We start from the raw sequence: 127,904 nt of genomic DNA, 5'->3' as shown, positions 1-127,904 counted from the left end.
GCAGGCAGAGAGGCAGGCAGAGAGAGAGAGGAGGAAGCAGGCTCCCCGAGAGAGCAGAGAGCCCGATGCGGGGCTCGATCCCAGGACTCTGAGATCATGACCTGAGCCGAAGGCAGCGGCTTAACCCACTGAGCCACCCAGGCGCCCCAAGAACACTTTATTTCTTGAAGTGAAACTTTATCTGTCCATTTAAAAATAATACTCTAACAGAGTCACTTTTTTTTCAATTTGATTATTACCTGCCTTGACTTAGCAAATATTAATTCTCGGCATATAAATCTTCACAAGAATATTTTCAAAAACTAAGTACATCAAATAAAAATTCTTGGAAGAGCTTTTCGGTAAACAGAAGGTATTTCTTTCCTAAGTGAAAACATTCAGTGAGTAAAACAGGCTGTTTGCATGGGTACGGTACACCAGCAACGTAAGTCTGAATGAACACTATCTTCATATAGCAACTCTTCCCTCCTCCCCCATCGTCTGGATTATCTCAGATACTCATCTCTGACTTCATCTGATTTCCTATCTTTCGGTACAATGAACAGCCTGAGCAGACAGACCAGTTTTCTACAAATCAAAGGAAATGTGTGTGCTTTGGTTCCAAACTCTTTTTGATGATGCCATCCAAGCTGTGGCTCTACACTGGGTTGATTCTTTCACGGAACAGTTATGACAGATTCTGGATGACTATGAAGTAAGAGTCCCTTATACTAAGTTGAGAAGGAATTATCTTTACCTAACTAAATATATTACCCTGCACTTACTTGCCTACATTGAAACTCACCTGCTAGTTGATGTCCCTTTTCACAAAACCCAAAAGATCAATCCGGAGCAGATTCCAATTAGTTTGACTTTAAGTTACCTGGAAGGGCTTAGAGTCCTGTATATCCTCCATTAAAATACAAAACTGGAAGATGATAGATTGGACTTAGGTTAGAGCTGGAGAATCCCATACTCTATACTTCTGAAGCTAAAGAAATAGTCAATTATTCCTAAGCAAATTTACTATAGAATTTATCAAAGGCTTTTTTAGGTTGTCATACTGGTTCCTCTTTAGTTGTCACTAGTCAGGCATCTTTCCTTCTTCTAGAAACCTTTTGTATTTCACCTGTACATTATTCTTGTCCTAGTTACACTGTGTTTCAGATTCTAACCAAATGCCTAGGATGGAAAGTGAGCTTGGCAACTGGTAGTCTCCTTCTAAAACCCTTTTTGGGAACAGGGTCCCACTGTGTCCATCAACACACTGGTAATATACACTGGTCAAACTGAAGAAAACTTTGGTGATTTAGTTAATTTTGTTGACTTCATTTACAGAAAAAAAATACATATATACACAGACATGTATACACATAGATACACAGACAAATTACTAGTATGTCCAACATCTCCATCTGAAGGAATAATTTGGAACTGGGAATCACTAACGCCTAAATACAGGTCAAGGCAAAGAACTCACTGATGGTTTGCCCTGTCTGCCCCTGACATGAAAGTCTGCTCCATGATATCTTGTGGCCTTGATTCAATAATTAGCCTTTTTTTTTTTTTTTTTTTTATGATTTTGGAGTATTTCAGTAGCTCTTAAATTCTTCCCTGGCCTGATTTATAAGCAAATTACTTATTTTGAACAAAGCTTAAAGATTTATAACCAACCCTAAAGGCATTGATGTCCAAACTTCGGTCCATGTATTTCTTCTTCTCGTATTTATCTCGAATAAATCCCTCGACAGCTCTGCAAAAGCTTATTAAGGATAAATCAAACAAATCTTTCCCATAGGATGACTCTAACAGGTCGATCTGTATTCAACAGAATGTTGTCCTCCTCTTTCCCTCCTGCCTCGTTTCTCCATATGGCTCCTGTTTCTTCACATGCAGTTTCCCTGACCACAACCTTAAAATGCTTCCTTCATGGTTACTGCAGGGAATCACCATTTCCTATGATTTTCCTTCAGGATAATGATAGCAGCAAATGGGATTAATCTTCATACTGACATCAGAGGAACCTGAGGCTCTTCTAGAATACAGGTAAAGCAGCCAATTATCCATTTTAAAGCCCCTGGGTCAAAGGCCTTATACAAAGGCACCTGGAGTGCCCCTTAAAACTATAAGCCCTTGTGTGCCACGACCAGATTCTGATCAGTGTCTCTTCTGAAGGGCCCCAAATCTGCATTTTATTTTATTTTATTTTTTTTAAAGATTTTATTTATTTATTTGACAGAGAGAGATCACAAGCAGGCAGAGAGGCAGGCAGAGAGAGAGGAGGAAGCAGGCTCCCTGCTGAGCAGAGAGCCCGATGCGGGGCTCGATCCCAGGACCCTGAGATCATGACCTGAGCCGAAGGCAGCGGCTTAACCCACTGAGCCACCCAGGCGCCCCCCAAATCTGCATTTTAACAGGTTCCACCCACACCCAGCAAAAAGCAAACTCTAAAAAGAAAGTCTACAAACCACATTTTGAGAAGCACTGCCTTTATGACATTTGGTTTTGTGAGTAGGGTGCTACCCCCTGTTGAGGGGATGGGGGAAGAAAGTTATTGATTAACTGGTTAATAACAGTTCGTCCTTTCACAGAGGACACAGAAAAGGCATTAAGAATGAATGGTAGTTTTGCTGATTCAATACAGCACAGTAATCTATTCTTTTTGGCACACAATAGTTTCAAAGATTCAAAAACTATCAGAGATGTCACTTTATGGGAGAATTCACAGTGAGCCACTGCAGTCTTAATTCCCAAATGAGTCTTCCCCATGTGACAGCACCATTCCGAGGTTAGAAAGTATAAATATGCTTTTTCTATGTGTTGGTGGCAGGAGAGAAAAAAGCAAGACTTTGACTACACCACATAGAGATGGCCCAGTCGGATCAAGGGGCTTGAGTCTTGTGTGACTCTCCCAAAACACCAAAATACCAGTCAGCCTTCTAAGTTGCTCCAGAAAAGATACGGGTCTATTTGAGGTCGCCGAAAAGTCTCAGGAAGGTAGGCTTCATAAAGTCGGTTTGCCTTTCCATTTCCCATCTCCTGCATGCACTGCAATCAAAAAGATGTAGAAACATGGAATGTCAGATGAGGAAAGACTTGAAAAACTTCTTGCCCAACTGCAGCATTTTACAACTGAAGAACCAACCCGATGGTGGCAGAACAAGATCCATGCGCATACTATGATTTCCCATCCACAATTCTCTCCACACCAGTGCCGATCATTTGCCTCCATGATTGTCCATCACACACACACCCCTTCATGCTTTTTATTGAAAAATTTGACAAGATATATTTAATTCAATAATCATTCAATACCCCATTTGAAATCTCAAGACACGCAACTACCAATTAAAATGTCTACTTGATAGGCAATAATCAGTATGTAATCAGGCAGGCAATAATTGAGTAATAACTAGAATTCTGAGTTTATACTGTTAATCTATTCAGCTTTATTACCAAGACATGTGCTTCCTATTAGGCCTTTTAAATAGATTCCTTAACACTTGTGAGGGACAAATCCCTGAATTTTTTATCTTCAAATTCCCAACTACCTCCATGGCACGTAATTTCCTTCATTAGATATAGTAAAGTGTAACTGAAAAATACAAATAATCTTTTAGACTTTGATGACTCTATAAAAGCAGCCTAAAGTAATTTCTAAAGTCTTTTCTGGTTAAGAAAACCTCTTATTTCCACCACCAACTGTAGAAATTATTTTCTTTGGATCCTTTCTTCCCATTCCCACCCCCCTAAAAAAAGAAAAAAGTTTTAATTACTTCTAAAAGTTTTGATGTGGGAAGAGAACAGAGAAGAATGAAGCTACATAGAGCTGCAGTTCTTAAGCCAGCGAGACTCACCAACATAAGTGTCTTACTCCCAGCCCACCAACCTAACAGCAAGCAAGATTCACACACATATTTTAGCAATAAAATATGTCTGTAAGTTGGAGTATCTGTGTGTGTGTGTGTGTGCGTGCGCTCAACTATCTAAAACTACAAATGTTAGATCTGCACATCCCAGGGGCCTTAGAAAATAATCCAAAGATCCCCCTTTATACCTTGGGGGCATATCCATGGGGTCCTAGACCACAGACTTTGGGTTTTGAAGGAGGGAAAATATGGGTAGAATAACTTATATCTTAAACAGAAAGAGTAAGAATGTTCTCTTAAGGTATAAGAATCTGACATAAGTGTTTCACAACTACATTTTTTTTAATCTTCACCCTTGTGCTCTGCATGATTGAAATTCATATGGAACTACTCTTACATGGAAATAGGGGAACAGCTGACTCACTGTTGGGCTATGTAAGTACCTGAATCTGTTCTTGAGTCCACTGGTCGAGGTTAACTGATTTTACCCTGGATATGTGCACCCCCAGATTCCTGTGGATTCCAGCACATCGAATGCAGATGAAGACACCAATGTTCCAGGAGGCCCATCGTGGCCCTGTGAAGGTCAGGAACAGGGCAATAAAACACAAATTAAAACAACATTCAAGGCCCAAGTGGGAATACTTAGATTATCAGACAACATTTCTGCTAGAACATAAAGGAGGGAACCGTTACCATATTCACCTTTTTTAATGGTTTTGTTCACTCCTCCAAGGATCAGTGCCTTTTTTTTAGTTTAAATTTAAAGGTACAGTACTGTGGTTTTTTTAGTATATTCACACAGTTGTACAACCATTAGCACTATTTAACTGCAAAACATTTTCATCTCCCCCAAAAGAAATCACAAACCCATTAAAAGGCACCCCCTATTTCCTCTCAATTCCTCCCCACCAGACCCTGGCAACCACATATCTCTCTGTCTCTATAGATTTGCCAATTCTGGATATTTCATGTGAGTGGAATTATATAGTATGTGGGCATGTATGTATGGAGCAGCTTTTTACAGTATTTGATAATATGATTGCTAAAATGAGGATGTTATAACACTGTTAGTCATATAAAAAAGTATTCCAGGAGAACAGTGCAAAGTCACATCACATTCCATTTAGTATCTTGTGTGAATAGCCTTCTCTCAAGAAACTTTTCAATGATTGTCGGGCCTGGATTCAGTTTCCCTACCAGGAAAAAAGATACAGACATGCCATGCCAGCCCAAGTCTCAGCCTGAAATTTAAAACTTTGTTTATCTTCCCCTCCCCACCAGGCCTATAAAATATGCATCCTGATTAACTTAATAGGATCTTCTCCCCTTGAGCTGATGTCCCCACTTTACCCAACTACAGAACTCTCTCAATTCAAGACTGTCAAATAACAAAGATGCTTACTGCAATAAAAAAGAAATCTCAGGTATACATTTTAATAAAAACTTATATAATCTCCCACCCCTTGCCAACTTTGCTCATTCTATTAATCACTCTGGAAAATCATCAAACTCCTCTTCATAGTTTTTAAGCAGGAAAAAAACAACTTGCTTTTATATGATACCTGCCAAAAAATTACTGAAAAGTCACTAGTGTTTCCTTCTCCATCATTCCACTAGGCAGAGGTTTACCATATAAAATAAGCATGATATCAGAGTTAGAGGTTGCAATAAAGAATGAAAAGACACCAAATGATTCTTTACAGAGATAAAAAGGATCTGTTGGAAGAGCCAAGGGCACTGGACTTCAATTCCGCCAGACACATTACTTGGTTAGTCTGCAGGTTCTGACAGCCACTTCAATGAAACAACGCTAGAACTGTATGGCAAAAAATTATCCTTAGAAATCTGAATTCACAATTATAAGTAAGAATGTAATTTTCTTAATATTCAGATGCTATGGCAAATACTATAAATACAGAAAGCTCCAATCCTCCCTATGACCACCAGGTGGTGTTCTCTGCCTGAAATTTTATCCCAGTACCTTCTTACGGCAACTATCTTGATAGGCTCAGATTTATCTTCTGAAAAGACCTTCAGCCGCTTGAAATCCCTAAATGGATTTGCACAGAGGGTCTGCCACACAGCTAATACACGCAAATGATGAATACATATCTTTCACTGGTGGGAACTATATAAAAACAAAATGAAAGGCCTCAACAGATAGAAATAAGGTTTCTCTGGGTTTGTGTATCTACACTGGGCTACAGTTTTCATGAAGGAATATAGGTGTATGACTTAAGTTATAGGGGATTAATAATGGGACCAAGAGCTAATATTTCGTGTTTCTTTACCATTTTCTCTTTGCTCCAGATTCTAGAATGCGTAACGAGATAGTTAAAATATATATGTTTGCTAACACAACCAGAAGCCACAACACTAACTAAAAGTTAGCTGTGGAATGTTACGTTGTTTGCTTCCAGGCCCTAAGTCCACAGATGCTGATTCCCAATCCTCTAAGCCACTGTCACAACTGTGGAATTTCTCCAGATCCCATTATAGAGTATGTAAAGTCTCTTTGCCTCTGAGGAACACAAGGCCAAGACCGGATACTATGGAGCCACTAACAAGGCCTCAGTACAGAAATGCAGGCACTACTATTTTCATGAAAAGTCAGACAGCCTCCTCTGATCCCCTCCCACATCTGTCCACAACCTTTTCCCAGTGGAATAGTGACAGTTGTAGCTCACTCAGCCTCCTTTAGTTTTAAGCCACTAGATTGATTAGTCAGTAACTACATGCACCGTAAAAGATTATGAAACTGGAGAAGAGGAAAACACAAAAGATGAAAGTTACTTTATACATCTGAAAATGCAGGAAAATTTTGTTATTCAAAGTACAATTTTGGGGGCATCAGTGGGTTGGGCCTCTGCCTTCAGCTCAGGTCATGATCTCAGGGTCCTGGGATCCAGCCCCCGCATCTGGCTCTCTGCTGGGCAAGGAGCCTACTTCCCCCCTCCCCCACCCCGCTTCCTGCCTCTCTGCCTACTTGTGATCTCTCTCTGCCAAATAAATAATCTTTTTTTTTTTTAAGTACAATTTTTGCAGCCAGAAAAAGCTTAGGTTTAAATGTTAGCTCCATTAATAATTAGCTGCATGACCTTCAGAGAGATACTTAAACTTGCTAAGCCTCAGTTTCATCATCTATAAAATGCGTACCTCACAGAATACAGAGGGATGATAATATAAGAGAGCTACATGTAATAACATGGTATATAGAATGAGATTTCCAGTACCCATTTCCCATTCATCATCTTTCCTGTAAAGGCTGGTTAACTCATTAATATGCATATACCAACACTCTATGCAACACCACAGAACGCTTCTTTTTAAAGATTTATTTATTTACTTATTTATTTATTTATTCGACAGAGATCGCAAGTAGGCGGAGAGGCAGGCAGAGAGAGAGGAGGAAGCAGGCTCCCTGCGGAGGAGAGAGCCCGATGTGGGGCTCGATCCCAGGACCCTGGGATCATGACCTGAGCTGAAGGCAGAGGCTTTAACCCACTGAGCCACCCAGGCGCCCCAGAACGCTTCTTTTTAGACAGAAATATGAGTTCTAGTCTTAAAATGTCAGAACCAAAACTGACTGACTAAACATCTGAAAGAAAAAATTTACCCTGGATCCAATTTCAAATATTCTACAAAACATGAAATTTTATAAGCAGATTCCTTTATCTCCCTGAAAATATTCCTTGAAAATATACTATCTAAACCTCCACCTATTCTCCCTTCTCTGCTGTACTCGCCCACCCTGCCTTTGTGCCCACACATGTATTCACCACACATACAAAGGCCCCAAATGTCAACCTGACAGACAGACTTGGATTCCACAGTACCTGGGATTGCTGCAACAAGGCCAGCCTACTTAAATCTGGTAAACTTTCAAAGATAAAAACAATTGTTCAGTACACATTGGTCATGGCAACAAAGCAGGAAATAACAAAAGATACCCCTTTCCAAGTTGAAAATGGAAAGGGACTCTGAGAGGCAATATTATCAACCATTTTGAAAGCAAACAGGATAGAGAAGCGATATAAACTGGTAGTCGTTAGCACAACACAAGAACAAGGTCATGGCTAAGTGAACATATTCCACAGGCCCCGAAGAGCAGGTTCCAGAAGCATTAAGTAGTAGTAAAACTAACATGTAGTCATGTTAGCAATCAGTGAAAAATTTAAAAGTATATGGATTTGGTTGATCTGTCAAGAATTTGACTGTGGTAAGCACTACCTCAGGATCAGGGAAATCTGGGCTTACAATGAGTAGTTGCATATGTTCTGACAAGTCTTTTTAGGGCTTATGTTTCCATTTGTAAAATGGAAAGCATGTAAGTAAATCCTATTTACATTCAACTACTGGACAGCTTCTACATACCAACTACTGCTTGCTGCTCTGCTATAAATTTCCTTTGCTGCTACAACTTCCCCCACCACCAGAGCTGCTAAGCTTTTAGAGGGTTCTGGGCTTGAGAAGTTAGCAGAGAGAGAAAAAAAAAAACTACAGTTACAAATAGCTTGAAGCTAGTAGTATAATAATTACAGCTTGTTGATCTCTAACCGATGGAGTTCTAAACAAATAAATACTGAGCAAAAAGAAAAAAAAAAACACACTGATACATCGATGGCTACACATACCGAGACTCGCTAGCATCCTGGAGCAATTGAAAAGCTCTTCAACACCAAGGGCCAAGGAAGAAAAAAAATTTCTTCCATCTTTACATCCAAGCCCTGTTGAGTCTACCCTGGAAACTCCCAAGTCTATCAATCTCTACTTAAACCTATCTCACCTATAAGCACTTATGCTTTGAACATTATTTACTGAGTACCTACTATATGCCAACACTGCCTGCTTAGGTACAGGGATACAAAGGCAGACACAGTACAGGTAAGATTCCCTGACTCAAAAAGCTCACAGACTAACTGGTCTCTAGCCTCCAACCAGAATAATCTTTCTAAAACTCAAATCTGTACAGATCAGAACCCTGAAAGAAATGTGACACAGGTCTCACATAGAAATGTGAAAATGTAAACTGGAGCGAATTTTCTGAATGGCATATTCCAAACTAAGCTCTCAATCCCTTGCCACAAAACCTGTTCTTCCTCCATTCTTCTTAGGATCTTAGTGAATTACAATTCCATCCATTCAATTGTATCAGTCAGAAATGTACACCTTTCTCCCTCAATCCCCCATATCTACGCTATCACCAAGACCACAATATCTCTCAGTTCAGAATCCCTTCTCTCTGTTGGCAATGCTATTTCTCTAATATGAAGTCTCCAGATCTCCTGGACTAGTGCAATAACCTCCTGATGTCTCTCCACTTTTATTTTTATGTTCTCTTCCCCTCTAGCCCCAAACCAAAACCATTTTCCACAAAACAGCCAGCTTGAACTCTCAGAGAAGCAAAAGCAACCTTATCTTTCAGCTGTGTAAAACTGTGAAAGACTTTCTACTATCACTGTTGGATTAAAGAACAAAATACTTAACATGGTCTCCAAAGTCTATGTGATCTAGCCCATGCCCACTTCCCCAGCCTCCCAACTCTAATACCCAGTCTTCCTTCATTTCCTCAAAAAACCAACATGCTCCTTAGATAGGGCTTTTGGCCTTTGTACACGTGGACCCTACTGCCTAAAAAACTCTTTCCCTGACCCCTATCCACCACTTGTAGCCTGGTCGACTCCTATATATATCAAAGGTCATAGCTGTAAAGTTTCCTCCTCAAAGGAACCTTTCGTTGGCCCCCAATCTAAACCAGATGTTAATCTTTCTTCTGGCTTTAGCATTTTACTATAGAAAATTTCAAACACACAAAAGCAGAGTATGATTAACTACCACCTTCTGCAATTACAAACCTCTGACCAATGGTTTTTCAGCTATACTCCCACACACTTTCTCTTTCTCCCAACCGTGGAACATTTTGAGGCAAATCTCAAATATCATACCATTTGATCTGTACATAATTTGGTGTACATCAGTAAAAGACAGGACTTTTTAAAGGTTACAAAATTTCATTTACTTTTGCTTTTTCCTAAGTCGTACCACACTTTATCATATTTTTATTTGTGTAATGGTTTACACGTGTTCTCCACTAACCAAGTGCCACAAGAGCAGACAGCAGACCTGTGATGTTTGCTGTCATGTTCCCAGGACATACATGCCATAGTTCCTCAGAGAGCAAGAATTATTTAAAAGTAAATAAATTCTTTGACTCCCCCCTCCCAACCCATTCAATTCATTAGGAAAAGAACAGGTAAGAATTCATCAAGGAAACAATAGGTCAAGAACACATATATTAAGAACGTTCATTAATATATTTAGAATTATTTAATAAAAATTAGAAATAACAAATTACATAAATGTTGTAATTCTCTCCCAGGACCCTGGGATCATGACCTGAGCTAAAAGCAGAGGCTTTAACCCACTGAGCCACCCAGGTGCCCCATGTTACACTAATTTTTAAACAGACTTTATTTTTAAGTAATCTCTACAGCCAACATGAGGCTCGAACCCACAACCCCCAGATCAAGGGTTGCATGCTCCATTGACTTAACCAGCCAGATGCCCCCACAGTATACTAATCTTAAAACTGAGTTTCAAAACAGTATATGCATAACAATTCCATTTTAAAGAGTGTGAATAAATATATGCATATGCACAGAAAAAATGTCTAGAAGAACATATGTAAAATATTAAAAGCTATTATTTCTGGGTAGTAGGGCTGTGAAACACCTATTTTCTTCTCTATATTTTTATGTACTCACTGAATTGTTTGCAATGAACTTCTATTACTTTGTAATCAGAAAAAACAGTACAGATATTTAGAAAACAACACAGCCATCCATGACTCCTTATTGGCTGCAGGAGAGGCTGAAACACCTTAACATGACATATAAAACCCTCCAGGAGCTTGTGCTTTACACATGCTGGGCAAATCATCATTCTGAAACTTGCCATGTACTCACACCTGTTTACCTATACCATTCTTCCTACCTGGAATGGCTTTCTCCCCATTTCCTGCTTCACAAACTTCAAAACCCAGTCCAACGTCACCTCCTCTCTGAGGCCCTCTAATGGAATAAACCTTGATCTTCTTCATGGTTAGTAGTCAGTGTATGCTTTGCTCTTCTAATACTTAATATCTTATTATACCTAGTTACTTACAAGTCTCTCTTGCCCTAAAGACTGGGAGCTCTAGAAGGCAAAGACCACACTCCATCATTTATCTCAAATATTTAGCCCAATGCTTACAAACAGTACATCCAAAATTAATATTTGTTAAGTGAAGTCATCAATAAAAGTATATATAATTTTTTCCTGTTTTGCAAAATGAATGTTTTCAAGCACCTTAAAGGTGAAGCTACCACACAGAAAAGGGATTGGTTACTTTGGTGAGGCTCCAAAGGCAGAACTAGCACCAGTGAGTAGAGGTTAATTTTAGCACACTCTGGGGAAGAAATTTGTAACAATTAAGGCTGTGTGAAAACAAATGCAGCCTATCCAGAAATGGTAGAACTCAGTTAAGTGCAGGTGTTCAAGCAAAGGCTGGACGAACATCTCTCAGGGACAGCAGAGAAACCTGCACAGTGGATGGGCAAACCACGAGCCCCAAGGTGACTTCTACACCACAGTTCTACTAGCTGATTTGTAGGTAATTTGGGGGTCCCTTTCTGTTGACCTTCAATGGCTCTGAGAATGCAGCATGAGATAATCAATTTATGAAGATGTTAGGTCTTGATGAATCTAAGGAACTGAATCAAAGTCAGTTTGTGGAGCCTGTGACTGGGACTGAAAAATGGCCTGAATGTGACAGACACATGAATAAGCTAAATCAACAAACTCTGGTTTGAAAACAGGGGTTACTTGACTTGGTCCGTCATTAAATCCCAACACAAAATTTAGGAGTCAGAGTGATAAAGAAGCAGTGATTATTTAAAGAACAATTCTAATGTTACCTCAGTTGCACTCATCATGTCTCTTCACCCCCTGATTCACTACAAAGAATACGCAGAAACACCAGAGTCATCTTGGAGAAATTAAGGAAGGCTGCTGAGAGGTATGTTTACCAGCCAATTTTCATCTACACAAAAGAAAATTCACTTAGTTCCCTCTTCTAAAATAACAATAAGCAGTAACTTTGAATGTCTGTATGCATGAACATTTTAAGGAACCATCAGATCAAAATAAGGGCTTACTCAATCAACCTCTGCTCTCAGAATGTTCTGCAAGAGAAGTTCCTTTCCATCCGGTCTGTCTTACAAAAATGCTGTTTCCTCTTACACAAAAGAGACACTGTCCACGTTCATGTATTTGAGAAAAGCAGAAGTTAAGCTTTTTGAATCTTTGAGACAAAGCAAACTGAACCTTTTCTGAGACCAATTAGAGAATAAAGGTAAATACTACATGAAGGAATTTTTTTTTTTAAAGATTTTATTTATTTGACAGAGAGAGAGATCACAAGTAGGCAGAGAGGCAGGCAGAGAGAGGGGGGAAGCAGGCTCTCCACTGAGCAGAGAGCCCGATGCGGGACTCGATCCCAGGACCCTGAGATCATGACCCGAGCCGAAGGCAGAGCCCAACCCTCTGAGCCACCCAGGCGCCCCTACATGAAGGAATTTTAAATTGGGAAATCAGAGGTAGAAAGAACCTTAGCAGTCACTGAGTCTAATCCCTCACTGAATGCAGGCTATCCTTCTACAGGAGACCATCTGGGTCTTCCTTGAACAGCTCCAGTGCTAAGTGAGTTATGTACCATTTCAAAAGGTGGTTATACTCACTGTTAGATGACAATCACTATTAGAGATGCCTTCCTAATACTGAATCCCATTATTCTGCATTTTTATCTCCTGGTGCTTCTTCTAGACTCCTCCCATATTTATATAAAATAACAAGGTATGCAAGATAAAGATGGAACTTAAGATAGTGTCTACTCAGGGCCGCTTGGGTAGCTCAGTCAGTTAAGCAACTCTTGGTTTCAGCTCAGGTCATGATTTCGGGGCCCTGAGATAGAGCCCCACATGGGGCTGCACACTTGGTGCAGAGTCTGCTTGTCCCTCTTCCTCCCCATCTTCTTCTCCCCACTCTCTCTCCCTCTCCAATAAGTAAATAAAGTCTTAAAATAAAGAAAAAAAAAAAAAAAGATAGCAGCTACACATACACACAACCGAGGATGAAACAGATGAGCCAACTCAATCCAGGAGGTCAGTGATAGAACAGAGACAGCAACCAGATTGCTATAACATCAGTGGAGATGAAGCGAAGCAACATATCCTCCTACCAGGTAAACCAAAAAAAGGTTAGTGAAGTACAATGCTGCCAAGCACTCACTGATGAAATGATTAGTCAATCTACATCTAAACCTATTCCAGCAGTTAACTTAAAATGTCTTTTCTCTAAAGACATTAAAGCTCAGAAATCAACAGGGAAGCAGACATTCTTCATCTTTCTATAGGTGTTAGCAGGGCTTACAGACCTGGATTTGCCTTGACTTTGCTCAGCCCTTGGGTAAGGGAGAACCAAAAAATTAAATACAACTGAAAAGGGGCCTAAAGCAATCACTCCAAAATAATAACATAGCCAAAAAGCCAGGGGCCAAAACAAGGCACATGTCTACAGCCGCATGCAGCAGCTTTGCTCAGCAACTTTACACGGTGGCTTTTGACTTCCTTGATATCCCAGCAAAAACAGTGCTTGCTTTGAACTAGTCAGAAACATGCCAGTACAGACCTCCTGATACTTACTTAGCCCCCGCTGCCACACCGTTAAGGACAGGGGTTATCTAAGCTGTGCCACTCATCAGCTGTTTGACTTCAGGCACGTCAATTCACTTCTCCAAGAGTCAATTTCCTTACCTAGATAAGGTTATCTCTGAAACCTACCTCTTCTCAAAGGTAGTAACATTCTCTCTAAAATTCATTGAGCTACTCTGAAAAGACTCAAGGGCAGTTAACTTCTAGTAAATTTAGGGCCTCACCAGTCTTACTGTCCTGGTTAGTAGTAGGTGGGGATTCACTGTAGGTTAGGCTGTAACTACTCCTTCCTGTCTGTCCCAGCAGTGGATAACTAGTGCATACTTAGGTGATGTTTCTAGTAATAAAAAAAAAAAAAAAAACTACCCAATCAACCAACCTGTACCACTATTACTCAACTCTTCAGAACACTTCAGAAGGGGAAGGGCAGGTCCAGTACGGACTTTTTTTTTTTCTGGTTCTGAAAAGGACATTCTAGCAAGGTATGTTCTGATGATGTTATCACCCCATTCAAAGACATGTAACTGGACCCCCATGGTTTAGTGAACTTCAAACTCCTAAGTGTGGCTTAAATTCTTGCCTGATCCATGCCCTTCTAGAATTAATTCTTATTAGTCCTCTCTTCACCTCTATATACCAATAAAGACATCAATTCCCCCTTAAAACTGTGTGTACAATACCAGCTGCTATGCTCCAGCTACAGAGAAATGTCTGAAGGTAAATCCTCCCCACAGACACCCAGAGGCCTTTTTCACATTCAGGAAAGGGGCACAGACAGAGGGACTCTTGGGCGAGGTGAGTCCCTGATTCCAACCACAGAGCCTCCAGCCAGTCCTGGAATGGCTGTGCAGTATTCTTGGTGGTGCTGTCTAAAAGCCTGAAACAAGGCCCAAGTCTCTTGGGGTTTCCCTGGGAAGTTCTGGTATGTGCTCCTATGATTGTTTTTACAGTAAAGAGCCAACATATTTTAAGGAGGGAAAAAGAGCTAGTCAAAAGATTTTCTGGCCAGGGTTGAAGAATCTCATAAAGTCAGTAAGAAGATTCAGCTGATTACACAAGCTGATGCCTCCAATGGAGGCCAGTCCTCTGATGTTATGAACATAGAATACCACAAAAAATACAAATCTGAACATGGCCACCTGTTTGTTTGAAGACACAATAGGCTTTCTTGAAAAAGAACAGAAAAGTGAGCCCCCTAAGCTTTCCTTTCATGCAGTGATGATGGCTTGTCTTCAAGGACGCACACATGGCCACTCAAAGAGACATCAATATCTCTCCTATTCCTACTGACTGGCGCCAAAAACACTAAAAGCATCTTGGAAGAATGTAGAACAACTTCAGAGGAAAAGAATGGATGGTATGGTTGAAAATACTTACTTCAGGAAAGCCTAGAGCTGCTTTCCCAAGAAGCCGCAGGGTGGAAGCAAAGAGTGTGGGAACTGGAGGGAAAAAAACGCTTGAAAATTCTAAGACACACATGAAATAGGCTGTAAATGATAAACGGACAGCCAGCTAAAAATCTCCGACTGAGACTGTGCTGGAGATGACATGCCTGCCTGCTCTCTTTAGAGATACATGACTGATGGCAATTGGGATTGTACAAAAAGAGTGGATCAGAAAATGGAGACCACCTAGACTATAAGTCCAAAGTCGATTGAAGAAACTCATCCATGACTTAAACATCTCCTTAAAAAGTCCCGAAGGGAAAAAGCTAGGAACATTTTAAAAATTATGTGAAGAAAATCTAATGAAAAAATAGCTTACAGGTCCAATGAGAAATTTCCAAACTGAGCAAGTATCATTGCAGTTTGAAGATTCACAGCTTACAAGTGACATTCAAGAGCTTTAGCTGAAACTTCTAACACTGACCCAGCTACAGCAAGAACATATAAAGAAACGCACAGAAAGCTAATCAACAAGGTAACGTACTGCTTAGAAATGAAGAAACTTCCCAAAGTGTACAAAAGCATCAGTGGTATACATCAGCAGTGCAGCTTCTATGGAGAGAGGGCCAAAGACCTAGAGAAAGAACTGGAAAGAAACACTTCCTCTGCCAAAGATGGAGTATGTCCCATGAGAAAAAAGCTCAACAAAGTTGGTTGGCTTCCCTGTCCACTGAGAGGAAAGCTCAATGAGCTAAGAAAAGAAACTGGTCATAGCAGACAAAAATTGGCTAAAAAGAGAGTTTAAATTCCAACTTCCCCCCAGTGGCTACTCAACAAGCGGAGGCCTGAAAGGGCCAGGGCATCCCTCTCCTTCATCAGGTTCCCCAGGAAGGAGGAGGGTTAAATCATGAGGCCCGAGGGACCCAGGGGCACATGTAGGTTTGATTTAGCTTCTACAGCAGCTGCGCCCTGAACATCCACATCCAACCATGGGACATTTGCCTATTTCTCTCTTTAAAAGTAATTTTGATTTATCTCTTTTTAGGAAATGGCTGTTATTTAATGGATGCTGCATTTGCTTTCATTGTAATTCCTAAGAAACTGCTTATGTCATTCTTAGGAACATGTTATTTCCAGTTCATTGGGCTCTCCAGAATTGGACCGTACAATTATTGCACTTTGATGTAAATAAAATATTCACTATTACTTAAACCATTAATTGAAGTCTGACATGATTACATAGAGATATTTAAAACAATACAGGAAATGCTATGAGCTGTTAATTCAAAATTTACAAAAGTAACTTAACGTTTATCACAATAAATTTTTATTAGTTTTAAAAACAATGCAACACAGGGGCACCCGGGTGGCTCATTCAGTTAAGCATCTGACTCCTGATTTCGGCTCTGGTCATGATCTCAGGGTCGTGAGATGGAGCCCCATCTGCTGGAGATTCTCTCTCCCTTTCCCTCTGACACCCCCCCAAAAAACAAATATACAAACAAAAACAATCAACACAAACAAAAAGCAAATGACACCCCCAGCTAAACTTAGTAATATTTATATTCATTTAGCCCTAAATTCATAGATAAATTTAGCAGAAATAACATTTTGCAATTATTTCTTAATTTTTAAATTTCCTTTTAACCATTGTTACTTCACTTAGAATGTGCTTTGCTATTTCAAAAAAATGTGCTTTGCTGTTTAACTTTTTAAATTTTAAGGCAGCAAAATGTGCTTTGCTGTTTAACTGTTTTTAAATTTTAAGTTTTCCCCTCTTAAAAAAACAAAACAAAACCCAGTTCTTGTTAAATAAATGCTCCCATGAGAGAGCAGTATACAAGTTGTAGTACATGCTGCTGGGCCTCCAAGTGGAAAGCCCCACTCTTTCTGGAGAACTTTCATTTCCACCTGGAGGATGAGGTCTCTTATTGCGTCAACCACCTCAGGAAGAGACCTGGATGTCTAACAACAGAGAAATGAGTAAAAGAGCCCTATGTGAGCAGCAGCACTAAAAGGCTAATTTGGATTTTACCTCAGGTCAAGTTCTCTGGAGAGTAAACTTCTGGATGGTGGATCCTTAGATAGTACCTTTCTCATGGGAGAGAGCATGGTGCTCAGCAAAAAAAAAAATCAAGCCAAGTAAGCAGGAAGCTACACTGGTCCCATAAAGCTAAGGCATGGAGACCTCAGGATCAGGAAGTAGAACAGGGACTAGGAACAAACCAAGGGAAGATCAGCAATTAAATTTTGAAAGGGTGATTATTTTTTAGTCCAAAAATAGTGGATTATTTTTTAGGGGTGTATACTTCTTAATAAATTCCCTTTTTTGTTTTCCCTTTGTACTCAGAGTTCTAAACAGTCTTAACAGGGCTAAGGGGAAAGAATCAAAGGAAGTGATTTGTGTCTCTATACGAGCCAGAGCTTTAGAACAGAGATGGCAACATGACGAAAGCCTTGATAATCCAGGAGAAGCAACCCCAAGTGAGAAAGAGAAGCAGGCAGGACACACTGGAGCTTCCTGGGCACCTATCATTTCTACTTTGGACACTCCTTCCTGAATTCGTATTTTGGAGGCTCTAAATTTTGGTCAATAAAGAAAACTGGACTACTTATACTTTCCTGATTAACTCTGGATTTCTCACAAATAGCTGTACCTGGGCTATTACTTCTATTTGCAAAACATCATTTTGTTAAAATCTTGCTCTATCCACTTTCCCAACCTCGCCTCTTCTCCTTCCTGCCCTGATTCCCAGAGTATCTTGTTGTCCTGTGGCACTCATCTATGGCTATTTTGTTGTTGGATTTTATTTTTATCTTTGTTTATATCTGTAAGCTCCTTTATGTAACAACTAATTTAGTATACTTTTAAAAAAAAACCTAGTATCTTTCTTATGTGGACTTGAGGTTTAAATTGCTTATTTACTCAGAAAAATCACACAAAGATAATACATATCTTCCTACATATAAAGTTAGGGAAAGGGTATCCTTAAGGATGCCCTTAATGCTCTTTGTCTCCTGGGTAGCCCATGATATTTTAGTTCTAGCCAATTTCCTCTGAACAAAGACTCTGCTTAAAGCATTTATGAATAAGATAGAAGAGTGTTGGGTGAGACATGGCATCTCCAAAAAGGGAGGGAGGAAATAAAAAAATAGCTGCTTTCATTGGGGGCAGGAAGGAGATTGTTTCATTAGGAGCTAAACACTGAGACTATCTCAGTACGAACAATTGTTTGGCTTGAAGGCTTTATGTGGGCAATTACTCCAGCAAAGGCTCAGCTGGGATGGAACACAGAGCCTGCCAGGATGGAGGGATAGGGACTGACACAGGCTTAAGTGTCTCAGTCATGGCTTTGGAATCCCAAAGCATCCCAGCAAGGATGCCCGCAAAACGTACTCTACCCAGTTGACAAACAGTACCTAACCCAGTCAAGACTATGGATTTGCAAGAAATGAGGAAAAGATGGCATGGGGTGGGTGAAAAGTCATTCAACCTAAAATCAACATATTACAGCAAAAGTAACAAGTATTAAAAATAGATCTCATAAGAAAACTAGTACATTTCAATCACTACCTCAATGGCTAACAGCAGGCTTTTGGGAGGAGGTGTACAGGGAGGGCTCACTGAGCTAAAAGCTAGGCAATCTTTTTTTTTAAAAGATTTTATTTATTTGATAGAGAGAGACACAGTGAGAGAGGGAACAGAAGCAGGGGGAGCGGGAGAGGGAGAAGCAGGCTTCCCGCTGAGGAGGCAGCCCGTTATGGGGCTCGATTCCAGGACCCTGGGATCATGACCTGAGCTGAAGACAGACGCTTAACAACTGAGCCACCTGGGACTGGTGAAATGATTGACTAGGCAATCATTTCAAAGTTGGCCAAGCGGACCTGGTGTTTCAAAACTTGGTACTTTAATTGAAAGAATTTCCTATCACTCATGACCTCATTTCAGGTAACAAAAGCTCATCTGATTCACCTGAAGTCATTGTCTTCACCCTCTAAGGACATTTACTTCTATGTATTTTTTAGGTTCTTTCAGGTTAAAGCCTTAATTTTCTCATGGCAACAACCAGCATCTACTCATACTGTGAAAAAATACTGAAGATGCAAAGAGAGCCCATCCCGTTAGGAAAGGCATATCTTGAAAAGAAGCCACTAAAGAAGAGTGATACAGCCCCTGACCAATGAGGTTGCTCTTCATTCTCCATCCCCAGGATCAGTAATAAGCAAAAGAGGAACAATATGAAAACACATATTAAAAATAGCCCAACTTCAAACAGTATCCCTCTTCTCTTCCTGGAGCAATGCAACTGAAGCAATTTCCCCCGAGGGGCAATGTCAATGTCTGGAGACATTTTTAATTATCACAACTGGCTGGGGGGGTAGGAGCAGGGGCAAAGAATGCTACTGGCATCTAGTGGGCAAAGCCAGGGATGTTGGTAAACATCCTACCAGGCACAGGATAACCTCTCAACAAAGAAGCATCCAAAATATCAACAACGCTGAGGTTCAGAAATCCTTCTCTACAGGCATCATTTCTAGGCCATTTAGTTTGAAGCATGTGAGATGAAGAACTACCAATTCTGTGGAAGAGTCTCTTCTCTTGTTCTGTAACAGATAAACATTTAGATACAGGATTCCCAAACTGGCAAGAACCTTAAGGATTATCTAGTCAAGCACAGTTGGAGAAACTAAGGTCCAGAGAGGTCAAGTCATTTACACAAGTTCATAGAAGAAATCAGCAGCTGGACTGGAATTAGAATCATCTTTATACACCCCGACTATGGCTCAATGATGGTGGCTAAACTGATATCCTGTTCTTTAGGTGGTCTTTTCTATTGTGATATGCAATTCACTCTCTACCACTGGGAAGCCCAACATCTAAGATTGTATATGAAGGTTCATTTACACCCCTTCCTACCCACATTCTTCTTCCTCAAAGGAAGCCCAGAAGTGGAGAAGATACTAGAGCTCAAGAACAAGTGGCCAGGGGGTGCCTGGGTGGCTCAGTGGGTTAAAGCCTCTGCCTTCAGCTCAGGTCATGATCCCAGGGTCCTGGGATCGAGGCCCGCATCGGGCTCTCTGCTCAGCGGGGAGCCTGCTTCCCCCTCTGTCTCTCTGCCTGCCTCTCTACCTACTTGTGATCTCTCTCTGTCAAATAAATAAAATCTTAAAAAAAAAAAAAGAACAAGTGGCCAGGCAGAATATGCTTTTCAATTATTTGAAGGGAGGCTCATGCCTTTCCAGCAAAAGGAAGTTTTACACAAAACCTGAGTCCACAAACAAAGCCTTGTGCAAGACCATGGACACATGACGTTCTCTCCCCAATGGTGTGCAGCAGCTTTCCTAACACATCAGAGGAGCGTCAACCAATGGCAAACAGGTGGAAAAATCAGTGCCAGTTTAACTGAATCACAACTGTATCCAAACAAGCTAGAGAACTTTCATTTCCAAACAAACAGCAGACAAGAAATTAATCCTGGGATCAAAGTACAAACGGTCAGTCCAGTGGCAAGCTAAACGTTAGTCATCAAAACAGCCCTGGTTTAAGGGAGGAGAACAAAGGGTGAAGATTTGGCCCTTTCAAAAAGAAAACACCACCACGTTTCAAAACTAGATGTTTCAGAATTGGGTGTAATGAGATTCAGGTCAGGTGTGGTGCAAGGGGGTGGGGCAGATGTCAGCCGTATGTGGATAGAAAGGTCCTGCGAAAAGAACATTGTGTAGAATAACCCGGGGCAGGTCTCTAGGAAAAAAAATCACAGCCTCAAAAGAGCTAAAGCAAGGTTCTTCAAATTAAACAAACCTGTTCCAGGGGATACAAGAAGAGCTTCTAAAACTGCTGCAAGGTTATTATTAATTTCTGCAGCACCTGAGAACAGTGTCTAAATATTTACTCCCATCCCACAAAAAGGCTAAAGGAGTAAAGCTTTTCCAGCCTCCTGTTTCACACCCCATGCTACCGTTCTCCCAAGATGCAAGATGATGCATCACACCAAAACCTCCCACTGAGAGGGCAGAGTACTAGCTTCGTGACTGGCTCCAGCTTTCAATGCGGCACGGATGCCAAAAGCACAAAAAAGAAATGGCACAAAGAAGTAACTACAACAAAGCAGCCATGAAATTCACCTGCTCAGATTCCTGGAATGTCACAGATCTTCAAATATCTGAGTTAACAGCATGAGGCTGACTTTCAGAAGACAAAACAGAAAAAGAATATGATCCGAACACACCTTAATAGAATAAGAGAGCTCACAATGGAGGCACAGACCCTATGTGTCTGATGCTGCATCAGACATACGTATATACACGGGACACAGTCCCTGTCCTGACGGAATTTCTAGTCCTAGGAAAGCTCTGATTTAAAAAAAAAAAAAAACCAAAAACAAAACAAAACAAAAACAAAAACACCAAGGGTGCCTGGGTGGCTCAGTTGGTTAAGCAACTGCCTTCAGCTCAGGTCATGATCCTGGAGTCCCAGGATCGAGTCCCACATCGGGCTCCCAGCTCCATGGGGAGTCTGCTTCTCCCTCTGACCTTCTCCTCGCTCATGCTCTCTCTCACTGTCTCTCTCTCAAATAAATAAATAAAATATTAAAAAACAAAACAAAACAAAACAAAAAACAGAGATGCCTGGGTGGCTTAGTCGGTTAAACACCCGACTCCTGGTGATCTCAGGGTCCTGAGACTGAGCCCCACACCGGGCTCTGCACTCAAGGCTTGAATCTGCTTAAGACTTCCTCTCCTTCTCCCTCTTTCCCGGCTCTCTCTCCCTAAAATAAATAAATCTTAAAAAAAAAGAAAAAAGAACAAAAAAACAAACAAAAACGTGGTAGTGTTAACCCCCTTCTACCAATGTAGGACCTCTACTCCACCTTCCCAGTGCCCTGGTTAAGTGAAGGAGGACTGTATGAACAACACAAGATGCTGATCAAAACCCAAGAATATCTCCATGTATTAAGCATATAATGCGGAGGACGGGGCATGAGATAAGAATATATCTTGAGGGGCACCTGGGTGGCTCAGTGGGTTAAGCCTCTGCCTTCAGCTCAGGTCAGGATCCCAGGGTCCTGGGATAGAGCCCCACATCAGGCTCTCTGCTCAGCAGGGAGTCTGCTTCCCCTGCGCTCTCTGTGTGCTGCTCTGCCTACTTGTGATCTCTCTGTGTCAAAGAAATAAATAAAATCTTTAAAAAAAAAAAAAGAATATATCTTGGCCCATCTCTCTGTGATCATGTTCCATAAATCTGTTCCTTATGGTCAAGTCAGGATTCTCTGCAGCTCTCCACTCCTTGCCTCAACAGATGTCCACTACAGTGAAGCAGTTCAGAATGATGACCCCACAGCAGGGCTGTCTCTGCATGGGCTCAGCCCAGGGGACGTCCTGAAACTTTTTTTAAAATTAGAGGTCCCCTGTGACCACTCACCTCTGAACACATAAATAATCCATTAGTCTAACAGCAACAGAAAAATTTACATTGTAGCATTATTTATAATACTGAAAATCTAAAAATTCAAATGTCTAACAATTGGGCAGGAGTTAAGTGAGTAATGATATATTCAAATGATGGAACATAATAAAGGTATTTAAATGTTTTTAATGTCATGAAAAATGCTTATGATAAATGTTAAGCAAAATAATAATGACAAAATTATTATGGAATAAGTGCAAGTAAAAAAAAAAATGGATGATAGGGATTATGTGAAATATCTTCTCCATCATTATATTTTTTCACATCCTAAAGATTTTCTCTCCAAATCTTTTCACAAAGATTGTTTTCACAAAAAGTGTGCACTTTTTTAAAAGATTTTATTTATCTATTTATTTATGAGAGAGAACTCGAGGGTGGGGGGAGGTGATAGGGACAAGCAGATTCTGCTGAGCACTGTGCACAGGGCCCGAAGGGGTGACGGGGTGGGGTGAGGGGGTGAGGGGTGTTTGATCCCAAGCCTGAGATCATAACCTGAGCCAAAATCAAGAGTCAGCTGCCCAACCTACCGAGCCACCCAAGCGCCACAAAGTCTTTTTTTTTTTTTTTTTAAGATTTTATTTATTTATTTGACAGACAGAGAGAACACAAGCAGGGGGAGCGAGAGAGGGAGAAGCAGGCTTCCGGCCGAGTAGGGAGCCCGATGCAGGGCTCGATGTGGGACTCGATCCCAGGACACTGGGATCATGACCTGAGCTTAAGGCAGACGCTTAACTGACTGAGCCACCTAGGCGCACCCCGAAGTGTTTTTTAAAGAAATAGCATTTAATAACGTCTAGCTAATAAGTGTATGGACGCTCACACCTCCCCACTCACCAATATCCCACAAGACAAAAAAAATAACTGGTCTATGGTAATGAATCTTTTCTCTTCCTTCAATGCATTAAGAAGCCTAATGAAACTGAGCCCTATTTTTACTCTGCCCACAGCATGGTCCCTTGATCTGAGTCACTTGTGTCAGACTCCTGTCCAGAAACTAGGCTCAGAACAAAGTCAGAAAGCTCAGAGGAACTGCTTTGGAATCTTCCTTCCAGTGCTTCTTTAATAATTCTTCCCTTCTCTCACCTACAAGCTGGATGTTAACACAGCACTCGCACTTTAGGAAAGAGTTTTTCCCACAATTTTCCTCACTCTGAAACAGCTCCTCTAACCAAACTCCTCAGGCCTACCTTCAGAGAGACAGGGTCTCCGGTTCCAAACAGCTATTCTTTCAACAAATATGCTTTCAACATAGCAGAAGTGCCCGAATCTTTTCACTTTTTCTTTCTCAAATCAGCTGTCACACTTAAATTTCTTTCCGTTAACTGTGCTGTTCATTGCTATTTTGAATAAAAGCATCATGGTAAGAACAGGGGATTTCCTTCCTATTTCTCACTGAAGGGCTTGTGCCGGTTATGACCCAAGTGGTAAAGTATCCATAAGAAGAAGACAGCACCCTCTCCTCTCCGAGCTTCACACTGCAGCCTAAGATGTTACCGGCTCACACAGGAAATTCTGTAAGAAATTATTTTTTGAAAGCGTAAGAAGGAAAGCAACCATCTAAACAATATTAAGACAAAATGTTTAACTCAAGGCTTGAAACACCAGAGAACTCATTTCTAAATCTACACATGGGGGGACTTCCAGTAAGGCAAGGAAAGAGGAAGAAGTTGAACAACAAAATGTACTTTCAGTGCACTTCAGGAAGTAACACTGTAGGATTAATATCAGTAAACCCCAGTCTAAAGATGTAAGCTCTGTGGTAGAGGCTTGGGGATTTTACGGTCTTCCCAACACTAGCTGTGAAAGACAGCATGTTAGTTTGGAGAAAAAAAAGAAAAGGTGCTCTATTTCCTCAAATCACGCTAGGCCAGGCTTATTGACTATAGCTGAGAAGAGGTCTGTCTTACTCCTGTATCTGCCTTATTATTTTCGACACATCATAAAATGAGAACATTACACATTTATTTTTTTGGGTGAGGAGAAAGGACATGGAGCCTGAGGGATCCAATTCTCATTGTTTCAGATTAAGAAATTTCTTTTTGAAAGTCCTGACTTGAAATTTTTGAAAAATCAACATTCTCCAGTTGGGCTTATGAAATCCAAAACTTCCTAAATAAACTGTATCCTACATGCATTTAAAAGCACCCAGAACACACACAGGAAATATGCAGACTTGGAGGCGGGGAAGGGCTATGGTCAACAAAAATGGTCGGAGAACTACTTAACATTACTTGGAGATGAAAAGCAGCAGCAATATTAAAATGTTATTACTACCCACTGATATGTTACAAAGGTGGGATTCCAGAGCAAGTTTCGGCCACACATGAGGGGGTGGGGAAGGCGCGGGGCAGAGGAGTGTTGGACAAACTGAAGACAACCGCCTGGGCAACCTTACACTGATGGATGGCCACAGCTGAAGGCAGATTTGGCTCATCTCTGGGGTTTTCCACTGGGAAGGGGCCTGCAGTTCAGCCATCAATGGACCAGCATCCACAAGGCCTGTGGGGAAATACAGGAGCCAGAAAAGTGGGGTAGGGAAGGAGAAAGTTTGGAAAACGGAAGAGTCAAATACAGTAGCAAAATGTTGTAATTATTAAACATGAGGCATCAAAAATGCAGATGTACCTCTTAAATTGAAATGAACTGGCTGAAAAGAACTGGTACTCTGGGAAGCAGTCTGATAATGTTTTTTAGAACCAAATTACTTTTTAATTACATCTGTGAATTATACCTGCCAAGAAGAAATTAATTTTTGTAGAAAAGAGAAAAACAATGAAACCTATGCAATTTTTACAGATGGTAACTTTACTCAGAGTCCCCTACCCATGGCCTCTGTGGAAAATAACAGCCTAAGAAGAAACATACTCACACTCCACTAAAAACCTTCGCTGGCCTAGTTCCACCAATTCCATTAATGTAGCAGGGGCCCAAAGGCAGGTGACCTGATTGACAAAAAAAATGCCCTTCGAGAAAGTGCCAAACTTCTATCACGTAACTCATTAAACACTTTATAATCAAAAAGAAAAACTACCAGCAATAACTTGGAAAGCTTGGCCTTTAAATGGAGCAGCAGCAACCTTCCTTATAAAACAAAAAATACTTTTCAGGTCCAGAAGAAAGTTATCAGTGGTCTCAACTCCCTCCCCTAGTGCTAACCTCTCTGAAGCCGTGGGGGAAAAACCCCAGACAAACCAATAAGACCAGTTAAAATGATATGTGGCATAAGGAAAATTAGCTCTACTGTAATTTCCGTAACTGTCAAGGCAAGTCTAATCTGTACCATGAGGCTACAATCCTCAAAACTCTCTTTGTACATCTTACGTGTTGATTCAAGTCTTCCAGTTGTAGATGGGACAAGCTCAATGTATGCATGTACATACACATATGTACACGTGTACACACACACACACACACACACACACAATCATGCCCAAGGCATCCCAGGATCAACAGGGTGGGAAACTTATTTCCTGAGTAACCAAATTGATAAACTGCTCCTGGAAGATTCAACAGAAGCCAATTTTCCTAGACACACATCCTAATTATTTAGGCAATGACTGAGTCGTTACAGTACTTCCTCGGACTAATTATTACTTCAGCAACAGTTAAGATTCTTTAGAAGCACAAATGTTGTATCTGCCTAAAAACCCTTATCTCTCATTCAAAATAACTCAACCATTTACCTACAAGGAAGAAGAATTACATCTTGGGAGATTTTTTTAAGTGCCTTTGTGCCTCAGCCTGTTTCCACTTGGATCCTACCTTGTTCCATTCCATCAGTGGGAGCTACAACTCCCAGGCTCTCTTGCCAACCGATTTTTGGGTAAGTTCCATCAACAGAAGGTAAGAGATAAGGATAAGATAAAGGAGGAGGAGGAAAAGGGAAGCCAGGGTAATGCTCTCTTAATAGAGTCACAGCCCCTGCTGCCACCAGCTTTTCTTTCCATGCTTCCAGCTCATACCAGATAGCTCAGACTTCTGGCCTTTGGTGACATCAGCACCTTCTAATTTCCTTAAAAACACACTAGCTCCAAGGTGTTGCTAATCTCTGGGTTGCCTCACCAGCCCATTTACCTTCTAAGTTCTGACATCATCCATGAAACCTAGTCTGTATATTAAATCCCTCTGCTTGGGGCACCTGGGTGGCTCAGTAAGTTAAGCATCTGCCTTCAGCTCAGGTCATGATCCCAGGTTCTGGGAAGGAGCCCCACATCAGGCTCCCTGTTCAGTGGGGAGCCTGCTTCTCCCTCTCCTCCCCACTCCTGCTCGCGTGCTCTCTCTCTCTCTTTCAAATAAATAAATAAACAAAATCTTTTTTTTTTTAAATTCCCTCTGTTTGTACTATCTACAGTGGGGTTTGTTTCTCGGCTAGGTCCCTGACTTTAAAATATGTTTTAAAACTTAGGTTTCTTAAGAATTAAATAAATATTCAGATAACCTGTTTAAGATTTCTTCTTATAAAAAACAAACGATTTATAGATGACAAGATCAATTCATTCATTCAAACACATATTTACTAAGAGCTCCATCTATACCAAGCACTACTCTTAAGCATTGGGAATACTTCAGTGAATTAAAACAGGCACAATCACCCTATCCTCATGGAGCTTACATTCTAGTAGACACGTTAACAGTGGCACAGTATAATTTTTCAAAAGTTTATCAATATAGGAATATTTCTTTAACAATAGAGGAATTTGGTAAAAGTGAATTAACCTTAAGGTGTTCTACTCTACATAGATTTGGTTCCTACCTTTTCAGTGTGGTAAGCTGAACTGCCACATTCCAGAGGCCAATACAGAACTTCTTCAAAATTAGTATCTACTTAAACTGGCCACTTGCTCAAACAGAAGTACAACTGTGATAAGGATTTAAGCAGACACAATAACAGAAGTTAGGCACTGTATGCTTAGAATGTAAAACATATGTGTGTTCTATGCAGATTACTGCCTAGCATCTTTTCTACAGGGGATATTTGGAGGAGTTGAGTCTGAGTCCATTTAACAAGTCAGTTTGTCCCTTGGCTGTGGCATAGGTGGCGTCCATCAACATAACATACAGAGCCAGCTGCAATGTGCATAATGAGTAAAGTGCAGCAGTCACTAATTGCATGACACCATTTCCAAGACGGAATTTTCAGGCAGAAGAATAGAAACAGACAATGACTCATATGGTGAACAGTTAGTTATCTAGACAACTGTGCCCAAGAAAGCTGCCACCTACGTGTCATAATGACATCAGATGAAAAATGCAGAAAGTAGTTTTCTGATTTATTGGAAAGCAATAGGTTTGCTGAAAAGGATACCGAGAGATCAGGTTGCAGCTACCTGCTTACACTTCCTGAGCACCGAGCAACCAAGAGCACACATCAGATATTCAGCACTCTTAGACCACTAGAGTATATAAGCGCACTCAGCCTCAAAAAACTCAGTGTCAACTCAGAAATGACATAATATCTACTGCTGGCATTTCACTAGACTTTTGTAAGATAATTTCATGTACTCATGTACACTTCCATGTTGGTCTTGTGGGCACAATACTGAGATCTTTCTTCTACTCATCAGTTAGGAAACATTTCATGTCTGCAATGGTTATAATTTCATTTGAGTAGCAGGTAGACTTCAAATGGTATGGGGTTCTTACACAACATAGAGTCTAAAGCATATTCATAATCTCAGTAATACACAGGAAATGAACTACAGGGCTAGGATTTTAACCTTATTGGCCCCTGCCTACCTTTATCCCTTGCCACGTCCCAAGATGCAGTTAAAATACACGAGAGAATCCCACCCTCCAACACACACATTCAATACCTTAGAGGCTTTGCACATTCTGTTTCCTCTGCTTAGAAAGCCAAGTTCCCTAAATTCACCTGGCAAAGTCATGCTTATCATTCAAGACAGCCTACTTGTCTCTTTGAAGCCATAACTTCCTGAGGCAGACTTGTTTGCTTTCTCCAGAGCTTTCAATTCTCCCTGCACACAATGCCATCATGATAATACCACAGTGCATCATTTATCAGTTTACACATCTGCTTCCCCATTCAACTGTATGATCCTTTCGACCAAAGACAGGGTCCTTGAATCTACTACATATCCTCATACGGTGTCTGACACAAAGTAAGTGCTTAATATTTTCAGAATGAATATATATATAGTGTGGGATTGCAGGCTTGCAGAGTTCCCCCTAGATGATAAGGCATTTTTTATTCTCTATTCCACTGCCACAGAATGATATTTAAAGGACAAGGAGAACAAACAGGAAGGTATCTCCCAGGGAACAGGCTTAACAAGTTGATATTAAAAGACAATCTAATGAGGACTTTGATAAATTACTTTCAGTGTAACTGTGTCAACCTAACCATGACTGTTCGAGTTAAGGTGCATTAGCTGTAAAAACCCAGAAAAGCTATTTAATCTTCGCTGGAGAAGGGCGTTTAACAGCTAGAGATGGACACAAAACTTCTGTTGTCCAAATTTGATGGAATTTTTTATTTAACCTCTCAAAAGGTGCCACAGATAGAGGTAAAATAATTAAAAATTGACAGGAAAGTTCATGTTCTAAGGAATACTATTTAACAAGCAAGGACTTAGCTATCTATCAACACGAAACAAATATAAAGCAAAGCTAGAGATTAATTTACTGGAGTTAAAATTTAGGACTACTGGGCGCCTGGGTGGCTCAGTGGGTTAAGCCTCTGCCTTCGGCTCAGGTCATGATCTCAGGGTCCTGGGATCGAGTCCCGCGTCGGGCTCTCTGCTGGGCAGGGAGCCTGCTTCCTCCTCTCTCTCTCTCTCTGCCTGCCTCTCTGCCTACTTGTGATCTCTGTCTGTCAAATAAATAAATAAATAAAACCTTTAAAAAAAAAAAAAAAAAGTCCCCTAAGAAATTACCAAAAGTGGTTACTTCTAGGAAGGGAAAATGGTGGCTAAGGGATCAGGAATAAGAACACAACTTTTCATTGTACATATTTACCTCGGGACCTTTTATATTTTTTTCAAAGATTTTATTTATTCATCTGACAGAGAGAGAGATCACAAGTAGGCAGACAGGCAGGCAGAGAGAGAGGGGGAAGCACAGGCTCCCAGCCAAGCAGACAGCCTGATATGGGGCTCGATCCCAGGACCCTGAGATCATGACCTGAGCCGAAGGCAGCTGTTTAACCCACTGAGCTAGCCAGGTGCCCCGACCTTTTATATTTTGAACACATGAAAGTGCTACCTTTTCCAAAAAGCAGATTTAAATCTTAAAGTATATAATGGAAACTGGAACAGAGGCAATGGTTTGGTAATTCAAGGTAAAACATTTCAGAGATAGGATGCAGCAGAAGGGAAAAGTACAAAAAATATTACAAAGCTTCTGCCAGGCTCCAGAATTCCAGGTGGGGTTTCACAGACCAAAGTAAATATTCCACAAGACCATCAAATCTCTTCTATTTTAATTCTTTGCTTGTTAAAAAGCTCTCAAATTTTTTTTTTTTTAAACCAACTTTGGTACTGAGAAAGTAATATCCCAGTAGTGGACACAGGAACTCGGGTCATCAGGAAGATAGATCCTTAGATGGTAAATAAGAGTGCCTTGTTTAAACCGGTCTCTGAAGAGGTTGATTAGGAGTTATTCCAGGCACACTGATAGAATATGCAACCGCAGAGCTGATGATTAAGCCTTGAACTAGTACAGCCTCACAAGGATCTATCTAAAAATGGGACCCAGTCTAAACTAGGCAGAGTTACCACTTGATGTATCCGGAATTTTTAGTATGTTTGTCCTTTGTTCTATCACTACTTAAGTCAGTTCAAAAATTTACCCTAAAGGTCACAGTGTCTTTGAGTGATGAGGAAACCGTATCTTTGGGCCTAAAAGTAAATCAAAGCACTTTTTCAAGGCAGTATCTAAGCAGCTTTCTTTGCCACACAGGAGTTATTTCAATGCCTTAGGGGTCCCAGAAACCGGTGTGTCTTACGCTCAAAAGAGTTAAAAATCCCAGAATCAACAAAACTCGTACTACGTAAAGACATGTGCTTGTTCTCTACTCTTGATGTTCACATTACATATTCAAAGATAGTAAGATCCTTAAACAAGTATAAGATTTTAAAAGAAGAGCCACTGCCAAAGGGTTATTTTAGAACATCAGAAAAGTACTGCTCATATAGTCTGTGGTCCAGGGCCTTATCATCTGATTTAATATTAATAGATTAGCAATCACTCACCAAGTCCTGTATGATTAGCTCTCAATTTTCAAAGAAACAACATGAGACAGGGATAAACTCAGATCCAAATCTCATTTTCCAAACCCAATAGTTTTTAAATACATTCTCCCACTACATGTATTTTTTACCAGAGCTAATAGGTAACTTAATCTGATACGAGTGTCTTTTCCTTCTGTATGATCCAGTAGTTGTCTGTGTGATCATCACGATGACCAAAATTAGGGAAAAGGAGGAGGAAAATTAGTGAGAAGGGCTGAAAGTGTGGAAGGAGCTAGATAATATACAAACTGGATAAACTGAGGCCTAAACAACATGTTATTTAACTAAACTGAAAGATGACTGACACCTTATCATTTCATGTTTAATACAATGGCCAATTCACTGAAGCCACCAAGCCAAAATGTAAAACTAATTTTTGAAAAATCGTTTCAGGAACCAGGATTCTACCATTGATAGGGGTTAACAAAGTTTACAACCCAACAGTTACTAGTTCTCATCAAGAAGTAACTAATATTTCATTATCTGATCCCCACTAATGCTATTGATAAAGAGCAATGGAAAATTTGGGGGAAGAAGTCATGAATCAAGCTCTCTCTTCCATATGCTATATTTCACTGGAATATGAGTAAGTGTGAGTGGCAGGAGAAACAGAGAGTTGGGGGTAGTACTAATCATCAAAATGGCATCTGACTCCCCAAATGTAGCAATGTTCACTCTGGTGGGATGCTTCACTGTGACTCATGATCTGTCAAATGAGGTCAAAGGGAATTTGAGTAAAGCCAGGAAATATACTCCTAAACTTTAAACTAAATCTTCCAAAAAGTCTAGGATGAGATTTAACAAGACTCAACTATAAGAAATTAAACCTACTCAACATAAATGGATTCTAAAATACTTTTTAAAGCAATTTCTCACTAAGGCAAAAATGCAGGAAAGATGTCTGGAGACATGCTTTCCTAAAAGTACATGCCATTTATTTATTGGCAGAGGACATTAAAATATACTATTAGATGTTTAAGCCAATGTATCATTCCCCTGTTCTCCTTACATAATCTTTTTTTTCCAAAATAAAAGGTAATTACCCAAAGGCATCAATTGGACATGTACTTCCTTTCCCAATATTGATAAACACAAATACATTTGAATCTTTGGTGTATACTATGCACCCAAAATGCTACATGGCAAACGACAGTGGCAAATCCACTGCATTATGAACAGAAGCAAATTAACAATAGCTCCCAAAATATAACTCTCCCCTTCTCTCCAAAGAGGAAAGAATTTTCCCAACTTCTCCAATTACATTCCAAAGAATTCAGAAAGAAAATAAGGAGACAAAATATTTACAGAAGTTTGTATCTATAAATTTTGAGTGCTAATAACCAAGCTTTCACTTATAACCCAGCTTTCCTATATTACTGATTTTTAATCAGATCAAATCCTGCATCTTGGAGGGCACAGCAAACAAAGACTAAAGCGTTCTAACAATATACAGTGATCATTTTTCACCTTTGGAGAGGTAATGACCACGGAAGCAACAAATTTGATGCATCCCCTGCTTCCTTCTCTCCACTGACTAAACGAATCCTGCACTACAGCCACAATCTGCTAATTTCTGCCACCGCACAAGCGCGCGCGCACACACACACACACACACACGCGCGCGTGCACACACACACACACGGCCTCCAACGCACTCCACGGCCAGGGCTAGGCTGTCTAGAAATCCGCACTGTGTCACTGCATAAGGCAGGTTCCCACTTCACACATCCAGGAAGAAGAAAGCCACCTATGCACTCTGTCAGATCTCAGCAAGACTGTAAAATGACAGAGGGAGCTGCTAAGCAGATAGCGGGCAGCAACAATCACCACCTCAAAAAATTATTTAAGCGGTTTTCCTGCCGTCATCTCACTTCCCTCCTCCCCCTCCCTCCTTCTCTTCCTCCCCCTCTCCCCGCCTCTCCCCCCCCCCCCCCCCCGCCTACACACACACACACACACACACACTGCAGTTCATCCCCCCGTTTTGTAAGTATAAGGCGGTGAGCTCTGGGCTGCCTCGGGAAAGACAATCCGCCCGGAACTCATTCGGAGCCCTAACATACAGACATTCTCACCTGCACACACCACGCCACTGCCACCCCCACCGCTCTCCCGCCCCCACCCCTCCCGCCAAGCACTCACACTCGCCCTCGCAGCCTCTCCCCACGCCGACCCCGGCGCCGCAGAACACCCAGCAGCCTCCTCAGTCAGAGGAGCACGCCTTACCATTTACCAGGATTCGGGCGGCCTAAGCTCCAGAAACCCCCTTCCCACACAGGTCACCTCCCAGACGCGGCGGGAGGCTGGACCCCTCGCCCGCCGGAAGGGATGCGCTACCTTTGGACTGGCAGTCCGCGCAGAACTTGTTATCCTCCTCCAGCAGCAGGTTGGCCAGGACCGCCTGGTACCGATCCACGTCCTTCACCGACTTGCCCGTCATGGCCAGGGTGCCGGCGGGAGCAGAGGGCGATGCGCCCTGCCCGCCCCCAGGAACCTCTGCCTCAGACTGGAGGTGAGGACTCCCGGTCCCCCGCCCAGGGGCACCTCCTGAGCGGGGCGGGAAACCCCTCCTCTCGGGCCCGGCCCCGCGCCCCTTCTCTCGTCAGCCGCGCTCGCCCCCCACTCTGCAGCCCCTCAGTGCGGCGCCCCCTGGCGGACTTAGGGAAAGGCCCAAGTCCAGAGGAGGGTGCCGGACTAGAGACCCTCAGCCCAGGCAAACGAAGAGCGCAGGGACGCCCCCCCCCCTCCCCCGCCGGCCTGTCTGCGGGCCGCGCGTCCCGCGCCTCGGTTTCCCTGGCAGCTGCCGCCTGCTCAGCCACCACCTCGGCCGCCTACTTCCGGCAGCTCTTCCTCTCCACCTCCACCCAGCCCAGCCCGCGCATGCGCCCCGCCCCTACCGCGTAGCACAGGGCTCTTCCCTCGGTTCCGCCTCTCAGGAGCCAATCAGGGCAGAAGTGAGGGGCGGAGCTTGGGGTGGGCGGAGGGAGGAGTGGGCACGCCTCCTGCGTGTCCTTGGAAAAGAATGAATGGAGTGGAGGAAAGTGAAGGAAAACAACAATTAACATTCATTGAGTTCTTACTAGGTGCCAGGCTCTGTGTTAAGCGCTTTATTAGAATTATCCCAATATAATCCTCAAAATGTCTCTATGAGTTAAATATTTATCGTTCTTATGTAACCTGAGGGTTGCAGCTACTCCAAAGTCATCCGTTTATTCTTTTCTTCAACAGCCAAATGCAAGGCCAAACCCCCTAATCCAGGATAAGGGGGACAGCACGTCCTCCCCAAGTTTTCAGAGGATTCTGGTTACCTCTTGCTGCTCCCACTGAATTCTGGGTTCCTCTGTTCATTAGATTTCCTACATCTTCGGACATTGTTTACCTGGTGCCTGGATACTTTCTTTCATTTCTTAAATCCTCCCCAAACAGTGCAGTTTTGTGCAGCAGACTTTCACTGAAGGTTATTTGGAGGGTTGTGGTGAAAAGGAAGGGTGATTACAGCAAAACACACAATAGAGGGGCATCTGGATGGCTCAGTGGGTTAAGCCTCTGCCTTTGGCTCAGGTCATGATCTCGGGGTCCTAGGATCAAGCCCCACATCGGGCTCCCTGCTCAGCGGGGAGCCTGCTTCCCCCTCTCTCTCTGCCTGCCTCTCTGCCTACTTGTGATCTCTGTCTGCCAAATAAATAAATAAAATCTTAAAAAAAAAAAAAACCACACAATAGAGAACTACTTAATTGACTAACATCAGTGTTCAGGGACCCCTGGCTGGCTCAGTCAGTTAAGTGGCTGCCTTCGTTTAGGTCATGATCCCAGGATTCCGGGATCGAGTCTGGTATGGGACTCCTTGTTCAGTGGGGAACCTGCTTCCCCTCTGCCTTCTGCTCCCCCTGCTTGTGCGTTTTCTCTCTCTCCTAAATAAATGAATACATCTTTTAAAAATAAAACTAAAAAATATCAACATCCCCAAACCACCCTCACTACACAGAACTCTTCCACAAAAGTCCTTTTCTTGGGGCACCTGGGTGGCTCAGTTGGTTAAGTAGCTAACTCTTGATTTCAGCTCAGGTCATGATCTCAAGAGTCCTGAGATCAGCCCAACATGGGGCTCTGTGCTCAGCAGGGAGTCTGCCTGATGTTTCTTTTTCTGCCCTTGCCCTCATTCACCCCCTCTCACTCTCTTTCACTAAAATAAATAAATCTTTAAAAAAAAAAAAGTCCTTTTCTTTGGGGATTCACCTGCTCCTTGGCAAATGTTTTCATTCATTGATTCACTCAACAAATTGTTACTGAGAAACTCCTAAGTTTCAGGCACTGGGCTAGGGGTAAAGGAACAACATAATCTAATTAATGGTTTTAAAAAGCTTACTCTGGCTGCCAGGGGAAGAATGGATCAGGGAAACTGATTCAGACCAGATGCTCATAGTTTCCAGTGAAACCTTCCCCTCCATCTTTACTTTTTCCCAAGCCCAGGTTTCCCTCAAAACTTTCATCTCACCAGGGGAAAACCAAAATTTTCTATTACTTTATTAATCAAAATTATTTAATTCTCTGGTCTAAATCTCTTCCCTTCTTGTCATGCCTCAGAGACTTGACTTTTGTAAACACATAAGTTCATTAAGGTATTTTTCCTAAACAAAATCTCGGTTATTTTTCTAGACGGAATTCTGCATTTCTCTTGAGCTAATTTTCTCAACCTGCAACCAGTTTGTAATCATTTTTCTTACTTTAACTTATTTAACGTTTCTGACTTAAACACGTGTTTTATAAATGAACAAACTGAGACTTAAACTAATGATCTAGTGAGTAGTAGAGCTGGGATTTTTAATTCAGATGTCTGTAATTCCAGAGCCATAGAACTGTCAGGTTTTGCTTATGTTGTTTTTATAATCCTCAGAAAAACCCACTAAGATAGGTATTACCATAATCATATTTCAAGAAATGATGAAACCGAGGCTCAAGCTGATGGAATGGAGGCTCAAGATTACTCAGTTAATTGTAGTAAATGTGCCTTAGTTTAATCCTCCTCATCTCCATCCCTTCACTATGCAAATAGACTTCCTGCCTTAGTTTAACCCTAGTTCAATTCGATTTTTCACCCTACTCTCTGGAGAGAGCTTTCTCAGTAGCAAATCTGATTAAATCATACCCTCCTGTTTAAAAATCCTTTAGTGACTCTCCATCACCTCTGACTGTGCCTCTCAAATTTTCCCATCTAGTGACAGACTCCATAGTCCTGTTACAGGACCAGAATGACTGGGTTTAAATATTCATTCAGCTTCACCTTTATTGTCTGTGTGACTTTGATCAAGTTACTTAACCTCTCTGTACCTCAGTTATTTCATCTATAAAAGGGGATGATGATGATATTAATGGGACCTATTTCATAGAATTGTTATGAGGCTTAACTGAGTTAATACCTGTAATATATTTAGAACAGCTCTTGCTGCAAAGTGAGTGATAGACTATTAATTCTCTTCAGTAAATATTACTGACTTTCTGCCTTCTGGCCACATGGTAGGATTTTATTTCTTGGCCCTCTTATGTGGTCAATGAGTTTAAGCAGAAAGGACATGTGTCGCTTCACACCCAAATCACTTATTTGCTACTTTGAGACTCCCCTGATTCTCTTTCCCTCTGTCATGGCAACCATCAACATTCAAAATGGTGGTTTTTCTTAGTTCAGAATGCCATAACGATAGACTCAGTGGGTTATAAACAACAGAATATATTTCTCACAATTCTAGAGACTGGAAGTCCAAGATCAATGTAGCAAATGATTTCATGTCTGGTGAAAGCCCACTTCCTAGTGCATAGGCTGTCAATGTCCATAGCCTGACACTCTTGGAAGAGCCTTAATTTTCCATTGCTGATGGAGCCCACTATGAGAAAGCTGGTGTCTATGTCAACAGTGCTATTTCTTAATGTTCATAGCACCAGGACTCTTCCGGATTCCAGGCAATCCCTTGCCAAGGATTGAATGACCTCTCTCCAACTCTGTGTCACACATTGTCATTTGGGTCCTAAATGACTTGTGTGCCATCTCACAGTCTTTGTTAAAGACAGCTTGGCTGGCTTTTGAACCTCTCCTCTAATCTAGGGCCTCAGGCCCTACACCAGGGACCAGAGGAGCCTGATGGGAACAGATTCAGACCATACCAACCTATCACTTTCTTCAAAAGAGTTTGTGCCCCCTACTCCTACTACTCCTACCAAATATCTCCCTCTTCCCTCCTCACCCTTAGTTTTACAATATTATCGCCCATTACCCTCAACCAGCACAGATTCTGGGAGAGGGAGGAGGCAGAGTTGTCTATAGTAGTGCCCGAATGCCAGCCTCACTCCCTACCATGGCAATCTTGCTGTATTGTCCACAGGAGCCTAATAATGACCAGACATCACACATGAGCAGTTGCATTGCAGCTATGTACTGATGCAGGAGAGTGGGCACCTACATCTATATTTCTGGCCTTTTCAGGGCCTTCAAGGGACTGAGGAAGGGTACCTGATCTGGCCTACTCTGGGGACCCTGTTGAATAACGAGAGAAACTCACCCCTCACCACATTGGAGAATGCTGGGGGAAAAGACAAGACCTTAAGTTTCCAGGAAGGCAAAAACAAGTCACATGAAAAGGATCAGGAATCAGAATAGCACAGAGTTCTCAACAGCCACTCTGGAAGCCAGGAGACAATGGAACATTGCCTTTAAAATTCTGAGGAAAACAAGAGTCACCAACCCAGAATTCCACGCGAGCTACAGCATTTCTCTAGAGGCAGTGTGTTGAGTAGAGACAGTTTTAGATACACTAGATTTCAAACTTTTACCTCCTGTGCTGGCTGTGCTCTGTTGCCCCTCTACTTCCATTCCACTCTCCTGGAAGCTCTGTGCCCCCAGAGGCAACCTCTGGGTAAGACATCCACTGGACTCTTGCTGGCTTCTGATTTGGCTTCAGCCAATGGGAGGCATGACTGGGAAGTCAGAGGCAGAGGTAGGGAGAGGTAGAGCTATTTTCTCTGCTCCCTCCCTGCTGGCAGAAACATCACATCCCTAAATGACAGCTAGAGTCCTATGAGTGAGGCGTTCTCCTACAGCCGAGGCTGTTCTGGGAATACCCTCTCCTCTCACCCTTTCAGGCTTTGGGGATAACAGCTTTTTTGCTGTTGCTAGCCCCAATGTACATCATGCTGTTTGTTGGTGTTTTTAACCTTGCCCATACTTTTTAAAATGGTCCTTTCTTTAGGGGCACCTGGGTGGCTCTGTCAGTTAAGTATCTGACTTGATTTCAGCTTAGATCTTGGTCTCAGAGCTATGAATTCAAGCCCTGCATTGGCTCCATACTGGGCATGGAGACTACTTAAAAAAAGAAAAAATCCTGGGGCCCCTGCGTGGTTCAGATGGTTAAGCATCTGCCTTAGGCTCAGGTCATGATCCTAGGGTCCTGGGATCCAGCCCCACATCAGGCTCCCTGCTCAGCTCCCTCTGGCTCTGCCCTCTCTCCCTGCATGTGCTCTCTCCCTCTCTCTGTCAAATAAATAATAAAATCTTTAAAAAAAAAAAAAAAGCCTTTTCTGTAAACTCTTCAATTTCCTCTTTAGTATCAAGCTACATGCTTCCTCTTGGAACTCTAACCAGGTCACCTCCCTTGCGTATCAGAATAAACAACAACAACAACAAAAAAGTAAAACATCAAATCAGAAAACAGAGCACTTAACACAGGAAAAGACAAAGGTCATTCCCAGTGTGCTGGTGAGGGGAGGTTCCTGGGTGATAGTTCTGCAGAATGCCTATTCTTGCTTGGAGCTGCAGGACAGAAACTTTAAAACAGATGGCGCCAAGAAAATTGAAACATATAGATGAGCCGATATGCTGGAACTAAAAGGAAGGTCTCCTCTTGTCAGAGGATACGTGGATGAATTAATCAGAGATTCATAAAAATGAAGCGAATAAAAAAATGGGGTGATTATTGACAAGTCTAACCAGAAAAGAGGTGTAATTAAGGTTCATCTGCCAAAACTATTTAGTCATAACGTCACAGACCTCAAGCGTTAATGTAACAAAATGTTATTACCTGACATTGGGAAAATGTGGGAGAGGACGTTTATGGCACGGAAAGAGGGGAGGATATACAAAAAGAAATCTGAATTCTTATCTTCCAGAGCAGAAAGTGAATAAACAAAGACAAAAAGGTATGGAATGGTAGTATAAGCATGTCATTTAGGTAAATCTGTAAATTCCAGAAGAAGCATTACAAAAGTTGAGAATGGCTGCCGTGGAGGAGTAGGCATCAGGATGGGTTAAGTGTGGGGCAGGGCATTATCATGTGGCATTATAAACCTTGTATAACTGTTTGACTTTTTAGCTATGTACAAGTTTTACTTTGACTTAAAAAAATTTAATTGGCCCTAGCATTTTTAAAACCCCACAATCTTACCTTTATCAAAGGTAAGATGTTGCTAAGAGATGTTTCAAACTATTTCCTATTGAGGCAGTTTTGACTCCATGCTAAGTCAGTATGAGTGTTCCTCTGGATTTTTCTCTCCTTTTGCCTGCTCTGCAGTGCCCAGCTCCCTGAAAGTTCAGAATGCTTTTGAATGTACATCTTAAGAAACCCAACTAACCACAGCTTAAATAAATAGTGACTTTTGGGGGCACCTGGGTGGCTCAGTGGGTTAAACCTCTGCCTTTGGCTCAGGTCATGATCTCAGGGTCCTGGGATGGAGTCCCACATCGGGCTCTCTGGTTGGCGGGGAGCCTGCTTCCTTCTCTCTCTCTCTCTTTCTGACTGCCTCTCTGCCTACTTGTGATCTCTGTGTGTCAAATAAATAAATAAAATATTTTTAAAAATAATAATAATAAATAGTGACTTTTTGACAGAACAAGAAATCCAGAAGCAGGGTTTTGTTTTGTTTTGTTTTGTTTTACATTTATTCAGCTTCCTGACAAGGCCATCAGCATCCAGACTGCATTATCCTGTTTTGCCATTATCAGCCTGTGGAATTTTCATCCACATGTTCAGGGGATCTCAAAGTGTGTTCCCAGCCTAACAGCAGCAGCATCACCTGGAAATTTGTTAGAAATGCTCGTTCCCAGGCCTACTCTAGACCTAGAAACCAGAAACTCTGGGGGTGAGGCATAGCAGTCCATATATTAAGAAGCCCCCTGGATGATACTGATGCACACTCAAGTTTGAGAACCACTTCTCATGCAAATCGCCTTATGGTCACAAAATAGTTGCCACAGCTCCAAACATCACAACATCTTTGAAGGCAGGAAGAAGGGAAAAGGGATGTCTCCAATCTGGATGTTCCTTTTATCAGGAAAGTAAAACTTCTAAAAATTCTTAGGACTCCTGGGCCAGAACTAGTTTTCATGGTTTAATACGTAACTACAGAGGCAACCAGGAAAGCATGTATCTAGCTTTCCAGCCCCTCCAGTGGGAGGCAGCCGAAGAGAAAGAGCTGGGAATGGCTGTGGCCAGCCAGAAGATAACATCTGCCACAGGGCCTGTGGCAGTCAGAGCCACAGATAACCTCATTCCTGACTTTCACCTGGGAAAGCAGCCAAAGATCTTAACACTGATCTGCAAGAATAGGCTTAGAACTTCCAAATTCTTCAGATAGGAGAATCGAAGGCAGAAATCTCATTCTTACTGATGTTATCAGTCTCTCATGGAATAGTGGTTCTGGTCATAATTCATTTTGTCGAAAGTCTCCCTTTCCATCAGAAATGACCAGGGGAGAGAACGATGGAGAAGACAGGACAGAAAAACCTGTCCTGCCACATTGGCTTAAAGAAAAACTTCTTACATTCTAACATGGAGATTTGACGTTGTGGTTACTTTGCTATCATTGGCCAAATGGCCCATCAAAATGCCCCATTTTCATACCCATCACACAAAAAAAGAAGTGCTTAACTCTTCCTTAATAGAGTTAATCACAGTTTCCGGGCAATCAGGGAGAACATGTCAGGCAGGGAAATTAGCATGCATGAAAGTGCAGAAGTGAGAAAGGAGAACAGCAAATTGTTAGAGAGGATGTATGTGACAGGCATCAGGAGAAGCTGGAGAAGGAGCAGAGGTCAGATCACAAAGGGCCTTGTGTGCTGTGCTGAGGAGGTTGGACTCCCACACTCTTCCTAGTATCTTTAAGGGTCAGAGAGTATCTTTATCTGGGTCCACAAATGGACTTTGGCACTTTGTCAATGCTCTGCAATCATATGACAAGTTTCTTGGCTGTGTGGGTATGTGTACTTTTCTGAGGAGTGGGTGCTAGATTTGCAAAGACATGTGTAACTCAGACTAATTTAGGAATCACTTCTTTAAGAAGTCAAAGAATTAGTCATTATTTTTTTTTATCACCAGATTAAATTCAGACTCTAGATTCTAGATCCAGGTTAACTAGAAAAGGACAGACCTCACACTAGAACCAGGATTCCGTTTTCCCATCCAGAGCCCTTTCTTTGCAATTTCTGCAAGGGACAATTTCCAACAAGTGTCAAGAGAGGGACAGGTTCTCCTCCAGTATGGGAGAAATGCTTGCCAGGTCACAGAGTTCCTCCTCTCTCAGTCCCGTCACTGTCACCATACCCATACAATGAGAAATGAAGGAATGGGACACCTGTGAAAAAGATCTACCAGCTTTCCTTCATAGCTGGGACACTCCAGAATGACACCCCAGGAAGGCACCAGAAAATGGAACCAGAGTACCTTTTTCCAAGGGGAGTGGGATGAGTGCAAGAGAATCTGTCCATGATTTGCCCTTGTGGTTCCTGGTAAAGTGTGGGATCATTGGGTCTGCTCCCAACCTTGAGTCTTCAGAAGTCTCAACTCTGGAGGCTTGCAATCATTTTTCATAATGAGTGGGCAATCATGGTGGATGGGGCAGAATATTATCACTTAGTTTTCTTAACTCAGAAAGAAATTTCTTTACGAAAATCACAGTGAACAACAGAACTTTAAAAACATTTGTTTCAGAAGAGGACACAGAAATGTCCCTCACATGGCTAAGCCTGCTCACCAATGATGTTATTTGGGTTGTTTGGGATTAATTCCCGAGTTTTATGTTCTTAGCCCTTTGGGTACCACACATTGGAAATATTCATCCAAGTAGACTCAAAAGACCTCAACACTCAGTGCCCTTGATTAGGTAAGAAGTTCCCTCGACCCAGCTAGTCGGGGCCCCACTTACCCAAACATATGATCCAACTAGTGCCTAAACAGGAAGTGGCCCAGATTCGCAAACTATTGCAAAGATTCAGTTTTGCACCAAGAATACCATCTTCCTCTTGGTTTTGTCTCTTACCAGAAAGAGACAAGTCAGCCCACTTTTCTCTATTCCCAAAGTCCTCACTGGTACCTGGGTCTCTTCTGGTCATGATCTTACGGTGTCATGGGGCAGGGACCTCAGGTTTGCTCACTGCCCTTTGTTCCTTTGCTAATCTCCAACATGGTGTGATGGGTCCGATCTGAGTCCCGTGTATCTGGCACTGATGCACCCTGAGGCACAGCTGGTTCTGTTTGGGTACCTTGCTGATCCCTGCTGAAGGTCATGGCTGAGGAAACCACTGATTTCTTTGCTGGGTCAACTGGCCTGGTCTCTGGTACTAATGATGTGTAGCTATTGGCTTCATCCTGTGGCTCATTCAGTAAATTCAGAGCACCTAGCTAGGCTACCATTTCATGGCTTTTTGAGACTGGGATCTCTTGGACACATACCTGCTTGTCTTCACTAGAGCAAGATTCACCCCCTAACACATAGCCTCTTAGAGGGCTGGAGAGTCCACTCCACCAACCTCAACTCTATGGAATGGTTGGAGACAACAGTTGTCTTCTTTATGACTTACCAGCCCTCTGCTTTCCAACAGCTCCCTACGAGCTACCATGTTGGGAAATGTCTCCTGTAAGTGACTTGAGAATGGACGGGGGGAGGGTGCTTGAACTGCACAGAAAAGAACATGAGGATTAGAAACTATAAAGTGCCCTCCACTTACTCGCTGTGTGACCTCAGACAAGATATTTAACCTCTGTGTGCCTCAGTGTCCTCCTCCTTAACATGGGATTAAAGGAGTGGTTACAAAAATTTGAAAGAATGTATGAGATGGATCTGGGATATTGTGGGTGTTTAACACATGATGTCTTAACTATGAACACTGGGCTACTTCGACCTCCACTTTATCACTGAAGTCATAAAAGCTTATGCATTAAATAAGAGCAGCAACATCAACAACGAAAAGCAGAAATACTGATCTCAGAAAAAGTCACAGAAATGCAATTGTGAGAAAATTTTATAAATTAAAAGTCCCAATAGAAAAACAGGCTAGGGGGACGCCTGGGTGGCTCAGTTGGTTAAGCAGCTGCCTTCGGCTCAGGTCATGATCCCAGCGTCCTGGGATCGAGTCCCGCATCGGGCTCCTTGCTCATCGGGGAGCCTGCTTCTCCGTCTGCCTCTGCCTGCCGTTCTGTCTGCGTGTGCTTGCTCTCTCTCCCTCTCTCTCTCTCTCTCTGACAAATAAATAAATAAAATCTTTAAAAAAAAAAAAAGAAAAAGAAAAACAGGCTAGGGGATATGAGCAGGCACTTTGATGAAAGAAAAACAAAATGACGGGGCGCCTGGGTGGCTCAGTTGTTAGGCGTCTACCTTCAGCTGAGGTCATGATCCTGGGGTCCTGGGATTCAGCCCCGCTTTGGGCTCCATGCTCAGCAGGAAGCCTGCTTCTCCCTCTCCCACTCCCCCTGCTTGTGTTCCCTCTCTCACTACCCTGTCAAATAAATAAATAAAATCTTTTAAAAAAAAGAAGAAGAAGAAAGAAAGAAAAGAAAAACAAAATGATCAATAAATAAAAATTTTGCTCTTACTAGAAAGAAATACAAATTAATGGAATAATAAAATCAGTTTCACCTGTCATTTTGGCAAAGGTTTTAAAATTATAATACCATCTTATGGGCTGGAAAGTAGAAAACCAGTAATCTTGTATATTGCTGGAGGCAGCGGCATGTGACTTTTTTTTTTTTAAGATTTTATTTATTTGACAGACAGATCACAAGTAGGCAGAGAGGCAGGCAGAGAGAGGAGGAAGCAAGCTCCCCACTGAGCAGGGGGCCCGATGCGGGGCTCGATGCGGGGCTCGATGCGGGGCTCGACCCCAGGACCCTGGGATCATGACCTGAGCCAAAGGCAGAGAGGCTTTAACCCACTGAGCCACCCAGGTGCCCCAGGGGCGTGTGACTTATTAACCCAATTCTGGGGAACAATTCAGGAATATATGTTAGATATCTTAGAATAATGCATATCCATGATGATTCTGGTTTCAGGAATTTATCCTAAAGCAGTAAACACAGCTAAATGCAAGGATACTCTTTAAGCACTATTTATAATACTGAAAAATTGGAAACACACCAAAATCAGTTTTTAAAAGGTGACTATCTGGAGGTTACCACCACAGTTTCCTAAGGATAAAAACTATTGTAGAATTCACATTGCCAAAAGAATGAAATCTGTATGTTAAAAAAACAAAAAGTATGTTTAAAAGCAAGCAACAAGCTTGTTTTTGAATATGCACCACAAAATTGGCAAAATAAGGTCCTACCACTACAAATAAAAAAACCTCCAATAGAAAAAAGACAAAGAGTTAGTTATCTGAAGGCAATTTACAGAAAAAGTATAAGTGGTTAATAAACATAAGAAAAATATTTAGCTTTATTAAGAGAAATGCACCAAGTCAGCAAAAGAAGTTTAATTATAATACCCAGTGTTGTTAAGGTATATAGGGAACTATATATTTTCCACTAACTGTTGTTCGCAGTTTAAACTGGTTTAAAAATTTTTTCTGGAAAGCCTCCAGCAGTATATTAAATAGCTTTAAAAAAATATCCCTGGGGCAAATAATACATTATATGTTAATTAAAATTAATTAATTAAAAATAAAGTAAAAAAATAAACATGTAATATTAAAGATTAAAATTGTTGCCCAGCAATTCCACTCCTAAGTATATTATTAAGAAAATGAAAATATAAAAAACAGATCAGACCCTGTGCTCTAATTCTAGCACTATATGAAGGAAACGATCCCCCAAATCCATTAATAATTATGTATTGTGACTTTCTTCACAGCATTATTCACAGTTTTGCGAATGTAGAGGTTAGTTAAGTAATGTGTTTCTGTAAGGGTGGAGGAAGAGGGCAAGGAGACCAGTTGTACTGATCTCATCTAGTTCCTCATGCATATTCTAGTGGATACCACAAATAGATATAAAAATGATTTGAGGATAGCCTGTGTGGCTCAGTCATTAAGCATCCTTCAGCTTGGGTCATGATCTCCGGGTCCCGGGTTTAAGCCCCATGTCAGGCTCCCTACTCAGTTGGGAGCCTGCTTCTCCCTCTGCCTACCTCTGTCCTACTTGTACTCTCTCTCACTCTCAAATAAATGCATAAAATCTTTTAAAAAATGATTCAAAAATTATGACATATAGTGTGAAGACTTCTTTTTTAAAATTTTTTAAAAGATTGTATTTCTTTATTTGATAGAAAAAGAGCACAAGCAGGGGGAGCAGCAAGCAGAGGGAGAAGCAGGCTCCCCACTGAGCAGGGAGCCCACGGGCCTGATCCCAGTACCCTAAAATCATGACCTGAGCCAACAGCAACTGCTTAACAACTGAGCCACCCAGGCACCCCTGAAGACTATTTTTCTAATAGGATATATAAGAGGAGGGAAAAACTGACTTCACACTTTTCCCTACCTCTGCCCTCCAGCCAGATGCAATTTCGGTTCTTCTAAGGGTCAGGATTCTCCTCCCCTATGGGCTTCCATTTACTGTTCCTCCTGCCTGGATACCATACCTTACTTCATACCCCTCATCCCTACCTCATTTCTCCTCTTCCCTTGGCCAGCTCCCATGCAGATCTAGACCCCAAATAATAAGCAGAAACCCTGGAAACATAAATACTGGTTGTATTAAAAAAGGGAAAAAAAAAAAAGTTAAACTCCTTTCAAGAGAACTGTGTGTAACTGTTGGGTGTGCATGTAGGGCTTGAGGCTCCAAGACTTTGCTCAAGGAACCACTGAAGGTGATGCAAACACACACACACACACAAGATTTTATTTATTTAAGAGAGAGAGAGAGCAAGTAAGCATGAGCAAGGCAAGTGGCAGAGGAAGAGGAGAGGCAGAGTCCCCACTGAGCAGAGAGCCTGATGTGGGGCTCCATCCCAGGACTCAGAGATCGTGATCTAAGCTGAAAAAAGACACTTAACCAAATGATCTACCCAGGCACCCCAAAGCCAACTTCTAAAGAAGATGGGTGAGGGGCTCCTGGGTGGCTGTCAATTAAATGTCTGCCTTTGGCTCAGGTCATGATCCCAGGGTCCTGGGGTCAGGCCCTGCATCAGCCTTCCTGCTTGGCCAGGAGCCTCCTGCTCCCTCTCCCACTCCCCTTACTTGTGTGTTCTCCCTCTCCCTCTCTCACAAATAAATAAATAAAATCTTAAAAAAAAAAAGATAAAGAGGGTGGGTGGGTCTAGTCAGTTGCAGAACATTTGTTTTGCAAGTTTGGGGCCAGAGCTGAATTGCTTAGTATATAATAAGAGAGAAAGAGAATACTTCCCCCAAAGATCTTCTTCTCCAACCTTTTTTTTATAGTATTCATCCTCTCTGCTAAATAAATTTAGAATAAATGTTTAAAGATGATTGGCTTAGGTGGTGCCAAATTAATATCCTGCTCCAGACACTCAAGGAAATGTCCATCATGTTTCTGCTTATCTGCACAGTACTGCCAAAACATCACTTTCATTGTTGCAGGCTCAGTACTGAGCACTCTAAAAAAAGCTTATAGAATGAATAAGTAATGGGATGCAGTTAAATGGAGACATGACTGGTTCTTTCAGAGAGATTGAATAGGAAACTTGGGACCTGAAAAAGAAGACTGTGACATAAGCTTATTTTGTAAACTGGAGTGTACCACTCTCAGCCACCTGCTTCCTGCTGGGGGTGGGGGAGTGGGAGGGTGAGGATGATCAGCATGACCTGGTAGAAATAGCCTAGAGCTGAGTGAGATTCAAGAAAGCGGATTTCTTTCTTCTTTTAAAATTTAATTCCAGTATAGTTTACTGGAATTACTGTTAAATTAAACTATTAATTAAACTGTTAAATTGAACAGTTAAAAAAAACTGTTAAATTAGTTTCAGGTGTACAGTATAGTGATTCAACAAATCCATACATTAGAGCTCATCACGATAAGCGTCCTCTTCATTCCCTTCACCTATTTCACCCATCTCCCCCACCCACCTCCCCTCTGGTAACCCTCGGTTTGCTCCATCTAGTTAAGAGTCTTGTTTTTTGGTTCGTCTCTTTTTTCCCTTGTTCATGTGTTTTGTTTCTTAAATTCCATGTGCAAATGAAATCATACAGTATTTGTCTTTCTCTGACTTATTTCACTTAGCATAATACCCTCTAGATTCATTCATGTCATTGCAAATGGCAAGATTTCATTCTTTTGATGGATGAGTAATATTCCATTGTGTGTGTCTGTGTCTGCATGTTTGTGTGTCTGCATGTATACACACACATACATACCATATCTTCTTTATCCATTCAATTATCAGTGGACACTTGGGTTGCCTCCATATGTTGGCTATTGTAAATAATGCCGCAATAACATAGGGGTGCATATATCTTTTCAAATTAGTGTTTTCATATTCTTTGGGTAAATAGCCAGTAGTAGAATTACTGGATCAAATGATAGTTCTATTGTTAATTTTTTGAGGCATCGCCATACTGTTTTCCACAGTGTCTGCACCAGTTTACATTCCCACCAAAGGGTTCCTTTTTCTCCATATATGCACCAATTCTTGTTTCTTATGTTGTTGATTTCAGTCATTCTGACAGGTGTGAGGTGATACCTCACTGTGGTTTTGATTTGCATTTCCCTGATGATGAGTGATGTTGAGCATCTTTTCGTGTGTCTGTTGGCCATCTGGATGTCTTTTTTTTTTAAGATTTTATTTATTTATTTATTTGACAGAGAGAGAGAGAGAGAGATTACAAGTAGACAGAGAGGCAGAGAGAGGGATGGGGAAGCAGGCTCCCTGCTGAGCAGGAAGCCCGATGCGGGGCCCGATCCCAGGACCCTGAGATCATTACCAGAGCTGAAGGCAGACACTCAACCCACTGAGCCACCCAGGCGCCCCCATCTTTATGTCTTATCTGGAAAAATATCTGTTCATGTCTTCTGCCCATTTTTTAATTGGATTATTTGGGGGTTTTGGTGTTGAGTTGTATAAGTTTTTCATATATTTTGGGTACTAACACTTTTTCCACATATCCAATGATATGCCATTTGCAAATATCTTTTCCCGTTCAGTAAGTTGTCTTTTCGTTTTATTCGTTATTTCCTTTACTCTACAGAAGCTTTTCATTTTGGCGTGGCTCCAATAGTTTATTTTTGCTTTTGCTTCCCTTGCCTCAGGAGGCATATCTAGAAAAATGTTGCTACAGCCAATGTCAGAGAAATTACTGCCTGTGCTCTCTTCTAGGATTTTTATAGTTTCAGGTTTCACATTTAGGTCTTTAATCCATGTTGAGTTTATTTTTGTGTATGGTGTAAGAAAGTGGTCCAGTTCCATTCTTTTGCATGTAGCTATCCAGTTTCCCCAACACAATTTAAAGAGACCTTTTTTTTTTTAAGATTTTATTTATTTATTTAACAGACAGAGACCACAAGTAGGCAGTGATGCAGGTGGGGGTGGGGGCAGGGGAGGCAGGCTCCCTGCTGAGCAGAGAGCCCGATGTGGGGCTCAATCCCAGGACCCTGGGATCATGACCTGAGCTAAAGGCAGAGGCTTTAACTCACTGAGCCACCCAGGCGCCCCAAAATATCTTCTTTTTCCCATTACATATTCTTGCCTCCTTTGTCATAGATAAACTGGCCATATGATCATGGGCTTACTTATTGTCCCTGCTTTTCTATTGATCTATGTGTCTATCTTTGTGCCTATATCATCCTGTTCTGATTTCTACAGCTTTGTAGTATACCTCACAATCTAGGATTGTGGTACCTCCAGTTTTGTTCTTTTTCAAGGTTGCCTTGGCTATTTGGGGTCTTTTGTGGTTTCATACAAATTTTAGGATTATTTGTCCTGGTCTTGTGAAAAATGTTATTGGTATTTTGATAGGGATTGCATTAAATGTATAGATTGCTGGAGCCCTGGGTGGCTCAGTCTGTTAGGCAGCTGACTCTTGATTTTGGCTCAGGTCACAATGTCAGGGTTGTGAGATGGAGCCAAGGCCCTCATCAGTCTCCACACTCAGCATGGAGTCTGCTTGTCCCTCTCCCTCCACTCCTCCCCCACTCATGCTTTCTCAATCTCTAGAATAAATAAAATCTTTTTTTTTTAATGTGTAAATTACTTTGGGTAGTACAAACATTTTAACAATATTTGTTTTCCCAATCCATGATCGTGGAATGTCTTCCCATTTCTGTGTATCATCTTCAAAGCCCCTTCATCGGGGCTTTATGGTTTTCAGAGTTTAGGTCTTTTACCTCTTTGATCAAGTTTATCAAGAAAGCTGAGAGAGGACATTTTTAAGAGGTGGGAATCTGAATGCTATTTACTATTTTGTTTTTTTACTAACAACAACGCAAAGTAAAGCAAATAAGCACCAACCTTTCAAGTCCCTTTCCAGCAACAGAAAGGAAACTCCTCCTTGACTAATCTGGAGTGTGACAGCAGCAGGTCACCGTGTTGTCTCCTGAGCTGGGAATGAGCTGAAACTGACACCGTCATTAGTGAGTGGTCTGGCCCGCCGCTCAGCCTTCTCGCTTCTGCCACTCCCATTCACAGCTCATGATGATTGCCTTCAACACCTCTGCCAAAGTCCTCGAGCAATGAGGATTTTGTCCTGCCACAAGACCTCTCAGAACGGAAAGCGTGAGCTGGGAGGAATCCTGCCCGTTAACGTCTCAAAGCAAACACCCATGAAGAGCCTCTCTCATAGTGGACCTGGGTTGGGCTCCGAGGATGTAGCAAAGAAGCAGACACAGTCCTGCCCTCATGGCGTTTGCGGTCTACCAGAGGAGGCTGAGAAGTTCATGGTCATGCCAATGCCATACAGTACACCTGATGGGGAAAGTGCTGGAGCATGTTGCAGAGGAGAGAGGGGGTGGGAGGGGGGTCACACAACCCAGGAAGGCTTCTGGAAGAGGATGAAGCCTAAACTCAACCCGAAGAACAATAAGAGAGAGCTAGCTGAACCATGACCTTGATGGCATTGTGGAAATTGTGAGGCTGCCAGCAGGCAGTGGGGCTGCAATGCAGGGTGCTTGAGGCGGGAGGGAGGGAAAGATGAGAGACAGTGTTCAACAGCAAGAACAACCAGATCACAAAAGTTGCTCTAGATCAGCTGAGGTAGGAATTTGGTCTGTATCCCGAAGTCCATGGGGAGCCATTACAAGTTTTAAAACAGGAGACAAATATGACCGAGTCTGTTCAGTGAGATCACACTGGCTAACATTTGGAGGGTGCAGTGGGCAGAACAGTGCTCCATCAGATGTCCACATCCCAATCCCTGGAACCAGTGAATATGTTCCATGACAAGGCAGAAGGGGCTTTGCAGGGGTGATTACATTAAGACTCTTGAGAAGAGGAAACTGCCCTGGATCAACGAGCTGGGCTCAATGTAACCACAAGCATCGCGACAGGGGAGGAGGGAGGAAGAAGAGAGAGGCAGAGGAGATTTTGTGATAGAAGACAAAGATGTATGGTTGCTGGCTTTGGAGATGGCAAAAGGGGGCCACAAGCCAAGGGATGTGGGAAGACTTTAGACGGTAGAAAGAGAAAGGAAATAGACTCCCCCTAGAGTCTTCAGAAAGGAAGGCAGGCCTGCTCACATTTTGATTTTATCCCAGTTTGAAAGAACTATGGATGTTAAAGGATGTTAAGGTGCTGCCCATAAGAGCTAAGAAAGAAATGAGGAACATGTTATTGGAAATCCATTTCACGGTAGCAAGAAGCCTCAAATCGCATGTCTGCTGTCATGTGGAAAGCAGAACTTATGGACAACGAACTTGGGTATTTTGCTGAGAAGATTCCAAACAAAGCCTTTAAGAGTGTGGCCTGGCTTCTTGAGGCTGGCAGTAAGTGGGAGGGTACAGAGGTACACTGAGAAAAGAACCATCAGACAAAAACAAACCGGGGCTTGGTGCTGTGGGGGAATTCGCAGCCTATCTAGATCACAAATTATATTAATAGGAAGAGAGTCACTGTCAGGAAAAGGGTATTCTAGAGAAAAAGCTGAGGGTGTGCCCGGGCCACCTTTTGTTAGCATCTCTGAAAGATGTGAAGGTCCAAGTAGGTGGTCGCGTAAAAAGGCTTTTTGAAGAGCTTTAGCGTGTGACTCATAGATCACATCAGCTGTCTCAATGGAAGCCAAAAGCAGAAATGGAATCATCCAGAGAGCATCTTGTGAAGGAGCCTCTGGTGTGAGGGAGCGATTCCCTGAGACACACATGAGAGACCCACAGGGTTCTTGAGACTTTTACACTGGGTGAAACTGGGGGCACCTGGACTGAAAGGGATGGAGAGAGTCTGAAATCAAAGAAGGCAGCAGGACTTCCAAAATTCTGCAGGCCGGAGACAGGTTGATAAAACAGTCCAGCTGAAAGCGGGTGCTGTCTTTCATAAGAAAGAAAAAAAAATGACTCCGAGAGCTGAGCCTTAAACTACAGAGAATTATCTTAGGACTTGAAGCCTAACGGAGCTTGACCATCCTAATTTTGAAATTACGTGAGACCCAGGACTCCTTTGTTTCTTCCATTTGCTCTCCGTTGGCACAGGAATGTCTCTGACTCTGACCATATGCAGGTCCTGACATTCTATTCTGGGAGAGAGAAGTTGTTTCTAGTTTCTTGGGTCCACATAGAGAGAGGAGCTCTACCTCAGCATAGACCACACTGAGTCTCACTGTATAGCTAATAGAGATGATATTGATGATGAGACCCGGGAAAGAGAGCTGATGAGGTTGGTTTTGGACTTTGAGTTGATGCTTTAATGGGCTGAGACTTTGAGACAATTTTGGGAACTCTTTGGAACGAGGTAAGTGTATTTTGCATGCAGGAGAGACATGAATATTTGGGGGTCAGAGAGAAGACTGTGGTAGGAGAATAGGAGCCCTCCAAGGATGTCCACACCTTAATCCCCAGAACCGTGAATTTGTTAGATTACACGGCAAGAGGGTCTTTGTAGATATAATTAAGTTAAGGATCCTGTGAGGGAGAGATTACACTAGATTAAATGAGTGGGTCCAATGCAAACACAAGAGTCCTTAAAAGTGGAAGAAGAAAGCAGAAAAGTAGAGGGAGCTCCAACCAGGGGAGAATGATAAGAGAGGTGTAACTTTTTTGCCTTTAAAGATAGAGAAAGGGAGTCATAAATCAAGGAATGTGGGAGGCCTCTAAAAGATAACAGTGTTAGGAAATGGACTCTCTCCTAGAGTTTCCAGAAGGGAACACAAGAAGCAAAGAAGCCTACAGTCAAATTCAGAGGCAGCTTCAATGAGCAAAAGAGGATGGTGTCCAGGCTGAGGCAGAGGCAGGGGGAGAGAGAAGTGGAAGAATTAGATAAACATACATGAGTATAGTGAGTGGAGCACGGTGATAAAGCCGGGGGAGGAAAGAGGGTAGAGTCAAGGCTGACACCCATATTTTTGACGTAAGCAATAGGGCAGAGAAACCATTGGCTGTGTAGGCCAGACAGGAAGAAGAATGGGTCTGGGAGCCAACAGATAATTTCATTTTGAACCTATCAACTGCCTATGGTACATCCAAGAGGCTGTTGGATAAGCGGGTCTGAGGCTCTGCAGAAGACACAGAAGTGATAGTAAAAGTCAGAGGAGGGGGTAAGATGGCCCAGGAAGAACATGGGGAATAAGAGAAGGACAGGACAGGATGCTTCGGAGTGGTAAGTGAGGGTGTACAGAGAAAGGAAACCCACAAAGGAACATCAGAAGGAACAGCCAGAGAGGTAGGAGGAAAACCAGGAGAAAATAGCTCATGGGAGCCAGCACCACAGTCTGTCAGTGTTGCACCAGCACTGGGAGAGAATCAGATGGAACAAATAGGGGGTCAGGTGGAACCAGGAGCAGGGTTGGGCAGCTTAGAGGAGTTTGGAGGAGCTCTGCTCCAGTGCAAGAAGGGAATACAGAGGTTGGCACTTTCTGCCCAGGCATATGACAGCAGCTGGAGTCCAGAGTGAGCAAACCTACCTAGGACTGGAGCTCAGCCTAGAATGGGCACCTGGTTCCCTTCCAGGAAAGGATTCTAGCAGGGAAGGGGGATCAAGTCACCCACCCTGTGTTCTAAACACTAGCCCTGTACCCTGCCTTTGTTTACAAAGTTCCTTCTGCCTAAAGTAAATATCCAAAGCTTGCTTGGCACTGTGCTAAGCGTTTCCCGGACATCAAGAGGCATTGGTGTTTTCCCCCATCTTGCCAGTGAGGAAACGGAGGACTCAAAGAAGTGAAGGGACTAGCCCAAGGTCACACAATTCGTATGCAGTCGAATCAGGACCCCAGTCTAGCCGAATACAAACTCTAAGCTCTAATTCCCCCAAAGCTATGATCGCTCCCTCCTTGAGTTTCCACCGTGTTTTATTTTCTTCTCTCCCCATTTCATGTCCCCGCGAATTTTTCTCCCTGAGAAAGAGGCTTTTTTCCAACTTGTCAAGTTGTCGGCACTGTGTGCTGCAGCAGAGAACCACTAGGTGGCGCCAGAGTATCAGGTAGCCTGATTTCCTGCTGGCCAGGAGTTGGACTACCTGAAGAACAGGAACCACGGTCGGGGCGAGGGGGGATGGTAAAGGGGGGGGGGGGCGGGGCGGTGGATAAGGGAGCCAGGCCTTTTCTTCGTACTTTCCACCCCTCCTCCCAATCAGAGCTGGGGAGAAAAGAGCAGGAAATCCGAAGGTTAGAGATTAGAGGTCTGAGGGTCGTACACTGGAGTGGCCCAATTGAAGACCAGCAAATCAATCGAGGACCAGCAAAATAAAAGCTTGTAGCAAGCTTTGGCTGGGACTGGATTTCAGCCCCACTCCCGTCTCTGTCATCCGTTTTTGCGCAGAGCCCAAATTGCTGTGATCATTGCGGGGAAGTGCGGGGAGGGAGGAAAAGCATATAATTGGAACTTACCATGAGCTAGAAATGGTGGAAATACAACTGGATGCCCTTGGGAAAACCATTTGTTCCTCTAAGCCTTAGACTTTACATAAAATGGGGATAGTCACGAGACCTACTTCACTGAGTGTTGTGAGGGCTTAGCAACAAAACCCACAGAACTGGGGCGCCTGGGTGGCTCAGTGGGTTGAGCCGCTGCCTTCGGCTCAGGTCATGATCCCAGGTCCTGGGTTCGAGCCCCACATCCGGCTTTCTGCTCAGCGGGGAGCCTGCTTCCTCCTCTCTCTCTGCCTGCCTCTCTGCCTACTTGTGATCTCTGTCAAATAAATAAATAAAATCTTAAAAAAAAAAAACCCCCACAGAATGGACTAGTACAATGTCCTGTAACAGGTGCTCAATAAGTATGATTATAAATATAAAATAATTATAATCATATAACTATGCAGATGATACATTTTATTAGCAGTAATTAGTAGTTCCGAGGGGCACCTGGCTGTCTCAGTCTGTGGAGCATGGGACTTTTGATCTCGGAGTTGCAAGTTCAAGTCCCACATTGAGCGTAGAGCTTACTTAAAAATAAATGAATAAATAAAATCTTTGCAATAATTAGTAGCTCCTAGCTACCCTTTTTTATGATTATGTCGATTATTTAATCATTTCCTCACACTATAGGTCTGATACATAGCAGGTCCTTGGGAAATATTAGTGGAATAAAACATTTTAAAAATGAATTTCAATCCCGTTCTCTGGGCTGTAAAGTTTGTATAGTCTGAAAAGGCTTTCTGGAGGTGGAGTCTTTAAGGACTAGCTAAGGATGATCACAACTTTGGACTACAAGACAGTGCCTAGGGACAGACAGAAAAAAAGACAGGGAATGAGGAAGGAAGGAAAGAAAGAAATGAGAGAGAAAGAGAGAAAGGAAAGAGAGAAAAATGAAAGAAAAGCTCAAGGAGGTTTTGAGTTTCACTAAGGATCTCTGAGAAGGGGCTGCAAACAGGATCCCTAGCAAAATGCTTAGTAGAGAGTTGGTATCAATATATTCTAGGTCCCCACAGTCCTCCAGATTTCCCCAAATAGAGCCCTCAGCACACTTCTTTCTTACTTGAGCCCTTGTCTCCCAGTGTGAGTGCTGTCAAGGCAGAAACTGTGTCTATATTACTCAAAAGTATACATACCTTGTACAAAGCAGATGTTCACTAAATAGTTGTTTAACTGTTAAACAGGGCTGAATTCCAGTTCTGGTCATGGTGCAGTAAATTGTCAAAATATGTAACAAAAAACTGTAAAGTGACCAAAAGGAACCATGAACTAGAGGAGGATTAAGCATTTAAAAGAAGAGAACCACATTAGATATGGTCCCCATTTATATGGATTTTCTGCCAAGGGGATCCCTTAGTCTTTACAGAACAGACAAGCTAAAAATCAAGTAAAAAGCAAGGATTCTATGGGTTTGATGAATCAGAAAACAGAGTTCAGGGCTGCCACAGTGGATAAAAGATCAAGGGAAAAACCCCAGATACAAAAAAGCCACAAGGAGAGATGGCCAAAAATCTGTCCATCAGCTAACTCCCTTTGAATTCATGGCTAACCTCTGAGCGGCACATGCACAGACAAGATTCCAAATAACCCATGTGGAAATCAGTGATTGGAAGGATCAAGGAACTGAGCCAAGATTTCAGCTACTGCCTAATGCAAGGAAGACAGTTTGGAGCTTAAATTATGCCAATGTAGAAGTGCTTGGTAAACACCCAGGGCATTCTGTTAAAGTCCCAGAAGGGTGATACCTTAGGAGAAAATTCTATATCATGTAACTAAAAGATACACCCAAGGATTAGGAGCAAAGCCAAAAGTAGAATTGCCCTAAAAATGAGTAAAATTCAGCATACACAAGTTCAAGATAATCCACCAGTAAATTGACTGTTGGCTGAAAAAACATTGGACACTCTCCAGAGGACTATAACACAATTCAGAGTTTCTTCAACACATCATTTGTGCCCAATATACAATAAAAACTAAGAGACTTGCTAAATGAGCAAACAAAAAACCAGGAAAATGTGAGGTCAAATACAAAACTACGTCAATAGAAACAGAGCCATAGACAACCCCCAGATATTGGGATTAGCAGCCAAGGACTTAAAAATAACCAGGAAAAGTATGGTTAAGAGTCTATTAAAAAGCTCCCACCATACAACCTAGAAGAAGAGCAAAATTCAAAGCAAGAACAATGAAGTAATTAACAAAGATAACAAGAGACATAAAATTGAAAACAGAAGACAATAGGGAAAATCAAGGAAATTAGGAACTAATCTTTTGCGTGAACAGACATTTCTGCAAAGAAGACATCCAGATGGCCAACAGACATATGAAAAAGTGCTCCACATCACTCGGCATCAGGGAAATACAAATCAAAACCACAATGAGATACCACCTCACACCAGTCAAAATGGCTAAAATTAACAAGTCAGGAAATGACAGATGTTGGCGAGGATGTGGAGAAAGGGGAACCCACCTATACTGCTGGTGGGAATGCAAGCTGGTGCAACCACTCTGGAAAACAGTATGGAGGTTCCTCAAAAAGTTGAAAATAGAGCTACCCTGTGACCAGCAATCGCACTTCATTTGTTTTTTTAGCATGAAGAAAAAAATGAAAAAAGGGGGGGGGGGGTCACCTGGGTGGCTCAGTGGGTTGAAGCCTCTGCCTTCAGCTCAGGTCATGATCTCAGGGTCCTGGGATTGAGCCCCGCATTGGGCTCTCTGCTCAGCTGGGAGCCTGCTTCCCCCTCTTTCTCTGCCTGCCTCTCTGCCTACTTGTGATCTCTCTTTCTCTGTGTCAAATAAATAAATAAAAATCTTAAAAAAAAAAAAAAAGATACTAACATAGTGATCTGAAGGGGCACGTGCACCTAAACGTTCATAGCAGCAATATCCACTATAGCCAAACTATGGAAAGAGCCTAGATGTCCAGCAACGGATGAATGGATAAAGAAGAGGTGGTGTGTATATATATATATATATACATATATATATATACACACACAATGAAATACTATGCAGCCATCAAAAAAACCCAAGTCTTGCCATTTGCAAGGACATGGATGAACTAGAGGGTATTATGTTAAGTGAAATAAGTTCAATCAGAGAAAGACAATTTTCATATGCTCTCTCTGATATGAGGAATTTAAGAAGCAGGGCTGGGGATCATAGGGGGTAGGGAGGGAAAATATGTAACAAGATGGGATTGGGAGGGAGACAAACCATAAGAGACTTAATCTCGGGAAACAAACTGAGGGTTGCTGGGGGGTGGAGCGGGAGGGATGGGGTGGCTGGGTTATGGACATTGGGGAGGGTATGTGCTATGGCGAGTGCCGTGAATTGTGTAAGACTGATGATTCACAGACCTGTAGTCCTCAGGCAAACAATACATTACATGCTAATAAAAAAAATACAGCACCACTCACAATCACTTAGAAATTGTATATTTATAATATATAACAAAACTACAGAACTACTCTCTGAACTCATGCAGTACATGTTTGCTGGAAATCACGATGCGTGGGGATCGTGCTGTTACCTCCTGATTCGGTTATTGCTCTATAGTTATGTAAGACGCTATGATTGAGAGAAACTGGGTACAGGGAACATGCGACCTTTCTGTACTATTGTTGAGGTTCCCTGTGAGTTTATAATTCTTCAAAATAAAAAAGGTTTTAACATCTTTAAAAAGAAAACCTCACAATTTTTTGCATTAGGAATTAGGGCTTAAATGGGCAATTCTTCTGTCCCCTGCGGTGTTTGCTCAGGCCCTCAGGGGCACTTAACAGGTGATCAGTCGGGTCCGGAAGGTTCAAAATGCCTGGTGGTTTGGTGTGGACAGCTGGAAGGCTGGAATCAGCTGGGCTTCTCTCTCCATGTAGTCTCCCCGGCAGGATGGTCACACTTCTTACACTGCAACTCAGGGATCCCAGCATTGATTGATTTTAATATCTCAGAGATAAGGCACTTCTAAATGAGACCAAAGCCCCAGGGATGGCCTTGAGAATATGGCTGACATGGAGTAGAGGAGACAATCACTAGAAAAGAGGTGGTTAGGGGCCCCTGGGTGGCTCAGTCAGCTCAGTGCCCGACTCTTGGTTTGGGCTCAGGTCATGATCTCAGTGTTGTGAACTGAGCCTCATGTTGGTCTCCGGGCTGGGCGTGGAGCCTGCTTGGGATTCTCTCTCTCTCTCTCTCCCCCTTTGCCTCTACCCCCGCTGTCTCTCTCTCTCTCTCTCTCCCTCTCAAGAAAGAAAGAAAGAGAAGAAGAGAGGGAAAGAAAGAAAAGAAGGAGGTGGTTAAGGCACTGGGAATCCAAGGTGTTGGAGTCATTTGAAAAAATAATGAAGGACCCCAAATGGCAGGACTCTGAGAGGAGGGGAAGGTGTGACCCAAGTGCCCGAATCATTAGTGAGTGAGGAAAAGTGACCCACAACCTCGAAACTGAGAGTCGCACTCTCCACCAACTGAGCCAGCCAGGCCCCCCTAGATTTTCTAACTTTACAGCATCCTTACTTTCCTGCTATGAAACCAACTTGGTCATAATGTATCTTTCAATAGATTGCTATATTCAGTCTTCTAATACTTTACATGACTTTTCCATCTGTGTTCATAAGACAGATTGGCCACTAATATCCTTTTTCATACTTCCCATTACTGGTTTGAAAATCAAAGTTATATTAGCCCCACAAAATGAGTTTGAGTGTTGTATTCTTTCATTCTCTAAAAGCTTGTAGGAGATTCAAATTAGATATTCCATTAAATGTTTGCTAAAGGTATGCCTGGGTGGCTCAGTCAGTTAAGTGTCTGCCTTCACCTCAGGTCATGATCTCGGGGTTTTGGGATCGAGCCCTGCATCGGGCTCCTCACTTAGCCCAGAGCCTTCTTCTCCCTCTCCCTCTGCCCCTCCACCCTGCTTGTGCTCTCTCTCTCTCTCTCTCTGTCTCGCTCTAGCTCAAATAAATAAATAAAATCTTTAAAAAAAATAAATGTTTGCTAGAGCTTGCCCTGTTGTAAGACTTCTTTGTAAGCCATCCATATTAATTCTTTGTCTGGTAATATATATTATAAATATTTCTTTTCTGTCTTTTAATTTTCCCCATACATATTTATTATAAAGACATGTTTAAAGGTTATGGAGTCAAACTTGAGCATCCTTTCATGGTTTTGTGTATTGCTCAGGAAAGTTTTCCCTACCACAAGTTTGTTTTTATTGATTTATTTTACTACAAAATTTAAAAAAAAACACTTTCCTCCAGGTTTTAATAGTTTGTTATCATTATATTTAGATCCCTAATTAATCTATCCAGGAATATATTTTTGTATACTAACATAGAAATTTAACTTGAAATTTTTTTTAAAGATTTTATTTATTTATTTGACAGACGGAGATCACAAGTAGGCAGAGAGGCAGGCAGAGAGAGATGGAGAAGCAGGATCCCTGCTGAGCAGAGAGCCCGATGCGGGACTCGATCCCAGGACCCCGGGATCATGACCTGAGCTGAAGGCAGAGGCTTTAACCCACTGAGCCACCCAGGCACCCTTAACTTGAAATTTTAAAAAATCTTTTATTTATTTATTTGAGAGAGAGAGAGCATGAGTACAAGGAGAGGGAGAGAGAGAAGCAGACTCCCTGCTGAGAGGGAGCCTGACCTGGGGCTTGATCCCAGGACTCTGGGATCATGACCTGAGCCAAAGGCAGATGCTTACTTCACTGACTGAGACACCCAGGTGTCCCATAAGTTGAATTTTTTTCTGACTATGTATCCAGTTGCGTTAACATGTACTGACTGGGCTACTCTTTCCTCAGTGACATTTATTTATTTATTTATTTATTTATTTATTTATTTATTTTTTTAAGTAAGTTCCATGCCCAGTGTAGAGCCCAAAATGGGGCTTAAACTCACAATCCTGAGATCAAGACCTGAGCTGAGATCACAAGTCATAGGCTTGGGGCTCCTGGGTGGCTCAGTGGGTTAAGCCTCTGCCTGTGGCTCAGGTCATGATCTCAGGGTCCTGGGATCCAGCCCCACATCGGGCTCTCTGCTCAGCAGGGAGCCTGCTTCCCCTCCTCTCTCTCTGCCTGCCTCTCTGCCTACTTGTGATCTCTCTCTCTGTGTCAAATCAATAAATAAAATCTAAAAGAAAAGAAAAGAGTCATAGGCTTAACTGACTGAGCCACCTAGGTTCCCCTCCTCAATGACTTCAAATTTAACCTTTATCATAAACTAAATATATACACCTTTCTCATAAATAAAACATGATAAATGTGTGTGTGTGTGTGTGTGTGTGTGTGTGTGTGTGTGTGTGTGTGGTCTTCCTCTTTTTTTTTTTTTTTTTAAGAAAAAAATCTATTCTTGGGCTGATAAAACACTATTTGGATCACTCCCTTATAGTATGCTTTGATCTGTGGTGGGGAAAGACATTTCTCTTTTGCTTTTTCAAATTTTCTTGATTATTTCATGTCGTTTTTCTCCTGGAATATCTACCCAACATGGGGCTTGAACTCACAACCCCAAGATCAAAAGTTGCGTGCTCCACCAACTGAGCCAGCCAGGTGCCCCTAGGTTAATCTGACATCTTTGCAACATTGAGTCTTCCTATCCAGGAATGTGGGTATATAACTTTCCATTTATTCAGGTTCTCCCTGCCCCTTAAGAGCTATATATGACTGGCCCAACCTCTAGTCCATGATTTGTGGGTCCAAAGCCCTCCCTACAATTTCTCTTGATCAGCCCCTACTTTGAGTTTCACTTTCCACTGAAATGGTTCAGGTTCTAAGCCCAAGTGTCATAGGTTACATTATCCAATGGTGGCTGCACCGGTATATGTTCTATCCCACTCCCCCACACACATATACTCCACACTCCTCTTCAGATGTTTTTACATTTTAAAAAAAAATATTTTATTTGATAGAGAGAGTGTGCGTGTGTGCAGGAGACCCAGGGAGAGAGAGAGAGAGAGCTCGAGCGCACAAGCAGGGGGAGTGGCAGGCAGAGAGAGAAGGAGAAGCAGCCACCCCACTGAGCAGGGAGCTGGATGTGATGTGGGACTCCATCCCAGGACCCTGGGATCATGACCTGAGTCGAAGGTAGATGCCTAGACACCTAACCGACTCAGCCACCCAGGTGCCCCGAAATGTTTTTATGTTGATACTGGTTCATCAGGAGGTAGAGTCTCTGTTGCCTCCCCTTGAAACTGGGCAACCCCTTGAAACGGCCTGGACCAAAAGAATGTGGTAACATTGATGCTGTGTGACTTCAGTCCTCAGAAGCAATTCTGCTGCGGTCTGGTGTTTCCCTCTCTCTTTGAGCTGCTGTGTTGGAAGTTCAGCTACCTTGACGCTGCCATGCTGGAGAGACCCTATGGAAAGCCCACAAACAGATAAAGGAGAGAGCATCCCAAGAAATCCCAGCTGTTCCAGCTCCAGCTGTTGGAGGCTTCCTAGTCCAGACATCAGACACATGAGTGAAGAAGCCTTCTAGACGAGCCAAGCCCAGCCACCATCTGGCTGCAACCTCGTAACAGACCTTGATCAACAGAGACACTCCTGAATTCCTGCTCCAAGAAATTGCTGCTTTGAGCCACTATGCTTTTCAGAGTTCCTCCTATGCAGCAATAGACAACTAACACACTCATGTGTGCTATCCAGATGTAAGGAGCATCCCCTTTCCATAATTTACACACACACAGAGGAAAACCTACTCTCATGAGGCCTTCGTGTGTTTAGCCCACAAAGAGATGAAGAAATGAACAACATAAAAATCAACAACTTTGGCCACCCTATTTCAGAGAAGTTCCTTCCACCTGTTGCCCTCCCACGTGGGGCAACACCCACCATCGCTCCCCACCTCCTCTCATCTTACTTCCTATAAACTCCAAATTCCTCCTCACTCTGTTAAGCACAGCAATCAAGTTCTCTCAAGCCCCCTTTTTCCCAGCTCAGCTCCAGGAACTCCTCTCAAAGCCCAGCGCCCTCTGTTCACGTGCTGCGTGGGACTGTACTTTGCTAGGTTCCTGAGGGTTTTCTCCTTGTCTATTTTGGCTGATCTTGTGGCTTTCTCCCCCACACTGGGTACAGGGCTGGTAAACACAGTGTCCTCCATAAATCATAATGAAAGTGGGGCACCTGGGTGGCTCAGTCTGTTAAGCATCTGCCTTCAGCTCAGATTGTGATCCCAGAGTCCTAGGATCGAGCCCCCCCCCCATCAGCTTCCTGCTCAGCGGGAAGCCTGGTTCTCCCTCTCCCATTTACCTTGCTTGTGTTCCCGCTCTCGCTGTGTGTCTCTCTCTGTCAAATAAATAAAATCTTTTTAAAAAATCATAAGGAAAGCTAAAATTTATGAAACACCTACTATGTGCTTCAGCAAAGCTAACTACTTCATAAGGCATGATCTCATCCAATCTTCACAAAAACCCTGTAAGGTGGAGACTATCATTATCCCCTTTTACAGAAGAGGAAACGGAGACACTATCCAGTTTTAGGTGCCTGTGGTCTTAGTGACAGATTCCAAAGCACTTTACCAATATCGCTTAAGGGAATGAAAAGGAATCTAAGAGACTGGGAGAGAGGAGATGCTGGACAGGTGGGTTTTGGAAACTCTGAATAGGGGGATGGTGGTTTCATGAAGGTCACACACACACCCCGACCCCCACGAGAGAAAACCAGGCCCTAGAGACTCCCGGGCCTAAAGAAGCTGCAGTGAAGCAACAGGAGAAGGAAGAGGGCTGGACCGTCGGGCCTGGGCAGGGAAGGCTTCACGGAGAGAATGGCCAAGGGCAGTTCCAGGAGCAACGAAAACACCGTGCTTCAGGGGGCCCTGAAGAGGGGCTGGGCCTCACCGGTGGCCTCCAAGAAGACTGATGTCCTAGCCTGGGGGAAGCAGGGAGGAGAGAGGGAGATGAGGGAGTTTGGAGGTAGGGCACAGACAACTGCACTATAGAGTTGGCGGTGAAGCAAGAAGGAAGAGGTGGACGGGGGTGTTCCCGGGATGGCTGATCCAGGAAGGGCTTGCGAGGGTTTTCACACGGAAGAGGAATGATGGTCTGTGGAATTGGGCGAGGTGGGTGGAGGCCTCTGCTCCAAGGTCTGCAGGACCTAGGACTCGCTCTCGGCCGCCTGGGCCCTGGAGGAGAGAGGACGGACCCAGGCCGGGGCTCTCGGGCAGAAGTGGCTGAGGACGGCTCAAGCGATCGGGCGCGGGCTGCGGGTCAGGGAGAAGGTGCCGGGCCCTGGAGGTCAGGCTGGAGGAGGACGGCCCTGCGCCTCCTCCCAGAGAAACGGGACCACGGTCTCAGTTCTGCGCCCCGGCGGCTCCTCGGGCCGCAGAGGGTGGGCGCCGGCGGCGGGAGGGAGCGGGGCGGAGCTGGGCGCAGGGCGCCGGCCGCCCACCCCCGGCCCTCCTCCCTTGGCGCTCTCAGGTGACAGACCCCGCGGCCCCCGCCCCGCCCCGCCCCGCCGCATATTCCCGCCGCCCCGCCTGCCCCGTCGGAGAGCAGCCAGCGCCGCCGCGCCCAGAGCCTCTGCGGGCCGGTACGAGCGTGGACCTGGGCACCCGTCCTCCGCGACCCTGCTGCCCGCCATGGCCGCCGCGGCCGCCCCCCGCAGCCTCCTGCTGCTCCTCCAGGTGCTCGGGCTCGCCCTGGCGCAGATGGTAAGTCCCGCGGCCGTCCCTGCGGGGGGGCCGGGGTGCGGGGAGTGGGGTTTAGGGTGAGTGACCCAGGAAGGCTGGTGAAGGGTTCGGCCTGTCTCCCGCTCGCCTGGCAGGCACCCTCCGACCCCGGCTGGGCGCAGCCCCGAGGCGCCCGTCCCCTCTCTGGGTGTGAATGCAGGGCGCGCCCCGGTGCCGCGAAAGGAGGCAGACGAGCCGGGGAGCCGGAGGGACCCTGTCCGCAGACGCTCGGCCCAGCCTGGGACACGCAGCGTGGACAGGAGCTGGCGCCCGGTCCTGGCAGCCCCGAGAGCCCAGGTGGCGCGGGAGACAATGGTGCCCATTCACGGGGCTCCGGAGCCTCCGCCCCGCCTCCTCTCGGGGGGCGCCGGCTCCAGCCAGACGCCGCTTGGGCCCGGCTGCTGCCTCTCGGTCCCGCTCCGGCTCCTGCGCCCCCGTCGCGCTGCCGAGTGTCGCCGGAGGATTGGGGGGGCCTAATGGGCCGGGCGCACGACGGGGCTGGGCGCGGGCTCCAGGCTGGCACTTCTCGCCCGGGAGGGCGAGGGCACCTGGCGGGCGCGGGCCCCCTGCCTGGGTCGGGCTGGCCCCCGTCTGAGGACAATCTAGGGGAGGACGGAGGAACGGTGCTGGGAGAGGGGTGCTCTGAGGGGAAGGGAGAACACACTTCCCTTCCCTACGTCCCCTCTCGCTGCGCCTCCCCCACTTTCCTTTCGGGTTTACCCGCACTGGGGGGTGGGGGGGGTTACCTGTTGTTCACCTAAAAATAATAACACGAGCAACCGTTGATTGGAGCCAACCGTCTGCTGGGCACCGCCTCCCCTGCCAGCCGTGACTCCTTGCGCCATCAGCATCTCCATCTCTTCCCCACCGCGACGGCGCGAGGGCAGCCGTGGTCCCGTGGAAGGAGGCGGGCGGCCCTAACCCGGAGTCCCGGCTCCACCGCTTACTCTCCGCGATCATTCCTAATCTTTCTGAGCCTGTGTCCTCAACTGCAAACTGGGGCTCGTCCTAGTATCCGCCCCCCCCCCCCCCTCTGAGCATTCCCTAAAATGAATATACCTCGGGGTGCACAGTGCGGGACACAGCAGGTTCTCAGTACAAAGAAGGACGCAGTTTTTTCCCGGGGAGGTTCATGGCTGGGACGCCCGGCTCCCTGCACAGTCTGAGGGCTGCACCCCTGTGTGTGTTTTCAGAGAGGTCCGCCCGGAGAACCGGGGCCCCCGGGCCCCCCCAGGGCCGCCGGGAGTGCCTGGATCTGACGGCATCGACGTGAGTCTCTAACCTGGGACGGGAGGGGGAGGGAAGCTGCGGACAAAGGGGAACTTTGTGAGCCCGGGTGTGGGGGTGGGGGTGGGGGGCTGGAAGCCCCGGCGGTGGGGTCGGTGCCTGCAGATGCAGCGCCCCCTGTGGTGAGTAGGCGGCGCCGGCCTGCGCCACAAGGAGACCGTTTGTTCTTGGAAAACCTCAAACCAGCCCTGAGATGGGGAGCCCAGAGCCCGTTATAGCCGCCCGCGGACAAGGAGCTGCTGTTACCGTCTGCCCGCCGGAGCTCCCACCGATCCCTTATCCCCCACCCCTACTCTCCCGTCTTTTTTGGGGTGGGAGACGCCTTAACATCTCGCTCTGCCCCCTGGCACATCCGGATGCTTCTTCAGGTTGGCTTGGAAGCCTTGGACAGACCGCTGACCAGCCGAAGCTAGACTCCTGTCTCTCCCTTTGCATTTTTCTCCCCGATTTAGAACCAGCAGGCCTTGTTCCCTGCTCTCCCTAGCATGGGGAGGGTTAAATGCCTCATTCAGGAGGCTCCCCCAGGAGGCCAGCTCCATGTTTACCCGTCTGGACAGACTTCTATTTAACCTGGTGCCCCCCTCCACCCCAAACACAGGGCGCTGGGTCCCCGCCAGGCTCTCTGGCCGTTGCAGGCCCTGGACGCCTAGAAGGCCTCTCTGCGGTGGACTGGGACTCCACAGGCCATGTCTATCTGCCACCATGAGTCCTTTGTCGCTGGGGGAGGACATCCTGCCTGCCTTGGGAACAGACTGAATCGGCCCCCTTCGCAGGCCCTCTGGGTCCTTGTCCTTTTCTTTTCCTGACCCCAATCCAAAAAAAGAGGAGCTGCCCACCCAGCTCTCCTCCCCTTCATGTTTTTCTGAAAGTCCCAAATTTCTTCCACCCTCGCCCAAATCCAAGAGGCACCCACTCTCTGAGGTAACTTGGAGCCGGCAGCCCTCTCTGCAGGCCTGTCACTGGCACCTCAGCGACACCTGTGTGCCTGTAACCCGCAAGCCTGTGGACAACCTCCTCTCCCGCCTGGCTGCAGGTGGTCTCAATCCACCTAGGTTTGGGGGTTTTTTAGTTTTGTTTGTTTTTTGTTTTTGTTTTGAGGGAAAGGAAGGTATTACAAATTTTAAAAATTAAAAAAAAAAAAAAAAAAAAAAGCAAGGCTGAGGGGACCCGGGCAGAAGAAAAGAGGGTGAGGAGATCAGCATGTGGGATCAGCCAGGGCCTACATGTGACCATTTGCTCTAGCACGAGCCCCAGGAGGCTGCCTGACCAACTTGTATCTTTCAGGGTGACAAGGGGCCCCCGGGGAAAGCTGGCCCTCCGGTGAGTGCTTTTTCACCTTTGACCTTTGACCCTTCCAGTTCTTGCCCTCCTCTGGCTAATATTTGGCCCACCTCTGTCTTTAAGGGACCTAAGGGAGAGCCTGGCAAAGCAGGGCCAGATGGGCCCGACGGGAAGCCTGGGATTGATGTGAGTACCTGAGTGTGAGCTAAAGTAGGTTTGGGGGACGCCTGGGTGGACGCCTGGGTGGCTCAGTGGGTTAAAGCCTCTGCCTTTGGCTCCGGGTCATGATCTCGTGCTCCTGGGATAGAGCCCCACATCAGGCTCCCTGCTCAGTGGGGAGCCTGCTCCCCCCACCCCCTCTCTGCCTGCCTCTCTGCCTACTTGTGATCTCTATCAAATAAATAAATAAAACTTTTAATAAATAAATAAATAAATAAACAAAGCAGGTTTGGGCTCCACCCACTGACTTCCAGAGCCCCATTCAGGCATCTTCCCTGCTCTTTTGTTCAGAGCAGGACAGCAGAGACTGTAGAGCTATGAGTTCCCTTCACCTTCATATGACCCATGACTTTATGGCTGCCCTAGAAGCATGAGTCATGGGCACATGGGGGCCCAAAGAGGGATTCTGTTCACCTGCAGCCGATTTAGTCTCACTTTTCTCACAATTTCTGGCCTCCAAGTATCAGATTGAATCCTATAGATGGAGCTGGCCTTTCTTTCCCCCATCCCTGCCTTACCCTGCCCCCTCGAAGCCCCAGGAGCAACTCAGGAAACGAAGATTATCCGCTGATACCACAGAATTCCCAGGGGCTCCAAGGTCATGAGCTTCTGGACACAGCCAGGACTGTTGGGACAGTCATCTGATTGAGGAATACACTTGGGTCAATCACTAAAAGATCGGAGGGAAAAGAGATCCCATGAAGTGCCTTTGTCCTGCTGCCTCAAGAGGGGTCACAGGAGCTATGAGCAGCTCCACGGCCTCTCCAGATTTTCCCCACCCTGCAAAAATTAAAAAGTACATAGCCTTGGGCGTCTGGGTGGTTCAGTGGGTTAAGCCTCTGCCTTCGGCTCAGGTCATGATCTTGTGGTCCTGGGATCGAGCCCTACATCGGGCTCTCTGCTCAGCAGGGAGCCTGCTTCCCCCTCTCTCTGCCTGTCTCTCTGCCTACTTGTGACTTCTCTCTCTCTGTCAAATAAATAAATAAAATCTTAAAAAAAAAAACAAACCAAAAACCATGGCCTTCCACTAGCACAATGGTTCTCACATGTATGCAGAGAGGTAAACATGATTAACCCATTCTGCAGATGTGAACAATAAGGTTCAGGAAACGTTGCCAAGGGCAGACGTCAAGAAATGGCCCATCCCGGGGTGCCTGGGTGGCTCAGTGGGTTAAGCTGCTGCCTTCGGCTCAGGTCATGATCTCAGGGTCCTGGAATCGAGTCCCACATCGGGCTCTCTGCTCAGCGGGGAGCCTGCTTCCCTCTCTCTCTCTGCCTGCCTCTCTGTCTACTTGTGATCTCTCTCTGTCAAATAAATAAATAAAATCTTAAAAAGAAAAGAAATGGCCCATCCAGACCAACATCTAGGTCTTCCAGGCTCCTAAACTGGGAGGTGTGAAGCCGATGCAGATAAATCTTTGGGCCTTGGTTTCTCATCTTTTGAAAGAGGGTAATCGTTCTGCCTGCTTGCCTCCCAGGGTTGCTGTGGGAACTGGGGGAAGAGAAAACAAGGTGTTGGGGCCCCTCATCCTTCATGGAGTGGGGTAAAAGGCAGCTTGGTCCCACCCAGGAGTGACCTCAGGCCCTAGCTTGTCCCATGTTTCAGGGGTCAGGTCTGCCCTTTACTGATCTACCTTCTTCTTCTTCCTCAGGGTCTAACTGGAGCCAAGGGGGAGCCTGGCCCCATGGGGATCCCTGGAGTCAAGGTTAGTGGCCCGCTGGGGGCTTGGCTTGGGCAGTCTTAGGGAGGGTCTATAGTAAGAGGAGCGGGGACACAGGAGACCCCAGCCTCTGAACCTCTCCCATTGCTCTTTCAGGGCCAGCCTGGTCTCCCAGGTCCCCCTGGTCTGCCAGTGAGTGTAATCTGCAAGGGTTTCAAGGAACCCTTTGGGGGGCGGCGGGCAGGGGGACTTGCAAAAGGAGCCATGAACCCAATCTCCTTTCCTTCTGTTCCAGGGCCCTGGCTTTGCTGGACCTCCTGTAAGTCCTCTTGGATGGGGCAGGGCCCCTGGGACTCTTGGGGAAGGAAACAGAAGGGCTTTTGGGGGACTGGCCATCCAGGGGAGGGGCCGGCACACTGTGATGGTGTCAGGAATGGGCAGATGTGCCTGAGAACTCTGGGCCAGCCACACAGGGCCTGTCGGCAGGCCCTGGAATTCTCTGGGCTTGGTTGCAAAGTAAAAGTGGGGAAGGGGCTTATCTTTGTGTCAGGGTGGGCTAACCCTCCGAGGCAGCCTGGCCAGTGATGCCTCTGCTCTTAGGGGCCACCCGGACCTGTTGGCCTCCCAGGCGAGATTGGAGTCACAGGCCCCAAGGTGAGCCCCAGCCACCCCTCTGCTCACTCCGCCTCCTGCCCTTTACCTCCAAGCTGGCAAGCTGGGGAGTCTCGCCAGTAGCTCCTGAGCCTCCTTCTGGCCAGCAGAGGGGTCTTCTAGGTTTGGGGCAGAACCCCCTTGTGCTGAGCCCACTCACCTCTAGGTCTTTCAGGGAAACCAAGGGCTGGGGCCATCCCAGATCACAGAAAGTGACCTGGAGGACAGGGTCGGCTGGGCAGTAGCAGGGACCCGGGGGTGGGGGGTGGGGGGAAGATGGGGAAGGGAGAATGGGGGAATGGCAGAGCTGGGTGGGAATATGATTTGGCCCCTCTTGCTTCCAGGGGGATCCTGGACCAGAGGGGCCATCGGGGCCCCCAGGGCCACCCGGCAAACCGGTAAGTGTCCTCAAACTTCCCACGTGGGTAAGAACAAGGGTCTCTGGCACAAACCTGGGGTGGAAAGTTTCGGGTCAGGCTCCATCTTCATACATCTCCTCTCAGGGCCGACCTGGAACCATCCAGGGCCTGGAAGGCAGCGCGGAATTCTTGGTGAGGAGGCCGTGGGCCGGGGCTAATGGGAGCAAGGGGTGGGTCCTCTTCCGAGGTAGAGTCAGGGCTCTGGGGAGGGGCTGTGGCACAGAGGTTCAACCAAGTGGGGTGAGAGGAGGATTTGGGAGTTGGCAAGCTGGGCAGCACTGCCCAGATGACCTGAGCAGGCCGGTGAGCACAGAACCCAGTGGGATTTTCTTTCCAGTGTCCAACCAACTGTCCAGCGGGGGTGAAAGGCCCCCCAGGGCTGCAGGGAGTGAAGGTAAGCTACTGGCACAGTCTTTGTGGGGGGCAGAGCAGGTGTTTGGGAGGGGACCCCACATGGAGTTCCCTCCTTCCCTCCAGGGGCATCCTGGCAAACGTGGGGTTCTGGGAGATCCTGGCCGCCAGGGGAAGCCGGTGAGTGTGTAGGAAGAGGGCCTAACAAGAGCCTTCCCTTCTTCATCCCTTCTCCTTCCCCTATGGGTCTCTGGGGACTGAGCTTTGAGCTGAGAGGCAGGAGGCCTATGTTCCAGGTCATTTTGCCCAGGCAAATGTCCCATCTGTCACAAAGGACTACATGGGTTCTAGGGTCCTTCCTGTCTGCTTTTTCTGGGAAGGGGACAGTATCTTTGGTTTTCTGTATGTTTGTCTCTCCATCTGCCTGCCTGTCTGATCACTCATTCCTGCCCCATAGGGTCCCAAAGGAGATGTGGGTGCCTCTGGAGAGCAAGGCATCCCTGGACCACCGGTAAGGAACACTTTCCCCCGGCCCTCCCCTCCCCATCCCAGGAGATCTTAGTGGAGCCATTCCCTGGGTTTGGCCTCCAACCTGTAGAAGAAACACCTGTGTCCAATTGGCATGTCTCTGGGTGGGGAGAGAGCAGCTGAGGCTGTCAGAAATTGAGGGACAGGAACTAAGGCTTTCAGCCAGAAGACCCAGCCAAGGCCCTAGCTTTACCACTGTCCCCTGAGTGACCCTGGTGAGCACCTCCCCGATCGCTGAGCCTCAGCGTCCCCTCTCTGAGATAAGGACTATGCTGCCTGCCTCCTAGGGGCATTGTGAAGATCAGGGGTGGGGATCAAAGAAGATATGATGAAGTGGGCCTTTAAATTGACATTGCTGTCATTCTTCTGTCTTGACAGGGTCCCCAGGGCATCAGGGGCTACCCGGGCATGGAGGGACCCAAAGGAGAGACGGTAAGTAAGTAGGGCGTGGAATGCAAGGGTTGTCACGATCAGCGCTCTGGCCTCTGGGGTCAAGCCTGGACTGACTGTAACTCTTTCCTCTCCCCAGGGTCCTCGTGGGTACAAAGGCATGGTGGGCTCCATTGGTGCCTCTGGGTCACCAGTAAGTATCCTCTTGCTCCTGTACACATACCTCCTCCTGCTGGAGCTCCTAGGGCTGCAAAGGGAATGTGGCTCCCCGGAGCCCATGTGATCTAAATTCATTTGTCCTTCTTTCCAGGGTGAGGAAGGTCCACGGGGGCCACCAGGCCGAGCAGGGGAGAAGGGCGATGTGGTGAGTACTCAGCAACCCCTTGTTCAGTCAGGGGTCCTGGAGAGTACTTGGAGAGGCTCAGCTCCCCGCCAGGGCTCCTGTGTGAGCGGGTGCGTGCATTAGCCTGTGTGTCTTTGAGGCTGCATGTGTGCGAGTGTGTACTACTCTGTGTCTGTGTGGCTGCATGAGTGTGTGTGCGAGCATTACTCTGTGGGTCTCTGCGGGTGAGTGACCAGTGTGGGGCAGGAGCCTCTGTGCTAGGGGCCCAGTCACCCCACCAGCCCTCACTTCTGCAAGCCCAGCCTGTGCTGATCAAATTCAATTTGGGAGAAGCCATGGGATCCAGTCCCAGGCTCATTGCGACCAGACAATGAAATTCCAGCAAATCAGCCATGGGGCTAATGGGATTTGGTCCACATCCCAATTCTCTTAACTTTTTTTTTTAAATTAATATACTTCATTCCTGAGCAGTTTTGAGTTTATAGAAAAATTGAGCAGAAAGTAGCCTTTTTATTTATTATGGAACTTTTTAACATATATAAAAGTAGAGACTTATATAATGAACCTCCATATCCTTGTCTCCCCAAATTGACATTTTGCCACCGCTGTTGCTCATATTTTTAAGCAAATCCCTTAATATCATGTCACTTATCCCTAAATACTTCTGTATGCCTCTCTTAAAAACAAGGACTTTTTTCTCCTATAATCCCAGTATCTTTATTATCATACCAACAACATTATCAATGATTCCTTAATATCAGCAAATAACCAGTCTGTGTCCCGTGTTTCCCAGGTACCTCAAAAATGTCTCCTCACGGTTCTTGTTCAAATCAAAACCCAAACAAAGTCCAAACATTGTATTTAGTTGTTATGTTTCTTCAATAAATGGTGCTCAGAGCACAGGTGAGAGAGGTCTCAGTGAGCACTGGATCCTTCCCCTGCACTGCCCAGCCTGGCCCAGGCCCAGGCCCAGGCCCAGGCCCATCACCTCAGCGCTGACCTTGACTCCCTCCCAGGCCTCTCTCCTCCAGCCCCTGCACAGTGTGGGCTATTCCAAGGGGGATCCTGGGACCTGGAGGTCACTCTTCTCAGCTGCTTCCCTCTCTGAACAGGCAGACGGGGGTTCAGCTTCCTGAAGGTGACCTCATTTCTATCTACTTTGCAGGGCAGCCAAGGTGTTCAAGGACCCCAGGGAATAACAGGCCCAAAGGGAGCAACCGTAAGTGGCCTGGGCCTACCCAGACAGAGAGCAGGGTCAGCTCTGTCCAAGCTATTAGAGGATGAGGAGCCTGGGATTCTAGACTGAACTCTTTTGCAGGCGGGCTGCTCTATGACCTTGGCAAATGTTCTCTTTGCTGTGCCTTAGTTCTTTCACCTGTAAATAGGGCATGTGGTGATGTAGTAGAAGTTTGGGGAAGCTTGTGGCCATCTGGAACACCTATCACCCACACAGAGGAAGGACTGTGGTCCATTCCCCAAAATCCTCTTCCCATTTCTGCTCCCTTCTCCCAGTTGGCTGGTGGGGGTTCTCGAGATAACCAGACCCACTTCTGACCTGTACACGGCAGCTGTCACAGAGGGATATGGCTGGGCAGCCTGACCCCAGGCATCTCCTCACTGTGAGTCTCCCTTCAACTTCTCTTCTGAGCAGGGCCCTCCAGGCATCGACGGCAAGGACGGGACCCCAGGCACACCTGGCATGAAGGTAGGTGCGGAGACTGCTGGTTGGTTGCGGAGGGTCAGGGCCCCTCCCAGCTCAGGCCCTGAGTCTAATCACACTGATCCCAGAGGCCTAGGAGACTGAGATCCTCAAGTGTGTCACTGACACATCCCTCCTCACCTTTGGGCCTCAGTTTCCCTACTTGCACTTGGGTTGAAGCCATGGACTCTCTAGCTGAGCTTTCACTTGTGCCTCTGGTTCTCTGTCTCTCCCAGGGCAGTGCAGGACAGGCGGGGCGGCCAGGAAACCAAGGCCACCAGGGCCTAGCGGTGAGTGTGGGGTGGAGCACTGGGGGCTGCCCCATGGGCAACTTGCTTCTCCTCCTCCATGTTGCCCACTTCCCCATGGTGGGATGAGTGGCTGATGAGGCGGAAATTCACAAACCCAGGGTCCTTGCTATAGTCTCTTGTCCCTACCCAGCCCAGGCCTCATCACTACCTCTGTGGCCTCTGGCCTCGCTTAGGCCTCTTCATTTGGACAGTTGCTCCAGCCTTCTCCTGGACCCTTCTAGTTCTCCATGTTGGCTGCTTCCTGCTCCAGCACCTTCCATGGCCGTCTTTGCCTCCAGGAGAGTCATTCCATCCAGTCATCCAAGAAGTAGTTATTGAGTCCCGAAACCACAATGCTTGTCCTCACAGCTCATCTTCACATTCAAGGACCACCACAATCTGACCCCACCCTATCCTTCCATCCTCATCAGCCACTGTGCTTCTGTGTCCTCTCCTTTCTCCACACGGCCTTGCCTTTTCTACCCCCACACCTTCAGGCCTTTGCAGGTGCCTCTGCCTGGAATGCCCTTCCCCATCTCTCTCAGCCTTCCATGTCCATTGCACACCTTCTGGGAGCCCAGTCCATGGGAGCCCCCCTCCCTCCCTGCTGGGGGTACTGAGGCCAAAGCCAGATATCACGCCCAGGTGCAGACCATGTTCCCATATCGCATGTGCCTGTGAGCGCGGGGTGTTCCTCTTCTCCCCATAGACTATAGACTCCTGTGTACACAGGGCTCAGGACACAGTCAAGTTTGTGATGTCATGGCTGGGCCTTCTGCTGTTTGGCTCCAACAGGCCAGGGCTGAAGAAGGGAGGGAATCTGGATTGGGGGGGGGGGAGGTAAAGCAGCAGGTGCCTGGGGCTCCCCAATGCCAGGGGAGAAACTGATATCAATTTCTTTCTCCAGGGTGTGCCAGGCCAGCCCGGGACAAAAGGAGGTCCAGGAGACAAGGTAAGGTGACTCCAAGCTGGGGACGGATTTGGCTTGATATCAGCAAGGGAGCCTGCAGGCAGGGTCCAGGGATAATGGCTAAAAGACTGCAAGACCCAGGCCTCACCCCAGGTTCAAAGACATGGCCTGGACACAAATCCCTCGGGCCTAACCACCTCCCTCTTGCTGCTTCCCCCCAACCCCTGTGGGGACAAGATGGCATGGACCTGACCAAGAACACTTTCTACCCAAGTCTTTTGGTTCTAGATTCTGTTTAGTGTTCACCAGGCTTCTCCAAGGTCAAGGGCTTGACTGTCCCTGCTCCCTCCCCCAGACTCACCTTAAACCTGTGTTTTCCTGCAGGGTGAACCAGGCCAGCAGGGCCTCCCTGGATTCTCTGGTTCTCCTGGGAAGGAGGTGAGTGCCTTTCCCCTGACACAGGGCTCTTGCTTTGGTCCCCCTCCCAGGCCTGAAGACCCTGCACTCAGTATGGGGGCCGGGGTGAGAGTGTGGGGTGAAGCCCTAGTTTTGGGGGTGATCAGGAAGCTAGTCTGGGTTGTGCCACTGACCCACTGACCCAGGGACACTCCCTTTCCCTCTCCGGGTCTTTGTTTCTCTATGTACAATGCAGTGATGGTGGGGATTGCTTCTGTCCCATATGGGCATGATCTGTTCAGACAGCCAAGCTGACTGGGGTGAAGAATCCAGCAGAGTCATTCATTCACTCATTCATTCATTCATTCCATAAATATTCACCAAATCCCTGCAACATGTTAGATGCTGAGATAGTCTCCTACTCAGAGCTTTCAGTTTGGTGAAAAAGATCTTAAATATGTGATCACATGATGACTGACTACAACTGTGTGGGGTCCTACTGAAGGAAAAGTATGGGGACCCTAAGAACAGGGGATAAGGGAGGGCTTCCTTGAGGAAATGAGTTAGCTGAGACCCAGGTTGGATACGGGGTTAGCCTGCCGTGGAACCCAGCAGGTTCCACGTGGTGGGGAGGGAGCCCACCAGGCCTATTGCTCACTCCCAATTTCTGTCCCCCAGGGAGAGCCAGGACCTCAAGGAGAAATTGGACCCCGAGGCGTCATAGGGCAGAAGGTAACAGTGGTTCCCCCTCCCCCAGGGGCCTTTGCAGCAGTTAGCACTATTGGACCCAGGATCTGGGTCCCATCAATGGCTCCAGCACCTGCCTAGTCCTGCCCAGCCTATGTGAGGCCTTCCCACAAGGGCCCCAGTCTGCTGGTCTGTGAAGTGGAGCAAGGGACCTCCATGCTGGGAGGACGGGAATGGAGGGCATCCTGGCCAGCAGGGGCTGGGGGCTGGAGAGGGGGCTGAGGAGGGGGATGCCCCTGCTGAAAGTCCTCGGGTCATCCTTTTCTTTCTGTTTCAGGGTGACCAGGGTGAGAGAGGGCCTGTGGGGCAGCCAGGCCCTCAAGGACGGCAGGTTAGTGGAGGCCAGCTGTGAGGGGCAGTGGGGAGCAGGTCTGGGCACCTCATTTGATTTCCTGCTCTGGATTCTTTTCTCCTCAGGGACCCAAAGGGGAGCAAGGCCCTCCCGGAATTCCAGGGCCCCAAGGCTTGCCAGGCATCAAGGGAGACAAGGTACCAAATGGGGTTGGAAAATACCTGAAAAGAGGCCCCAAGTCCTGCGAGGGGGCCCGGGGGGTGGGGGAGGGAGGGCATGGGCCTGGTAGGTGCTTCCTGAGTCTTCCAGGGCTAGGGCGGGTCCCGCGCAGCCCTGCGGGGGCGACGCGGAGCTGCAGAGGGGTGTGGCTAGGACCGGGGTTTGAGGGAACCCGAGTGGACAGCGGTCCGGGGAGAGGGGAACTCAGCAAGTCCGTGACTCCCCGCTTGCTGCAGGGCTCCCCAGGGAAGACCGGACCCCGCGGCAGCGTGGTGAGTACCAGCGCCTCCCTCACCCACGTCCCGGGAGGAGTGCGGGGCGGCGGCGGCGGGCAGGGGTCCCCGGTACCCTGACTCGCTGTGCTTCCTTTGCAGGGCGCCCCGGGGGTGGCCGGCCTCCGGGGAGAGAAAGGCGAGAAGGTGAGCGGGCTGCGCCGGGGCAGGCGGCGGGACGGGGGCAGGGGGCGGGCCCCAGGGCTTCCGCGAGTCGTGACCGAGCTGCCTTGTACCTGCAGGGAGAGTCTGGCGAGCCGGGGCCCAAGGGACAGGTGAGTCCAGCCCCTGTCCCGCCTCCTCTCCTTACCCCCACCGTCCCCCACCAGCTCCCCTCCTCGCCACCCCCCACCATCTCCCCCCCCCGCCACCCCCCCCCCCCCCGCACCGGCGAAGTCTCATCCCCTCTCTGACCCCCCGCCCCCCGCTTCCGCAGCAAGGAGTCCGCGGAGAACCCGGCTACCCGGGCCCCAGCGGGGATGCGGGCGCCCCCGGGGTGCAGGGCTACCCCGGGCCCCCCCGGCCCTAGAGGACTGGTTGGAGACCGAGGCCTGCCCGGACTGCCCGGGAGACAGGGAGTGGCGGTGAGTGGGCCCGGCGGAGCGGGGAGCCCGTGGGGAAATCCCTTTGCGGGTCCTGCTGATCCCCCAAAGGCCGGGAGTTCCTGGAGCCAGCTGGCTTCCCCGAGGCCGGTTCCAGGCCCCACAACGGGCAGGCAGGGGGTGGGTGTGGCAGGAGGGATTTCAGTCTGATGCTGCATGGACTTCCGGTGGGAGCATGGGGGGCCAGCCAGGGGCTTCTTCCTGGAAGGCCTTGTCCGCCTGCAGGGTCGAGATGCCAGCGACCAGCACATAGTGACCGTGATGATGAAGATGATGCAAGGTGAGGGCGGCGCAGCAACCCCTCCTCTTCCTAGTCCAAGTCTGGGCGGTGCCACCCTTCAGCAGCTTCTCTGAGTGGCCTTGCCCAAGGGGCTGCAGGCCCGGGTACTCATTCCAGCTCTGCTTCGGAGAGGCCGGGAACTTCTGTACATCTCTGGCCTCCCTGGATCTTTCCGCAGACCGCGGAGGAAGGGGAGATGAAACACACAGCTTTTGCCTCTGCACATCCAGGGGCTGGGCCTAGGGACGCTCTGTTTCACTGAGCTGACCCCATGCCACAGACCTCTCATCTCCCTCCCCTCCTCCAGAGCAACTGGCAGAGGTCGCTGTGAGTGCCAGGCGGGAGGCCCTGGGTGCAGTCGGGATGGTGGGTCCTCCAGGACCCCCTGGGCCTCCTGGGTATCCAGGCAAGCAGGGACCCCATGGGCACCCTGGCCCTCGGGGTGTCCCTGGCATCGTGGGAGCCGTGGGTCAGATTGGCAACACAGGGCCCAAGGGTGAGTGCTGTTCTGTGGTGGGAATGGGGGCTGGGCGGTGTGGACTTGGCCAAGGCCGGGAGGGTTGGGTTATGGGTTATGTGGACTGATGGCTCAGCCTCTTGTTTTCTCTTTCATCATCTCCCCTCTCAGGATGAGGTACACTTTCCCCCATTCCCATAGCAAAGTTTTCCAGAAGTCCTATGTGACTCCTGGGCTTGCTTTCTCAGTGGCAAATTGATGGAAATGAATGTATTGTTTTATAACCTGGTTTTTTTTTGGGGGGGGGGTTGTTTTGTTACAGATCTGCTTAGTGGTGCCCCATAAACATCTTTCTGTGCCTCTGGAAGCTCAGAGGCAGGTCAGCAATGTAGTAAAGCAAGTAAACTCGAGTCACAAGACAGCTGTCTGTCTAGACTCTACTACTTTGTCCTTGTAGACTTGGACAACTTACCTGATAATCTCCCTGGACCTTAGATTTATCATCTGTAAAATGGGGGATTTAATAACAACCACCTCATAGCATTGTCCTGAGGATTACATGTGGGCGTAATTTATGTATGTAGAATTGGCACATAGTAAATGCTATGGTTATTATTAGTTGCTTTCCTGTAATGAACTTGATTGGCTGTCGCCTTCCATCCTGCCTGGACCTTCCTTTATTTAACCAGTTCTGCAGGCATTTCCAACTTTCCCCTAGTATAAACTAGCACAAACCAGGAATAATTGCTATATGAAATAGAAATGAAATAGCAACCAAAGTAGAAAAAAAAAAAAAACATTCTCCAGTTCTGAAAAATGACCGCTTCTTTCTTTACAGGAAAACGCGGAGAGAAGGGTGACCAGGGAGAGATGGGACGCGGGCACCCTGGGATGCCAGGGCCCCCGGGGATCCCAGGTAAGACCTTGACCCTGCCTAGCAGCCCTGGCCCTCAGCTCTGGGATTCCTGACCCGCAGACACCTGGGTCTCTGCCATGGAGGCCTCCTGCTTGGCCATCTCAGTCCCATGCCTCCAGCTTTGGCGTTGCTTTGAGGCACCCAGGAGCACTGGGTGGGGTCTGGCTGGGAACTGGACCACTGAGATGCTGAGGAATTCCTGGCTTGCACCAAATTCTGCTTCATGGAAGAAAATGAGGAGGCATTTGCTCCCCAAACTCACTGAATGGGAGTTGGGAGTGATGGACAATGTCATGCGACTCTCAGACCCTGTGTCTAGGCCTCAATCTCGATCTCATCCAGTCCCCACCTCCCTGAAAAACGGGACTTGAAATCCTATGGCTGAGACAGGAGAAGGCCTTGATGTCTTGGTCTTCTCCCTTTCACAGGACTCCCTGGCCGGCCCGGCCAGGCAATCAACGGCAAGGATGGAGCTCGAGGGTCCCCAGGGGCCGCAGGAGAAGTAGGCCGGCCAGGCCTGCCAGGCCCCGTGGGGCTGCCAGGCTTCTGTGAGCCTGCAGCCTGCCTTGGAGCCTCAGCCTATGCCTCCGCACGCCTCACGGAGCCTGGATCCATCAAAGGGCCATGAGCGCGAGGCCAGGATAGAGCCTGGCGGGCATCCTGGGGGGAAAGGACTGGGTTTCCTCTGGGTGGACATGCATCCCAGCCCTCAGACCAGGAAGCCAGCCTCCCCAGGACCTTCCATCTTGGACCCTGGAGTTCTGAGAAAAAGGAAATTCTAAAATATGGGGGAAGGAGAGGGCGGGCATTGGAATGAGAAGGTGAGGCCAACAGACAGGGCAAATGTCACTGGAGAGTCCCAGTTCCAAAGAGATGGGTGGCTTTCCTTCCCAGAGCCCAACTCAGAAGTTACCAAAACAAATGTCTCCTTAATCTTGCCATCCTCCAGTGGCCATCCTCTTTGGGGTGGGTGTACTGAGGTCTCTGATGGTCCCTGATCCCACCTCCTTCCCCTGGACTTGCTGGGTGACTGCTGGTGGGTGACTACCCTGAGGTTGCTGTCCTGAAGCCAGCCCCACTACTTCCTCCCTGCCTCCTTCCCATCTGAGTATTTAAACACCCATCCCCCTTCTCTTTCTGGCATGACCCCCTCCCACCCACCCACCCTGAGATCCATCCCGGCCTTTCTGTAAATAAAAGCCCCTGACTTGGGTACAAACTAGGGTGGGAGTTGCTGGGCTTCAATCCTGGTGGACCCAGGGTGTTGGGCTGTCACTGGGCCACCACTGTCTGGGCGGGATGGTCAGGGGCTCCTCAAGGGGAGGCATGCACCTTCCTCTGGGCACACCCTGAATTGTGAGCGTAAGGACAGCATGCTGCCTTTGAGGAAGGTCTGTGGGAAGGACCTGGGCTGGAGTCAGGATGTGACCTGCTGTGTAACTTTGAGCAGATCCCTTCACAGCCTTGGTATGGCTACCGCAGGGACTCAGCTGTGTCCCAGTAGGACACACCCGGGGTCTTGCCAGGGCCCAGCACACAGAAGGTCCTCCTGAGACCCAGCATGCACCATATGCTGGCCCTGGGGAGGAGCTGGTCGTGCAAGACTGAAAGACTTGGTTTTTGCCTTCAGGGGTTCCCAGGTCTGTGGGACCTGGATGATAGCAGAAGTGATATGCATTCACGCCACTCTCACTCGGGACGTCTAGGGGAGACTGGCTTAGATCTTATGGGTACCCCTGCACGCACTCCCAGCCTCATAGCTTTGTAGGCCAGCAAAGCTGCTTGGAGCAGCAGGAGGGGCAGGTAAGGGCAGGACGGGCACCTCAGACTCATGCAAGGATGGGAACTTTTCATATTCAGGGAGTAACCAACCTTCATGCTCCTATTACTGATTTGGGCATTTGTTCCCAAAGAAAGCATTCTGCAGGCCTCAGCCGCTCCTGAAGGCATAGGACTCCAGTCTAAGATCCAAACATTTGATGGAGTCCGGGCTCTCCTACACCTTACCTTAAACTTGGCACTAGGTCCCCATGCAAGCTGGGACACCCTTCTCTGAACAGCAGGGCAAAAAACTCCTCTCACTAACCCACCCCCAGTTTTCCCTCCCCTGCCCCCCACACCCACACAAACACATGTGACATCTCAGTCCCCTTAGCCCAACTGAGGGACAAACAGGAAAGATAAGCTAAGGCAGCCCTGTGGGACAGAGGTGGTCTCAGCCTCAATGCTTGGAGAAATCCTATATTACAGCATCCCAGCCTGCCCTCCACGTCCCCCAGGAGGCCCCACTTCCACCATGGCTACTGGAGCAGGCTCAGGGGAGGAAGGGAGGAGGGTGGGAGCAGCAGGGAGGCGATTTGTACCTGGTGGGGAGGAGGGACCCCCTTCCTAGGCGGAGTCACGCCTCTGCGGGAAGCCTTGGGCTTAGCCTTGAGGTGTCCTCAAGTGCTGGCCCTGGGCTTTCCGTGGGTTTCTCTGCAACTTTCCAGAAATCAGGTCCACTGGAGGATTTCAGTTACCACTGGAGGATTTGATTTTGAATCTTAGGCAGAGTTACACCTCATTCCTACGACTCGGGTATCTAAAAGGGCTGAAAGATGGCTGATGATTCCTCGGCACCAGTGCCTGATAGCCTTTCTAAGACTTCCTGGAGGCTGAATTTCACCAAGGAAAATTCCATGTCCTTAGTCTGATGCACAAGACTCCTAAGCCTCTCTGACCTCATGTCTACACTGCACTCCAGCCATGCCAGCGCCCAGGCGGCTCCCCACACAGGTCGCGCCCCTGCTGGGATTGCTTTTCCCCACAATCCCATCCCTGCCAGTGTCCTCACTGCAGGTCTTTACTCTGGAGTGACCTTCTCATCCCCACCCTGATATCCCAGATTCCCTTCCCAGGCTTTATTCTCTCCCCTTTGTACTTGTCACTATTCAACAACATCATGTAAGCTCCATAGGGCAGCAACTTTGGTCCCTCGTTTGCTGCTCCATTCCCCAGCACATAAAACAGTGCCTGGTGTGAGGAGCTAATCCCATGGTGACTACAGCAGGGAACCATGTATGCTATAATTGAAACTTGCTAAGAACTTAAGGGTACACACACACACACACACACACACTGAAAAAGCACCTGAAAAGAAAAAAAGTTTCAAAACAAACCAAAACCAAACAAAAAGATGCCTGGCACATAGCAAGCATTCAATACATAGGAAGGAAGACCCCACCCATCATTACACCAGGAAGGGATTTGGTCTCAGCTTGTGTGGGGCTGAGGCATGTTCCAAGATGGAACTTCTTTCACCATCAAGAAGGAATCTCCCCAACTGAACCAAGAGACAAAGTCTAGTGTAACAAAAATGAAGTAGGAACTCAACTCCCCTGTTTGCAATTAGGAAAAGGGGGATTTGGGACGCCTAACAGAGCATTGCATCAAGTCAGCCCAGTTCCCTCCAAAGGTTCAGTGGCTTCTCCTCCATCATGTAGCCTGTGAGGACTCAAGGTCCCAAACTTGCCCCTGGCAGAGCTCCAGGAGCCTGGAAGTTGGGATTTTGTTTCAAGTAATTTAGTAAATCACTAATCTTCCAACCCGGCTGGCCAGCATCCAACCCACGCTGCTAAAATCAACAGTGACCAGGGCTTTCAGCCAGAGCTCTGGTGTTTTACTGACACACAGGGTCTCGAGGTGGCTGCTGGGTATTTTGGCACTTTCTGAAGTGGGCATCGATCTGGTGGACCCCGGTGGGCTCAGAAGCAGACGAGGTCCTCTGCCAGGTAAAGCACTGCATAAGAACAGCAGAGCAGCAGAGAGGCTGTGCTTAACCAGAGGTTATGCTTAAGTGTCTGGAGAAGGGCAGAGATACTCCCAGGATAAATGGTGACCTTGTTTCTCATCCACAGGACAAGGACCCACACAGCCAGTTGCTTTGGTTTCTGGGCCTGTCATGTCGCCCATGAGGTCACAAAGTCTAGTGGTCTAGCTCTAGGTGGATGAGGAGAAATCTGTCCTATGTCCCTTTGCCTACCCTATCTGATAAAGACCTCATACGCAACCTGTCCCAAACCGAAGACTTGCCCCTGCCACCAACCGCTTCACCGTACCTTATCTCAGTAACTAGTTCTACCGTCTACCAGGTGCCCAGACCTGAAACCTGGGTCATCTTTAATTCCTTTGGCTTTCACCCCATCACTAATTCATCACCAACCAGGTCGATTTCTCCTTTTCACTCATTTGTTCAGCAAATATCCCTTCATTCCACAAATACTGCTGTCTCCCCAGCTTGAACGTAAGCTCTATGAAGACAGGGTGTTCTTGTCTGTTTTGCTCACTGCTGGATTGCTGGATCCTCTGGGCCTTCAACAATATACAGTATTTAGCAGGAACTTAATACCTATTAAATGAGTATTATTCGGGAAAATATCTGCTTTATTATGGCACACACACCCCTTGGGCCTGGCCCATCTTCCTCTGCAGGCTCATTTTGCCTAACTTCTTGCAATTCCTAAAATGCCCCACGTTCTGATGTTTTTACAACTGCTGTTCCCTGGAATGCCACTTCCGCCCTTCTTTAGTGGATTCCTACTCCTCTTTCAAAACTTGGATCATGTCCTTTGGTGATCCTCTCCTCCTTCCCAACTGCCAGCTTGGATAGGCACTTTTTTGTTACTTGTGATTATTGGCATCATAGCAATTACGGTAAATTATTAACAGTAACTATTGCTATTAACCACTTAGCTTTTATGATCAGATATCGTGCTCAGCACCCTGCCAACGTGATCTCATTCTGCCTCACAGCAACCCTGTGACACAGGTGTTATCTCCACCTATCATGTTAAAAAACACAGTAACTCTCTCGACGCCACTTCCACCTACTGCTGTCATCCCATAGTTTTGCTCTCTTTTATGGGAACAGAGTGTTGTCTGATTTGGCTACTAGCTTTCCACACTGTCCTTCTCAGACTGCTTTGCTGACTTCTCATCTTCCCTGTACATGAAGGTCAGAAGGCTACATGGCTTGTCCTTGGACTCTTGTTCTCTCACTCCTCTTGTGATCTCCTTCAGTTTCATGGCTTTAAATTCCATCCCTACGTCCCTGACCTAGACTTCACCTCTTAAATCAATCCATTTCTCCAAGTGCCTCCTCAACATCTCCCCTGAGAAGTCTGGTAGGCAAATCAAACTTAAGCGGTGTGCAGTGTGTGTCCCCACCTGCCCCTCCAGAATGCCCATCTCCTTCCTCCTTCCCCATCTGTAACTGGCAATTCTGTGCTTTCAGTTACTGAGGCTAAGTACACTGGAATCATCCTCTATTTTTTTTTTTTTTCTCACGCCCCATATCTGCTCCATCAGCAAATCCTGTTGGCTCAGCCTTGAAGATACACTTCTCCAACCAACCACTTCTCACCACCTCCCTGACTACCACCCAGGCACCATTTTTAGTGCTTGCCAGAAGTACTGCAGAGAGCCTCTTAAGTAGTCCTCTGGTGGCACCCGCGTTCCTCAACAGACCAAGAGTAGTGATCCTGCTAAAACAGAGATTAGATCATATCACTTCTTGGCCCCAAACCCTCTGATGCCTTCCTCTGCACTCTAAGAAAAGCCGGAGTTCTTACAATGGCCTACAAGACCTTGTAAAATTTGCCTTATCCCTACCTCTGATTGTATCTCCCACTATTTCTGTCTAGTACATTCCATCCCAGCCGCTCTGGCCTTCTGGAGTTTCTCAAACACACCAGACTGACTCTCACATCAAGCCTTTATACTTGCTATTCCCTCTTCCTGGAATGTTCTTTCCTAAAACACCTGCTTCCTGCAAATCACCTACTCACTTCCATCAGGTCTTCTTTGTTTGGACATTATCTCTAGCAACATCTTATGAGCACTGTATTTTAAATCACAAGTCCTGGTGTGCCAGGGGGGCTCGGGTGGTTAAGCATCCGATTCTTGGTTTCAGCTCAGGTCATGATCTCAGGGTTGTCAGATCGAGCTCCACATTGTGCTGTACGCTGACTGTGGAGTCTGCTTGAAATTCTCTCTTCTGTCCCTTCCTTTGCCTGCATGCACATGTGTGCGCTCTCCAAAATACCATTATAAAAAAATCTTTAAAACATTTTTAAATAAATTCTTAAAAAAAATAATTGTAACTCCCACTCCTCACATATATGCACACCTCTTAAAGGCTCTCCTTTTCCTCCAAAACATGTATCACTGTTTAGTATCTATTATATACATATTCTTTGCCTATCTCCTCCACACTAGAATGTAAACTCCATGAGGGAGCAATTCTTCTACCATCTATTTACTAGCATATCCCCCAGCACCGAGAGAACACACCTTGGTACAGAGCAGGGACTCGGTATTTGCTAAGCAACATGTGGAGAACTGAAGGCTCAGTCATGTTTTCTTTGCATAGCACCTAGGACAGAACATAAGGCTCTCAGGTAGTACTTAGTGAGCTTCCTGCTAGTGATGAGAAAACACTCAAAACAGTCAAAGCAACATAGTGCATATACGTGCAGAAGAATCCAAAGGACTGATGAAGAAGACCAAGCGGAAAAAGGCTTCCTCGGGGAGGGGAATGCCACACAAAGGATTAAGGATGACAGTGAGACTATAAAGGCCAAGGGCAAGCTGGCACCATCAGTGGAACTAAAATTATTGACTTAATCCTAGGAACTCTACTCCTATCCTAAATAGAGGTAAGGTTTACTAGAAGCTCTCAGACTTCCGCAAAGGGCCAAGTTAGACAAAAGCAGTGTATACTCTACCTTCGATTCGGAGATCAACACACTGAGGTCGTACCATTTTACCTGAGGCCTGGATCTGCTTTGTCCTGCCCCTGCACATTCAGCGAGTATCAGGGTACAGAAGGCCTCCTACTTCCTTGGCTGGCCTCTCTTCTCCTGCCCCTGATTGGGTAATACCTCGGGAACCCACCGGTACCGTCCGCCATCCCTATGCCTGTGCCATCCATAAACTGGAGGGAACTAGGTCAAAACAATCACCTATTAACTAGCTAGTGACGGCTGCCCCAGGTAAAGGAGCCCAAGGAGGCAGGTGGAGCAGACCAGATAGGCCCAGGACCGTCTGAGCTAATGGAAATGGAGGAGGGGTTCCAGATGAAGCTTCTGAGGAAACATCAAGAACCAGCGGCGCTCTGGAGCGGAGCGGGAGGTAGGCACTGAGGAGGACCGGAGCGGCTGAGGCACGGGTGGTGCTAACGTCACTCAGCGGCGGGGCTGCTGCTTCCTACTCTTCACGACTAGCCCTCAGCTCTTCCGGGGCTATAAACATACATCTAGGTCACAAATGACACACAATTTTGTCAAATCAAAGACAAAGTCCATCAATCTGCATTGGCAATTTTTAATGTTTCACTTGTGCAGAACGGAAATTTGTATTTAAAGGCACAGAAGGAAGGAAAGGTAGTTATCACAGCGTGAATTCATGGTTAGAGGATGCTGGAGAAAAGCAAAGGACTGCTCCTCTTTAGCCTTAGGAAAATAAATAATGCAGTACTAAACTAGACCTTTATTTTTATTGTATTTCCATGTAAAGACATTACCTAGTATGAGCTGAGTAAAAGACTTTCTGGCCAGATACCAAAGGTGCAGTTGATTCCACTTTGGAATAAACGCCCAGAAGGGAAACACTACCAGAGAGTGGGAGCTCTAGGCAAAGTCAGTTCTCATTCAGAAAATGGACAGAGATTTGAAGCAGTCAAACAGCTCTGAAAACTGGAACTCTTTCATGATACTTGTTTTGAAAATAAAAATTAGCTGCATATCAAGAACTCTAATTTTCAAAAATGGAATCAGGCCTGATTAAATAGTACTTATGACCTCCTGATAAAAATTACAAAAATAAAAACCAAATCTCTTCTGTCCTTGAAAGAGATATAAAACTATATTTTTTCCTGAAATACCTTAAGAGAAACATCAGTATTTCACCCTTATGTCTCTTAACATTTCCTTTCTTCTTCTTTCCACATTCTGGCACTTTAAAAATAGCAAAACCTGTTCAATAGGGCAATTTCTGCTAAGTGAAAGGATGTACTGTTTTTGAATAAAAGAGTATAAATGAGGAAAAAGCTGAAGGTTCTGAAAAATACTAGTTTACCTCTAACGGGATCATATCCACCATGTAGAAATAAAGATAAAGACTGATATTTTCCTAAAAACAAAAACAAAACCCAGTGATTTAAAACATTCTAAACATAATTTATAATTTCAAAGCAGTATTAGAAGCTCCTGATCCGTGTGAAGCAAGAGAGGGAACCCAGAAATTTGGTAGAATGGTAGAACGTATTCCTCACTGCTTTCATTTAATTAACACCAGCCTTACCGATTATTTTCTTCCTTATTTAAAACATTGATTGGCCACGTTAGATCACAATAGCATGAAAGCAAAAAGAAATCTCAACTTAAGTATGAGCACAATGATTTGGGACCACTGTCTCTGCCTCACACAGAGGATGCTGAGGGGGTGTTCCTCTTTTCAACATATGCCCCTAAACACATTATATGCAGATTCCATATAAGTGTGAAAATAAAACAAGTTTTGTATTTTCTCAAGTAATTTTAAAAGTCGATGGTAAATTAGATGCTAAAGATAAAACCATGCCTTTTAAAAACATTAAGCCTCAAAATTTCTTCCGGTGTTTTTTTTTTAAGAAATGGATTATTAAAATCATTTTTTGACATGAGATATTAAATGTATTTAAATCTGGGTTTTTCTGTACTTAATAATTTTCCTTTTAAAAAAAAAGTTTAAAAACATCAAGAGCTGGAACATGCTGCCAGGACAGAAATAATCAGAATTGTCTTCAGTCGCAGAACCTGGGCACCTCAGTCTTGTTTTGAGTTTTCCAAAGCTTGAAGCCTCTCCAGTAGTGGAGGGTGAGAGTAATGCCACATTGAAAACAGCCAGTCCGAAACAGGGAATCCCAAGTTATCTTTGTTTAGTTTGATTAAAGCAGAATATAAGTCTTTAGCTTTCCCAAGTTTCTTGGCAAATGCATCAGCTTGAAACTCAAATCTGCGGCTTAGGACTGTTAGACAGAAAGAGAGAACCTGAAAAAGTAAACAGAAGAGTTTTAACCACTGCCCCCGACGGCTGCATGAGCAAGGCTGCAGGGGAGGTCAGCTCAGGATAAGCAGAGCAGCAGGCCCAAAGAAAGATCACTCATATTTAGGGAATCTGAGGTGGGGAATTATTAATTGAGCTCCCCCCCACACACACAAGCAAACAGACTAGTTACAGATCTATATCCCAATGAATGTGATTCTGACAAACAAAAACATGAATTTTTAAGAATCTGCCATGTGCCAGCCACTGAGGGAGGCACTGTACATATTCCCCAACAATCCCACATGGTAATTACTCTAACTGCTGTTTCACAGATGAGGACGGTGACATTCAGAGGAGTGAAGTAACTTAGTGGAAGTCACAGAGCTAGAAGGTGCTGGCACTGAGAGTCTCGGTGGCTCTCCCGACCACGCACACTGCCTTCCTCAGTGTCAGCGTTAAGTCGTGGTGATTTCCATTCAGACTCTTTCTTTCTCTAAGAAAACATATTTTTGCTCACTAATTCCACATAAGAGGCTACAACCTCTATCTAATGACAACCTCAAAACTGAATTTTCTACAGTGTCCTGAGCTATGGCAGCATTGCCAGAATATGTATCCAGTCACTGAAGATGAATGACCATTACAAAGGAGTCAAATTTCATTTGAAAATACAAATTTCTAGGGAAAAAACAATTTCTTTGTACACTGAAGAACTTCAGGATAAATGACATGAATTCTAGTTTTTACCTTGAAATACTTCAGCAATAAAACAAAAAATAAGTCTCTTATTTGTACCTCTCACTGCTACTAGCAGATAGAGAGTTTCAAAATAAAGTCTGGGAGTTCCTAATACCTTCTTAAACATATATAAAGCTATTATCTGAATTCTGCCTGCAATTTCTACATCTTGAATAGTTTTTTAGGACAGGATCATCATGTGGTTGGTCCCTATCGGCCTATCTGAATCTCTTATTAAACACGTAAGTAAAAACATAAGATACTATGCCTGTACCTTCCTACTTTGCTGTAGGCTTCCAGACTCTTAATAGGGCAATTTTCCCAACTTTCCCAGGAAAACAGCTCTTTCCTATCATGCCTCTTTTTTTTTTTTTCTTTTAAAGAATGAATGTCATATTGGGTTCTTTTTAAAATTTTTATTTATTTATTTGTCGGGGTGGGGGCACAGGCAGGGGGAGTGGAGGCCCAGGGAGAAGTGGGTTCCTTGCTCAGTGAGGAGCCCAATGCAGGACTCAATCCCAGGCCCCTGGGATCATGACCTGAGCCGAAAGCAGTCACTTAAGCGACTGAGCCACCCAGGCGTCCCTCCTATCATGCTTTCTTAAACACTGACGTTAAGCATAAGTTTTTTTGTTTAAGTATCTAGTCCTTTTGAAACAAATCTTCTGGGCTAAGATTTTTTAAGCAGTTGCTAGCATCTCTGCAAATTAATCACACTTCCAATTACTCTAATACCCAACATTTATTTAGGTGGTCTTGGAAGTGAACTCAACCACTCAATATAAGGAAGCAAACAAGCAAACAAAAACCCTCTGCACAGCCGCATTAGCTGCCACAAAGGATAACCACTAACTCTGTGCGCGCCTATACTTCGAATAGGACCCTTCAAATCAGGCCAGATCTAGTAACTGCTGCTTCATGAGTCTGATGATCTGGCTTTCCCATCTACGGTAGGTTAAGGATGAAAACTAGAAAAGGGTAACGATAAGGCAAAGTCACATTGACAGTAGTGGATTATCAACCTGACAGTGAGGAAGAGACAAAAAAAGTTAAATAAACAGCATAACTGCTTAAAAAGCAAAGTAGTGGGGGGTCATTTAGTATACATAGCTCACTGTCCCTAAGGCATGCCTGAACTGTGACAGAAGACAGAAGCGGTAGAATCATTAAAAAGTGTCCTCTCGAGGCGCCTGCCTGGCTCACTCAGTGTAGCACGCAACTCTTGATCTCGGGGTTGTGAGCTCAAGCCCCACATTGGGTATAGAGGTCACTTAAAAATAAAATCTTAAAAAAAAATGTGTCTCTAACCTCTTTAAGCAGTAACAAACTGCATAAGGAATTTTTATAAATATTTTCAGTAAAAAAAAAAAAAAAAGATTTTAAAGATAGTAAATCTCAGTGCTCTAGAAAACTTTTAAAATTTAAAATTTAGCTTATGTGGACAATGCTATGCAAATATGATCTATTCCTCTCTATTTTTCTTTCCAAACTTTTCCCCCTCTGTAATGGAGAAACAGGATACATTTGGTTTATCTCAAAATCTTTATAACCTGTCTCAAAGAAAGAATCGTTCTGAATGGAAACATCTCAAAATCCCCAATATTATTTCTTGGCTTAATGATTTCTTGGCTTAATTTGGCTTAATTTATCAAATATCATACATGTTGTCACTATCAATCCATGCCTTACCACCTGCATGGAGTCCCCCTACTGAGCAATCTGAGTAGTGGTTCTTAAAATTTACTTACCATAATATACCCAATTTTGATTTAAAGGGCCTGTGGTGGGACCCCCAAGGCTGTTCTGAAGTGGGCAGTCAGAGAACAGACCAGAGGAACAGTGTCATACAGCCTCCCACATCTAGCTGTATATATACTCAACTATCACTGTTCCATTCCCTCACACACACAACATGTTCTGCCAAGCACAGGGGAATGTGTGATTGAGGACATAGCATTCCAATAGTTAATCTCCATATACCAAGTCTCGGAGATACATGTTAGATCAAGGTTTCTACCACCAAAGTCTAGTCCTCCACTCCCCTGCCCCGCCCCCCCCCCCCACCCCCCCCCCCCCCCCCCCAACTAATAGTATGCAAGCATTTGTTCATTTGGGCTTGGGTTTTTCTGCTACTTTCTTAGATGCACCAGTCAATCAAGGGACTAAAAGACTTTGTTTCATCTACTTGTTAAAACTGTAGCTTTCTTTATTTCTTTCACTATTCTAAAGGTACTAGATTTGAAATGCAAGGGCATATGTGAGATAATTTTAACAATTATACATTACCTCATTATAAGGTGAAAAAATAAACTGGAAGATGATCAATAATCCAATGAGAGTGGGTTGGCTGGTATGAAAACCAAACGCAGCAAAAAGCTCCTTTCGACCAATTAATACGGCAAACAAGAAGAAACACAGGAAAGAATTCATCTAGAAAGAAAGACACAAAATTTCTAACTACATAATAAGGTAATTTCACTGTGGGATCAGAAGCATGAAAAAACTAGAATCAGACATCAGGGTGTGGTTCTAAGAATGGTGTTAGTATAATCACAGAAAAAGTTATTCTAGAAAGAAAAGTAAAACTTCCCCAAATGTCTAAGCTGTATAGTTTTCTAAAAGAACAGGCTTAAGTGGAGCCTCCTATGACTGAGGGTTTGAAGTGGCAAATAGCAACAGAGTTATCTTCTTTCTGTAGAAAATTGAAGGGCTAGAATGGATTCTGGCTTTGTTTGCACTAAATCATAATCAGACACAAGGCCTTCCACCTCATCTTGATATGGAAGCTCCAAAAAACCAAGATTTCCTTGAATACTCTTTTTTTTATTTTTAAAGATTTTATTTATTTGTTAGAGAGAGAGCACAAGCAGGGAGAGCAGCAGGCAGAGCAGGCAGAGGGAGAAGCAGGCAACCCACTGAGCAGGGAGCCGGATGTGGGACTTGAACCTGGGATCATGACCTGAACCTAAGGCAGACACTTAACTGACTGAGCCACCCAGGCATCCCACCTTGTACTCTTTAGGACCACTGGAGCTGTACTGAGTAGTTAGGTCCAAGAGAAAAGTAGCCGCATCTTTAACAATAAACGAGAGGAAAAAAAAAAAATCAAAAGTCTGCACCAAAATATGAGTAAAGAGGTATTGGAGTAAGGTTGGAGAACAAATACCATTCTTCCCCTTGGCAGGTCAGGATCTTGGAGGCCAGAGGTACCATATGTGAATGTGCTGCTCTAAACCATTTGCCAGATGACCCCAAAGCTATCAGCTAAGAGTGAGGCTAGGCACAAGGTTCGCCAGCTGGCCCAGGAAGGAGTGCAAGCAGCTCTGCCATTCAGTCCTGGTAACTCAGTGGAGCCAACATGACAAGCTCCAACAGAAAACTTCACGCACAGGGAAGGCCCCTACGATTATAAGCTATGTGTGCCATTTATGTCAAGTAACTACTTGCTTTTTGAAAAACAACTTTGCTTTGCTACTGGGCCCATCCAGGGACTGATTCCTGACCATCGGACACTAGGATCCTGCATTCTGAGCTGCCCCTCCTAAACGGACCCACCTATAGCCAGGAAAATGTTCCGCCCCAAAGCACTCCAACATCAGGCTAAGTGGCGTACATGCAAGTGGGAATGAAGGATGTCACGAAGAGAGAAGTTAAATGAGCAAGTGGCTCATACTCCCAGTATCCCAACTCCTGCCACGCTGCACCCCTCAATCAACCCTTACTCACGGGGAGCTCCCTATGATCATTAATTGAGGATAAAAAATTTGAGCACATTTTACAAATAATACAATATGCTGGCACTGGCTGAAAGGGGACTGCTGTGGCATTACAGAATCACTTGGGGCTGTGTCTGGAAAACAGCGGTGAAGGAAATACTCTCAGTGAGGGAAATTTTAGGTAGTATATCTAAATTTTAGGCAGTCTGGAAGGATAGAAGGTCTGAGCTAAGACTATATAATCACTGGCAAATAATGGTATGGCTGAATGATCAAGGCCTTGGAATGAACTCCAGGACGGCTAACAAGATCTGGAAAAGAGGTATGCGGAAAAAGTTCCAAAATTATCCCAGAGTACGATAATACTTTGGACCAATGTGGATGTTCACTAAAAGAATCCACAGTAGGGGCACCTGGGTGGTTCAGTGGGTTAAAGCCTCTGCCTTCAGCTCAGGTCATGATCCCGGGGTCCTGGGATCGAGCCTCACATCAGGCTCTCTGCTCAGAAGGAAGCCTGCTTCCCCCGTCTCTCTCTGCCTACTTGTGATCTGTCAAATAAATATACAAAATCTTAAAAAAAAAAAAAAAGAATCCACAGTAAAGGAGACTGTCAATAAGGTAGAGAAGATACCTGCTCTGTGGATGTTAGTCGGCTTCTCTCCCCAGTCACTCTAGGACTTGGTCAAGGAACTTTTGAACAAAGTGGCCAAGGTGCCAGGGCTGGAGTCAGTGCATTAGTCAATAACCACTGGCTTTCACTGAGTGCACAGTCTATTAGAAGGGGCAGTCAACTCCACCCTGGGTCAGGCATCACACACCACAGACCAGCCCACTATCTCGAGATAGCCTGATTCCACTGCACCCCTTCCTTTATGAAAACAGCACAGATTTTCCTCTTTAGACCAAACTCGGATTTAGACTTATTTACTGTCTTACTTATTGCTATCTATCCACACAACTAGCCTCAAGCCACAGATTCATTTTCTACTGAAAGATGCAAGGCAACAGAAGGGCCCACAGGGGCTCACAAGCCTTCTCATGCAGACCGTCACCAGAACCAGTGGGCCTTTAGAAAGGTACGAAGACCCACTTCTGATCCTTATATAGTTCCTAAGTATGGTGATTGGACAATTACGCTGTTGTGTGTTATCTGCCTCCCTCAAATCTTGTTACCTTGGCACATTACCCCTCTGACAGGAAAACAAAACAAAAACAAACACCCACTTCAGACTGGGTTTAAGGCCACATCTGCTCAGAAGCAGTCAACAGGATATAGTACTATTTTGCCCAAAGCCTGACAACTGTGGTAACTGCTGCTTTACAGCTGATTTAGACCCCAGAGGAGGAATGTTATAGGAACTGTTACTTTCTTCTCTATAGCCACTACAGGTCTCTTCAATAATGGCTTGTAAATGAGAAAGAAAGTTTAAAAAGAAAGCATTTTAATTAATGTCCAGCTTATCAAGGCACACGGCTTTTGATCTTCACAGTTCCTAGAGCTGAGTGACTCTGGAGGTGGCCACAATGGTGGCAACAACAATAAACACTGACACGGTCCTTACCGCTTCCACACACTACTCCAAACTCTTTACATGCCTTAGCTCATTTATTCTCACATCAGTCAAGATGTAAGACTGGGACGGAGACAGAGAGAGCTTAAGGAACTTGCCTGAGGTCATAGGTAGTAAGTCAGGGAGCCCTGAGATGAAGCCACCTCTCCACCAGACCACCTCTCCTGCCTGCCATACTTCCCCTTCGTTGACTATCATGCCATAAAAAGAGAACTGTCACTCCCACTTACCTGGCTGATAATGATATTTTTGACTGTGTGTCCCAACTTCCAGTGCCCCAGTTCATGGCCAAGTACAGCAAGGACCTCCTCATTTTTACATCCTTGTTTCTTATTCTAAATCAAAGAATGCATTGAAAATAAATTAACAACCTTCAAAAAGTTTATGCCTTTTAACCCAGTAAGAGGCCTTCTTAGATTCTAACTAACTTAAGAAAACAATCAGACCTTTATGCAAAACTTCTCATCCACTTAATAAAACATTCTCTGAATCACTCCATGGTAGACACTGGGTTAAACATTGGAGAAAGAACCATGAACAAGACAGATATTCCCTGACTTCATGAAGCTTACAGTCTAATCTGGATTAGGAAAAAAGAATGCTAAAAATATAAGTATCAATAGACAATATTTAAATAAATCATGACAAAGTTATATGACAGCCATATTGTTTCCAAAATTATGTTCTGACATGGGGAAATGGTTTATTAGGTGAAGAAAGCATGATACAAAACTAAAAATAATGACTCCAATTAAAACTAAAAATAATGATTCTAATTATGAAAAAGTGTAAATGTAAAATAAAAACACAAATACAGAAAACAAGCTGGATGTATATCAAATGTTAACAGCAGCTTTTTCTATATGATACAATTATAGTGATGTTTATCTGTTCTGTATCTTTCCTATATTCCAAATTACCTATAAATAAGCACGTATCACTTATGATAACCCCCCCAATACGCCATGAATTGCCCTTTAAAAAATTGAGACTTCCAAGTTAAGATGGCAGAAAGAACATTCACAATTCACAACTAATGTGACTCCTTCCAAAATCCCCAATAAAACTATAGTCAAGGGAACTTTTTTAAAAGATATAAACCCGCATGGATGGGGAAAACATGAAAGGTGACTACAGCAACATTCTGGAAGCAGGAAAGCAGATAGGCATATGAACAGACTTAGCAGATAAAGAAAGCTGACTCACAAGGCAGCAGTAGACCGAACAGAACCAGCCTGATTTACACCACAGTCTGCAAAGGGCTTGCGAACTAACAATACTAGAACTGGAACTGGGAGAAAAGGGGAAGGCCCTACAATAAGAATTGGGTACGAGAGGCTTCAGAAGTGTAAAAGCTCCAGATTCCTTCTTCAACTCCACACCAAAAGGCAACTGCTCCTCCCTCATCGTGGCAAGAGCCCGAACATTTATTTTCTCTGGACAGGGCAAAAGAAGAGAACCTTTCAAACAAGGGTTGGGGATAGTGGAGGGCTAGAGTGCACTAGCAACAGACTATATATCTGGTCAGCTGTGGGTACGGTATGCTGACTAATGACAACCCTCTCTCCTGACCCAGTCTTCTCCCTGCACCTGGATCCCCGAACACTACCCTCCAAGCAGAAGATCAAAAGAGTACTCCCTGGGAACTCTGACCACTCCACCAGGAAAGGCTGGAGGATACTAACACCAGGTGTTGTCCGGCCAAGAAGCCCACCCAGGCCAGCCTATAGCGAAGCCCAAAGTTAACACGCCTTATCAACAGGCTCAGAGATTCCAATCAAGTTTTTAATCCCATTCTCCTACTAAGGAGTAGACAACCAAGAATTACCAGATATATGAGGGAAATTGTTAAGATGGGAGATTCAGAAAAAGAGCAGTATGAAAGAAATAGACATTATATAAGGAGAAAATTTTAATTTTTTCGAAACCCTTCAAGACATATGAAGACTGGGCCAGGAAAGGTGAAAAAAATAAGTACGAAAATTGCTAACATTTATTAAACAATGACTACATAGACCCTCTGTGCTAAATACTTAATTATGTCATTTATACACCACAACCGCCATATGATATAATTCTTATTATTTCCACTTTATGGTTGAGAAAATCTAGGCACAGAGAAGTTAACTAATTTCCCTCTGGCCACACAACCAAAGTCTGGCATTTGAAGCCAGGCAGTCTGGTACCAGAGACCTGTGCTTTCAACTTCTACACAACTATGGATGTAAAAGGAAATTATTCAACATTCATCAATCAAATAAAATAATTTTAGTTGACACATGTGTAACCACTTGCATACTATTACAGTACCGCAAAATAATTAAACATAAATGGCAGATGGTCTTATCAATGATGAAATACGTTTACTAAGCCACAAAAAATTGTTTATAAACTTCCCAGATTCAATGTAAATAGCGCCAATACACAATGAACAATGTAATCTTATACACACTCACACATGTACACATATTCACTCATCAGCACAAACAAACATACACACACACACACACCACTAGATGCTAGCTTCTGGCAATGTTACTAAATAGTCTGAAAAACTCTCAGATATCTAAAAATGCTTATTAACAGGTTACAAATATCCCTTTAAAAAATTTTTAAAATTTTATTTATTCATTTATTGGAAAGAAAGAGAGAGAAAGTGTGCACACAAGTGGGGAGAGGGCAGGGCAGAGGGAAAGGGAGAAACAGGTTCCCAGCTGAGTAGAGAGCCCCACATGGGGCTCAATCCCAGGACTCTGAGACCATGACCTAGCCAAAATCAGCCACTTAACTGTCAAACCCTTGTTTGAAAGGTTCTCTTCTTTTGCCCTGTCCAGAGAAAATAAATGTTCGGGCTCTTGCCACAATGAGGGAGGAGCAGTTGCCTTTTGGTGTGGAGTTGAAGAAGGAATCTGGAGCTTTAACCACCCAGTAGCCCCATAAATATCCTTTTAGACATATAGTTTAGTTCATTAGAAAGTAAGGGGAAGTCAAAGGTGAGGAGTTGAAATTGAGATCCTTTGCACAAATCCATGAAGAACTATACTCTGAGTCAGATCACATGAGCTAGAAAAAAATATGGTGGCAAAATCACCCAAACGTGTCAAGTCTTACCTAAAATGGGGGAAAAAAAGCGCCTCTGATTAAAAATCATGGGGCGCCTGGGTGGCTCAGTGGGTTAAAGCCTCTGCCTTCGGCTCAGGTCATGATCCCAGAGTCCTGGGATCAAGCCCCGCATCAGGCTCTCTGCTCAGCAGGGAGCCTGCTTCCCTTCCCCTCTCTCTGCCTGCCTCTCTGCCTACTTGTGATCTCTGTCTGTCAAATAAATAAATAAAATATTTTTTTAAAAAAATCAAAATCAAAATCATGGGGCACCTGGGTGGCTCAGAGGGTTAAGCCTCTGCCTTCAGCTCAGGTCGTGGTCTCAGCGTCCTGGGATAGAGCTCCGCCTGGGGCTCTCTGCTTGGCAGGGAGCCTGCTTCCCTCTCTCTCTCTGCCTGCCTCTCTGCCTACTTGTAATCTCTCTCTCTGTGTCAAATAAATAAATAAAATCTTAAAAAAAATCAAATCAAAATCAAAATCACGATTGGTATGGTCCAGAAAAATCCCAAACTGACAGATTAAAGTACTTCCGGTTTGGTAGCATTGGGGACAAATGACAGAAGCAAATGCAAATCCTCTAAATGAGGACTGCACCCTAAACTCAGACCCCTCAGGATTCCTAAAGATTAAAATCAGTGACGCATTTTGAGCTCACAATAAAAATTGCCAAAGACTTCAAAAAATGATGGAACAATGAGTAAGAGCAGAAAAAATAAAGAGCATCATTAGCTCCATAGGACTTTAGATAATGGAACTATTAGATACAAAATACTTTTTTTTTTTTTAAAGATTTTATTTATTTACTTGACAGAGAGACATCACAAGTAGATGGAGAGGCAGGCAGAGAGAGAGAGAGAGAGGGAAGCAGGCTCCCCGCCGAGCAGATAGCCCGACGTGGGGCTCGATCCCAGGACCCTGAGATCATGACCTGAGCCGAAGGCAGAGACTCAACCCACTGAGCCACCCAGGCGCCCCGATACAAAATACTTTTAAAAGCATACTCTACACAAAAAAGAGATCTAAGAACATGAAGAAGAATAGGAGATATCCATAAACAACCAAACTGATTTGAAAAAGAAACAGAGCTTTAAAATTAAAACACAATGGGCTGGTTAAAGAATGGAATAAAGATACCCAGAGAAAGAATCAGTGTACTGGAATGTAGAGACCAAAAGATGGAAAATATAAAAGAGTGATTACCACTTGTGGAAGACAGAATGAGCTATGTATGTATCATTCATGTAAATGGATATGGATGTAACATTCACCTAACTGGAATTCCAGAAAGATAGACTGGTGAGAATGGGAAAGAGGCAACACTTGAATGTGTAATTGGCTAAGAATTCTCAAAACTTCAGGAAAGATCTAAGTTGTTTGATATAGGAACAACAATACATCCCAAGTAGGACTGAGATAAAGAAGTCCATACCTACAGAACATGAAAATCAAAGAGAAATCTTAAGAACAACCACACAGAGCTATAAAGAAATGACAATAAGCCCAGAGCAGATGTTTTCAACAGGAACAAAGTAAGCTACAATGTAATGGAATGGCATCCTTTTTTTTTTTTTTTTTTTTTTTTTATTTATTTGAGAAAGAGAGTGAGCACAAGCAGGGGAAGGCCAGAGAGAGAGAGAGAAGTAGACTGATGTGGGGCTCGATTCCAGGACCCTGGGATTATAACCTGAGTCGAAAGCAGACGCTTGACCAACTGAGCCACGCAGGCGCCCTAGAATGGCATCTTTAAAGTGCTAAGATAACGGGGCACCTGGGTGGCTTAGTTGGTTAAGTGTCCACCTTTAGCTCAAGTTGTGATCCCAGTGTTCTGGATCAAACCCCAGGTGGGGCCCCTGCTCAGCTGGGAGTCTGCTTCTCCCTCTCCTCTTTCCCCTCCCCTCTATTTGTGTTCTATCTCACTATCTCTCTCTCTCTAATAAATAACTATTTAAAAATAAAAATAAAGTGCTAAGATAAATAACTAAATAAGAGAGTCTTGAATTGACATTCAAGGATGAGAATGAAATAAAAACAAAACCCAGAAATGTCCAAATGTCCAAAAACAAAACCCAGAAGTGTTTTAGCACCATATACTTCTAGAAGAAGTAAAGTTATGTCTAAAAGGAAGGTATATGATGAATAAGGAATGGTAAACAAAGAAACAGGTAAGCATAGGGATAAGTCTAAATAATGACTGTATAAAATAATAATAATAATTTGTGGGGTAAAAATTAAACAAAACTAAAACACAAGATGAAAGGAATAACTGGGTTAAAGTGTGTATGGTCCCTGGACAGGTTAGGAAGCAGTGAAGATACTGGATATTTTAAGATTTTAAGTTATATATTTTAAGATATTTAAGTTGTAAATTAAGTTAAGCTTAATTTTTAACAGCAGTCATTGAAAGAACAATCATACAAGAACCTTCCAACCTGAATAACAACTCAAATATAATTTTTTTTAAAAACCCTGATACAGCTCTAAAAAAAAAAAGCAGGAAGGTGCATGTGTGTATGTTTGGGATTAGGGTGGGGTATGGAAAGGACAGAAGAAAAGGGCACAAAATAATATGGTAGAAATAATCTCAAATATATCAATAATTACAACATATATAAATAAACTAAGATTTAAAAAAAAAAAAAAAGATAGTGACTCTCAGTTCGGATTTAAAAACAAACATAAGGGGTCGCCCAGGTGGCTCAGTCGGTTAAGCGTCTGACTTTGGCTCAGGTCATCTCAGGGTCCTGGGATAGATAGAGCCCATGTGGGGCTCCCCAATCAGCGGGGAGTCTGCTTGTCCCTCTCCCTCTGCCCTTCCCCACACTCATGCTGTCTCTCTGATAAATAAATAAAATCTTCAAAAGATAAATAAATAAAAATAAAAACAACCGTAAAAACAAAACCTACTTATATGCCCTGTATATGGCATCTCAGACAGAGGACGGTAAGGTGGGAAGTAAAAGGATGAATGAGATTGTGGTGGATGGCTGTACAACATGACGAATATACTAAAAACCACTGCACTGTACATTTAAAAATAGTAAGTTTTAGCTCAGTTTTTTTTTTTTTTTTAAAGTAATGGATGACATCTAGCAAACTTTAGCCAAAAGAAGATTGGTGTAGCTATATTAACATCAGACAAAATCAACTTAAAAGGCGACTCAAGGGGTGCCTGGCTGGCTCAGGTGGTGGAGCATGGGACCCTTGATCTTGCAGTGGTAAGTTCAAGCCCCATGTTGGGGGTAGAAATTACTTAAAAATAAAATCGTAAAAAAAAAAAAAAAAAAAAAAGATGACTTAACAGCATTATTAAAGAAGGTCACTACAGAATGGTCAAAAGTTCAATTTAGCAGGAAGATGCATTAATTCTGAATTTATATGTACCTAATACTATTTCTTTGGAATATATCAGTTCTGACAAATCTTTTAATAGAGGATGTAACATACCTCTCTCAATAACTGAAACGTAAAGCAAATAAAGTATCAAAGAGATATAAAGATTGGAACCAAATAATAAACAAGCCTGATCTACTGACATACACAGTATATTGCAACAAAGAATTGGAGAATATGCATCCTAGGAAAGTGAAGGCTAAGGGTTTTGAAATAAACTGCAGCTACTTAACAGGGTGAAGTACAAAAAAAAACAGATGAATATGGAACTGATTTTGTTTTATACAATTCAGAAAAATGTAACCTAATAGGAACACAAACGGCCACATTTATTCTACCACTTTCCCCCTCCCTCCCCAATTCCTCTGGGTAGATACATGAGAAAGAGGATAAACAGATTTGCAAGATAGTATTGATATTTATTATCTCTTTTCTTTTCAAATATTAGAATTTAGGTCAGAGCACATCTAGTAGGCGAAGAAAAGAATGAGAAAACTGACCTAGTTCTTTAAAAGGCAGAGAGACACATGTGTACCTGTACCTTCAGGGCTGTTAAGCAAGAGTACCAATTTTGAGCACCAATTAACAGACATCTATTACAAGGGGGAAATAAAGAGTGAAAATTCACATATGAAGATATTCACAACAAGAATATTTTTAACAGCAAAAAACTGGAAACAATCCATACATCCAATAGGAGAATGATGAAAAAAATGATAATTTATAAAGATGAGAAATACATAGTAAGATACTTATGGTCAGCTGAATTATTCATGTTTTCTAACTTTTCTATTGCTTTCATAATAAGCAAAAATGTGGCTGTTTGGTTTAATAGTAATAATAATAGTAATAGCTCTCATTCCGCAATGGCCTACGTGGCAGACACTGGATGTATTAGGCATTTTACATGCAGTTCACTATTCTCTACTACAGTAAGGCAGCTATCTGTAGCCTCACTGTAGATAAGGTAAGGCAGTCCTCAGACTTTGTTTTCACTAGCTGCCAGCTTCCCAATATGAACTATGAATTCTTTCATAGAACTAGCTCTCTGCTAGATAGCACAGGCTTCTGTGTCCTAGCATGAGGCTGGTTTTAGAACACTATTAGAAAGTACACAGAGTCACAAAGATTTGGAATGACGACAGCTTAATAAACAAGGGTCACTTCCCACACAAAGAAGACTTACTTCCTTGTGATAGATTCTTGGACAAAATTAGATTTCCTTTACTTCCCAAACTAACTTCAAGTAAAGGAATAAAGAGAACTATCACACATCTTCTACTTTTCTATATCACTTTCTTTTTCACGAGATTTACCCACTGACTTGTTTGATCCCAGTACCACCAAACTGGGTGGGGCGGGGGGGGTATTATCTTCATTTTAGAGATGAAGAAAAGGAAGCTGACAAATTAAAAATGTCTTGCTTCAGATCATCTTGCTAGTGAGTAGTGGATAAATCCCGACCCCACATCTCTGGGACCTGTGCCCTTTCTATTACTCTTATTAACTGGGAAGACTTACACATAACCCTAGTACTTGCTGGGACATACTTCTTTTCTTCCCCAAAAGGGCAGCTTTTCTATAGTTTTATTTTTTTCCTTTTACTCAAACTACTTTCAAGACAGGTTGTTCCAAACATTGTCTGTCTCCAGAAGGATAAAATGCCAGAGTTAAGTTTCCTCAACATCTTTGAAAATGTTAATAACCAATACAGAACCATTCACCAAAATGTTACTAGCTCTCTCTGAGAGGAGGGATTTCAGATCACTTAGTTTTCCTTCTTTAGACTTCTATTAAAAATGAAATGCTGGGGGGCGCCTGGGTGGCTCAGTGGGTTAAGCCGCTGCCTTCGGCTCAGGTCATGATCTCAGGGTCCTGGGATCGAGCCCCACATCGGGCTCTCTGCTCAGCGGGGAGCCTGCTTCCTCCTCTCTCTCTACCTGCCTCTCTGCCTGCTTGTGATCTCTCTCTGTCAAATAAATAAATAAAATCTTTAAAAAAAAAAAAAATGAAATGCTGGGACGCTTGGGTGGCTCAGTCGGTTGAGCAGCTGCCTTCGGCTCAGGTCATGATCCCAGTGTCCTGGGATCAAGTCCCACAAGGGGCTCCTTGCTCAGCGGGGAACCTGCTTCTCCCTCTGCCTCTGCCTGCCAGTCTGTCTGCCTGTGCTCTCTCTGACAAATAAATAAATAAATAAAATCTTAAAAAAAAAAAAATGCTTCCTTTTCTCTCCCTCATCCAGATTGAAAACCATCTTTGCAGCCCCCCACCCCACTGCGCTGTACACAGTAGGCATTCGGTAGCAGGTGACTAAACCACTGTTTCCTAAACTTCTGCTACATCTGTGTGCTCTTTGTGTGATTATTTACTCAATAGCTTTCTTTAAACCAATTCACTTTTTTAAAACTTAGCCTTGTCCTAAATGGCCATATTCATGAAATCGCTGTATGCTAGTTCTATCTCTGTCCTAATGTACCTTAATAAATATACAGCTATTCAAATTTAAAATACTGCTATGCTACCTAAAACAGTGGTATGGTACATGCACTGGAAAGCACTACAGTTAATGAGTTTTGAGTCAAATTTGTTGTTGTTTTTATGAAGTTTTTTATTTTAATTCCAGTATAGTTAGCATACAGTGTTAGTTTGTGTACAATGTAGTGATTCAACACTTCCATAAACACCGTACACTCACCACAAGTGTGTCCCTTAATCCCCATCACCTACTTCACCCATCTCCCTGCCCACCTCCCCTCTGGCAACCATGAGTTTGTTCTCTATAGTTAAGAGTTGGCTTCTTGCTTTGCCTTTTTTTTTTTCCTCCTTGCTTGTTTGTTTTGTTTGTTAAATGCCACAAAAGAGCAAAATCATATGCTATTTGTCTTTCTCTGTGTTGAGTCAGTCTTTGACTTCCTTCACTCCCCATAACAGCAATCACCAGGTACTTTAAATCCATCTTTTACCATGACTCTTGCACTTATTCTGATTCTCACTCTAGTGCAGACCCTCATTATCTTGGTTACCTTAATGCAATAGGCCCCTAGAAGTCACCCTGCCTCCAGTCTGCTCATCCTGTATGCTGCCACTAAACTGTAATCTTCCTAAAGCAAGCTTTGGCTCCTACACAAATCAATCTAACCCTTTCAGGTCACTGGAAACCACTCGATGTCTTCAGGAAGAATTTTACAAACTGATCCCAGTCTACCTTTCTATCTCCATCTATAAAAATCCACATAATTATTAGTCTTAGGATAGCCAACATGTAGTTTTGTTTTGTTTTGTTTTAAATCTCTATAGTTTTATTCATTCCATACCTTCAACCTGAAAAGCCCCATTCCCAGTCAAAATTCTACTTAGGTCAGGTATCTTCTCTTTTAAGAAAACTGTCTATTAGAATTCTCAGTAATTTCTTAACTTCTAAAGGCCACACTATTATAGCCACTTTACCACACCCTGCTTTCATTTATGGGCTATTTGTATTCATGGCTAGTCTCCTCTACTACAGGTTCTTCAGGGCAGGACTATGTCTAATGTATCTTTGTTATGTAACTTATACCTAGATGCTAAAAATTTGTAGTTATCAATGAAATTAAGCAGGCTTTTCAAGTCAGCAAAATAACTCAAACTCCACTCAACACACTTCTAAAGACTATCTAATCTTTTGTAGGATTTAAGCCAAAGAATAATGTTCCCCTAGATACCAAAGGTCAGTAATTTCATTACATTGTTTGAAATGGACCACTACCTAACGTCATTGTTTGGCTATGATGTTATCTGCCCCCATCCCCACACCCCTGAATGTGGTTACCTCTTAAGCAGCCTGACTTGCTCAACTTACATGATTCCGCTGTGCTGCCTCTGGGTTACCCTTTCTGGACTTCAGTTTTCCTACTGATAAGATGACCTTAAGATCTCTTCCTAGCTTAAAATCCGGATGCCTATTCAGACCAAAGTGACTTTTATTCCAACATCCTAACTGGCAAGATAACCCCACTTCAAAAACAAGCAAAATCAAAGCAGTTAGCCCTCTCCCAATGCTTAATTCCTTCACAGACTCTTGCCTCATGTACATATTTATGATAGGCTAGGCACTTTAGACTATATTTTTTAGCATCAAAATGGATGTTCAAAAGATAATAGTTATTTTCTGGTAGTTAAAATGTATAAAATGGAGTACAAGGTATTTCCCCTATACCGTTTCATTTACCTCCCAACCCTAAAAGGCAGGCATCTATAGCCCAGTATTTCTCAACCAGGAATGACCTTGCCCCACAAACCCTACCCTATCCCCCACCAGGGCCATCTGGCAATGTCTGGAGATATTTTTGGTTGTAACAATTGACGGGGGTAGGGAAGGTTGATACTGGCATGTAGTGGGGAAAGACCAGCGATACTGCTAAACATCCCTATGATGCACAAGATACTCTCCCACAACAAAATTTACCTGGCCCAAAATGTCAATAGTGCCAAGGTGAGAAACCCTGCTAGTATCACCCTTTAGTTAAAAAATCCAGAACAGGGCGCCTGTTTAGTTTAAAAATCCAGAACAGTGGCTCAGCGGGTTAAGCCGCTGCCTTTGGCTCAGGTCATGATCTCAGGGTCCTGGGATCGGGTCCCGCATCGGGTTCTCTGCTCTGCAGAGATCCTGCTTCCCTCTCTCTCTCTCTGCCTGCTTCTCCATCTACTTGTGATCTCTCTCTGTCAAGTAAATAAATAAAATCTTTAAAAAAAAAAAAAAAATCCAGAACAGAGCTTAACTTACTTGCCCAGAGTTACGTAAACTCAAAATCGTCTCTGAATGACACCAAAGCCAATAGCACATTCCCATACATACACAAATACTGACAGCTGTCTCTGATTAAATCTGGGTTGTTTCTTATCACTATCCCTTCTCCCCCATTTAGTCTTGACACTTGAGATCTTGCTTATCAGCCTCGGCTCACCTCATCCAGGGAAGAATTCAGAAAAAGTTTCTGAGACTTAAGTCAGATTTAAGAAATGTCTTCTTAAAAAAAAAAAAAAAAAAAAGTCTTCTCTTGTGCTCGCACTGCATCCGGGATACATAGCTTCACTGTTACAATTATCATATTGTACTGGGCTTCTTCTCTTTAGACCATAAGCTCCTCGAGAGCGAAGTTTCCCTCTTATTCTTACACTTCCAGTGCCAAGCAAAGTGTCTCAGCACAAAATGTGTTTCATAAATATTTGTCAAACAAACAAAAGAAAACTGACCACACTGTACAGTGTACCCAAGGACACACAGCTAGTAAATGACAGAACCAGGATTCAAATCCAAGTCTCTCCAGTGCCGAAGCCTATCACTAGCGTGTCTCAATGAGCTAAAAATCAGATGTTTACCTTCTCTTTATCCTGCCTGGGAGAATTCTCTGAACATAAACATATAAGGAATATATACAATGTCCCTGTTTTAAGGATAGCTTATAGTCATAAGAATTTTCCTATCTTATGCTTCCAAGTTTCATGTGTATGTTCTGCAAAAGCTTGCAAGGCAGTTAGCATATAATAATAGTGATAATCTCTCCCAAATACCAGAATTATAAAGGGGCCATTGGATTCTTATCGGACAGTCTCCTTGAATTTACCGCTCACTACATAGAAACTGATGTTATTGTGAGTTGTCATAGGAACTGTTTATAAAAACGAAGCCAGGGTCTCTTAGGAAAAGAAGAACTCACTTTAACTTTAGCTTTTATTTCTTCACTGTCCCCTTCTCCATCTTTGCGGGGTTCCATGCCAGACTCCTCCAGGATGTCTTTGTTTAGTACAGAATACTCTTCTAGTAGAGTGTCAAACAAAACTATTCGCTTGTTCTTGAAGAAGCCATAAAAATAAGCATTGCTGTGGGAAGAGCGTTTAGATCCTAAGGAAAAGACAGTTCAAAGCATGGAAAATAATTAAAAAGTTTGGGGTTCTTTGGAGAGACTCCTAGAAATTGCATTACCGGAAAGGACATTAACATTTTCAAACTGTTTAATACCTGAAGAAAACTGTTATCAACATAAATCACCACCTGCAGTGGAGAGCGTCTGCTTCCCTAAAGTTTTGCCAACAAATACTTGTGCTCGTCGCAGCTTTATAGCAATAAGTAAATAAGTCTAAATATCCAATAGTAGTGGAATGATTAAATTATGGTAGAGCTGTGAAATGGAATTTTAACCAGCCAGAAAAAAAGCAATACTTCTGAAGAATCTTAACAAGACAGGAAAAAGCTCACCAATATACTGTGGAGGATATAAAACATATATATATACATAGTTTTATTATTGTCATGGAAAAAAAAGTATATGTAAATAGAAAAGCATAGAACAGGCCTATAAAGACATATTTCAAAATACTGAAGTGTTTACCACTGGCTTCTAGAACTATGGATTTTTTTCCCTCCTTTATACTTTTCAAGGCTTTTTAAAATAAGTATACTTACTTCTATTATCAGAAAAAGTTAAAGCTATTTTTAAAGAGACTGGGGAAAAAAAATACCTAACAGTATATGGCTAACGAGAGCTGAACTATAGTTAATTTTTTAATTTGCTTCTTTATATTTTTCTTTATTTTCTAAATGTTCTACACTGTGCAGGGACCTGTGTGGTTAAGAGCAGACTTTGGGTTCAAATCTTGGCTCTGCCATGTAGTAGTTGTGTAAATGTAAGAAATTTCCTTAACTTCCTTGAGCTTTTTTTACCAGTTTATGACATGAGGCTAATTTCTACCTGACTGAGCTGGATTAAAGATTACATGATAAATTCTAAGCGAATCAACCCATATACTGCCTGATCCATAAACTATTACTATTACTTATACACATTTTTTAAAAGAAATGATAAAACATTTGTTTCTCTTGAGAACTTGAGCTATCTCACAGAAAATATATATTCTATATCTACTCATACTTCTAATATAAATTATGGTTAGCAGTAGGTTTAGGATACAGTATTTTCTACATATATAGCAGTATGCTTGGAGTATGTTTAGAATTTAGGAAGGCTTTAATTAAGTTGTAGCTTATTTATTTTATTATTTTCTCATTTTTTGGTTTCATTGCCTAGAAGAGCCAAACATGTGGTCCAATTCTGACAGTGGTATAGGACCTCAGTATCTGGAGTATCATGTGTCAGTCAGAGGTCTTACAGTTCTCTCTCATTTCTGTCTTCTCCGATTCTAATTTTTAAGTACAAGTATTTCTTAAAAGCTGCCTTAAGTTATTTATGGAAACAGGCAAACTGTATACTTATAAACAAAATAAAGTTAATGTCTTAATATCTCCCACTGGTCCAAATTTCTCAAAGTGTAGCCCAAGGAATACCTATACCAGAATTATCTAGGGGCACTTGTTAAAAGCAGATACTAAAACACCTGGGAACGCAGCCCAAGAATCTGTCTTTGAACAAACTTACAGTCACTAAAGCTTATAGGAGTCCCTGCCCTAGACCATAAGCATTCTGTGTCACTGTGCTGGCATATAATATATATTCAATGAGCATTTACAGAATGGGTTGATGAGGCCACTTGAAGTAATATACTTAAGAACTCTGAAAACCAATGTAAGGCATTGCCATCTGTGTCTTTCTGTTTAATGATGTCTTACCTTCACCTCTCAGCAGCATTTGACACAGCTGACCACTCCCGCCTCGAAAGACTTTCTTCTCCTATCTCAAAAGAAATACCACTTTCTCCTGGACTTCCTACCTCCATGGTCTCTCCTCCTCAGCCTCCATTACTGGCTCTTCCTCTCCTGCTGACTCCAACCTGAAGCCCCTTCTCTTCTCTAAATGCCGCCATCCATGGCATTAAACAGCATCTGTGTCGGATGCTTTCCTATCAATATTCTGTCCCCGACCTCTCCCTAGAACTCCAGGTTCATATATCCAGCTGCCTATCTGCCATCCCTACATCTCCACAGGGATGTCTGTAATGCAGATTTGTTGTTTATATTCCTGTGTGTGTATGCCTGTATGTGCGCTTTTCCCCTGCCCAGTGTCGAATTCTCCTTTCAGTGTTGAGGGACTTTCTCACCATGTAAGTATTGTGGGAGACTCCTGGCACCTGGCCCACGCCCTGGCTCAGTCAATCAGATACACCCACCCACTGGGGACTCTGAAGATTGAGCTAATTACGCAAAGAAGAAAGGCAGTGAGGAATTAATGCCATGGGTGCTAGTGGCAGGATGTTAAGAGAGCAAACTGCCAATTTCAACAGCAGATTCGTCAGCAGACTGGTTCTACAGTGAGATTCTGAGCTCCTCCTCTCCCTGGGAATAGCCCATTTTCCAAGCTTGTAAACTTAACCTTCCTGATGATTTTGTGAGCTATCAAAGATTGTCTCAATAAGAAATCTTCCTGCTTCGATCAGCCATAGTTGGCTCACTGCTTATTCGGAGCTAACCACTGCTTGAGGAATTCTAATACAGTGTTCAACAGATACCTCAACATATAACAGAACTTAATCCCCCCACCCCCACATCTGCTCTTCACTCAGTTTTCCCATCTCTGTAAACCACCATTTATCCAGCTGCTCAGGTCAAAAATCTAGGTCATTACCCTTAATGCCTCTGTTTCCCCAATTCCTTCACAGGTAATCTGTGAGTAAATTTCTTCAACTCTCCCTCTGAACCAGATCCCCAGTGCATCTACTTCTCTGCATAGATTACTACTGTAATATCCTAATCTAAGCCGCCTGATCTCTGCCCTGACCACAGCCACGGCCACAGCCTCCGAACAGCTCGCCGGCTGCCACTCTTGCCCTCCCACTATAATCTCTTCTCCAGAGAGCAACCCACAGTATTTAAAAACTACAAACCAGACCATGTCACTAAAACCTTCAATGGCTTTTCCCCCCTGAACTTAAAATAAGACCCAAGCTCTTCTCCTGATTCACCAAGGCCTATGTGGTCTGACTCCTGCCTGTGTCTCACACTTCGCGTCCTCACACCCTTCTGCTGTGCTGTAGCCACACTGGGCTTTCTTTTGTTTCCTGCCGACACAAAGCTCTAGAAGGTCTTCCCACTGATCTCAGCATGGATGGCTTCTTCCTTTAGGCGTCAGCTCAAATTCATTTGTTCAGAGAGCTCTTGCCTGATGACCCAATCTAAAGTTATCTATCTACTCAGTCAACCTTGATCACATCACACTAGTTTCGTTCTCTGCATAACACTTGCTGATAATTTTTTAGAACACAATATTGGTTTTTCACTACAATATCCCTATCAACTTACAGATCCATAATGTATGTTGTTATTATTAGTAATAACACTTAATCATTCAAAATATTTCTAAGCATTATTACTATTATTTTAAAAATTGCATTACAGACCAGTAAACTTATGTTTAGCAAAGGTAAGCTGCCAAAGTCACAACAGGTAACTTGTGATAAAACCGGGATGAAAGTCTATTGACCCCACAGCCTCACCTCTGAAATGCTACCTTCCACCTACTCAATTTTTTTTTTTAAAAGAAAAAACAAGCTCTGGCCAGTTTTACTAAAGAAAAAGCCTTGTATGACTCACTTTTCACCAGTCTGTCCTGGCACGCTTCTAATGATAGGAGAATCACTTCGAGCAATGAGAGGCAGGGTGCATACTCCACGGTACTCCCATTTTCTATGCCCAATTCAGTAGCACTACTGCCACTGTAGCGATGGACACCAGTTCTGGCCAACATGGCATAATATTCAATGTGAGGTTTCCTCAAGGCTGGCGGTTTCACTTGGCCATGTCTGATCGTTATCAGTCTGCTTGCACCCCAGCACATACTTTCCACTCTTCATATTGATTTGGAGCACAAAGATGAACTCCAGTGGCTTTTTTGTCTTCCTGCCTTAAGTGTGGGCTGGCCCCAAAAGATGGTCGGGGAGCGATGAATAAAAGGCTAAATCCTGATAGTCCATAAAGTACCAGCTCATGTTATAATTCTCCATAAAGCCTTCCCTATTTCATCTAAAACCACATGGCACTGACAGTAAATATTACACATTCTTATCAATTACCTCTATTGTGATATCATTAGCTGTCGTTTCATATTATCTGATTATCCCTTAAGTGATAAGCAACTTAGGTTGCCCCATCAGTAAAAGTCCCTAAAAGCCAGTCCTACTGTACTGATTGATATACTTCTAGTTTACTATTAACTAAGAGCAGTGACCTCAGGGCCTAAAAAGTAGTAGGAATTGTCATTCTACCATTTCTGCCAGAGATGTCCCAACTGTGCCATTAGCTGGGCTGTTACCTCAGAACCACTAGATGTCTGAGACTTCTATACTCTTCTAGTCACTGTTAATTCTTTCTTTCCCATTGTGGCCATCTCTATTCTCCCCAATCCCATGATTACTTCTCAGTTTCTACTCCTTCATCCAATACAGCTGTTTCTCTGGTGATTTTTTTTTTTTAAAGTTTAGAGAGGGGATGAGCAAACTATTGTTTGCAGGCCAAATCTACTCTTCCACTTATTTTTATAAATGAAGTTTTATTAGAACACAGCCATGCTCATTTGTTTATATATTATCTGTGACTGCTTCTGTACTCTAAAGGAAGGGTTGAACAGTTGTGACAGAGACAGACCATGTGGTCCACAAAGTCTAAAATATTTATTGACTAGTCCTTTACAGAAAATGTTTGCCAAACCACGGTTTAGGGGAAGCAAAACTGAAACCTGGGAGGTGAAGGGATTCATTAAAGATCCCACAGGTGCTAAGTGGCAGAGGCAGAACCAGTCTCACGCATTTACGTGGATTTTAATTTATGGATTCTGAAAGTCATGGTATCATACAACAGTTTTACTCTACATCTTTTTGGGCTTGAGACTTTAGTAGTCTTATGTAAGCTAACATATAGCTTAACTCTCAAAAGCAATTATCATAAAAGCCAAGCACCTGTTTTCAATTATCATAAAAGCAGAGAATAACTGATCTGAAGTCCAATGGTACTATATTTTCGGTAATGTGCAAGTGAAATCAGACACCTCCAGAACACTGGAAGTTTCGTTGGATGAGACAAAGCCAGTAACACTGGTTTTCTTTATAAGCCCCAAACTAGTGCTAAATGGAACTTGACTATGCAAAAGTCCAGCTCAATTACCTGAGGGAGCCAGGAAGGTAACGTAAGTTCATAAATCAGTCCAATATACAAGATATAAGAAGGAGTGAAGAAGGCCTTGGCCAAACAACACTGTAAAGCCAACCAAACACACCTGTAGGTAAGAGCAGGATTGGTATTAGGCTACCAATTTCTATCCCTGGAGTATGTCACCAATTCCTAGAAATCTGGCTTTTGAAAGCCCAAATATAAAACCCTAACAAATCAAATCACTTGAATAAAACTTCCTTACCCCCGGGTAGCCTTACCTTCAACAACATACACCTTAGTCAAAGGGAAGTCAATACTCTTTGCCATTACTTCAATTTCTTGTTTAAGCTTTCCCTCAGGCAGAGGTGTGAATTTGTCAAATAAAGGGGCAATATAATCAGCATAAATTGTGACAAGCACCTGAAAAATAAATGTCAGAACAACCTATGAATATGTTCTTAAAGAAAAACTGCTATTTATACAGATTATATTAAAACAACTATGTGATCCAGCGTTGAGAACATGGATCTTTTCTTATTTGCTCTGGTATTCCCAGCCCCAAATAATACCAGATAGCAAGTGCTCAAAATCTGTTTGTTAAATCAAATCAAAATGAGTAGTCTCTATGTGGTAATAACTCAAAAGTCAAATGGTCCATTCAAAACTATCTTGGGAATTTCTGACACTTCATAAGCCCATCATAACTTAGAATTCTGCCTTTGAAAGTAATCATGAGACCTGCAGTCTTTGCTAGAAAATAATTACTAGAGCTTGACTGTGTGCTGTTATTTGGTTGGTCTGCTAAAATTAATTACCTGCAGTGCACAACTATCCATTGTGTTTGAAGCAGCACTTCCTTAAGCATTTCTGGAGCATTTCCTCTGTTCTCTCTCCTCTTACTTCATTTGCCATATACAGATGTGTATAAATCCAACTAGCACCTGTTTTCAGAGCTCAATCCCACGAGTGGAAAGTGAAGCAGTGAGTATCACAGCAATTCAAACTAAAGTAAACCCCATGATCAGGAGCTGAAGAGCTAAGAGATGCTATTTTCTGGAGGCTGTGAACAGACCGTTTTCATTGTGTCGTAGTGTGTGTTGTGAAGTGGTTTACAATATGGTAGAGAGAAGAAGCAAAGATGTGAGGAAGGGAAGATGGGGAGTGAGGGGACAAGGGAGAGAGAAGGGAGAGAGGGAAGGAGAGAAAAGAGAGAGAGGAAGGAGGAGGAAGGGAGAAGGGAACAGAGAAGAAGGGGTAAAGAAGGGAGAAAGGAGGAGAGGAAAGGCAGGGGCAAGAGGGCAGAAAAAAATCAGGTAAGTTTATAGTTTCTTTTTCTCATCCCTCTTAAATCGAGTCTCTTCAGAACATCCACAATGTTTAGGCACGGGAGCTCAGTAAAGAGTCATTACATGATCAAACTCAGTCATCCATTCTAGTGACAACTCACAAATGCAGAGCCCAAAACTGCCTGACAACTGGACCATTAACAATAACTAACAACCAGCTTCTAGGATCTGAGTCAGCATAAGAAGAAGAAAATCTATGGTCAGAGTCAGCTCTCCTAGTTCTATACCCAAAAGCAGAAACCAAGAGGGAAATTTATATGACCACTTATTTATATTTCATTTGCTTCCTAAGAACTGTTCACATGCTAATGAAGATTAAATCAGCGTTATCTCGCCAAGGAAATTTTGTAAAAGAAAACAAAACAAATATTTTACTCACCAGAGAAACAACTAATGTGAATAGCCAGGCATATATAAAAAAATAGTCGCCCCCAATTTTAATAATGTAAAGTAGAAGTGAAGACACGGGCAATAAAATGCACTGAGTCACAATAAATTTCTTGACTGCATCTTTCATGAAGAATCCCAAAGTCTGAAAAAAGAAAAGATCACAAGAAACTGAGAAAAGAAAACATGAAAAATAAAGTGTATGCAATGGATACATTATTAAAGCAATTTGAAAAGTTAAAAGGTAGTGAGTCTATATAATATGACACTAGGGGTAGCCTAAGACCATAAGTAAATGTCTGTCAGAGTTGGGTTTTGGAGGGAAGAAGGAGAGGGAAATGGGTAAGCCTGGTGTTGGGTATTAAGGAGTGCATGAAGCACTGGGTGTGGTGAATGAACAATGATCTTGGAACACTTAAAAAAATAATAAAATTAAGATGTTAAAAAAAAAAAAGCAAGTGTCTGGCATTTTATAGTTCAAAATACACCATTTCAACGTTAGCAGAAAAACACTAGACTTTAGTACTAGAAGAGCTTATGGCAAGACTTCAAGCTATCATCTTTACCATATTTGCAGTTCCTTTTCCCTCAGTTAATTCTTGCTCCAAAATAGCAAATTATGGGGGCACCTGGGTTGCTCTTGATTTCAGCTCAGGTTATAATCTCAGGGTCGTGGGATGGAGTCCCAAGTCGGAATCTGCACTCAGTGATGGGTCTGCTTGGGATTCTCTCTCTCCCTCCCTCTTCCTCTGCCCCTCCCCCTGCTCTCTCAAATAAATAAATAAATCCTTAAAAAAATAAAATAGCAAATTATGTTTCAATTATTACCAGGAGAGGGAAAAATGCACAAAAAGTCTTTATGTTTAAAAGAGAACATATGCGTTCTCTAGTTTACCTGCTGATTGAAACCATGTTTTTCTTCTATCACAAAGGTATTATAAAGACTCCATGGCAAACCAGTCAATGCACTGAAAAGTGTAGCCAACAGGAGAAACACCAAGGACTGAGTGATCTAAACACAGGAAGAAATAAATGGCAGTTTTTATAGTGTAATACTAATTCATTCTTCAAATGAATAATTAGTGAACAAATGAAAAATACATCTCAAGCCATGTGCTTGATTCTATGGATAATACAAGGTCTGACAACATCATCTCTACTCTCCAAGTTGACTTGCGAGAGAAGGAAGCAATAAACCAATGTCTCTTTTATTACACAGGCACTATGTGAAAGTTACCTAAAGCTACACAGACAAAGAACTAAAAAATGAGAGACAATCACATACACTGGTGAATTCAAGCAAGGCTTATTAGGCTAAGAAGACTCGGGATGCCACTGTGAAGAAAGGGGTAAATTAATGAGACAGGAGAGACAAGGAAAGGAGGAGAAATGTGTTCCAATTTGCGAAATAAGCACCCTATAAAAGGAAGAGGACATGATGACAGGCTTTGGGACAAGGCTGGGATAAGGCAGAAAAATTTATCCCAGAGCATCAAAAAAAGGCTGGACTGGGGTGGGTGGGGTGGGGTGTCCTAAAGTTTTCACAAGAAGCCAAAGACCAATAGAGAAAATTACCGTCAAGAACTACTTCAAGTGCCTTCATGATACATCCTCAGGAAATCAAAAGCCAAGAACTGCCTCATTTCTCTTTCTAAACTTTTCCTAGAATAGTAGAGGAAATGGGATACTTAGTATGAAGGGAGCTGGGGGAGGGAGAAAGAGGGATGAGGTAAACAGAATCCTTGCTCTCTCCCTCTCACCAGATGGTGTAAAATGGAATTCTTTTAAGGTAAATGTGAGTATACTACACACCACCAAAACACATTTGATTTGGTAACAAAGATGCAGCAAATGTAAGTTTCTAACCAGAGGAAGAAAGGAGAGGGGATGAGAAAGGATGATTTGTCTGGCTATAACATGCAGGGTAGTTCATTTCAGCACTGTTCCCAAACAGGAAATGGGGAAAAAAATTTAAAAAGAGATTCTAGGACCTTCCTCAAAACTACTGAATCAGAATTCCATCCTCCAAAAATGCAATCATTATGACTTTGTGAATACTTGTTTTCTCACATAACATTTCATAAAAATTTTCCATATCAATATATATAGTTATTTCTTCCTTATTAACAGCTCTAGAGTATTCCATTGTGTAAGTGGACACCTAGGCTACTTCCATGACAGCAGTCATTCTAATGCTACACTGAACACTTTATACATGTGTCTGTGCATTAATTCTTCATGAATTCAAAAAAGTTAAATATCTGGTATCAAACTTTTTGAAGGCACTGGTGACACAGCAGTAAAGAAAATATATAGGGTCCCTGTCCCCTTAGAGCTTAAAATTCTTAATAAAAAATAAATAAACAAGGCATTTACGTATAAATTTAAAAAATAAGGTAACTGCAGAGAGTGTTGAGTACTTTTATATAGAAAATAACGTGATGTGTGTCACTGAAGAGTGACAGCAGAACTGTTACTCTAGATGGAGTGGTCAGGGAGGGCCCCTCTGAGAAAGAGACATTTAAGAAGAGAAATGCATAAGGAGTCAGTCATGATGTTTACATGAAACCACCTTAAATAATTTCTGAAACAATGGGGTGCCTGGCTGGCTCTATCAGTAGAACATCTGACTCCTGATCTCAGGGTTGTGAGTACGAGTCCCACACTGGGGGTAGAGATTACTTTAAAAAAATAAAATCTTTACAAATTTCTGAAACAGGGCAGAGAATATGTAAGTCAACCACAATGCCACATAGAACAGACCAGGACAAGAATCAATGAAGATACAGAGATATCCCAGGAAGAAGAGGACTTCAAAGGATTTGGCTGCTTTAGAAAAAGGTATATGGAAACGGGACACAGGATGAGTTGAATTAAACCCAAGATACCTTATACATGTAGAAAAGAGCCATCGTTTAAAGTAAATAATCAGGAAAGAAGGAAGAGACTTGGCAATTTCCAAGAAAAAGTCGGGAGACAGTGTCTTATCATCCACCACGGGTGGGGAGTCTCACACTTAATGCTTTGCCCAGTAAATGGAGCTTCTGTAAGACTGGGTAGTCACCTCAACCGGCTCCATGGAAATTCTGAAGTTACACTCTCTGTCCTTGTATGAAGTTATCTCTAAGTGATTATGGTACAGAGTATCTGCTTAGTGGGTTCAACAAAATTCAGGCTTCTCCTTTCACTGCAAGGAGCTGCCCCTGAGAAATGGCTACCTAACCGGGGACCACCATTTCCCAGTTCTCCTCCATCTGAGACTAAATGACTGGTTCGCCAACAAAATATGAATGCAAAGGATACTTCAGAGACAAGGGAGTTAAGAAGAGGATGTACTTTCCCCACCCCCTCATTCTATCTGCCTGCTGGATGCAGAGAACTGTGGGGCACTCAAGGGACTGCAGGGCTATAAGATGAAAAGAGACCAGGTCCCTGGCTTCCCACGTAGAAGAATGTCACCTGCTGACCAAAAAATACTCACACTAGGCTATTATGTGATTGAGAAATAAACTATTGTGATAAGCCACTGGAATTCTGGAGTTTGCTACAATAAGCAGCATTATCCTAACAGAGTATGTGTGGACACAGACTGTACAAACAGAGAAGCAAGCCTAAAGTCAGAGCCAAAACATTAACTTTCACATAAAGCTGGCCAAGCAAAAAGACTCTAAAAAAATATATGCTAATGAATCACATACCTCATATTCTGGTCCAAAGCCAGCATAGCCACAGAACCGTCCAGAAAGTCTCCAGAGATAAGGAATTCCTCCAAAAAGAAGAATAAGCTATAAAACAAGACATACTTTGGTTACACTTGAACAGAATAGAAACTATGAGATGAGAGCATTTTATAAAGAAAATAAGGACAAAATAATTACCTCTACAGAAAAAAAGAGATCTATCTTATTTAGGATAAACTATGCATTTAGATGAATACAAACCAACAGAGATACTACGTTTAGACCTGTAATGATTTTTGCCTGTACATTTTATTTTATTTTTTTAAAGACTTATTTATAGGGGCATCTAGGTGGCTGAGTCATTAAGCGTCTGCCTTCGGCTCAGGTCATGATCTCAAGGTTCTGGGATCAAGCCCCAAGTCTAGCTCCCTGCTCAGTGGGGAGCCTGTTTCTCCCTCTCCCTCTACCCCGCTTGTATTCCTTCTCTCACAGTCTCTCTCTCTCTTTCTCTCTGTGTCAAATAATAAATAAAATCTTTGAAAAAAAAATAAGATTTATTTATTTATTTGAGAGAGAGAGCATGAGTGTGTGGGGGGTGGGGTGCAGAGGAAGAGAAAGAATCTCAAGCAGACTCCCCACTGAGCATGGAGCCGGACCTCATGACCCTGAGATCATGACCTGAGCCGAAACCAACAGTCAGACACCCAACCAACTGTGCCACCCAGGTGCCTCTTGCCTGTACATTTTATATGGATAAATTATGGCATGTGAATTATATCTCTATAAAGCTGCAAGAAAAAAAAAAAAAAAACTTGCCAAAGACCACAACAAAGGCCTTCTGAATGAGGAAAGAGGCTTAGAGAAAAGGTAAGCAATTTTTCCAGAATGCCATACCTGATGAGTAACATAAATGGGATGTGAACCAATCTATGTGGCTACCTAAGTGGCTTTTCCTTGAAAGGAAATAGTCCCCATCAATCAGGACAAAGTATTCATATCAGTGTAAGTGGACACTCAGGTCCACTTACCAAACTGAGAGACAGAAAGGGGTATCTGTGCTTTCCCCAGGTAATGAAAAGTGAATCCTGAGGTAGGAATCAGGAATTCATAGGAGGAGACCCCCTTTCTGGCACCACCCTTTGTCTTGGGCAGATAAAGTGAATAAAGACATCCACCAAATCACCATGTCATTCGGGGCGCCTGGGTGGCTCAGTGGGTTAAAGCCTCTGCCTTTGGCTCAGGTCATGATTCCAGGGTCCTGGGATTGAGCCCTGCATTGGGCTCTCTGCTCAGTGGGGAGCCTGCTTCCTCCTCTCTCTCTCTCTGCCTGCCTCTCTGCCTACTTGTGATCTCTCTGTCAAGTAAATGAATAAAATCTTTAAAAAAAAAAATCACTTCTAATGAGTGAGCTGGTCTTAAAATTTGAAGAGAATACATGCTTATAAAATAAAACTTCCCCCAACAGATATTAAATTTATGGAACTCAAAAGGAATCAATTTATTCTTCCTTTCTGTGGAACACAATGATCAATCACACTCCTTGGTTAGAAGCACAGTTTTCTCACTGGTTCACACATGGTTCCTTGTGGTTTTTGAGGAGTTCTGGCACTTATTATATATCTCATGGGTAGGCGTCCAATGTACTTTCCATTTTTATGTATGTATCCATAAATACTATGGTGGTTTATATATGCTTTTTAAGACTATATATAAATGACATCATATTGTATTTATCATTCTACAACTTGCTTTTTATACTCTACAAATTTTTAGATCCAGGCATGGTGATCTGTAACTTTATTCAGTATATATACATTTTTTGTTTGTTTGTTTGTTTGTTTGACAGAGAGAGACAGAGCGAGAGAGGGAACATAAGCAGGAGGAGGAGAGAGAGAAGCAGGGTTCCCGCAGGGCAGGGAGCCTGATGCGGGGCTCGATCCCACATGACCTGAGCCGAAGGCAGACACTTAACAACTAAACCACCCAGGCGCCCCCTTTATTCAGTATATTATCAGCCTGTTCTTTCTCTACGGTGTTTATACCAAATTACACTCTCATCAGCAATACCTGATGGTTCCTGTTCCCCATAATCTCAAACATCTTTTAGATGTTTTCCTGTATGCTGGCTTGGTTTAATACCATGTCTTAAATATGGTCTCTGAGAAGCAGCAGCAGCAGCATCTGGGAATGCGTCAGAAATGCAAATACTCAGGCTCCACCCCAGAACCACCGAATAAGAAAATGAAGTGGAGCCCAGCAGTCTCTAGGTAAAATGATGTACACCGAAGTCTGAAAATCATTGGTTTAGTAAATTCCTGTCTTAAAGGCTTCCTTAACCCTATGTCCAGCTGTTTCCACTTTTCTTCACCCAACTCAATCTCGGATGTAAACCCTGTTTTCCCAAAAGACATGCTTTGGCATCACTGTATGGTATAAGCTCCACCTGTTGAACTAATTGACTTGAGATGACACTTCTTTCATCCTATTCTCAAAACTAATAAATAATGCAAAATTAAGGATTTATAAATCTCCCGGTGAAAGGTTGAAACACCTATTATTAAAAGTCCAGCTTTTAAGTATGCATCAAGGGTAACTTTAATATGAACTGTGCGTGCATCTATGAATGCTTTTGGAAACTGCTATTGCAAGCCTTGTTCAGTATGCTTTGGGGAATGAAATATAAAGCCCAGTGAACAGTAAACTTTCTTTCTATTGATAATCTCACTGAGCATGCTGCTGGGGCTGTCTCAGAACAGAACTAATGAACCCAACAAAAACAAGTCCAGTACCTTTTAAATACACGAGTTCACTAGTCTTAAAAAGTAGGCATGGCATACAGTCATCTCTACTTTCTAGAAGAGACAACTGAAACTCAGGGAGGTTAAAGTCACTGCTATGTACTGAGTACTGTACTAACTGCTTCATTTACATTGTCTCACTCATCTAGTCCTTGCCACAAATCATGTGAGACATGGTTTAAGATGGATCAACTTTTCATCTTTTTTTTTTTTTTTTAAGATTTTATTTGACAGAGAAAGAGCACAAGCGGGGAACAGCAGAGGGACAGGGGGAAGCAGGCTCCCCACTGAACAAGGAGCCCAATGTGGGGTTCAATCCCAGGACCCTGGGATCATGAATAGAGCCAAAAGCAGACGCTTAACAGACTGAGCCACCCAGGTGCCCCTCACCTTCTCATGTTAAAGAGGGAAAAAATGAATTTCAAAAAGTCTAAGGTGCTCACTCAAAAATATGCAGAATTTGGAGAAGCAACAATTTGAACTTTTCTACACTGCTCTCCTTGACTGCCCAGCCATTCCACTTCCTGACGGGTCTTCACCGACATCTGTGAGGTATCAGGAAAAGTCTATCTCAGAAAGGCTGGCCATCCTTTCTGTGGGTGCTCTGTCACATTTATGTGAACAGCAGCACCTGTAATTGGTCACAGAAGGCCTCTGCTTATATTCTCTCAGGTAGAAAAAAGGAGGCAAAAAAAAAAAAAGTCTAAATTAATCTTTGCACTTGTTCTTTGTGACCAAAAGATAAAAACCTATTAATTTTAATCAATACAAAACAGGAATTAATGAACCTCCTTTCAAACAGAACAGGATTTCAAAGTAACACAAAATGCTTCCTGTCAAATGACAAATATAGCTATGAATTCCCCAAGAATAAATGTAGCACATTTAGGATGTGGTCCCTGGAGTTTTAATAGTTTCTCCAGGGCACCTGAGTGGCTCAGTCGGTTAAGCATCCAACTCTTGGTTTCAGCTCAGCTCATGATCTCAGAGTTGTGGGCTCAGCAGGGAGTCAGCTTGAGGATTCTCTCCCTCTCTCTCTGCCCCTCCCACAGCTCTCTCTCTAAAATAAATGAATTTTAAAAGAAGAATGGTTTCTTCAATGTAATTTTAAAGACTCAGAAGAGCAAAGTTTAAAAACCAGTTCTCCCACTTATTAATGTCACTTGGCCAGTAAATGGACCAGCCATTTAATTTCTGAGTCTCTGCTTTCTCGTCCATAAAAAGGGACTAACAATGCCTACACTTTCTACCTCCAAGCACTCTTGTAATATCAAACAAAATGATAAATATAAAAACAATATATGAAGTGAAAATCACTACTACCCATACGATGGCGATGATGGTGACAATTACTGTCCCCAGCTTTAGCCCAGTGCTAAACCAGTACTGCTTCTGGTTTGAGCCACAGAACGCTATGAAGCTCTCATTCTATATGTGTTCTCCCTGCTTCTGTCCTCTCTTAGGACAAACTAAGTCATCCCCATGCTCACCAACCAAGCCATTGCCCATCTTTCCTGGAACTGTTTACTAGTGACAACCAAGGAGACTGACAAAATATTTTGTCTTTTTTTCTTATAATGAACCTGTGAGGGGTAAGACAAAGAATTTCACAGAATCAAACATTAGTGAAGAAAGAGGATGATGTCTAAATTCATCACATCTACTTCCATGTCTCTCCAAAGGCTGATTATCTACTTGGACCCTAACAGAAGAAATGCTTCAGATAAATTAACCGAAGCCAAATATAATCCACAATAAAGCTACCTTTCCTGGTTTGGTTGGAAAACAACAGGCTTCAATAACAATCTTTCAATGTCTCAGTAACTAAACCAGGCTTGTACTAGTAAAAATATAATTAAAAAATCAATATTGGGGGAAAAAATCAACACTGAAAAGATTAATTACTAGCAATTGCTATGTATGCCAAAAACCAAAGCAATATTTTTAGATCATTTACTAATTTTCCTAAAATACCAAGATTCAACTCTACTTAACTCTTTGCAACTTTTCATCACCCTGAGGAAATGGGAAAGTCTTCTAATATTTGGTCCTAACCATACTAGTTCATAACTGTCAGAAAATTTTGTAACTAGCTAGATAATACTTTCATCATTTAACAAAGCCATGAACAGCTGGTTTCTTCTCTTTAACTGATGAAACAGTCGTGATAGCCGATCTCATTTATTTTCAATAGGAATCTTTCTCTTAGTGCTACTTGGAGATCTAAGAGAGTTCTGGAGGAAAGGTGATGATAATCATGATCCTAATGACAAAAATAATAATACCCAACATTTACAGACCACTTAACAATGATCAGGCACTGTTTTAATCATCTTACATATATTAACTCATTTAATCCTCTCAACAACACTGTGAATGAGGAGTTATTACCACACAATTTTTTTTTAAGATTTTATTTATTTATTTGTCAGAGAGAGAGAGAGAGAGAGCAGAAGCAGGGGGGAGTGGCAGGCAGAGGGAGAGTCAGGCTTCCTGCCAAGCAAGGAACCTGACGCAAGGACGTTGGAATCATGACCTGAGCTGAAGGCAGACCACCCAGGGGCCCCATGACCACACAAATTTAACAGATGAGAAAACTGAGGCACAGAAGTGGTGACTTGCTTGAGGTCCCATAGCTGGTGCGATAGAACTGAGATTCAAACTCAAGCCACCTGAATTTGGAGTCTGCTCTTAACCTCTGCACCATGTGCTTTCAATTATTCTTAGAGGTGGAAAACCAAGAACTGGCTTTTGGGAATGGAAAAAAATCTTACTCATTTTATTCATAAAGCACAAATACACATACATATAGCTCAGAAACAGATACACAATATATCTGTGTTATCAAAATTTCTTGGAGGGATGATTAAGAAAAAAATGTCCTAGGGTACCTGGCTGGCTCAGCTGGTAGAAAGAATCCAACCCTCAATCTCAGGGTCGTGAGTTTGTTAAGTCCGTGTTGGGCATGGAGCCTACTTAAAGAAAAAAAAAAGTCTAAAAATATACAGGGCCAGGGGCCAGAGTTGATCATGAAAAAAACCCCGAGAACACTGCTCTACACTACAGAGCTTTTCTTCTTTTAGCATGGGGTAAGACCGGGTCTGTTTTACTAAGTAAAAATGAACGGTCACTTGTTTCACTCAATAAATATGGATTATATGCTTATTTTCTGCCAGACACTAGGTACCAAAAGATTACAAAACCTTAAAGCATCCTTTCTTTAAGGAACTCCCAGCCTGTCAACTGAACAGGAAAATTCAATACAATGTGGTAAGTACTCTGATAGGAATAATAATAGGATGCTATCTTATTCAGTCTTGAGGGACAGGGGAAGTTTCAAACGGTTTCTTAGAAGAGATACATCTCAGCTGGAACCTAATGGGAAGAGCGGGGATTAATCAGCTTCTAGTGAGAGTGGACTTAAAGATGCTGGAAGATACCAGCATGTGAAAAGACTTAAAGTCACAGGAAACCAAGCTGGGTTTGAGATGGACAAAATAAAAAGATGAAGCTGAAGTAAGCAATGGCCAGGTCAAAAAGGACCTCAAAAATCCATACGAAGAAATATGGGCTTCACCCTGAAGGAAACAGTGATAGGTTTAATATAAGAGAATAAGATGATCAGAAAACTGTGCTTCAGAATTCCTTTGGCTGATATGTGGAGGACAGTTAAGAGTTAAGACAGAGGCAGGAAGGGTCGCCCTTCTCAACGGGGAGTTGGCTTCTCCCTCTCCCTCTGCCCCCCAGCCCCCTTGTGCTTATGCACACTCTCTCTCTCAAATAAATAAAAATCTTTAAAAAAAAAATTGCTTAAAAAAAAGACAGAGGCAGGAAGGGGATGCCTGGATGGCTCAGTCAGTTAAGTGTCTGCCTTTGGCTCAGGTCCCGATCCTGGGGTCCTGGGATGGAGCCCTGGGTCAAACTCCCTGCTCAGCGGGAAGTATGCCGCTCCCCCTGCTTGTGCTCTCTCTCTCTCAAATAAATAAATAAAATCTTAAAAAAAAAAAAGAAAAAGAAAGAAAAGAAAGAAACTATTCTGATAGGCTCAGTTGGTGATCAAGTGACACTTGATCTTGAGGTAGTGAGTTTGAGCCCCATGATGGGTGAAGAGCTTACCTAAACAAATAAATATTTATTTAAAAAGAGAGAAACAGGAGGAAGGGCTGCTACTTTAAAAAAAGAGAAAAATAAAAAAGGGTGAGCCAGTTAAGCACCTGCCTTTGGCTTGGATTATGATCCCAGGATCCTGAGATCAAGCCCTGCACTGGGCTCCTTGCTCAGCAGGTAGCCTGCTTCTCCCTCTCCCTCTGCCTCTCTCTCTCAAATAAATAAAGTGAATCTTAGAGGGGAAAAAAAAAAAAGGCAGCAGGAAGACAAGGAGGGACTGCTACAAGAATAACTTAACAAGGGATGCCTGGGTGGCTCAGCTTTTTGAGAAACTACCTTCTGCTCAGGTCATGATCCTGGAGCACCAGGATTGAGTGCCTCTCCCTCGGCTGCTCCCCCTGCTTGTGCTCTCTGTCAAATAAATGAATAAAATCTTAAAAAAAAGAAAAAGGATAACTTAATATCAGGTCGTTTTTCACGCCTGACCTATGACAGTTATCACACACCAGTTTTCAGCTCCCTTACAATTACGTTTCAGCCTCTTTTGCTCTACACCCATTACTATTGATAACAAAGATTAAGAAAGCATTCTGGGGGGCACCTGGGTGGCTCAGTGGGTTAAGCCACTGCCTTCGGCTCGGGTCATGATCTCGGGGTCCTGGGATCGAGCCCCACGTCGGGCTCTCTGCTCAGCCGGGAGCCTGCTTTCCCCTCTCTCTCTGCCTGCCTCTCTGCCTACTTGTGATCTCTCTCTCTGTCACATTAAAAAAAAAAATTTAAAAAAAAATTTAAAAAAAGATTAAAAAAAAAAAAAGAAAGCATTCTGGGATTTGTAGGTACAGTACCCTCTTTTGTGTCACAAAAATACAAGATGAAAACAAACATTACAAAGTATTAAACAATACGACAGATTGTCTCTCTAAGAAGTAAATTACTCACAGTGCCTTCAATCTCTGAATAGAGTCCTGACCAGAAGCTGAAAGTACTTTTATCCAGCTGATACAGTCGGGATTTCTCAAAGGTTTCTGAATCCATGATCTGTCCTAACTCCGGTGGTACATGAGTTGTTGTTTTGTATATCCGTCTCTGAAATATTTTGAAGAAAACACTCTGAGACAGTCAAATCAACTCATTTTTTATTACAGCAGTCATTTATGATCAAATACTGAGTGGTTTATAGCATTTATTGTCACTGAAACCTACTGAATTTGCTCTATATACACAAAAATATTTCATTTAATCAAGTGCACTGACAACTAAAACAACTGATTCAGGAAAGTAAAAACAGAATGAGAAGTTGAGGCTAGCTGACTAGGTAAAATTAAAATCAGGGTTGTCATTACACTTCAGTATGCATATGTGAACCAGAACGGTACAGGGCAAAGGGTTCCACTCACTCCAAGCAAAACATACCTCCTATATAATTTAGAAAACAAATTCATGGAAAGGAGAAGGAAGCAAATATGCCAGCCATTAAGTATTAACAGATATTGTAACTAGTTATTAAACATGGTCCTAGAAACAAAATTAAGGGAAATTTGAGGAATGACAAATAGAAACAGACCAGCTCTTCAAGAAAGACAAACTTTGTAATTACACCAAATTCTAGACAGTAATTTCAGCCCATGGGACATAATACAGGACACAGAAACTAAGCAATATAATGGCTAGCATCTCCCGCAATGGTTTCATGACACATGGCTTCTCTATATATTATTGGGCACTTTTACCAAACCCTCAATAAAAGGGATTACATTAAAGCATAACAGAGTAAAGGAGACATTAATGAAAAGTAGTTACTGTAATTGGGCTTATCATTAACGTAAGACAGAAGTTCAATAACCCATCCCCAATTCCGACAGTATATACGTGTGTTTACTTTACGCAAAGGATCTTCTTAGGCCCTCAAGATTCTGGACTAATGAATTAGCCAATTGTATCTGTGTCAGAGAATCTAGTGCTATACTCTTGGGCGAGGGGCACCTGGCTGGCTCAGCTGGCAGAGCATGTGACTCTTGATCCTGGGGTCCTGAGTTCCATCCTGATGTTGGGCAGAGATCAATTTTAAAAAGACAGACAAAATGACTCAAAATACTATCTAAAAATAAATAAATAAAGATTCTGGCCTAAAAGAAGAGATCAAGATACAGCTCTTGATGAAGAACTAAAAATTTCAATTTAAAGACTCACACAGAATGTAATCCGAGAAGAAATTTGCAGAGGAAAATGGCTGTAATGCTCAAGAAAAAAAGAGTTCCAGAAGTTAAAAAGAGAAAGGCTCTCATAAAATAACCATCACGGTTGACACAATTCAATGACAACACAGAAGAGTGTAGATAAAGGACATCAGCAGTGAGAGATTGCAATAAAACAAACAAACTTAAAATCTCATTTAGAAGTTCAGATCTCTAATCCAGCGAGCAGCTCATTATGATTATCTCCAGAAAATTATTAAGTAACATTCACTTCCTGCTTTACAGTTCTAATCGCTTAAACAATGATAAAGACGTTTTAAGTAAAACAAGAAAACACTGCTCTTTGGGCAAAACAACATACTGTATCCTTTTTTTTTCTTTTTCTTTCTTTCTTTTTTTTTTTTTAAAGAAAAAAAGTTCCGGAAAGGCTGTGAAATCTTTATATTTTCAGAAAATGGTTTCCTAACCCCGTGGTTGAGCATGGTTACACGAATGTCATGGGGAAGTTGTGATTCTAAAAATTTTGCCTCTTCCTTTTGAAGGCACATGGGTCGCTGCCAAAGTTAAAGAAGGTTAAGTCCGGGCCCGAGGGCCCTAAGAAAGCTGTGGGCCAGGCACAGCCCAAGTCTGAGGGCGTCAGTCCTGCCTTCCCTTTCATCGGGCCCTAGGCGGCCTGGGTCCCAGGATCACGTTGAGGAAAACCTCCCAGAGGCACAAGATACCCTCAAGGCCAAGCCTGCCTTCGGGCCAAGTCAGGAGGCCTCGCAGGGACCCACGGGGTCGAAGCGGGTGCTGGGGCCGCAGCAATCCCCCAAGGACCTGGGGTCGAGATCGACGCTGGCCCGGGCTGCCCAGGTGTCGGGGTCTGGTGGGCCCTGTCTAGGCTCACCTGCCGCTGTGCTAGGAAGCTTTCCCAAAGATACACTGTCCAGGAGAAGAGCAGCACGGCCCCGAAGATACGCTTCTCAGCCGGCATCTCCCACATCGCGTCCAGCGACGCCCACATCCCCATGGCCACCCGGTTCCGCCGGCTCCTTCAGCGTGCACCAGTGCCACACCGTCACCAGTCCCCTCAGAGCGTCCCCACAGTGCCACAGAGATATCCGTCCCTTCCGAGCGCCCCTACACCGACACCCGCCTCCATCCCACCCCCTCCGCGCACCCCGCAGTGTTACACCAACACCCTTCCCCGTGGCGACGCCCCCAGGGCCTCCTACTTTCTGCCGGAAAAGGACAATCGCACCTTCCCCACTTCCGGCCCGAGGCCGGCCGGAGTCCTTGTGCCGAGTTCCGGCCTCAGCCAGTCCCGGCTCGGCGGCGTGCTGCGATCGCGCTGAGCTGCGTTACACCAGCTTTCTTCCCCTGCCCTCCCCTGCACTCCCTGTGCCCGCCGAGGGGGTTCCGCCCTTCTTCCTGGGGCCGGCAGGGCGGTGGAGCTTTCGCTTTCTCCCGGGCGGCAGGCGCATACTTCGGGCGGGAGCTCGCCCTGGCTTAGCCCGCCAAGGCGAGCCCGCTGGTAGTCCGGACTCGGCGGGGGCTGACACAGACTGGGCCGCCGCTCCGGCCCTGACGCGGCCGGAAAGCACGATCCGTGCCCACGCCCGGGAGACCTGAGGGCCAAAGGGATACCTAACGGCGGGAGTAGGGACTAAAAGGGCAGGATTTTGGACCCCACCGGGGTGTTTCGAGTGCAGGCCTGTTGGAGAGTGCGCGGTAGTGATCAGATGTTCGTTTAAAGGCGTCGCCTTTGCTCCCCCCCAACCCCAGGTGAAGGTGGGGGTGGCATTTTGCCTGAGAGTGTGTTCTGGAGCAAACCAGGAAAACATAGGTTAAAAACACCTAAACTGAAAGGGCCTTGCTTTCTCTAAGGACAAACTCATGTTAAAGCCCAGGGCCCTGTTTATCTTGGAATTTGAAAAGTGAAATGGGGTGACGGGAACACCTGTTAACACATTTATTTGACTTGAAAAGGGAAAAATTTTCTCACCAAAGAAAAGTCTAATTTGGTTAATTGGTTTGTCGAAGAGACTGGCGTTGCTAATTTGCATAATTATTATTTGCAATAAATTGAGCTAAATCTGCAGCTGCAACTAAAATATATTTAAATTACAGTAATATTGTAATGCTAAAGATGGTTGAAATTAACATGTCCAACTTCCCGACTCTTCCTAAATGCCTCTAAGAGAAAGTAATCAGTATAATTAAAAATCACTTGAAAAGTGAAGGACTCTAATGACAGGATAACATTATTTTTCTAGACAGATTGTTTCCGTTTTGGTTTTTGGTTTTTTGCCTTCAACAGAATTAGTAGTAGACCTAATTGACCTGTCAGCGAAGGAAGGAGAGCTATTTGACTTTTGGCTTACCACTCAGAAGGAAACCAAAGAATTGATTGTCATTTCTATAACAAAATTACCAGCATTCCCATTTACTTATGTGAGTAGTATTTCTTGGCACTGTGTCTATGGAAAGAGAAAACTGAAACTGAACCCTGTTAATCTAACCATAAGATATAGTCATTTAGATACATTCATTAATTGGTGGGGAAGCCCCATCCATCTCACTGAGAGAGCATTTCCAGTAGAACTTTACCTTTTATATTTGTGTATTATCAAAACTTATAATTGTGCCATTTTGAGCAGCTGTATATCTAAGATACTAGTAATGACTACTCAATTCGCAAGAATTCTGATACTCAGAGCTATACAATGATAGGAAAAATTTTTAAATTCCCTTAATACATATTTTTATCACAAATAAGTAATCAATAAAAGGTCTTTGAAACATAAAAATTATTACCTTTGGATAACATGGGGGAGTAGAAAATAAATATAATTTAGAGATGATGAAAGAATGATACAAAATTACCAAATGTTAAAGAGTTCATTTGTGTAATTTTAAATGGATGCTGATGGTCATTGTTATGTAGAGTCTGTTGCCTACATTATAAAAAGTGATTTAAAAGT

The 127,904-nt window shown here is 44.0% G+C and overlaps 3 protein-coding genes and 1 pseudogene across 3 annotated transcripts in view; 1 reads left to right on the top strand and 3 right to left on the bottom strand.

Annotated features, from left to right (window-relative positions):
* LOC111143109 (small ArfGAP2) overlaps nucleotides 1–33,507 on the bottom strand; it is a 46,266-nt gene extending 12,759 nt beyond the window's left edge. The window contains exons 1-4 of the mRNA XM_022496591.1: nucleotides 33,040–33,507; nucleotides 4,292–4,425; nucleotides 2,942–3,027; nucleotides 1,654–1,732 (exon numbers count right to left, since the gene is read on the bottom strand). Coding sequence (XP_022352299.1) covers nucleotides 1,654–1,732; nucleotides 2,942–3,027; nucleotides 4,292–4,425; nucleotides 33,040–33,142 — 402 coding nt within the window. The 5' untranslated portion in view covers nucleotides 33,143–33,507. The remainder of the gene's footprint in view (nucleotides 1–1,653; nucleotides 1,733–2,941; nucleotides 3,028–4,291; nucleotides 4,426–33,039) is intronic.
* Nucleotides 33,508–63,471: 29,964 nt separating this feature from the next.
* On the top strand, nucleotides 63,472–78,853 carry LOC111143302 (collagen type IX alpha 2 chain). The gene is given in 34 exon segments (XM_022496951.1): nucleotides 63,472–63,543; nucleotides 64,755–64,787; nucleotides 64,789–64,830; nucleotides 66,133–66,168; nucleotides 66,253–66,315; nucleotides 68,001–68,054; nucleotides 68,166–68,201; nucleotides 68,305–68,328; nucleotides 68,610–68,663; nucleotides 69,005–69,058; nucleotides 69,164–69,211; nucleotides 69,417–69,473; nucleotides 69,557–69,610; nucleotides 69,888–69,941; nucleotides 70,337–70,390; nucleotides 70,488–70,541; nucleotides 70,659–70,712; nucleotides 71,857–71,910; nucleotides 72,343–72,396; nucleotides 72,627–72,680; nucleotides 73,588–73,632; nucleotides 73,975–74,028; nucleotides 74,665–74,718; nucleotides 75,011–75,064; nucleotides 75,151–75,222; nucleotides 75,481–75,516; nucleotides 75,619–75,663; nucleotides 75,759–75,791; nucleotides 75,953–76,024; nucleotides 76,026–76,100; nucleotides 76,344–76,398; nucleotides 76,706–76,894; nucleotides 77,694–77,771; nucleotides 78,200–78,853. Coding segments are annotated over 34 exon segments (2,067 nt in total). The 3' UTR covers nucleotides 78,400–78,853.
* Nucleotides 78,854–85,117: 6,264 nt separating this feature from the next.
* LOC111143391 (zinc metallopeptidase STE24) lies at nucleotides 85,118–126,113 on the bottom strand. The gene is made up of 10 exons (XM_022497095.1): nucleotides 125,828–126,113; nucleotides 123,683–123,829; nucleotides 115,857–115,943; nucleotides 113,054–113,170; nucleotides 112,151–112,303; nucleotides 110,704–110,845; nucleotides 105,048–105,232; nucleotides 93,093–93,197; nucleotides 89,862–90,005; nucleotides 85,118–86,839 (listed from the first exon to the last, which is right to left on the bottom strand). The coding sequence occupies exons 1-10, from the start codon at nucleotides 125,948–125,950 to the stop codon at nucleotides 86,615–86,617; spliced, it is 1,428 nt and encodes a 475-aa protein (XP_022352803.1). The 5' UTR covers nucleotides 125,951–126,113; the 3' UTR covers nucleotides 85,118–86,614.
* Nucleotides 108,822–110,083, bottom strand: LOC111143611 (annotated as a pseudogene).
* Nucleotides 126,114–127,904: the final 1,791 nt, after the last annotated feature.

This window comes from Enhydra lutris, unplaced genomic scaffold (assembly GCF_002288905.1).
Source record: "Enhydra lutris kenyoni isolate GAN:26980312 unplaced genomic scaffold, ASM228890v2 scaffoldscaffold9, whole genome shotgun sequence".
NCBI classification, from domain to species: Eukaryota; Metazoa; Chordata; class Mammalia; order Carnivora; family Mustelidae; genus Enhydra; species Enhydra lutris.
Note: the sequence above shows the minus strand (reverse complement) of the source record. Positions and strands in the feature narration are given on the sequence as shown.

Excerpts from the sequence above, each read along its gene's own strand:
- LOC111143391 (XM_022497095.1), bottom strand. The coding sequence starts at position 125,950 with ATGGGGATGTGGGCGTCGCTGGACGCGATGTGGGAGATGCCGGCTGAG. Across the intron at positions 115,944-123,682 it reads ATTCAGAGATTGAAGGCACT|CTTATTCTTCTTTTTGGAGG; the intron begins GTGAGTAATTTA and ends CTTGTTTTATAG. Across the intron at positions 90,006-93,092 it reads AAAATATCATTATCAGCCAG|ATGAATTCTTTCCTGTGTTT; the intron begins GTAAGTGGGAGT and ends CTTTCTTTCTAG.